This window comes from Amphibalanus amphitrite, unplaced genomic scaffold (assembly GCF_019059575.1).
Source record: "Amphibalanus amphitrite isolate SeventyFive unplaced genomic scaffold, NRLGWU_Aamphi_draft 001197F_arrow, whole genome shotgun sequence".
NCBI lineage: Eukaryota > Metazoa > Arthropoda > Thecostraca > Balanomorpha > Balanidae > Amphibalanus > Amphibalanus amphitrite.
Window position 1 is genome coordinate 1 of NW_024882691.1, and position 144,179 is coordinate 144,179.

General features: G+C 47.6%; 7 protein-coding genes and 1 non-coding gene across 8 annotated transcripts; 5 read left to right on the forward strand and 3 right to left on the reverse strand.

Annotated features, from left to right (window-relative positions):
* Positions 1-436: 436 nt before the first annotated feature.
* On the reverse strand, positions 437-92,114 carry LOC122371031 (WD repeat and FYVE domain-containing protein 3-like; the record flags this gene model as incomplete). The annotated part of the gene is made up of 52 exons (XM_043347077.1): positions 91,977-92,114; positions 91,091-91,288; positions 90,252-90,400; positions 89,830-89,926; positions 88,335-88,481; positions 86,202-86,394; positions 82,257-82,443; positions 81,557-81,723; positions 72,564-72,766; positions 72,136-72,284; positions 71,449-71,570; positions 70,694-70,861; positions 70,279-70,394; positions 69,744-69,983; positions 69,107-69,252; positions 68,594-68,738; positions 67,601-67,762; positions 67,011-67,207; positions 66,527-66,666; positions 66,122-66,238; positions 64,658-64,782; positions 63,876-63,987; positions 63,066-63,238; positions 62,445-62,673; positions 61,615-61,748; positions 61,137-61,240; positions 59,337-59,500; positions 55,074-55,261; positions 54,584-54,708; positions 51,653-51,763; positions 51,011-51,257; positions 50,519-50,678; positions 49,632-49,744; positions 45,397-45,519; positions 43,846-43,985; positions 16,956-17,127; positions 16,349-16,519; positions 16,003-16,111; positions 14,487-14,579; positions 8,877-9,081; positions 8,441-8,533; positions 7,108-7,264; positions 6,525-6,698; positions 5,164-5,343; positions 4,895-4,995; positions 4,326-4,446; positions 3,315-3,501; positions 2,632-2,816; positions 2,185-2,309; positions 1,542-1,673; positions 841-939; positions 437-572 (listed from the first exon to the last, which is right to left on the reverse strand). Coding segments are annotated over exons 2-52 (7,722 nt in total), but the record flags the coding sequence as incomplete, so codon positions are not given.
* Positions 8,173-8,281, forward strand: LOC122371043. The gene has a single exon (XR_006254660.1). It is a non-coding gene; the product is annotated as a U6 spliceosomal RNA (small nuclear RNA).
* LOC122371032 lies at positions 17,930-20,436 on the forward strand. The gene is made up of 2 exons (XM_043347078.1): positions 17,930-18,169; positions 19,233-20,436. The coding sequence occupies exons 1-2, from the start codon at positions 17,987-17,989 to the stop codon at positions 20,085-20,087; spliced, it is 1,038 nt and encodes a 345-aa protein (XP_043203013.1). The 5' UTR covers positions 17,930-17,986; the 3' UTR covers positions 20,088-20,436.
* Positions 92,115-95,108: 2,994 nt separating the features above from the next.
* Positions 95,109-96,031, reverse strand: LOC122371033 (lectin BRA-3-like). The gene is made up of 2 exons (XM_043347079.1): positions 95,964-96,031; positions 95,109-95,583 (listed from the first exon to the last, which is right to left on the reverse strand). Exons 1-2 carry the CDS (start codon positions 96,029-96,031, stop codon positions 95,109-95,111), a joined length of 543 nt encoding a protein of 180 aa, XP_043203014.1.
* Positions 96,032-96,336: 305 nt separating this feature from the next.
* Positions 96,337-99,174, reverse strand: LOC122371041. Its single transcript, XM_043347087.1, has 3 exons — positions 98,548-99,174; positions 98,003-98,132; positions 96,337-96,581 (listed from the first exon to the last, which is right to left on the reverse strand). Exons 1-3 carry the CDS (start codon positions 98,645-98,647, stop codon positions 96,377-96,379), a joined length of 435 nt encoding a protein of 144 aa, XP_043203022.1. The 5' UTR covers positions 98,648-99,174; the 3' UTR covers positions 96,337-96,376.
* Positions 99,175-99,773: 599 nt separating this feature from the next.
* LOC122371038 (lectin BRA-3-like) lies at positions 99,774-101,406 on the forward strand. The gene is made up of 2 exons (XM_043347082.1): positions 99,774-99,819; positions 100,593-101,406. The coding sequence occupies exon 2, from the start codon at positions 100,627-100,629 to the stop codon at positions 101,077-101,079; it is 453 nt and encodes a 150-aa protein (XP_043203017.1). The 5' UTR covers positions 99,774-99,819; positions 100,593-100,626; the 3' UTR covers positions 101,080-101,406.
* Positions 101,407-102,613: 1,207 nt separating this feature from the next.
* On the forward strand, positions 102,614-106,714 carry LOC122371034 (snake venom 5'-nucleotidase-like). The gene is made up of 8 exons (XM_043347080.1): positions 102,614-102,944; positions 103,471-103,671; positions 103,953-104,157; positions 104,521-104,753; positions 105,070-105,216; positions 105,560-105,749; positions 106,003-106,206; positions 106,524-106,714. Exons 1-8 carry the CDS (start codon positions 102,618-102,620, stop codon positions 106,712-106,714), a joined length of 1,698 nt encoding a protein of 565 aa, XP_043203015.1. The 5' UTR covers positions 102,614-102,617.
* A 797-nt stretch (positions 106,715-107,511) lies between these two features.
* On the forward strand, positions 107,512-114,924 carry LOC122371039. Its single transcript, XM_043347083.1, has 2 exons — positions 107,512-107,826; positions 112,976-114,924. Exon 2 carries the CDS (start codon positions 112,976-112,978, stop codon positions 113,702-113,704), a length of 729 nt encoding a protein of 242 aa, XP_043203018.1. The 5' UTR covers positions 107,512-107,826; the 3' UTR covers positions 113,705-114,924.
* The last annotated feature ends 29,255 nt before the right edge of the window (positions 114,925-144,179 follow it).

Sequence of the window (144,179 nt, forward strand, 5' to 3'; positions counted from 1 at the left end):
CCCTGTGCAGGATATTCAACATATTTAATCTTGTTCAATGAGGTGACGCCACCTGCTCGGCACTGCGGTTAGCGTAGTGAATCGGGCAGCAATGATTTCATAATTATATTGTCCACGATGAAAGTTTTTCCCGTACAGTCATAGGCACTTTTTTCAATATCCGATAAAATATTGCTGAAAGTTCCAAAACCCCAGGCTTTTATTTTCGACAAATTGATAGCCCTCACTGCATCAAGCTAAACCCTCACATTAGGTAGACTGAATCCGACACATTAATTCCACGTTACCACCATGAAGTCATCGCTACAGGCAACACGTCAAGTCCCGTTACCCGTCACGTTCACACCAAATCCACCCCACCCCCCTCTTTGCGATTCCCCAATCAGACTACTGAGCACGTCACGTCACAGCCCGTTACACGCCCTGTCCCACTCACCACCCATCGTTGCGTTACGCTGGTCTCCCCCATCAGACTGCTGAGCAGGCCGCCGCTCTGATCCACGTTGGCCGACGTCTTCTGACCGGCTACACTCTCCTGGGTGTCCGCCATTGAGGTGGCCACCGACTGTAGTCTGGGGGGGGGGGGGGGTCACACAGGGGTCAAAGACTCAAAGGTCAGGTCATACACTCTCCTGGGTGTCTGTCATTGATGTGGTTACAGATTGTAGTCTGCGGGGTCACACGGGGGTCAAAGGTCAGGTCATACTCGCTCCTGGGTGCCGGCCATTGATACTGCAGTCTCTGCGTGAGTACCAATTTTTTTGTCTCATACCCAGCCACCACTTTACATGGCTTGGCGTTTTAAGCTGTCTATCTCTAACCAGTTAGCCTTTCTCTCACCTCTGATAGATTTTGTTTCTGGTTTTGATGGGGAAGGCCAGCAGGTAGTTCCGTCCGTCCGCTGAGAAGAACTCCACCGCGATGGGCTGCAGCAGGTACCTGGGACACGAAAACGGGGGCTCTAAAATACCCCACGGTTTGCCAAACGACAGATTAAGCTGCTCTACGATGTCTGGGGTACCTACAATTTGAAGCATACTGGGACTGAAAATGATACATAAATTAACTTCCATAGCTATTTTATGAAGAGTGAATGAAAGCATGAAAATTTACAACAACAATGACCTTTATGTAGCAAAAATCGCACTACAATATCCTTGATGAACCACCGAAATCAAAGGCGACAACCAATTGCTTTAACCTCCCGTATATAATTCGTTAAAGCAAACCAGACACTTGCGCTTGAGGGCCTCTGAGCATCGTTTGAGAGCCACTGAATGGGTTTGATGACCCCGACTGGCCTGCGTTTGAGCACCTCTCACTAGGTTTGAGAACCCTCCGACCGACCTGCGTTTGAGGCCCACCGACTGACCTGCGTTTGAGGCCCACCGACTAACCTACGTTTGAGAACCTTTCACTGGGTTTGAGAACCCCTGACTGACCTGCCTTTGAGAACACCCAACTGACCTAAAATTGAGAACCATTGACTGACCTGCGTTTGAGACCCCCAACTGACCTAAAATTGAGAACCATTGACTGACCTGCGTTTGAGCACCTCCCGGATGTCGTCGTAGGCCACCTTGGAGACGGATCGGACGTCCTTTACCCGGCGGCCGGTCGGCTGGCACGGTACGATCGGATCGTGCATGTTGGCCGGCAGGTTACCGATGTCCCTGTGACGGGGGCGGGAACGGGGGTTAGAATTACTGAGATAATTTGGTGTATGTTTGATATTACTTAGGGATGAAGTTGCGTAAGGGAAGACAACGAAAATGGATGTTAGAAATTCGAAGGCACATACAAGGATGCTACATATAAATCAGTTAGGGGTAAATAGTGAAGGGTGAGGGATATTACGCTTCGGAAAGGAAAAAAATGGAGGGGGCAACCAGGATAAAATATGATCCTCAGATTCTGATCTTCGGCTTCGAAAAAATATTATCAATAAGATAAATTAGAAATAAATATATGCGTAGGAAGACACTTGATGCGTCTCAAGAGCACATAATTTGAACGTCTACGAGGCCCGCGCTGCCGTATAAAGGCAAAACCCATTATGTTCGGGTGACCTCTGACCTGAGGTAATGGCATCTGACCCGACATAATGGTTTTAGCCTTTGCACGGCAGCGCGGCCCAGAAACACCGAGGGCAGCCTCTGCCCTCACATTCCTCGTGTCACCCACCTGATCTCCCTGGTCTTGAGCATGGTGAAGCCGTCCACCACGTACACGTGGTCCCTTCCGAACAGCAGCAGGCCCTCCACCGTGTCCAGGCCCTGGATGCGCGCGCACCGGTACATGTGCGATATCTGCCAGAACGGGGAGCACGTGAGCTAACGTGGAGGTCGTGGGTTCGAGACTCGGCGGAGGAAATATTTTATCGGCATAAGAATGTTCTTTTAAGCTAATTTTAATAGAACCATGCCAAAATAGCTTAAAAAGCAGTTAAGCTTATCAAGAAAAATATCAGAACCCATCAAAATCAAGTGCTATGAATACAGTTACACAGCCTTCTAGTTACAGCCAAGTTACATTTGTGGCAGAAAAATACAATTATTATCTGTCTGCTATGACGACAGATACCTCCCTCTCCCCTCCTCGATCTCCCTTCCTCTCTCCCAACCCCCCTACCTTCTCTCCATGCTCCAGCAGCCGTAGGAGCGTCTGGTTATCGGGACTGGTATCCTCCACATCTGCCGACGGCTGTCTCTCGCCGCCCGCCGGCCCGTCGGTGGCCGAATCTGGCAGGTCTAATGACTCGGGCTCCTCGTCTGGGTCTGAGGTGAGTCGGCGGCGACGCAGACTGCCGCGCAGACCTGGGGCACGAGGGGGCGGGGGTAGGGTGTAGCGAGGATAGCATTAGTAGCACTGATTCGGCTGGCAATAGTGAAACGGTTCACTCCTGCAATCAGCTAAAATCATCATGTTACGACAATGCGTTTTCATCCGCATATTCATATTTTAGGCTTCCTATACATCATTTGCGAAGCAATTCAAGGTGGAGTCCTTTACGAGCGCCAGTATTCCACCACGTCTTTCTTCCAAAGTTCGAATGCACTCTAATTACACATTCAACCGTTACAGTTCCTCTAAGGCGACGTGTGCTGCACGGCGGCCAGCCGCGGCCTTGGGTTCGGCACCAATTGTCCTGTCTCTGGACGAACAAAGTGCACTGAACACTGACACTACAGTATACATTCTCATATTGTCCTCCCTTTCCCTCACTCTTCCAGCCTCCACCTGTCCGTCCACCCCTTCCATCCGTTTCCCTGCCCCAGCCCTCACCGTTCCCCAACCAGTCCGTTTCCACTCACCAGCCTGTCTGAGCTTCTCTCCAATATCGGCACAGTCGGCGCCCTCCTCCTCCGTCATAGACATGGTATCGACAGCGGCCGCCGTCCGTCCGGCCTCCGTCCTCCCCAGCAGGGAGCGGCGGCGTGGCTGCTGCGACCAGGCGCGCGCGTCCCGACACACGGGCACCTTGTATTTGGCCGCGCCGCGCTGGGAACGGGGCGAGCGAGATGGGTGTTATATGTAGTGGAGTTAGGCAGATGTGTTCTTTACAATAAATGTAGTCATACGAGTCAAGTAAGACAGTATCTGTTTTCCCAGGTAGGCTATCACCTGAAATTCGGTACGCGCGATGCACAAAGTTAGTAGGTACTATGTATAGGGCCAGTACTCCGAAATCAATGCTTCTGGTATAGACTTAACCATACCTAACTATAAAACAGTAGCCTATACTGCTGACATTCAGTACGCCAGTACTCACCTAAACCACAGTCAATAGGCTAGGGCATGCAAGGGTTTTGCTGGTAGTTTTTACGGGGCTGGCACCTGTGCCGCAGTCTCCTAATACCATATGTACGGATACCGTTGGTACCTATTATCCACCTGTACCACCGTTTCCAGGTCGGGTCTATACGGGTACCGCTGGTAGAATGTACCGTTGGTACTCGGTACCTACCTGTACCACGGTCTCCAGGTCGGGTCTATACGGATACCGCTGGTAGAATGTATCTACCTGTACCACGGTCTCCAGGTCGGGTCTATACGGATACCGCTGGTAGAATGTACTCACTTGTACCACCGTTTCCAGGTCGGGTCTATACGGGTAGCGCTGGTAGAATGTACCGTTGGTACTCAGTACCTACCTGTACCACGGTCTCCAGGTCGGGTCTATACGGATACCGCTGGTAGAATGTATCTACCTGTACCACGGTCTCCAGGTCGGGACTATACGGATACCGCTGGTAGAATGTACTCACTTGTACCACCGTTTCCAGGTCGGGTCTATACGGGTAGCGCTGGTAGAATGTACCCACCTGTACCACGGTCTCCAGGTCGGGTCTATACGGATAGCGCTGGTAGAACGTGACATCACTGACTGTTCTCTTTCTCATCCGGCACGGACCCTCAGTAGTGTCCAGCTGCCACTTGTCCAGACTGACAACATGTCACAGACAAACGTTAGACACGTCAGATATAACCGGCAGCCAATATATCCAGACAGCCGTGAGACATTGACGATATGCCCGATGCAACAGCAGATCGTGACTGTCAAGATGGGCAGTCGTCACATGTTAACAGAATCATTAACGTCAATGGTCGTCGACAACGGCATAGACTTAACATGGTAACCTGTTGACCTGAGCAATAATTAGGCTCAAAATCAATCTAAAGCACCCAGCGTTCAGTAAACTTGTGTTAGCTGCTGTCAAAATGGTACAGTGGCTATTAATAGTAACTCAAACATATCCATAACGGTCATATCGTAACTTCAATATGATAAAGAAGATCAACAATGCCAGTTCGCGGACCTCCCACCGGACACTGTGTGTCTCGGAGGCCCCAAAAGTCCCAAAGTCCGGATCCTGGGCCCGTGAGTGCTCACCTGCTGGCCACCTCGGGCCCCCACAGGCCCCTCTCTCTGGTCAGCTCTCGCTCCATTCGCAGCCACTCGTCCATTATAAAGTCCTCCATGTACTTCTGGCTCTGCGTGGATAAAAAACAGCAATGGTAAAATAAAGCACGGCGAAGTAATGTGTGCCTTACTCACAAGAAACAAAACACGAAAGCAGGATGTGTCCATTGTCCCAATAGTAAATTTAGAATGAAGCTAGTAAAAAATAAAGTTTATAATTATGACTACGAGCCCCTCACCTGTTTGAACTGTCTGAACTGAGTCACCACCGACTCCCTGACTCCAGCGATGTGCTGCAGAGTCCAGAGCTCCACCTCTGCCGGAGTCAGCGGCGAGGGTCGGGCGCGCACAAAGTCCTCGCGCCGGGAGCGGGTGCGCTGCGCCAGCCGGCTCAGGCCGCCCGTCACACGCTGCAGCTTCTGTTGGTGGGCAGGGCGCGTAGAATGTCATTAGGGTTACAAGTCGACCATGGGGATAAATGATGTTACACTGGGGAGTGGGGGTGACATAACGGTTTTGAGATCTTCACTACTGCTCACCCACGAAATACTGGCAACACTCCTCAAATACTCACATCTCTTTCGCAATTAATTCAACAAATGTCCTATAACTTTCCCATCCCAGACTTTAAAATGACCGAGCTGTCCCGCTCCCAATCTCGTCAAAGGTCGAAGCTCTTCAAACTTTCCCACTCCAAACATAGGACAGCTCAAAATGTTACCATATTACTACCACCCTTCGGCCCAAAACTACCTTAATCACACCTACACCTAGATTTCCAGCCCCTACCAGCCCTCCCGTCGTCCCAAACTCACGCTGCTGACACATTAACCCCCTACCAACCCTCCCGTCGTTCAAAACTCACGCTGCTCACACAACCCCCAACCCTCCCGCAATCCCAAACTCACGCTGCAGCTGACATGACCACCACCAGCCCTCGTTTCACACTCACGCTGCTGACTACTGGTGTCAATTTCAGAAAACGTGTGTCCAATGTCCGTCCAATGTCCAATACTTACGTCGACTGTCCGTCCAAAAATGTCCAAACCAGCCATTTGTCCAAAGATATCCGACACCTACGCAATAGTTTACACTCAACACTGTTATTTAATTTGCTTTTAATGTACGGCCCTCCAGGTATTAAGTGGTTGGTTGCCAACATCACAATAATCGATCTGCATTGATGAATACGTCTAATGGCTGTTGAAAACCACTGCTGAAATGTGTGCACGAACCCTCTTCTCATTTCCATGTGGTCATTTTACAGGAGTGTCTTTGTCATTTTAAGTTATTACACCAAAAGCACATAGGCTAACCAACCACTCTTTTGCTGGAGGGCCGTACCATTACCAGCTCAAAAGTGTTAATCATATCGAAAGCTGAGTTTTCTAATAGCCAATCAATGTTAAACACGATTGCTTTATAAAAATGTTGAGGTGTAGCAAGCGATTGTCCAAAGTTGTCCAAAGCCTGCTGTCATTGTCCAACCGAATTCCGAATTGGACATTGGACAAAATCGGAATTCCGAAAATTCAAGTTCCGATTGACACCACTACTGCTGACACAACCCCCACCAGCCCTCCCATCGTCCCAAACTCACGCTGCTGACAGTCTGGAGCTGCGCCTGGATCTCCCAGGGCGGGCGGTAGGAGCACTTCTTCTCTCCCTCCAGAAATGCCACCCAGAGCCGGGTGGCCGGGTCCTGGAGGCTGGCGCGGACAGTGTCCAGATCTGGCGCCGTGTTGTTTTCCAGTGGAAGACTCACTTTGAACACCTAATGGTAGATGGGGGGGGGGGGGGTGAAAGGGGTGTAGATGAGAAACAACAGCTCATCAGATCAGACAGGATATGATGTGAAAAGCTGAGCTCCTCTCTCGTTCTCTCTGCATATCTCTGTCTATTTTTATTGTCACTCCTCCTTCTTTCTTTTATTTTTCAGTTTGTCTTTCTATCACTGCTGTTTGAACAGCTGTATGTACTAGGTAGGCTTCCGCCTCCCCATCTTTTTTATCTCTCAGTTTGTCACCTGTGTCAGCGCCTCTTTCCCTCTCTCTCCTTTTTCCTCCCCCACCCTCCCTCTCTCCCTCTCCCTCTCCCTCTCCCTCTCTCTCTCTCTCTCTCTCTCTCTCTCTCTCTCTCTCTCTCTCTCTCTCTCTCTCTCTCTCTCTCTCTCTCTCTCTCACCTCCTCCACTGCGGGCCGTTTCCATATGTAGAGCTCGGACCACACCCTGCGGGCCGCGTTGGCCATCAGGTTATGTCCCTGTGCCGTGTTGGGGTTCGTCTCCGGGTCCAGAGTCGAGGGGATGGCGTGCCATACTGTCCGCGATTCAGCCTCGGTGCTGAAAAAAGGCCAAATCGATACAACAATTAGATTCATGGTTGTTGAATAATCTGGGAAAGGAGTGTGTGCCCTGTGTAGGACATTGTTTGTTTGTTTTGTTGGGTTAGGCCCTTTCGGTCTAATTAGACCATTTCAGAGCCGGAAGGATGATAGGAATTAGGGGGAGACATTGGTCTAGGCAGGCACCCTAGTGAGTCGCCGGGGCTGAGCCCGTCCAAAGGACAGGCCACCCAGCCCCAAGGCACTCACTGCACCCGGCTACGGGGTGCGCTCCCTCGGGAGCAGCGGTGCCGCTCCAAGGGAGCAGCCCGCATGAGATAAAGTTGCCTGTCCAGCCCGAAGTGGGGGTTGCGGCGTGGAGGAGAAGGATTTCAGTATCCTGAGGATGGGAACGACGGAACGGAGGTAGGACACTGATCTCCCTTTGATCAACAACGGTCTTCCCTTTGCTCTATTCGTCCCTGTGGTTGATGACCCTCTGCTCCTCTGTTGAAGTCCGGAGAATCTAGCTCAGTTTTCATTTCCAGCGCCGACCGCCAGGTGGCTACCCACGAGGTCGCGACCAAAACGTTTTCTCCTGTGACCGAAATCACAACAAACGGCCTTCAAGCGGCCCGGGCCACGCAGTTTCGGGAGGAGGCCGGCAGGGGGCCGTGACCAGCGGTGTCGCGCTGGTGTTTCAAAACATAAAATTTCGTTCATATAAGTAAACAGCTAAACATATCACAAAAGCCAGACAAGTAGATAGGGAGGCAATAGCATTCCCCACTTTTTGACAAAAGTAATCAGGGCAGTGCCACACGCTCCATCAGATAACAAAGAAAGATCTGACACCATTTCTGAAACGGACAAGGGCATCGAATCAAAGCAAACGGCATAAAATTGGCAACTATTCGCTATCCCTCCGCACCAGCCACGGCTGTGCATATACTAAAATTGGATTACGATACAGAGAAGATTAGCATGGCCCTCGCGCAGAGATGACACGCAAAATCGTGAAGCGGATCCAATTTTTCGATTTCTAAACAAAAATCCAAAAGCAAGACGCATCCAATCTGACAGCGGAATTCGTGAAAGGGAAGAAATTACCGCAGAAAACCAATTTACGAAGATTTCAACCTCCAAGTCAAAAGTAGTTATCACGCGCGTCATGTCTACATCGACTCGTGCTCACATGATTTTCAGCCCTCCTGTCAGTTGCAGCAGGCAGTAGACGAGCGCGCCGAAAAACTCCGAGTCGTGGTTCCCGGAGCCGAACACAAGACTCCTGAAAGGCGGAGCGAGGGAATCAGAAAACTGAGATAATAATCCAAAGTAACGCTGTCATCTTTCTACGAAAAAAAAACGAGCTCACGAAGTAGGCTACATGTTTCGTAGAACATTAATGCCCTCGACGATTTATCAGGAAAAACGAGGGTTGATTTAGAAAAGAAATAATACGCACACAGACACGGAAATGTAACGCTAAAAATAGTTATCGTTTTTATCACCTGCCCTAATAATTGGCCACCTAATTTCCTATTTTAATCGAGTTCAGCACTTAACGACTGGCCACGGACTTTACCATCTCACCTATGATTGGTCAGCGATTTCAAGTTCAACCACCTCACCTATGATTGGTGAGCGTGTGCAGCGCCTCCAGAACCCTCAGCTGCTCGCCCACGGAGTCTGTGGGACGACTGAGGATATACAGCACCGCCCGGTTCAGGCAGTGGTACACGCTGTCCAAAGGGAGAGTCTGGGACCAGCGGCGAGCCTGACCGATCAGCTTGATAATGAAGTCGAGTACCTCGTGGGCGTCACGCTTGAAGATGCCTGCGGTGTAGAGAGAAAAAAAAAACGTGAAGTTTAGGAAGGTGTGATAGGGTTAACTTTAGAGGGGCATAAGTGCATCATTGTGATTAAAATTATATTTAGGTGATACGGACACGTCGACGTGTACATTGAGTAATTGAATACTTATTTACAGTTTATGTCAGCATATCTAACGAGCTCATGATCATGTGTGTACTGAATAAGTCACCCAATAAGCACCCATGTCACATGACTAATTTGCTTATCATTTACTTAGCTTACCCCTTCAAACCCAAGTCCGCGGCTGTGCCTGTTTCATCCCACAGATAGATCTCGATGTGCTAAACTCACCTTGCACGAGTTTGTATTGTGCCTGTTTCATCCCACAGATAGCTCTCGATGTGCTAAACTCACCTTGCCAGAGTTTAACTTGTGCCTGTTTCATAGGCGTCGCCAGATATTTTCGGTTGGGGGGGGGGGGGGGCAAAATCAAGTTTTGTGTTAAATCTTCCCTTTCCCCAGCCGTTACTCACTCGTTTTACATATCATTCGACGCGCAATGGTGCGAGGAATCCGATGGTGACAAAGTTTTCCGTCTAGCTATAGCATGTATTTTTTTTACAAAAAAATGAAATTTCTGGACAAAAACGACTGTTAGAATTACAGTGGCTGCGATTGCCGACGCACTGCAGAGGGCCCCTGTGCAGACTCTCGTCGCTCATGATCATTACCCAGAAGAAAGTGAAAAACGCTCCATTTGAATCGGATCACCTCGCTAAAACCTCCATTCACGCATGCCTGCCGAGGTTTTACGTGAAATGCATAGGGCTTATCCCAGCCGCCGATTGTAGCTAAGAATAGGGTTGGGACCTATCTGCATGCTCTGTATGTTTTGGTAAAATAAAAAAGCTCAGAATTTTTAATGATTTAATTTAAAATCACTTTGTTAAAAAAATGCCTAGTTAGTTCAGAAATTAATTATTTGTGGCTGAAAACAACTTGCTTCTGATTGGTCGGGCTAATCATGACGTCACATGTAGGTATATAACTGTCTGTATATTTGGCGCAGTTGAGACATACATTTTCTATGTATTTTCCTATGGTAAATCGGAGTGATTGGTCGTGTTTTCAGTGTCTCTTTATTTTGCGCTGGTATTGCGTGGCTAAGAAGTTTTATCAAGAATGGCATATACTAAAATGTTCCTTTAATAATGGAGCTTCAATATCTGTGAGTTTTATTGGCAAGCGAAAACTGATTTCGCTGTTATTTTATCTGGAAATTACTCATTTTTTAGGTCAATATTCAAAATATTTTACGGGAACAAGTTGGCACTTTTCTTGATTTTTGCACTCAAATCGCGTGCGATTCAACTGTATTGGAACTTACAAAGAAGCTTGGTGATTAATTAACTGCGTTGTTATGGCACTGTTTGCAAAGCATGGATAATGAAACTCTGCCAAAGACGTAGCTACATAGCAATGCCTCAAGTAATACGCAGGAGGGACAGAATTCAGAGTCCGATCGAGAAGAATCGGTGCAAATGCTACGAAGACCAGGCAGCTCTGATACAATAGCTAGTCGTCTCACTACTCTCACTCCATTAGACCAGCTGATTCCTGACAGCACCGACTCGGATGCAAAGATGGAGCTCATCTTCCAAGCCAGAAACCAGTTCTTTGATGGAAGATGTGATGCTGCCTCTGTCTCTGCTTTGTTGGCCACTTTGGACGGGGCGGAGCTCCGCTCCTGGCGTGAGCGGTTATTCGCCTGTCATCCAGAAATAGTTCCTTCGTTTGCTGGCCGTTCCCTGATTAGGTGCAATACGGGGAGCTGTAATCAGGGAAGTAACTTTCCATATGAAAGGGGTGCAGGTGCACCCCCGTCCCCCATCCACTAGAAGTGCACCCCCATAGGCTAAGCGGCGCCCCACACGCCGCCCCACACGATTAGCTCTAGAGCAGATGGCGAGGGTGATTTCTCGGCTACATTCCATCTCGGCGTCGTGATGCTTGTGGGCTTTGAAAGCGTCCAGTCGTATGTAGGGTAGTGTAGGGGTAGGGTTGAGTTCAATAAGGTCCTTACATTTGAAAGGTTTGAACAACCCGCAATCAGCACAACATACCACAAGTTAAATAAAAAACTACCAAACTCCGCCCAACTAATATTAATAAACATTACCTACAGCCAAACTAATGGCCTAAATAAAAATATATCTCAAATCCTAACAGTTATCGCGGGTGATGGCGCCATGAGTTGCTATTATCCAAAACAGGTGCAAATAAACATGTTTGTACCTATGTCCTATGTATGTTTGTTTTAAAAACGTTGCAGCGGCGCTGGGAACTGCAGTCTTAGATCTGGGTATGTTTGGCATCTGCAACTCTTCATATACACATTAACCCTATTTCGGACGGGGAGACCTTTCAGGATTTTCTTGTACAATTGCCAAACGCCGCGAGACATTCAGCTCATATTTGGTGACTTTTCCTAAATGCTCATTGCGCACATCTCAGCAAAAAAAAAAAAAAAATGCCGGGTCAGGTCAGGTCAGGTAACCAGAGCGGGTTTGTTGACCCCACCTCAGAAAAGTTTGCAAACACGTCAGAGCTTGAGTTTTTCACGAAGTTATTTCCTCTCATCAAGTCTTCAAAACAGTACCTGCAGTATGTGTCGTTTGTATATCTCAGAATTTTTGATCTGTGACCTGAGGTTAGGTCAGAGTCGTGACCTTTACATTGCAAGCCTATGGAAAAGTATTGAAATGCGACCTGCACCTCGAGTAAACGAGTCAAAACCACCCAATTCTTTAAGAATTATGACAAATTATCTTATCTGTAATGATCCAGGTGCCATTTACTGACAGGGACACCGGAGAGGGTTATCTGAGCCGAGATCATGTGAGGTGATATCTACCATACATGAATGCTCACAATACTTACAATATTGACAATGCTTTTGCTTACAACACTTACAATACTTACGATGAGACCAGCAAGCACTCTGCCGTTACAGTTCTAACTTCTGTTTCGAAAAACGACGTTACACACATTCGCTGCCAGCATAACATGTATTGTTTGACAGTAACAAAATACAATTGACATCTGAACCCCAAACGGACCGCCATCCACTCAAATTTTATAACCCTGACCGGTCAGGGGGCGAATGGAGGTCATTTCCTGGGCATTTCACTCAGCCCTTGCACAAAATATCTCACCTCACAGTGATCATTACAACAATAGCACCGACTTGATAGTGGATTTCAAAGTACTTGCATCAGCTCTTCCTGCTATTGCAGACGATCATCTCCTCACAGGGTAATGTTGTTCGGGACATGAACGAAGATCGTTTTCGGAGTTTCATAAGTGCTACTGCAACAGCCTGGCACAAAACAGGACTTGTACGCTCTTCTCTGCACTTTGCTCTTCAGTATATCACAAAAGAATTGTTTAGAATCCATCTTACGCTTCTTTCACAGTCTCCCTTGCCACCGTAGGGCGTAGATAGATTGCTGTTGCTGGTAAGTTAAGGCACGGTAGATAGAAATTACCTCGGTTCTCAACGCCTTAAGTTATTTTCATAAAAAAGAACAAATAAATGATCAATAAGATGACAGGAATGTAAACATTTTAATCGTAAAGTAGTCCAAATATTGGAATGAGCTTTTGCTTTTCAGCATCCTCCGATTCATCATCTTTATCATTTGAAAATTTGAGGTACATAAAATGTTTATCACGCGCTCATGTTAAGTGGGAATATAGTACACGGCAGACACATCAATTTTTGACACTGAACATTTCATCCGTAAATGTTTAAGCATAATTTAAAGTTAAAAACAGCGCGAATGGCAGAGTGAAGCAAACAACATCTTTCACCCATTGATATAACATGTAATCTGTGGTGCGCCAGATGCGCCATTATTTGTCAACCGCAGAAGGTGACATGTGACGTAACAGCATCAAGAGCATCTTTTTTCCAGAACTTTTCAAAACAATTTTCCTATCTTTCTTCCCCCATTTCTCTCAGCTTATTGATTTTATGAGGCAATGGTATGCACCATAAATTCTGTGAAAATAGTTTGATCATTTTCATGCATTCTTAAAAAATCGAGTTCCCAACCCCATTGGGCGTTCGGCGGAGACTGAGAGAGAATGTCGGAAGTGTGAATCGGAAGTACATCATTCATCCTTGCTGCAGTGAGAAGTGTTTTGTTCACTCGAGTGTGAACAAAAAGTTTCTGGTTTTTCGAGTGAAGGGAAGCGCTGCAAACACGACCAAAAATATTTAACGGAACCAAAAGTTACGCACGGCATAGCGGCAAGGGATCCCTTAGAGATGGGATTGCGACTTCCAGGCCATTTCAGGCCACTCAGGGTCAGTGTGGACTCTCAGAAGCCTGCTTAGGATCCCGGAGATCGGCGTGGGTCACCCCAAATATTTACGTGTATGTGGTGCTTTAGGGCTTTCCGAGCCTAAGGTGGGCCCGAAAGCCCTTTAGGGCACACGAGCTTTCAGAAGCCAGTGTGGGCGGCGGGCGCTAAGAGACTAGGCCCAGGGTGAGCCTGGAGCCCTCGAATAACAGTGTGAACCGTCGGGGTCTGTGTCGAATCCTTAAGGACCCTAAGTTGGTAGGGACATAAGAAACATGTGTTGCGGCCCTCAGAGGGACACGTGAGTTGTGACCCCTCAGATGCCGGGTTGGGGTTAGTAAAGTCTGTAGCCTCAAAAGTTCGGCTGAACTATCATAGGCCAGTTGAGGTTTTCCGAAATTTTCGAAGGCATCAAAGATTCGTGTGGCCCTTCAGAGGTCTACGTATGTATAATGTCCGCAAAGATCCCTGTATGGGCCCTCTAGAGAACATGGACACCAGTGGGACTCTCAGAGGCCAGTTTGGGCCCTCCGAAAGCTTCTTAGAGCTCAGTGGAGCTCCTTAGAAGCCTGTGTGAAAAGCAGGCTCATGAGCCCTGCGGCACTTGAACGGTACTTGTGCCTGTCGCAGACATTTGACGAGAGTTGAGAAAGGCCCCGAAGATTTCGTGTCACGCTTTGAACGAAAATTATGTGTCAGCACTCCAAAACTTATGAAAATCAGCTACAAAATGTAATAAAGAACCAACTAGGAACATGGCATGAATCATGGCATTGACATTTCCGAGTCTGGAGTCGGAGTCTTGAAGATTTTGGCGACTGCGACTCTGACTTTGGTTTGAACTGCACGCTCCAACAGAGTCTGACCTCACAGGCATTCTCAGAAAGGTACCCCCCAGTTTTCCCCGACTCCAAAATCTCATCGGATCTGTATCGATCTCAGGGGGTGCCCGATCCGAGGTTGGGGGGGGGGGGCAAGCTGCCCCGCTTGCCCCCCCGTGGCGACGCTAATGGCCTGTTTCATCTCACAGATAGCTCTCCTCTATGTGCTAAACTCACCTTGCCAGAGTTTGTCCACCAGTCTGCCGGCGAAGTAGAACACGTTTCCGGGGACGTTCTGGACGCTGCCTCCCGGCGAAATGGGCAGAGCGGCTGTCGGAGAGAGAGGGAGAGAGAGAGAGAGAGAGAGAGAGAGAGAGAGAGAGAGAGAGAGAGAGAGAGAGAGAGAGAGAGAGAGAGAGAGAGAGAGAGAGAAAGAGAGAGAGAGAGAGAGAGATAGAGAGAGAGAGAGAGAGAGAGAGAGAGAGAGGGGGGGGGGGGAGGGGGAGGGTATAGAGGTCAGGACCAGCGCAGCAAGCCCTGCTTAGCGCAGGCACTGGCTTAATCAACCCAACTATTCCAAACATCCTAGCAGAATGCCTTTATAAAAATGGCCAAGAGAACATCCTCAGTCAGCATAAATCATAAATTATTCAACAACAGTTTATAATTATGCTGCTTTTTGTGAACCAAATAAAAATGCTGGCATTTTCACTTAGACTATGACATGGAAGAGTTGGAATACCTCGACATACGGAAACAAAAGCGCCACAAGCAGCTCCCAGGCACCGGACGCGCGGGCCACTGCAGTCCTCCGCGGTCCAATCACCAATACCGCCACACCTATACACGGCTGAGCATCCCCGACGCCCGAACATCGACACTCGACAGCCAAAAGAATAAGATGTGGTACTCTCAGCAAAGCCGCTGGAACATGGAGTGGCCCATTGGAAAGGCAACGTTGAAATTCAATCATGAGATCAATAATCGGTAAAACTGATGTAGCTTATACCCCCAATTAGCCAAATTCAAAACCAAGCCACACAGAACCATACCGAATTCCTCCACCGCAATCAAAGACAAAGCGTGTGTGACAAAACAGTCACACACCAACTCCAAAAGCCACGGCTGACATCTCGACAGCTGGTTCGTAAACACCCGCTAACACCCACACAAAACCCGCAGACAGCCCACATGCATCCCAAAGACAGCTCATAGCTACCTAGCTCAGATAAAAAACATCCCAAAGTCAACTCGCAGACACCCATCTCAAATCCTCTCCCCCCCCCCCAAAAAAAAACCTAAGACAGTCCGCAAACCTCACAGACACCCCACTCAAATTCCAAACAAAGCCCGCAGACACCGCAGTCATCCCGCAGACACATACAGGACAGCGGCCACGGCAGCAAACAGCGACCGAGAACCACAGCCATTCTGCCCAGACATGGAGCGGGCGACGACACCGGCAGGGTCCCGGGGGTGGCACCTTGAAACCGGGCACGTGGCGTCATAGGTGACTTTTGATAATTAATGGTGAATACGTGTTTGAAGCATCCCAAGGTCATTACGGAAGGATTTCTTTGATAAAGAGATATTGCCGAATGCAATATTGACATATGAAAATACTGCGCTATTGGCACAACTCTTTGAATATATTCCACACACCAGTCGCCAGATGTATTCAGTTTAACGACAACGAAAACAATTGATATCGGAAAAGTTAGTGCCTGCGCTGGGACGCGATCCGGAGCCTTACCTTGTTCTCCGATGAGTACGTCGGCTGCTGTGAGATGATCCATGAGCAGCGAGAGAATCTTGGTCTGGAAGGACATCTGCTGAGCCAGCGTGGTGCTCTCCGGGGTCACCTGACCGCGGGGGAGGGTGAAGGACAATTCTGACGATGTCATTGACACTTTGATCCGACCCGACCGAAGGTGACCCAGCCTGACCAAAGGTGACATGCAAAACAGAATAAATCTGGCCTAGTTGACCTTAAATTATCCAACAGAATAACGGTCACCCAACAGGAAGAGAGTTGGAATTACCTAAGCTGATTGAAATGACCTCACCCTGACCTCACCATGACCCCGTGTTGACCTCACCTCCAGCAGAATATCCACCAGCGGCGGCGCCGTCTTGCTCGGTGCCAGTGATAGAGAGTCGACGGTGACAATTCTCAGCAGATCCAGCACGTATTTACTGGCCGGGTGGGACGTCAGCATGGCGTCAGAGGCCTCGGCGCCGCTCACCAGCACCGCGTCACCCAGACCCATCTGGTGGCGACACCGCAAACTTCAGCTACATGGACACGCCGTCAGGGGAAGTTATCCATAAATGCGTTTATTATCCGATAAATCCTCCGTTTAGCCTCGAAGATATCTTTCTAAACCAAAGGCCTTTGTACAGCAGAAGCTTACATGTATCCATCCCGCAAAAATATTCCGTTATTTTTTTTTTCCTCTAATATATCACTTAATTAGGTATCAACAAAATTTATTTAATCCTCCGTAAATTCCTTAGCTGCTGCTCTGGACAAAAAACTTCTCTTTAGCTTCAAATGTATCCTTTATCCACATAATAACATCCTAACATCCTAGCATTAAACCTTCCCTTCAAGAATATCATATATTTCCACATTAGTGTCCCCCTTCCGATCCTGGATCCCATCCACCCAAATCTATCTTCTCTCCCCCCCCCCCCCCCACTAACCGTGTCATCCAGTGGGGTCGTGGGACTGCTCTCCGTCCCCGCTCTGTACGGGAACAGGGTACCGGCCAGAACTGTCAGAACCTCCACCGACATCAGCACGGGCCGCATCTCCGTGCAGTGGTGGTAGAGGTAGAGCACGAACTGCAGCAGCGTCAGTGGCTGCTCTGAGCCGCTGAGGAACAGAGGGGGCGGGGCGGGGGTCATAAAGGGTCACCAAAGGTCATGTAAGGTGACGAAACCGCCAAGAATGGCACAAAGATCGTCAAAATTGCGGCATAAGGAACCATGCAGGACGTCGTGAAAGGAGTCGCGATAGCATCACGAAAGCTGTCACGAAATGCTTCACATTGTGAAAACGACGTAACGCTGGGACGTTGAGAGATGAGTCAGTTCAGAGAGAAGGAAATATTAAACGGATAATTCAATTAAGCGGTAGGTCATGGGTGACATTTATCACTCAATATTTGCTGCATAGTTAGTTCATGGGTGGTAGCTAAGCTTGGGATTGTATCTGAGCAGATATATGTAATACTTTTGTAGCCTATTTTTGTGATTCGTGTTAATTTTTGTAAGTTATCTGTGTTGCTGCTATTTGATAAAAATGTTTTAATGGGATGGATAGGAACAAAATGAGCGCGTAAGAACCTGACCAGTGTTCTATATTTCTGTCCTTCACTGCCCTCGATTTCGTGAATCATCGATCAGACGGCCAGGCCACCCAACCCGCACGGTTGATATGATGAGCAATCTATCCATTGTTCAGTGCGGACCCTCATATCGATGGACAGGATGAACAGCAATGGATGATCAATAGGCTGTCCTAGACCCTAGTGTCCTGCCTCGATGTCCGTGCTCTGTTTCAAATTTTCATCGTCCTGTCCTGCCATGAGTCCTGCCAACGCCCTGCCCTGTAGAGTGATAGCCAGATAGCTCAACGAGCTGATAAGCAGCCTTTGCAACTTCGCGCCATTCGGCGTCAGACCGCCATCCCAGCCACACATGTACGAGACACCGCTCTTGTCCGTAGCTCAATGCAGCTACGCATTATGGGGATTATCCCCTCAGTGATCACATTTATCATTGTGTTGACCGTCGGCCGGCATGTGGTCTCCGCCACCGGCTGCCGAGAGTCCAACTGCGAGTTTGTTGTACGGCAGGAATGCCAGACCTCCGAGACAGTGTTCTGCGACATGAAAAACCGGCCAATGAAACAGGTGAGTGGAGGCAGATAGATATGGTGATGAGTGATGATGGTGATAATGATGATGATCGATGCTGAAGGTGATGATTGATGCTGATGATTTTTTTCTTTAAGTTTATCCGAATGAATGAATGAATGGGTCATGGGTGACTATGGGCCCGGGTGCCCCGCTAAGCAGTGCTTGTTGCGAATGACACCACGGACCCACCAACCGACCTTGCCCGCGCCCGGTTCACCGGTGATAATTTGGATCGAAAGTTTAACGTGCCGCAGGTAGATGGCGGCACGGTCCTCCCGGGTCTAGCGTGGCCCTCTCTCGCCAGTTGCCAGCTGGCTGAATATAGGAATGCGGGTCAAACGACGTGGAGCTTCCCGGCCGCGAACTCGCTGCCACCGAGTTAGGAGACGGACGCCTTATCCACTGAGCCACGGGGATGATTGATGGCGATGCTGATGATTGATGCTGATGCTGATGATTGATGATTGATGCTGATGATAATAATTGATGCTAATGATTGATACTGATGCTGATGATGATGATTGGTGCTAATGATTAATGTTGATACTGATGCTAATGATTGATGCTGATGCTAATGATTGGTGCTGATGCTAATGATTGATGCTTATGACTGATGCTGATGATGATGGCTGATGCTGATAGTGACGATTCATGCTGATGATGATTGTTGATGATGATGATGATGATGATGATGATGATGATGATGATGATGATTGATGCTGTTGATTGATGGCTGATCTGATGGCTGATGCTGATGATTGATGCTGATGGCGGTGGCTGATACTGATGATGATGATGATGATAATAATAAAAATAATGATGATGATGATGATGATGATGATGATGGTGATGATGCTGATAATAAAAATGATGATGATGATGATGATGCTGATGCTGATGATGATGATGATGATTGATGATGATGATGATGATGATGATGATGGTGGTGGTGGTGATGATGATGATGATGATGATGATGATGATGATGATGATGATGATGATGATGATGATGATGATGATGATGATGATGATGGCAGATGGTTCATGTCTGTTCCAGATAAACATCACGGCAGCATCGTTCCCGAGAGATGCCCGAGAAATCAAGATAACCGATGTTGAGACCATAACGATCGATGAGGACTCCATCTCCTCTCTGACATCGCTGGAGGAAATCGAGATCACCAAAGTCAACACCTTGATTCTTCAGCCCAGGTCTCTGGCGCGCGGCAACAACTCCGAACGGATTACAGTGAGAATACGCGCAGTGACGAGTCTTCAGCTGCGTTCCCAGACATTCCAAGACTTGAGCGGGGACTCGAGGATCATCATAGAAGACGTGGATGACTGCCAGCTGTTCTCGTCTTCCATTGCTAACGCACAGTTTTTCAGCTTGACATTGAGCGGAATACAATCACTGGCTGTTCATGAAAGCGCCTTCAGCGATGATTCTCTGATAGAAAAAGTTCACATGACAGGTATAAAATCACTTTCGATATCAAAACAAGCATTCACGTCAAATGTCACAGTGCACAAGACATGGATTGAAGGCATCGAAAACCTCACCATACACTCAGGTGCACTGTCCCAAAACTCGAGAATGAAGGAGGCCGAGTTGAAAAAAGTGAAGTATCTCAGCGTTGAACCGCATGGCATTCAGGCAAACATTGACAAGTTGAAGGTAAAAGAAGTTGAAATGGAAACGTGTGGTGAAAACACGTTCGGGGGCAAGATTGGAAGTTTATCCCTGAGCTCGTCGCATATCCATCGGGCTACAGAACACTGCATATCAGCTGGCAGCGAAATGAACAAACTGATCATTGAAAACAGCCGCTTTAACCACACTGAAACATCGGCTTTCTACGGGACGGTCAGGGAAGTTCAAATCAAGAACAGCACATTCGGAGCGATATAAAAGGAAGGGCTGCAGCTGAATGTTACGAAGTTTTCCTTTGAGTGCAGCGATATCGTTGAAGCATCAGAAAAAGCATTCGTGGTGCTTGCTGACAGCGATATCACGATCAGGAACTGCACGATCAATGCTGTGCGAAAGGAAGCCTTCAGCTCGCTAAGGGTGGCGAAAGGAAACGCCACAGCTCGCCACCGGATTCAGCTAGGCAATCTCCACATCCAACATCCAGATAACGGTTCGCTGCAGTTTAGCCAGAACCAAAGAGTAACAGTGCATGGCCTGACATTGGACATTCCCTGTACAGTGTGTCTAAAAAGAATGTACCGTCGCCACTACGTGGCGCTGGTGTCGCGAGCCGGTAGTTGGCTGAATCCGCACCAGACCACACATTCCCAGGCGCTAGGTGACAGCTGCGCAGCGGCCGGTAGTAGCGTAAGCCCGAACCTTCGTGACACGACCCCGGGGGGGGGGGGAGGGAGGGGAGCGGGCGGGGCAGCGCGTGTAGGGAGGGGTGCTCCAGCAAGCTGGCAGTTGTCGCGGCCAAAGGTCAAGGGGTCACACACCAAGCGAACGGACGCTGATGTGGGTTCGTGGGGATCATGAACTTGTGTGTGGTAGGTGCGTCTTGCGATGCACGGGTGATACGCCAGGTCTAAGCCAAAGGATTCAGGGGAGAGCTGAAGAAAACACCTGGTCAACTACGGCGAATAATAGTGCTGAAAAATGGAAAGTATGGGTCAATGCAAGCCTTCATGACTATAAACAACTTTCTGAGGACGCAAAGGCCAGCATTGAATAACGATATCCGGATCGAAATTAGCAATTATTTATAATTAAATGCCGAACTAATAGCGCTGCAAAACCCTCCTAGTAAATTGTCAAGTCGATTTATACCCACTTGGATTAAACTATCCTAAATAAAATTGTTAATTAACTTTCTAACACTGACGTTCTTTATCATACGATAAGTATGGGGTTAACCAAGATTCAGCATCTTCCGCGTTCAAACAATCACCTGTAAGGCTAGAACATTAATGGCCAGGTAAAAACATGGTCGGGATTTGATTAACCGGATTATAAGTCGATTTTTTTTAGTCGGGATTTGATAAGTCAGATTTTTTTACGCCAACCGCATTTTTAAGTCAAGTCAGGTCACTGATCTATGACGTCATAAATGAGCAGTCCTAAAATGAACTGTGTGAAACTGTCCTAAACTGTCCTCAACATTTTAGGACTGTGTGCACACTCCTAAAATGTTCAACTTCGCTACACCCTCAGTGCAGAGCTTTCATAGGGAGATGAAACTTACAGGATCTTATAGTATGATCGAGAGTCTCACAACTTGTATAAATGTATATCTCGGATTTTCTGAAGGGTCGCCTGAGATCGTCAGTCTCTCACCATTAAAAGTCAGGGGAATATGGAAATTGCTAGTTTGGTCCGGAAATGATATACAACTATCTCAAATTCTCAAGCACACGGAATCGTGATTTCATGCGCTCCTTGCAAGGTCTGATGCTTTAATTTTGCTTTGTTGATCTTGCGTGACGTCATTTATCACGTAACCAAGGGTATCAGTTTTTCGTCAATAACTCCCGATCAACTAAAGCTAGCGAGTCGATAAAGCCACTAATGGACATGAAAAGACCTGCCGAATCGATTGATATGCAATATGACCTTCTTTGCCCAGCTTCGTGACCTGACGGGCTGTGACCTGACCTTGACCCGAGGTTAACACCTTAACTCTCGCCCATATTGGTGTTTTTCCAGCCGCAAACGTATAAGGGGGGGGGGGGGGTCCGTTGGACCCTCCCTTGCCGTTTCGCCCCTGATCGAGCTAGAGCTTCGCGGAAAAAACGAGCGTGTTGGCCGTGACGAGAGGAAGTCGATGATACCCAATTTTAAGGTCCTAGGTCATCGGTTGACTTTCCAGGTCAGGTCAATGACCCAAAAGTCGGGAAAATCGGGTCTGTTAGAAAGTCGTAAAGCGTGGCTGCTATGGGGTTTTCGGGGTGCTGATCACGAATATCATGTTAGTTTTGATCACAGATGATGTCTTCATGCATTTAGGCCAGGTCGGGTCAGGTCAGGTCAGGTCAACCAGTAAGGGTATTCGTAGTAGGTGGCAACCGCCTCTGACAGCTTCGCAACATGTTACGAGGGCACCAAAACTACTTCTTAAATGTTCATATGGCTGCTAAATTCGAATCCAGCTCCTAAAACTGGCCTAGAAACATATAAAACTCGAAAAAGTGAACCGAGGTCATCAAAGGTCAATGCATGGAAGCAACATCATATCCCATGTTTGAACGCTTAAAACCACGAAAAGACTGCAAACGCGCCGCTAATGCGAGCCGACATACGCCGAATCGCGATTCCGGCCAAACATGGTCTCGAAAAGTAGGTCGCAGGTCAAAGGTCATTAAGGTCAGGGTCATGACAGTTTCAGGGTGGGTGTAAAATTGATGAACGCGAGGGTAACGAAAGTTTAGTCGCGATCGGCCGCTTTTTACGCGAGTTATTCGCGAAAAACCGAGGGAGGGGGTCCGTTCGACCCCCCCCCCCCCTATACGGGCGAGGGTTAAGTTGATCTCACCCGAAGAAAAAGTATACCATTCGACACGCCTGAGCTAGACAAACACGATGCTGCTAAAATCGCGGATCTGCGATCATTTTTAGCGAAGTTATTTACCAAAAACCGAACCTGTGCCTTGGGCCACTTGACCTGACCTCCGAAGTCATCGACTGACCCTGGTCCTTAAATCGGAGACCAATCGCTGCATTTCGTAACGACGCACACGATCGTTTCTTTCGTGAGGCTCTAGCTCAATTAGGGGCGAATCGGCGAAGGGGGTTGTTTCCTCACTTCCAACCCCCAACGTCCCTCGGTATTCAGAAAACCTGAAGGTCCGGTGAGGGTTAAAACGTTTCTCCTGAACGAGGAAGAAATGTAGAAGTCAAAGCTCTATAGACGTCCTGTAAAAGTGGCCATAATAATAAATTCGTTAGAAATAAGATGCTTTTTAAACGACTTCCTCATATAAAATCGGGTGCTGGGACCAATCTTATAAACGCTTTAGAATGGACAGGGCGTCACTGGCTAAAGTTTGGGTGCAGAAAACGGCTATTACCTAAATGCAAAATGGTTTTCATGCATTTCAGTCAATTGTATATTGTCGGTCCCAGTGGCCGAGCTAAAAAAAAATCGATAGTGTTTTGCATCTTTTACGCCCTAAGAAACTACACCATCTATCGAAGTGGGCGGGCTTATTTGAATGGGAGGGCGCATTATGCACGAATCGAGTGCTTTCGTTTATTTTGGACTGTATTTTACCACATCCACTGCTGGTATCACTATTAATATTATCTAATGCCGTGAATACGACAGCATTCCATTTATAAGATTGGGCCAATGGAGTCGCGCCCCGCGAGCTCGGTTTTCCGCTGGGCCGCTACAGGCCAGGAAGTCGGTCTTCGCCTGAGGGCAGGACAAAGGTCAGCGAGGGAGCGCGGGGTCAGCCAGGTATCGCCAAGTGCCGAGCGGATGCCGCTCCCTCCCCTCTCTTCCCCTCTTCTCCCCTCCCCACCTCGGTATAGATGGGGAGGGACCGAACTGCCAATGACATGCGAGCGGTCAAGGCCGCTCGCGCGGCAGCGACCCTGGCGGCCGGATGCCGCAACTGGGATTCAGCCAAGTTACCGATTCGCCTCCTGTGGGAGAGCCAAACCAGGGGACATACTTTTTAGATATACTGTACGTGCGACATAGCGACAGCACTGGGTCTCGATGTATCTTCTGAGAACGACTTCTGGATCAACGAGACTCTTTGCGAGGTCAATAACACACGGTGGAAACTAGACGAATACCTGGAGGAGCTCTGCACGGAGCCCACCACCACTCCGCAGCCTACTAGCCCGACCAACTCGCACAGAGGAGGCAAATCGTCACTGCCGCCTCAGACAGCCGGTGAATCAAATGAACAGGACTCTCAAACAAACCGTGAGACCAGTGACCAGACTCCCGGCGATGGCTCAGACCAGACGTCCGGCGATGGCTCAGACCAGGTTAGCACTGGCTCCACCCACATGGAGATAATGATCGCCACCATCAGTGTCGCGGTCCTGATTGCGCTAGCTGTTGTCTTAACATTCCTCGTTCGTCGCCAGTTTAAAGGACAGTCGTGCCGATCAGTTAGGGGAAGTATAGCATCCCAGTATGCACTGGTTTCCCACGGAAACGATCAGCCGACTCAAGGACCGGACTCACACCCCCAGATCAGCGCACCGACTCCGCTCCACGCACCCGGCTCAGTCGACAACGCCTCATGCCAGAAGTCAGTTCAAAGTGTCTCGACTTGCCAGACCAGTGTCAAGTCTGCCTCGACACACACCAGCCCTGGGACGGAGCTGGGGAGGGGCTCGAAGGGTACCCAACACAACCCTCCGGCGACACAGTCGTTGACGGGAGCACCCGGAGAGCCCGAGCACCACAGAGCCGTGCGTGGCGATGCTGGAAATGAGACTGGTGACACGCCTTACCAAGAAATGGCTGAGAACGTCCCGACCAGCCCGACCAGTGCCGGGTGTGACTCCGCAATCCCTCACCGCGGCACCGTACAGTCGCAGAGGAGCCCGTCCAACATCCCTCCCGTGCCATATCATGGTCGGAGAGGAGCTACCGGAGGCCCGCCACAGAGTCACGGCGACTACGGAGGTACGCGTCACCACAGCACCGGGTCCCGCCACCCATCAAAACCACTAGAGCTCGACCCATTGGACAGTACGTATCCTGGAGGGGGTGACGTAGACAGGCTCATTGGGCCACCAGACGAGCGGTACATTCGATCAACCAGCTGCAGGATGAACCGGCCGCCCTGGGGACCGGGAAATGAGCCTGAGACTTCGGTGTAGCGTAGATGCATTCTGACTTTTGAAGTTAAATCTAAAGAGGATCAGGTCAAAATCAAACAGGCTGGTGGCAAATTGATTATCGGGTCGCATTAACCGCAAATGTGAATGCGAAAACCGATACCACATTTGAATGGTAGAAGTATTAACCAGCTCATATTAAATACATGATCAAAATTTATTTAAAAAAATAAATGCCAACGTGGTTCTAAGCCTACAGGGTGTCCCGAAAGCTCGTTGACACATTACCCATTCCAATAAAGCATATAAGAACCAGCCAAAAATATAAGGCTTCGATACACTAGACAAATATACATGCTTTGGCAACTAATTCGGAATGTTGCAGACCAAAACCTTTACTATAACTCCAAAAAGATGTGCTCATGTCGATTTTCGTCGCTCCGCCAGCTGCCAGAGACCGATAAAAGGTTTCCTGCCTTCAAGCTCTTGCAGGGGAATCCCCTGCAGTTTTTGCGTTGGATTTAGGTTTGACGAGCTCCCCGGCAACATCTGTTTCTCCCGGAAAACCAACAGCTTGTATCGACACCATTCCGAAGTACTTTGTAGGTATTCTCCGGCGCCAACTCCTTCATGAAGACTGGCGCTGACATCCAAAGCACCATTTTCCTTTTCAAAACGACCTCATTCCTGAACAAACGGGAAAGGCCAAGGGTAATTTTTTTCGCATCATATGGTAGAAGAATGTGTCGGTCGTCTGTTTCTGAAATCTGAGACACATTGTGCAAGTTTTGCAAAACCCAAACGCTCGTCATTCCCTATTCCAAAACATTTCCTGGGTTGCGGAGTGTTTTCCTCAGGAAGGCTTCTGCTTTGTAAAGGACCCAAACCTGTCTATGATGTGGTTCTGTCGGAAATTTGTGTCTGGAAAGAAAGCTTTTCGCCCTGGATCTTGCTTTTGAAACTTTCATAGATCAAATTTTACATTCATTGACGTTTTTGGGCCAATTGTCCTTGGGATTGGCGAGTTGCGTGCTATTTTTCTAAAATGTTAGCATTATATATTATGAAAAATGTTAACGATGCTTTGCCTTTATTTTACGATGACCTGGTATTTTTTAAACCTTTGCTTGTGAGCTTCTTGCCAGTTTCCAATAGTTTTTGACCGCATTTTCCGCTGCTTTCCGGCACACGAGTCTGCTGTCCTACGAGGGCCGTTCACAACGCTGTTAGTCTCGCATGGTTTCGTCCTTCAAAAATTTAATCCATCTTTTTTTAGATGATCATCATGTTGTACCCATCCTCGCCGACACTTTGCCATGTGTCAGTTCCGACTTAACCATTCCAATTATCCCTGAAACAGAGAGTAGTTTAACAACCGACCCGATTTTGCGACATCCATTTTCAGCCGTTTTGTGAGCTCATGAAAGGTCGAATGCATTTGAAAACAATGACACTGCTTGAAGACGTTGTTGATTAACAATTATTGACGAAAAAGCATGGCTGGTACCTGTCAACGGACTCCGGGACACCCTGTACTCTTATTGTTAACGACTCTGGCTGTAAGGTCAAGTGTGACGAAATCTGCCACACAAAAATTACAATTTGATTGAAGTGGACAATTTAAATCACATTGAAATGGGGCATTGATGGAGGTTTTTCATGGTGTAGGATGTTCACTGTTCAGTGCTGCTTTGACCATCTGCCCATGTTGTGCCGTGGTAATCATAATCATTAATCATGCTTAGTGTAGTTACGCTTCAGTCGTCTGCTTCTGCAGGGTAAGGCATGGGTAGCGTAGAGTATGGGTATTGGGTAGGTAGGACCAGGGCCTCGTCTATCAAGGGAGGGGGCAATTTCCCCCGTAGTGACCTGCATTTGCTCCAATGGCGAAAAGTTCAGATTCAAGACCTCTGGCAGCTATAAGCCAGGTGTCAACCTGGCGCGGTCGAAACGGTCGGCGAGGACCTTGACCGAACACCACATCTTTAACCCGGCAGGCGGTGGGCCTACCAGCCACCTTCCACGCGGTGTGGGGGGGGGGGGACATTTTTTGCCCCCCCCCCCCCCCGTATCTCCGAAACTACAGGACGGATCCGGAAAATTCAAACGGCGTTCGATAGCCCTGTCAAATTTGTCGAGGGAAACCAAATTTCATTGACCTCGGGGTCACCGATGACGTCAGAGGTCAGGTCAAAGATAAAATGTTTCACCGTTCACAGGGCTTCTAGGGAAAGCGCTATAACACCGAGTAAAACGCATTTTGTCGAAAATCAGCGATAAGGCGTCAGTTGTCTAGTACATATGTTGATATTAGAGGTCACTGGTCATACCAGGTCAGGTCACAGGTCAGGTCACCAAAGGTCACCAAGGGTCACCACATGAGCCCAACTTTACTAAGGTTATGTGATGCATGTTTTATGGCCAGTTTTTCATTTCCAACTCAATGGTGTTGGTTATAAGACCATCAGGTACGGTTTAGGTCACTTTCTGGTGGAGGTCAGGTCAAGGTCAGGTCAAAAAAGGTCAAATTTCAAAGTTGATATTTTTGCATAAAATGGGTATCGATTCGATGCAGCTCGTCACGGGGAGTCTAATGGTGGTCTTTGTTTTGCGATACGAGGTCTAGAATTGCTAAAAATTGAGTTTGAAAATTTGACGTCATCAATTTTGAACAGTTTTTCGCTATAACTTGGCCAAAAAACGAGGTATCGATCTCAAATTTGGTATGTAGATAGAAGGCGATAGGGACTATCACATATATTCCGGTTTTTTCGAAATTCAAAAAACTTTTTGGATTTTTTGGCTATTACATTCAAAAAATCTATTTTTTTATTTTTGCGGGTCAAAATCCAAAAATTTCGAAAAACCGAAATAGCAGTTTTGTAGCCCTTTTGATTTCACACCTTTTATGTCTAAAACATTTTTCTGAATCTCTAACGCTGTAGGCCTGTCAGCTCTTCCCGCGAAACCTTTTTTTGGGTCGAAAATGGCAAAAATGACGTCACTCTTACGTCATTAGCGGCCAACCTATCATAGCCTTTGGAAAATTTTTGGTCACCATGTGCGCTAGCTGCTCCCGGGAAGGTACTGAAAGTTTGGTGACGATCGGCGCAGCGGTTCTCGAGATATATCGAAAAAAGTAAAGGGGGGGGGGCAAAAAAATTCCCCCCCCACCGCCTGGAAGGTTAAAGTGGAGAACTTCCCCCCAGGTACGCAACTATGTAGGTATGCTTGGATTTTGTAAGTGAGAAGTGCGGTTTCTAAGGGCTAAATCTGGCAGCCATAGGCGGATTCAGAAAGGCGGTATGAGTCAACGCGAGGGGTATTCGCTCAAAAAGTCTCAAGTTTCCAAAAGTTCATCTAATTGTTTTTGGGTACTTCAACGGATTTCGGTTTTTTATGCTTTAACGTAGGCATGCTCGAATTAAAGCTTTCTTTTCTTTACGACAAATATCGTCAATTCTGAATACTAGGGGAGAAAAACCTTAAGGTCCCAGTTGGATCCAGCAGTGGCCGTTTGCCAGGATATCCAACATAATTTGACAGTTAAAGGAAGGGTGCCACCTTCCGAAATTTTTGTTCTATGAATCTATTTTACTTATTTGAATTTTTAGACGTGGTTAGCGCGTCCACAATATACAAAAAACCGAAACATTGCATTTAATACATTGGCAAAAAAAAAGATCGTTGTTTATATCACCACTACAACTCAAGGTCGTTTGATGTGGCAGCTAGGACGGCTGGCATATCCTGTTGTCATGGCAACATATCATTCTGCCATTTGCATTGATGGCGCAACTGAGACAAAAAGATGAACAAATAAAAAGGAAGAAGATAACATGATTTGAACTAAGTTGTAGGTAACCAAGTAGGTAACTGTTGGCCATATTTGCCAAAGAACAAGAACGTCAAAAGAACATCAAATAAGTCGAGTAAAGGTTTTTCCTTTACAATGCTTAAGAGATCTATGGAACCCTTCACCCTTCATGCAACTTACTAGAAAAACTTCCCAATTAAAATTTTAAAACTTAAGTGTATACCATAAAGAAAAAATATACCCTTTCAAAATGATAAAACATGCTTCAAAAGTATAACTTTTATACATACCTTTGCTGATTTCATGTTTTATAAAATACCCTTAACACGACGAGGAAATAGTGCTGAAGATTTTTGCCTGCCCGAATGCTGGCAGCAAAACTCGCAAATGATAACTTCACGTGCGGATTCAATGCTGACCGTCTCGAGCATAGGTAAGAGAAGCCGGTTTTTAGGTTCATGTGAGGCTAATCTTGTAAAAACTGCGTTGTGTCCAAAAGGTGGCACCCTTCCTGTTGTAATTCTCGGCCGTATTGGCGTTTTGCGAGACACAAATGTGAAGGGAGCGGGGGTCGATTGGACCCCTAATCCGTTCAGTCATTAATTGAGCTAGAGCTTGGTGAGAAAAAACGAGCGTGTTGGCCGTGAAGAGAGAAAGCCGAAGCTACCGCACACCCATTGCCGGATTCAGAAAGGCAATCTCGAACGCCGCGGGAAGGGGCACCCCAGAAAAAGTCTCTCCAAATTAAAAAAAAAAACTCGGATTTAGATTGCTTATGCACTGCTTTGCAGTTAAAGGCACCTTTCCTGATGAAAGATTAGCTTTCCTTTTGTTAAAAAAAAATCATCGATTGTAGGCGTTGCGAGGGGGCCACTTGCCTGAAACGCCCTCCTTGGATCCGCATGTGAGCATGCATATAAATGTTTTTACTTAAACAAACGCTATATTTTTTTATAAAACCATCCCGATTCCCCTTTACGCGTGCCTATCCGACCGACACGCACTGCATCATTGTTTGCTGAGAGTCGCGCCCACATTGGCACGGTCCAAAACGGGCTGATTTGTCGCGTCACGAGAGAGACAAACTCATTCCTAACTCATTCCAAAGACGACTTTTTCACAACCAGCTGTTTTGCGTACAAAGCTCGTGTCATCAAATACGTTGCGAACTTACCACCACCTCCGGGCTACTAGTCACTGTTGGTAGGTGATTTTCTATTGATTCATCATTATGTCTGGTTTTATGATTTAAGTTTTTTTTTCAACGTTTTTCTATACACTTTTACATTACACTTTCTACATTTACACACATGTTTTTGAAGTACAAATCGTTTATCATTTATGTCTTCATGTTTACGGTTTGCTCATACGTTTCTGGCTTACCTTCATCGTGATTTCTTTCCCACCTGACATGGGATTTTAAAACTGTTATGCTCATAGGGTTTTGCATTTGTTCTTCTTACTTCATATTCTTACTCCATCGTTTATGTCTTTTTATTGTTCATTGCTTTTTTACACATGCGTATCTGCCTTTTTAATGCGTGTTGTCTGCGTCTGCCAAATTTATTGTTTTTAATCTTGTGACTCAGTTTTTTAGTGGGTCAAAAACCTGTTGACGGTCTGTTGAATAGAAACAAACACAAAATACAAATACAAAACGAATCCAACTGACTGTAGTTTGCCACGCCAATTACCGACACAAAAAAGCAGTAGGTAAAATTCGATGAAAAAAGCAGAAATGAGGGTACCTTACCTTTTGCTTCAAGCTTCGGATCACAGGCCTTCCAGTAATCGTCAGCTTGTGTTTGCCCCCTTTGTCAACATTCCTTAGCCGAGGCCCTGGGTACGGTAGAATTTGTGTAGGGTGGGGTATGATTATGGAGTAGGGCGGAGTTTGGGTAAGATAGGGATGTGTCTTAGACCCCTCCGGGCCAACCTGGGACCGTCCCTCCCCGAGGGGGCCGGCCGTCCGACCGTTGCGTCGGGTGGACGATTCGCTCGCCCCGTCGGCAATTAGGGGGCGTCGTCCGGCAAAGTTGCGTTGCGTTGCCGGGCGGAGGGGGGGGGGGCTGGCGGCCCGCCTGGAGCGCCCAGAGTGGCTTGTGTTCTGGTGGCCCGAGAGACTGGAATCATAGTGGCGTGCTCTTCGTTTCCCGTGTTTGTCTCGCGATGCGTTTGTTCCCAGTTGTTTGGCTTCTAAATAAACGTATGGAAAAAGGGCAGGGGTAGGGCCGAATTCCATAAGGGCTTAGCATACGGAAAGCCCGTATAGAGCTTGTAGAGCTGCCATGAATATCAAATTTGTGATGACGCGATTGTGATTCACAGCGCTTACTGAAGTCCTGAGTCGCACGCCTGTTGTCAAAACATCGATGTTGCTTGTCTCGTGAATGTTGGTGCGTGCTTGTGAAACAAAGCTTGCTGTGTGCTCAATAAACCACAAACAAAATGCGTTGTTTTATCTCACGAACACACACACACACACAGCCGGGTTGTATACCTACCACTCGGAGTCCAATCATGGGTCGGTTAAGTGTCATTGGGCGAATCAACTTACAAGTGACGTCTTTATAAATTTTGTAATTTTTGGCGGAAGGCAAGCGTCCTATTTCAGGTGAGGTTAGGTCATGTTATGTTTGTTTGGATTTAGTTACTTAAGGTTAACCCACGAGCCGCTGGAGGGGGGGGGGGAGGACATAATGCCCCCTTTACGTTTTGCATGATATCTCCGAAGCCTGATAAGATATGATCTTGAAACTTAGCATAGCTTCAAATGAATGCCTAGGTCATATTTGAGGAAAGCTTGATGGTTACAACACTAAAGATGACGCCATGGTGACGTCAAAAATATGTCGTTTACGATAAGGGGCGTTTCTATCAATGAGCATGAAATATAACGGTAAAAGAACGAAAGAAAAAATGTCAAACCCTAAATCCTAATAAAAAGCTACAGAAAGGCAGCAGATTTGGCATCACGAAATTTATAAAACTGGTTACGAATTGTTATCCATTCCATGATCTCAGTCATGTGGATAAATGGAAAACAAAGCAAACATCTACCAGTTGAAAAGTAAAGAAGAGAAAAAAAGCTTCATCTGTTATAGCATGATCTAAAAAAAAGCGTCATCTAGGTAAAAATGACCCAGTAGGTAGGTACTATAATTTATGTCTGCCGCAAGAGGCAGCTAGATCACTCAATAGAAGTTAATAGTTAAAAAATATTAACATTTTTAAAGAAATGATAAAATCGGTAAAGCAAAATGGTTTTATCACGCGAGAATTGGACATAACATGAAATTTACTTTAGGAGTTAGATGGTAGCACCTAGCCGATGTGTCTACCTCTCAGCTTTTTTCAACCAAAAAGCTCAATAGCCTCAGCATGGGCACTAGTCTGTAATCTAGTAGGACGAGGTAGGGACAACTAGACAAAGGTTTTTGTCAAGTTTCTGAGGCTAGTCAAGACCCCGGGGGTCGACTGGCGCCCCGCGCTGGCGCGTCGGCAATTGGGTTTGGGTCCGACAGCCGGTGAGTGGGCTTGTGGCTTGACCTCCAATTGGGCCAGAAACTCACGGGGCTGGGCAGACCGGAACGCTGGACCATCCTAGTTCTTTGAACGTACGATGAGACGGCGGCCGGGCCACTCAACACGCACGGTTGATAAGAGCTGTTCAGCTGCGCAGCCAAAATGAAATATGCTGCAGCACGCATGCGCAGTGAGGGCTACGCCACCAGTTAGTCCCGCCCACACCGTTACGTCATCGCCTGTGTGACGTCAGTGTCACCTACTGAAGCATACTTCTCTTTCCTGCAGCCGGAAATTCGGTGCTGCAGGAGGCGAAAGTGGCGCGGATTTAAGTTTACCGTCATTACGGAGCGAGCGAAGCGAGCGGAGTCTTACGTAGAATAACGGAAATTTCTGAGTATGAGCGGCCGGCCGGCCGGCCGGCCGGCCGTGCGGACGCTTTTGCGAGGCTTATATCTCAGCAACCACTTGACCGATTTACACGCGGTAATTTTTATAGGGTAGCTTCATTCCTTCTACCAAGTATTGGACTATTCCCGATGCATGTGGGTGACCCCTTATGCACGTGCCACGTGCAAAACGAAGAGGTGTCAGTTTTGCAATTGTTGCAATATTTCGGTAACTACTTGGCCGATTGCGCTGAAAGTTGGCATGTAGGTAGGCACCCACTAGGCACTGCATATCCATGTGCCAGAGTTGGGGTGCTGCTGCACGTGCGCACGTGCAGGGGTCGTTTCCAGATCTCGAGAACGGCTGGACCGATTGCGCTCAAATTTGGTACACAGTTAGGGACCGGTTAGTAGGGTGCCGTGCAAAAGCCAGTCGGGACCCATTTTGCACGTGCGCACGTGCAGGGTGCCGCTTCCAGATCTCGAGAACGGCTGGGCCGATTGTGCCCAAATTTGGCACATCGCTAGAGACCAGTCAGTAGGGTGCCCTGCACAAGTCAGTTGGAGGTACCCCCTCGAAATTTCGCACGTGCAAGACTCACCCGCTCGCTCGCTCCGTTAGTCGCCCCAAAAGGCGCTATACTGGTATATTTCTTATTGTGAGGAGCTTGTAGGCATGTTGTTTTTTGGGGATCATTATCACTCTTTTCAATAGCACATTGCAATAAACCACACTTGAACGCATTTTAACCATTATTTAAACGACAATCCACGACGACAATCAAAATGAAGAAAACCAATAACAACAGTCCACCCGCGCCACGGTTTGCCTCGTGTGGAGCGGCGCTCGGCCCCTGCGTGCCGGCGGAGAGTGGGCGGAGCCAGGTGGCTGATGTCATCAAAGTATGACGCACGCAGCACATATCTATGCTGCACGGACCCGAACAGCCCCAAACAATCTGCGCGAGGCTGCGCGTTAGTTTCGGAACGCCTAAGCCCAGTCATCCGGCGTCAGGCCGCCGTCCCGGTCACACACGTTTGTCACAGCAAATGTCTCTATAGTTCAGTGCGGAGTCTGAGCCCTCAGTTCGATGGCGATGGTTGAATGAACGATGATGGATGACCACCGGGCGTCCCATGGCGTCCTAACCCATCCTGCTCGAAAGCCCTGCCCACCTCTTGAATGTGTAAAACAACCAATGACAGCTCACCACGGACCGTGATAAGAAATCTGTGTAGCACCGCTTCAATGGCCGGAGTTTCGATTTCTTTTGGCGTCGAACCGCCGTTCCAGTCACACGTGCACGCGATTGTTGTTATAATTCACGTCTCCATTGCTCAGTAGTCAGTACCAGTGGCGCAGCCAGGATTTCGTTTCGGGGGGGGGGGGGGGTCATCGCCTCCAAAGCGGGCCCCCTAGTGTGCGGGCCCCCCACCCATTTTTCAGAATCTCTCCATATTTCATACACATTCTGCTGAGCGGGCCCCCTTTACCTGCACGATAACCCTGAGCGAGTTTGAATCAGAAAAGTTGGATAGAACAATAGCTCGGTAATCACCCGCTGTTCAATTTTTACGCAAATTGACCACGACAGAAATGTGTTACTATGACGTACGAATTCGTATCTTTCGAGGATGGAATGTACCCCTTCCGCAATATGCATACTGCATAGCATATAGGATAGGTAGGTATGCAACCGGAACTGTTGCCTGCTTCTGTCGGACAAGTCCCAATGTGCCTGTCCTAAGTCATCTATTGGCTGCTGTAGTACATTGTACTGATTCTTCTTCATTACGTGAAAATTCATGACCCTGACCCAAATGACCTTTGACCGACCTACTTTCCTACCTATGGTACTTTCCTAGACCATGTTTGGCCAGAATCCCGGTTCGGCGTATATGCCGGCTTGCATTAGCCGCGCGTTTGCAGTCCTTTTGTGGTTTCAAGCGTTCGTGATTTGATGTTGCTTCCATACATAAGGTGGATGTCAATGTCACCTGAAGGTCAGGTCAGGTCATTGACCTATGATGACCACGATACACTTTTCAAATTATGCATGTTTCTAGGCTAGTTTTTTGGAGCTGAATTCGAATTTAGCAACCATTTTAACATTTAAGAAGTAGCTTTGGTGCCTTCGTAACATGTTACGAAGCTGTCAGAGGCGGTTGACACGTATCTAGATAACGAATACCCGGCAGGACCCCTACTGGTTGACCTGACCCGACCTGGCCTAAATGCATAAAAACATCATCTGTGATCAAAACCAACATAATATTCTTGACCAGCACCCCGAAAACCCTATAGCAGCCACATTTTACGACGTTCTAACAGGTCCCGATTTTCCCGACTATTGGGTCATTGACCTGACCTGGAAGGTCGACCAATGACCTAGGACCTTAAAATTGGGTATCATCGGCTTCCTCTGGTCACGGGCAACACGCTCGCCTTTTCCGCGAAGCTCTAGCTTGATCATGGGCCAAACAGGGGGGTCGTACCCTCCCTCCCTTGTGCCGTCGAAGGACGCAAAATGGCCTGTGTCGACCGAAATGGATACATAACCCACAGACACAAGACCAACCAAACGCCCGCCAATCGAAAACACCCCTAATTCGCGTTGCGGAGCAGGAGGGTCACCCTAGCGGGCCCCATTTACCCGGGGGCCCGGGCCCTATCCACACGGGGGCCCGAGCCCTCTCCACACGGTGGCCCGGGGCCGGGCCACGTCCACCTGGGCTCCGGGCCCCGTCCACCCGGGGCTCCGGGGCCCACCCACCAGGAGCCCGGGTCTCGTTCTCCCGGGGGCCCGGACCCATCCACCGAGGGGCCCGGGCCCCATCCACCCAGGGGGCCCGGGCCCGTTCTCCCGGGGGCCCGGGCCCGTTCTCCCGGGGGCCCGGGCCCGTTCTCCCGGGGGCCCGGGCCCGTTCTCCCAGGGCCCGGGCCCCATCCACCCAGGGGGCCCGGGCCCGTTCTCCCGGGGGCCCGGGCCCGTTCTCCCGGGGGCCCGGGCCCGTTCTCCCGGGGGCCCGTGCCCGTTAGGGTGTGTCACTAATCGCAATGCAAGGTGCTCCATCGATTTTATTGTGCTCCACTCATGTGGAAAGGGCGTGGCATTGTTAATTTCCCGCAAATTTTAACCCCCAGGCGGCGCCGAGCGAGAGAAGTTTGCCCTATCTCACAACATAGGCGACCCTAGCGCCCCTGGCGGCTGTTTGCGAAACTAACAGACCGTTGACTGTATGGGCTTATCCCTGCTCTCTGTAAGCGCGTCTAGGGACAAATAATAGTATGGGCAGATTGCAGAGAGTGCAAGCTAATGACGAATACCTATAATGAATACAATATATTGTCACAGGGGCCCAGGAACATTCTTCAAGTTGGGGTGCAAGCCCAAAATACCTGACATGACGCATATGAAATAGTAGCGTAGTCAGGGGGTCTCAGGAGGCACGTGCCATCTAGTCCCCCCCCCCCTATCGCATTCAGAGGACCCCTCGGGTCGGAGGGGCTCTGTGGCACCAGTTTACCGCTCAGGGTCTATGCTGGCCATATTTCGATTCAGAAAGAATAGGGCTCGTAACAGCACCCCGTGAGTCCAAAGAAGCCTCACTAAATTGTCCATGAGGGTTACACGCCGGCTTCTGAAGGCTACTGGCGGCCTCTGAGGGCCCTTTACCGGCCTCTTATGGCCGCTAGCGTGCCTCTGAGAGTCCTTGCCAGCCCAAGAGGGGCCATATCTAGGGCCTTACGCCAACCTGTAATCAGTAATGGCCTCACACCAATGTCTCTGACGGCCCCATTACGACGACTGTGAGACTGAGGGCCCTCACTGGTGCTTCTGAGAGCCCACCCGGCCATAAAGACCCTTGCGGTACCAACTGACCTCTGAGGGTCCACGCTGACTATATTTCAGCTGAGAAAGACCTCACAGGTCCCGTAAGAGCACCTCATGAGCCCCTAAGTAGCCACACTAAGATCTCAGTCAGGGTCTACGCCGGCTTCTGAGGATCCCATAACGGAGACCGTGAGGGCCCTCAGCAGGGCCTCTGAGGGTTCACAACCAGCACCTCTGAGAGACCCACACCAGTGGTTCTAAGGGCCCATAAGGACACCACTGAGGGTCCCCCAAGCCAGTGCCACACCATTTATGCAACCCTATATTGGTGGCTCTGAGGTACCCACACCTGCGCCTGTGAGGGTTCGGCAAAAGCATATCTGACGGCCACCTACCTGCAACTCTGAGGGCCCTACACCAGAGACTGAGGGCCGCACTGGCGTCTCAGAGTACCTTGTCGGTATCTAAGGACCCCACAGGGCTTCTGAAAATGCCGCCGGCCTCTGTGTTCCCCTTGCCGGTCTGAGGTCCCCCTCCCCGGTCGTTGAGGGCCCCCTGCCGACTTTTAAAGGGTTCGCCAGCTCTAAGGGCCACACACCCACATGTAACGGACCCACACCAGTGTCTCTGAGGGTCCACAACGGCGTCTGTATTCTGTGAGGACCCTCACCGGCGCTTATGAGGGATTCACACTAGCACCTCTGAGGGGCCACACGGGCGTCTGTGAGGACCCCACACCAGTGCCTCTAAAGGCCCCTAATTGGAGGCTCTGAAGGCCCTGCATCGGTGATACTGAGGGTCCTACCAAAGGCACAACACAAGCCAGAAGTCTCCTTCTGAGTCCCACACGCCGCCCTCCCACCATAGGCGGCGGAACGGGGAGGGCACCGGGGCACCGTGCCCCCTCTGATTTGGGCATTTTAACATTAGCCCTATGGGCGTTGCATGGAAAGAATGGGACCAAAAGTCGGCAGTGTCCCCCCCCCTCCATTTAATTGAAGGTGTTCCGCCGCTACTGCCTCCCACCGGAGCGAGTAAACCTGTATCAATCAACGACTTTACCACCGTTGTACGTCATAATGTTCTCATCACGCCAAATCAAATACCATCCGGAACCAAAATGGTCCAGTATAAAATCTGACCTACCAAAGTTATGATCAAGTTCAGATAAAATCAAAGTGGGATGACAATAGCAGGTGTTCTTAAATCGATGCCGAATCAGCAGAAACCATTCACATGCAAGAGAAATACCTTGTGCTGATGTTTATATAAAAACAGACATGTAGGTCCATAAAAGGGAGCAGAGATCCTTCATCGTTGCATCAATGTTGAGGGGGCGGCGCCCACTCGGCTCTCAAGTTGGAGGGGGGGGGGGGGGTAAACGCCCCCACTGCCCCCCCCCCCTGTTCCCCGGGGTCTATGCAGTGAACGACGCTACAAAAAAAACATGTGACACCTAATAGCAGGCACTATGTATAAACATGCGCTCGTACTACCTATCCCGTCAGACCAGGACGGGGATCTGGGGTAGTACTATGCAATATACATTATACATTAACACAGAACTATTTCGTGCTTTAAGATGCATAACATCACATTTTCACCAACATTCTGAGTGCCAGACAAGCCAACAGCAAGGCGTCATTTCGGTAAAATGCATTTAATGATGATCGTAAGCTCACAAAGCATAGCGAGCGTGTTAGTTCAAAACATTGCCGCTAGGGGCGCTGAGGTCGCTAATGCTGAGAGATAGGCCAAAGTGTCGGCGGTCGGCGCCGCATGGGTGTTAATATTTGGGGGAAATAAAAAATGTCACACAGTTTCCACGTGTCTGGGGCACGATAAAATCAGTGGAGCACCATGTTTTGCGAAAAAAGTGCCCAAAATGACACACCCTAGTGCCCGTTCTCCCGGGGACCCGGGCCCCATCCACCCGGGGCCCGGGCCCGTTCTCCCGGGGCCCATCCAACCGGGGGTCCGGGCCCCGCCCACCCGAGGCTCGGGGCACGTTCTCCCGGTGGCTCGGACCCATCCACCGGGGGGCCCGGGCCCCATCCACCGGGGGCCCGGGCCCTATTCACCCGGGGGCCCGGACCCAACCACAGGGGGCCAGGGTCCCATCTACCCAGGGGGCCCGGGCCCGTTCTCCCGGGGGCCCGGGCCCGTTCTCCCGGGGGCCCGTGCCCGTTCTCCCGGGGACCCGGGCCCCATCCACCCGGGGCCCGGGCCCGTCCACCTGGGGCCCCAGGCCGACCCCTCATCTGTGGTGTCCCCGCATCTGTGGGCATTTCTCGAAGCGGGCTCGTCCGATTAGATTAGGACCTCTCTCCTCTCTTTCTCTCTCTCTCTTCTCTCTCTCTTTCTCTCTCTCTCTCTCTCTCCCTCTCTCTCTCTCTCTCTCTCTCTCTCTCTCTCTCTCTCTCTCTCTCTCTCTCTCTCTCTCTCTCTCTCTCTCTCTCTCTCTCTCTCTCTCTCTCTCTCTCTCTCTCTCTCTCTCTCTCTCTCTCTCTCTCTCTCTCTCTCTCGAGCGGGCCCCTGACAAAAATTTCGGGGGGGTCAGCTGACCCTCTGACCCCCCCTGGCTGCGCCACTGGTCAGTACAGACCCTAAGTTCGTTGGAGATGGTTGAATAACTGATGATGGGTGACCTCCGGCCGTCCTATCCTGTCCTGAGCTCCGTCCTCTGTTTTAATGCCCTGCCCACCTCAGGATCGCCCCTGAAAGCAAACAAGATACAGCCCGACGGACTGATAAGCAATCTCTGTGCAACAGGCGCTGCAAGTCATTCGTCGCCGTGCCACTGTTACAGTAACATGAACGCGGTACCACCCTTGTCCGTAACTCAATATTGCTACCCATTATGGGAATTATCACCTCAGTGATTTCATTTCTGATTGTATTGACCGTCGGCCGGCATGTGGTCTCTGCCACCGACTGTAAAGAGTCCAACTGCGAGTTTGTTGTACGGGAAGAATGCCAGAACTCCGAGTCAGTAATCTGCAGCATGAAAGACCGGCCATTGAAACAGGTGAGTGGAGCAGATAAATATGACGATGAGCGATGATTATCAATTGATTGATGATGATTGATGCTGATGATTGATACTGATGATTGATGTTGATGATTGATGCTGATGCTGATGATTGATGCTGATGATGGCTGATGCTGATTGATGATGATTATTGATGCTGATGATGATGATTGATGCTGTTGATGCTGATGATTGATGCTGAAGATTGATGCTGATGATGATGATTGATGCTGTTGATGCTGATGATTGATGCTGAAGATTGATGCTGATGATGCTGATGATTGGTGCTGATGCTGATAGTTGATGCTGAGGATGATGATTGATGATGATGATGGATGTGTATGGTGATGATTGATGCTGTTGATGCTGATGCTGATGCTGATGATTGATGCTGATGATTGATGTTGAGGATGATGATTGATGATGATTGGTGATGATTGATGCTGATGCTAATGATTGATGCTGATGATGATGATGAATGTCACAAATCCGAGTCAGTAATTTGCAACATGAAAAACTGGCCAATGAAACAGGTGAGGCAGGTAGAGATGACGATGAGTGATGATTATCGATTGATTGATGATGATTGATACTGATGATTGATTTGGATGCTTAATGCTGATGCTGATGATTGATGCTGTTGCTGATGATTGATGCTGATGATGGCTGATGTTGATGATGATTGATGCTGATGACGATGATTGATGCTGTTGATTGATGATGATGCTGATAATTGGTGCTGATGCTGATGATTGATGTTGATGATGGATGCTCATGATGATGATTGATGCTGATGATTGAAGCTGTTGATGCTGATGCTGATGGCTGATGCTGATGATGATGGTTGATGTTGATGGCTGATGATGATTTATGTTGATGATTGATGACTGATGCCGATGGCTGACCTGATGGCTGATGATGATGATGATGATGATGATGATGATGATGATGATGATGATGATGATGATGATGATGATGATGATGGCTGATGATGATGATGATGGCTGATGATGATGATGATGGCTGATGATGATGATGATGATGATGATGATGATGATGATGATGATGATGATGGCAGTGTTCATGTTTCTGTTCCAGATAGACATCACAGCAGCATCGTTCCCGAGAGGTGTGCGAGAAATCAAAATATCCAATGCCGAGATCATATCGATCGGTGAGGACTCCATCTCCTCTCTGGAATTCCTGGAGGAAATCGAGATCACCAACGTCAACACCTTGATCCTCCTGAACAACTCTCTGGCGCGCGGCGGCATCTCCGAACGGATCACCGTGAGAATACGCGCAGTGAAGGACCTTCGGCTGCATTCCAAGACATTCCAAGACTGGCGAGGAGGCTCCAGAATCACCATAACGGACGTGGATGACTGCCAGCTGTTACCGTTTTCCGCTGCTAGCACACAGTTTCGCGGCTTGACATTGAGCGGAATACGATCACTGGCTTTTCATGAAAGCGCCTTCAGCGATGATTCTCTGATAGATAAAATTGACATGATGGGTATTAAATCACTTTCGATATCAACGCAAGCATTCACGTCAAATGTCACAGTGCACAAGACATGGATCGAAGACATCGAAAACCTCACAATATACTCAGGTGCACTGTCCAGAAACTCGAGAATGACGGAGGCCAGGCTGGAAAAAGTTAGGTATCTCAACATTGAGCCGGATGGCATTGAGGCAGACATTGTTGAGCTGAAAGTAAAAGACGTTGGAATGGAAACGTGTGGTGAAAACACATTCGGGGACATGATTGGATCTTTATCCCTGAGCTCGTCGCATATCAAACGAACCAGAAAACACTGCATTTCAGCTTGCAAATGGATGACTTCGCTTATTCTAGAAAACAGCGAATTTGACGAAATCGAAACATCGGGCATCTGTGGGACCGTTGGGACTGTTAAAATCAAGAACAACACATTCGGAACAATAGCAAAGGGAGGACTGCAGCTGAATGTTACCAAGTTCTCCATTGAGTACAGCGCTATCGCTGAAGCGTCAGAGGAAGCATTAGTGGTGCGTGCAGACAACGATATCACAATCAGAAACTGCACAATCGATGTTCTGAAAAAGGGAGCCTTCAGGTCGGTAAGTGTGATGCAAGAAAACAGCACAGGTCGCAACCGGATTCTGTTGGACAATCTCCACATCAAACATCCACAGAACGATTCGCTGCAGTTCGACCAGACCCAGAAGATAACAATGCATGACCTGACATTGGACATTCCCTGTACGTGCGACATAGCGACAGCTCTGGGACTAGATGTAGCTTCTGAGAACGAGTTCTGGATACACCAGCCTCTCTGCGTGATCAATGGTTTTCGACCGATACTGGGCCACTACCTGCAGAAGTTCTGTCCTAAACCCATCACCATCCCGCCGCCCACTAATCCGACCAACCTGCTCAGCGGAAGCAGGCCGCCACTGCCGTCTACTACCGACGCCAACCTGCACAGAGGAGGTAGGCCGCCACTGCGAGGCAAGCCGCCACTGCCGCCTCAGACAGCCGGTGAATCAAGTGAACAGGACCCACAAACGATCCCCGAGACCAGGGACCAGACGTCCGGCGATGGCTCGGACCAGGTCCGCACCGGCTTCACCCATAATGAGATCCTAGTCGCTATTATCATTCCCGCGGTCCTGATTGCGCTAGCCGTCACCGCATTTTTCGTTCGACGTCATTTCAGACAACGGTCGCGTGCTGAAGGACAAAATGGAGGCCGACGTAGGCGAACAACACGCCACTCAGGTATAGGAGATGTAGCTCTTTGGTCACGAGTCCCCGCCGGGGATCGACAAACGAGCGAGTCCTCCCAGCACGCCCTACTGGATCCCTCTGACGGTCAACACACCGACCCCCACCAAGTCCAATTCCCTACTGTCCCGCTGCACCCCTCTGACGATCAGCGGACTCATGGACCGGACTCACGACCCACGATCAGCGCACCGATCCAGAACTACGTACCCGGGTCAGTCGACACCGCGTCCCACCAGCCGGCCGATCAGGGCGCCCCAGACAGTACGAACAGCGCCGGAACCGCCGAGACACACACCAGTCGTGGAACAAAACCGGAAAAGAAGTCGGAAGGAGTCCGCCAAAAGTCCCAAAAGTTCCAGCCGCCACATTCACCGACGGAGTCATACGGAATGTCTGAGCCCGGCCACGAAATGACTCACGACACCGGAAATACGACTGGCGACACGTCTCACCAAGACATGGAGGATGTTATAGACCGCCCAACCAGTGCCGGGCCTGTCTCGACATACACCAGTCGTGGGCCGGAACAGTTGGAGAAGGGCTCCCGCAGCCCCTGTCTCCTGCCTTATGATCAAGAAGGAGCAGGCGGCGGGTCAGAACATGGTCACGGCGATTACGGAGGCACGCGTCACTACGTCACCGTGCCCCACCCGCCACCAAAACCACCACAACTCGTACCATTTGATAGTGAATATCGTGAAGGGGGCAACGTAGACAGGCTCTTCTGTCCACCAGACGAGCGGTACAAGTTATCCGCCAGCTATCGGATGGATCGGCCGAAGGATCCGCGCATTCAAAAGCTGGCGCGTGATCCGCAATACGCACAGAGGTTTGAGAAGGAATCTGAGTTATAGCGCAGATCCCTTTGCATGTAAAACAACATCAAGTTCGCATTAACTGCAAAATTTACTGGCAACATCAGTATTAACCAGTAGGTATAAATCAGTGGAGTGAAACGTTCAGTGCTGCTTTGTCCATATGTTGTTCATGTCGTTCCATGGTAATCATTAATCATGCTTAGTGTCGTTACGCTTGAGTCACATGCTTCTAGAGGGTATGGGTAGAGTAGAGTACGAGTAGCGTAGGAAACGGTTGGGGCAGAGTAAGGGTAGGGTAGGCCGGTAAGGTACTTAGGTATGGTAAAACTAAGGTGTTTTCTTTTTTTTACTAAATTTGGTCTCAGCCGTTCGAATGGGTTTAAAAGGGTTCAGTAAGGGCTAGGCATGAGGAAAGCTTGTTAGAGCCTATAGAGATGTCATAAATATCGCTTTTGTGATAACATGATTGTCATTCACGCTTATAGTCCCATTCACGCACTGACAGCGCATTGTCTGTTGTCAAAACATCAATGTTGCTTAGTCGCTGAATGTTGGTGCGTAACTGTGAAAAAAAAAAAACGTTTGCTGTGTGCTCAATAAACCACAAAAAGTATGTGTCGTTTATCATCTCATCCACCACTTCAGTAATCAACTCCCAGCACCGTTCACCACATACACACATTCACCACCGATTTCTCACCTTTCGTAGTTGAGGTGAGCACGGACCATCTCCAGAAGACAAGTAAGAGCCTCGGGGATGACACACAGTCGACTGGGCAGCCTGCCCCCGGAGGCCGGGTCGATTCCGCACACGTACAGCCAGATCGTATCCAGGGTCAGCTGCTCGGACATGGGAGGTGTTAGCCAAGGGTCAGGGGTCCATTGGGTCAGTGATGAGGTCACAGAGGTCAGACAGGTCACCAAAGGGTCAGAGAGGTCAGTGGGGTTACTAATGGACTTACAAAAGTCAAAGAGGTTTGACGAAAGGGGCTGGGTCAGGGTCACAATGACAGGGTCAAAAAAGTCCAAGGCAACACTGGTGGGGTCAGAACAGAAGTGTCATCAGTACGGTCACAAGGTCACAAAGGATCAGCGTTTGAGCGTTGTCCAGGTTAAGCCCACCAGCTGCTGAATCAATGTGATAGTGAAAGTCGCGAGAAGCCATGACACGATCAGAAAAATCAGGTGACATGGTTTGGTTTTGATCATACCACGATCAATACCATCGTAATTTATCACAATAATGACGTTAATACAACAATTTCAAAGCAGAATCGGCAAGAACCGAACCACAGTGCCTTTTACCAGTGTGCCACCAGTGTGCCTTTTACAGTAGATGATTTAGAGTGCGATTTAGCGGTCAAACCGTGGCGCAGCGAGCAATCAAAGCCTTCATGAGCTGGTTCGGCTTTGCATGAGCTGTCCTCACAGTGACCTAATGTGTACCGTACAAGCATGACTTCATTAAGCCCACATCCTTAACAACGGGCACCCAATGCTTACAGGTGTTGAAAGGAAAGTGACGAAAGCAAACCCGAGTCAGAGCAAAGGTACGAGGCAAACACACACATCACCCGTTCCATGCCAATGATTAGCGATTGGAGCGCCGAAAACTTCCGTGTCAATAGACCTGCTGGTGTAATGGACTACACTATTACCAACTTCAGTTAGTAATTTCGTTAATCCAAAATAGGAAACGCGAAGAAGCACAGTTGTTTCGAATCGATGAAAAGTGTTTAAACACCACATTAGCTGATGTTTCAGGGAAACTCTTCCCTTGATTAGAAACAAAGATTCCGTAAAAAAGGATTCATATGGATGATGGTCAAAATTCGGAAACTCCTGCGAAAACAGAATCAAATTTAGGTACATTGGCATTTGGCAATTGACCCTCTCAAAGCCACTCACCTACTTTTTCATTGATAAAATACGAAACAATAGCCCAACACCAAAAAGTTATGTTCACTTCTTTTCAAACCAGCATCCACATATGAAGTTCTTACGCGCTGTTTTGTACGTTATACTCCGGCAAAACACACCAAAACCACTCACTAGGGTACCGCCTCATTGCGGCGGAGAGAAGTCCACTCACCAAGGTATAAGGCGGAGGCGCCCACTCACCAAAGTATGAGGCGGAGGCGCCCACTCACCAAAGTATGGGGCGGAGGCGCCCACTCACCAGTGTGTGAGGCGGTGGTGCGCACTTATCAGGGTATGGGGTTGAGACGTCCACACGGAGGCGCCCACTCACCAGTGTATGAGGCGGAGGCGCGCGCACCGGCTGCCCCAGCAGCAGCTGCAGCAGCATGAAGCTGATTTCGGCCAGCTCGGTGTGTTTGGGCAGCAGCCAGCTGAGCTGCTGGAAGCCCGGCACCTGGAACGTGACATTGTCAGCGTCGGTACCGCTGGTCCCCGAGAATGAAATTTGAACGGAAAATCCAGCTGCCGGACATTGGTCACGTGACCACATTTTCCGTTTGACCTTGAGTTGGCACCAGATTTTGTCGACACACGTGGCGCAGCTTATTTTACTGCATTATTTTAGATGCTAAATATTTAGGCGTGTGGTGGTAAATGATGCTGTGCAAATAATATTGAATCATCGGTGACATAGTTACCATTGAAACTTGAATAGCATCCATTAGCGTCGCCACGGGGGGGCAAGCGGGGCAGCTTGCCCCCCCCCCCAACCTCGGACCGGGCACCCCCTGAGATCGATGCAGATCCGATGTAATTTTGGAGTCGGGAAAAATGGGGGTACCTTTCTGAGAATGCCTGTGAGGTCAGACTCGGTTGGAGCGTGCAGTTCAAACCAGAGTCTGAGTCGCAGTCGCCAAAATCTTCAAGTGAAGCGACTCCAGACTCGAAATATCAATGCTGTGATTCATTCCCTGTTCCTAGTTGGTTCGATATCACATTTTAGAGCTGAAGTTTTGGAGTGCTGACACATAATTTTCGCTGACATAATTTTTGCTGACACATAAAATAATAAAGCGTGATACGAGATCTTCGGGGCCTTTCTCAACTCTCGTCAAATGTCTGCGACAGGCTCAAGTACCGTTCAAGTGCCGCGGGGCTCATGAGCGAGCTTGCTTTTCACCTTCACACAGGCTCCTAAGGAGCTCCACTGAGCTCTAAGAAGCTTTCAGAGGGCCCAAACCGACCTCTGAGAGTCCTACTGGTGTCCTTAGGGATTCGAGACACAGACCCCTATGGTTCACACTGTTATCCGAGGGCTCCAGGATTACCCTGGACCTAGTCTCTTAGCGCCCGCAACTCACACTGGCATCTGAGGGCCCCACATTGGGCTCGGAAAGCCCTAAAGCACCACATACACGTAAATATTTGGGGTGACCCACGCCGATCTCCGGGATTCTAATCAGGCCTCTGAGAGTCCACACTGACCCTGAGTGGCCTGAAATGGCCTGTATGTCCCAAGCCTATGCCTGTAAGTGATCCGTTGCCGCTATGCCGCGCGTAACTTTTAGTTCCGTTAAACATTTTTTTTTTGTACGCGTTTGCGGCGTTTCCCTTCACAGGAAAAACGAGAAACTTTTTGTTCTCACTCGAGTGAACAAAACACTTCATCTCACTGGAGCAAAGATGAATTACTTCCGATTCACGCTTCCGACATTCACTCTCCGCCGAATGCCCAACTTAGCTACTATCGGCGGCTGGGTAAGCCCTATGCATTTCACGTAAAACCTCTGTATGCATGCGTGAATGGAGGTTTTAGCAGGGTGATCCAATTAAATGGAGCGTTTTTTTCACCTTTTTTCTGGGTGATGATCATGAGCGACGAACGTCTGCACAGGGGCCCTCTGCAGTGCGTCGGCAATTGCAGCTACTGTTATTCTACCGGCCGTTTTTTCAGAAATTTTAAATTTAGAATTTTTCTGCAAAAATTACATATCATTGCTAGAAGGAAAACTTTGTCACCATCGGATTCCTCGCACCATTGCGCATCAAATAATATGTAAAACGAGTGAGAAACGACTGGGGAAAGGCAAGATTTGACACAAAAGTTGATTTTGCCCCCCCCCCCCCCCAACCGAAAATCTCTGGCGACGCCTATGATAGCATCAATAAAATACAACTAATCTATTATTACTCTTCCATTGATTTTATTGTGTTTGCAGGCATAGGTAGAATCTGAAGAGCTGAGCCTGCAGCTTACAGTTGTTCTAACTTCTATAACTCTTAATGCACAAATCAAGGCTACTGAGGGCTGCAAATTTATTTCACTTATCTTTAATAACTTATGCCCTACCTTCATCTACCATTATCTGTAAGAATCTTGCATCAATCATCACCAGACTTCTAAGTTTTTTTTTTACATACCTACGCCCCGGCCGCGAGAGTGGGCGTGTACGACTCCCTCGCCCTAATTGAGCTAGCCTCACGGGAAAAACAAGCATGTGTGCCGTTACGGGACCGGGGAAGCAGCGATTGATGCACGGTTCAAAAGTCTCAAGTCAACTGGTGCCCTCTGAGGGTCAGGTCAAGTGCCCCGAGGGCCAAAATACGATTTCGGGTTTTGAGAAATAACTTCGCCAAAAAACGGCGCAGCGTCGCGATTTTAGTACCATCATGTTTGTCATGCTCCGGTGCGTCAAATGATGCACTTTTGTTTGGGTGGGGTCAACATAAGGTTTTCACATCGGGTCAAAGCCAGGTCAGAGGCACTCAGGTCACGAAGTTGGTCGGAGGTTATATGGTATATCATTCGATTCGTTAGGTCTTCCCGAGTCTATTGGCGACTTTCCCGACTCATGCCAGTTCAATATTTTATCAGGAGTTATTGACGAACAAACTTGTGACCTTTGTGACATCATGAAAGACGTCACGCTAGGTTAAAGATGCGAAAGTGAAGCATTGGACATTGCAAGAATTGCATAAATTGCGATTCCATGTGCTTGAGCTAGGTTTAGATCATTCTCGGCGTCAAAATTACAGTTTCTATATTTTCCCCATTGACTTGTAATGGTGACGTCACGCGATCGGCCTGCCCTCATGTGACCTCTAGGAGAAATCCGAGATAAACAAGTTTTGAGACTTCTAGAGGATACTAGGTCCTGTACGTATCATCTCGCTGTGACAGCTCCTCTGGCACCGAGGGCATTGCGAAGTTTCGGTATTTTGGGACTATTGCAGAGGACGTTCACGTGTGACATCATAAGTCAGTGATCTGACCAGAGACGGAAATGCAATTGGTTTCCAAAGCTGCGTATGGAAGCAAAGATAAGGTGTGCTAAATAGCAGCCCTCTAGCTGTAAGGTGTTTTGAGCTATCGCCAAAAGTCGTGAGTGGAGCGCTACTGACTCCTCCGGTCGGCCGCCGGGGGTTAGGAGGCGTGCAGGGTATCGGAAAACCACCTGGTACTTTGCGAATTTTGCCGATAAAAATACGTTTTTTTATGCCGACTTACAGCTTAAAGACTACTGAATCTCAAACCAGTCGTATCCTTGCACTAAATGGCTTGGTTCAGACACGACAGGTCTGAAAAGAAAAGGTCCCATGTATTCTCTATGGGCGCCGCGAGGCCGTTGGCACCAGAGTTTCGGGAAGTGCCCTCGCCACAACCGCACGTGCAGATTTGGTCACGTGACCAAGCGCATTTGCCGCCACTGTATTTATATACACTGTGGGAAAATCGGTCAAATTTTAGAAAGGAAAAAAAACATCCATCACACCATGCAATGATTGTTAGGGCTGTTAAAGGAAATAGTTCACATTTTAACATGGGTTTTGAACTGGAATAGCAGTTCCGTAGCTTGGGCTGAGACGAGCATAAATCAGGAGCTTTTACAGCCCAACGATCACCCTAGGCAAAGATATTCTATTTCTCGTCCCGAAAAATGTGTCTTGCGTTGAGGATGTGTGCCTTGCATATATTCGCATCCAGTATGAAACGAGCATGGGTCCCGAAAATTCTTCAGAAACTAGAGAAATTATCTACGAGAACTCTAGAGAAATTCGCTCCAGTGAGGCGCTCCAGTAACAAAAGCACGAGCAGATCGCCCAAATGCCGGTGGCCGCGATAATTTCTTAGTTTCTGAAGAATTTTCGGGACCCATGCTCTTTTCATACTGGATCGCGTGTGCCTTACAGAAACTGAAAAGTTCTTCCTATATCAAAAATATAGAAAATAATTTTTTGTTGTAAAAAGGTTTTATTTTCTTTGCTGATCATTTTGAACATAAAAAATCACAAATCCATTGCAAAAAAAATAATTTCGTGAAAGTGAACTATTTCCTTTAAAACAAGGTCACTGATTATAAGTGCCACTAAAATGTAAAACAAGTATACATATACTAAACTACATTACGATAAAAAGTAGCTTTATTGTATACTTCGGCACTTAAAGTTTTTTATCGAATAACCTAAAAAGAAATTTGAGAATTCCAGAGGCCGCAGCGAAGACTTCGAAAGAACAAAATACCCATTAGGACCAGCAATAAAGGGTCTAATGTCCAGCGCACCGACCTGAAGTGCCGACTCTGCTCCCGTGTCCTGCCGGCCGGGACCGGGTCCGGCGCCGGCGCCCGCTCCGCCGCCGCTGCCGCTGGGGCTGGAGATACTCTCACCCATGTGGTAGCCTGGGAGAGAGGGAGAGAGAGAGGGGAGAGGGTGATAGAGAAGGGGTGAAAGATGGACACATTGTGGGGGGAGAGGACGGCAGAAAAGGCACCGATACAATGAGCAATGAGCAGCTATGCATGATCATGACAAAGTGAATATTGCATCTGTCTGTCGAAGTGTGCATGTACTCGTAGGACTCTTAAAAGATACGAATGATACGCAATCTTATCGAGGATATGGCAGCTTGAAGCTACTTCGACAAAAAAGTGCGAAGGAGATCTGAATTATCTCGAGCATCAGAAACTTCCCTCAACAAGCCTGCCAGTTGCCACCCACGTCGAACTCAACAAGCAACTATCGAACACTGCTGCTGCATTATCAAAGAGCTTGTAAGATTAAGCAGAGGGTTTGGCGGCACATGCTTACAATTCGTATCCAATAGCATAATGTAATCGGACTGTAACATTTAATATAGGCGACGTCATCTAACTGAGTAATACAAAGTCTGAAACAAATCGGTACGATTTTCGCCAAACGTTATGATTATCTCACCGAAAAATGAAATCATAATCTAACCTTACATTTAACCACTTCGTAAGATTCTCACGCAACTTTGCATACTCAAGGAAACATTTCATTCTAGCCTGGATATGAACTAAGAGTACAATATGCTAGTACACAAAATTATATCTCACCAATCTGGTCAGACTCTCGCCTAAGCTCACATTCTCACCAAACATATCAGACTCTCACCTCAGCTCACATCTCACCAATCTGGCCCGATTTCTCACCTAGCACCGCCCCCAGCCGAGACTTGATGACGCTCTCCGTCTGCTGAGCCCAGCCACCCGTACAGCCGCCCTCCCTGAACCGGGCCAGAAGCGGCGGCGAGCACAGCAGCGTGAACAGGAGCTGTGTGGCCAACACGACCGTCGTCTGGTGCAGGTGGCCCTGGGGAGGTCACCGGGTCACGAGGTCAGCGGTCACGAGGTCAAGGGTCACGAGGTCAGGCGTCACAATGGGTCACGCGTGTTCTAATACATATGGGGGCGAAAGTCGAGTAGGCAGGTCAGGAAACCCTTAAGTTCAGAAAAGTGAGAAAGGTGAGAGGAATAGCTATGCAACATGAGTCGTGGAAGTCGTAAGGGTGTCAGGCAGGCAGCATGTGCCACACAGATCATTGATGTCATGGTAGGACCAGAAGCTGGTCAGTACTTAACAACCAGCCACAGAATCAATGCCAATGTTCCTTCAATAAAATAAGTCACGTCACGACGCCTCACCTGCAGGAAGAGCAGCAGCCAGTCGTACCCCAGCAGGGTCATCCACTCGTCCAGCCGCGCCGGGTCGGCCACGGCGTCCTGCTCCGCCACGTTAGCCACGATCTGCAGACACTTGTTCCGCAGGAGGATTGTCTGACAGGCGGCCGCAGTCTCCGGGGAGCCGTCCGACGCCTCCGGGCCGGTCAGCTCCAGTCCGGACTCCGGAGCGCCCGGAGCGGGAAGAGAGCCGGCCAGAAACTGGCCGAAACTGGGAGTGTGGGGGGGGGGGACAGGGGGTTAGAGCGAGGTAATGGAAATGGATGGTGGAATGGGATGAATGAAAGGAATGGAAATGAATGGTCTGTTGCCCACACCTAGTGGAATGAATTTTCTACCAGTCCAGCAGTGATGATTTAAGAGTCGGGCGTGAATCCTTTTCATCGGTTTGATATTCCATTCGTATTAACGTTATACGGTGTGACACCAGCCACGTCAGATTTTCAACAGCTAGCTATATCACATTTAAATGCGGTGGGGTAGCTAACCTATGCCTTGATAATGATAACTAGGAAACTATACAAATGAAAATAATTAATTATTAGCGGCATCATCGGCACACTTTTTCATTGAAGCACTGATTTACACTGCCGTTTCCTCACTCACATGACCACGTCGCTGCGCCGCGGGGAGTTCATGAGCAGCACGGAGAGCAGTTTGAGCACCACTAGCTGAGTGGCACGCGGCAGCGGACAGTCGCGCAGTGTCTGTAACAGTCTGCGGAACAGACAGAGAAACATTGGTGAGCAGGGATACAAACACATACCGGGTGTCATTAAATGAAGGATCATCAAATATTTTAATCTCATTTTTGTCCCCCACGTGCGAATATTTTAATATTCCATGAAGTGATAGAGCACATCTTGGAACGCTTGAAAATGGTCCAACATGTATTCTACGATGTAAACCAATGAAGAGATGTCGTTTTGCGTAGAGGCCTACATTTGGACAAAATCTGGACGAAACTTTTCGCCGACGAAACACAGCAAGTCAGGCTACCAATGACCAGGCAGTGCGGTGGAACTCATCTTGAGCATCTCCTCTAAGGAGCTGCTATGCTTCGTGTGGCATCGAATGATGCAGTGGTGGGTATTTTCAGTTTTGCCATTTCGTTGTGCGTCTGATGGTATTAATAAACTACCTCTAATATGTGAAATATAGGAACAAATGGTGAAAACATTATGATCCTTCATTTAATGACGCAAGGTACAGAACGTGAAAACAAACAGGGGAGGACGGCGAAAACAAACACGGGAGAACGTTAAAACAAATACAAGCACGAGTGAAAGTGAAAGGCAAAAGCTAACACAAACATGGAGGAGTGTAAAACACACAGCTACTCGTAAGTATATACAGAGCACAAACACAAACAAACACGACCAAGAACGTGAGTGAAAACTTACACATCACACGATCGTGAAAACAAACACGGCCAAACACGGACGAACGGGAGAACACAAACACATCTACAGTAGAATCCGCCTAATAAATCCACATTGGTGACACCAAGATTCCTTTACTACTCAGGTTGGTTCACAATGGAAATAAAGGCGCCGTGGTGACGTCATCAGAGGAAATCCTTCACGTTCAAATGAAGGGGTCATTTGAATTGCTGATTTCGGCTCGATATAGTCCTGTTTTTTAGTTTCAGTCCCATTTATCGTAATGAGGCGAACTCATTGTTACATTGGTACAACTTTTGATGACACATATGACATAATCCTTGTTTTTTCTCCAGCTCGCTCGAAAGATGATGAAATTTGCATGCATGCCTTTGGTTGAAGGGAGATTCTACCGCCGCGGTGACGTCACGGTAAAGGGATTCTGGAGCTCGTGAACGGGGGCTGGGTGACACGGCGTTTCGGATTTATTAAGTGGTGGCTTTATTAATCGGGGTCGTCTTTATCACAGCTGCACGTTCCATTTCCCTTGCAATACAAACAGATAGGTAGCATTCCTCGCTGCCTGATTAGGCAGCATTCCTCGCTGCCTGATTGCGCCTGATTTATTCAAATGAAAGTGACCCGAGCGCACAATGCAAAGCTGTCTCAGTCAGCCATAACCGTTTCAACACATCCATCCGATCACTCTCCAATCTTCATTCATAGGCTACAATGCCAACGAAACAGTCCGGCGTTGCCCGCTTTGCCGGCAATATTGCTCCGAGGACCAGGGTGCATAGTTATAACAATAAATGCATGATAAAAGGTCAACTTATTTACTATATAACAATAAATCTTATCAGTCGAAGATTTATTCAGCGGATTCTAGTGTAAATGAATTATACACTACCTACAGATAGGTACCACTGAGCTGAGTATCTGTACACAAGTGATCTCATCGTCACACAGTAAGGCGGGGGGGGGGGGGGGGTCAACGGCGTCTTCCGGCTTTGATAGCGTCGGTTGGTAGACATAAATCTGCTTATCGAAAGCAGATTTGAACCAGCTCCTTCTGCAACATACGCTGGCTGGTAGAATTTGAAAATAGTTCAATGACGCGTGATTATAAATATATTTCTACCGAAGGTTCTGCAATAAATTTGGAGAGTTGTAATATAGCATTAGCATTAGCATATATCTCAGGGAAATTTTGCAAAATTGTTCCGACAATTCCGGCCTGATTTTTCAATAGAAAAATATAACGAATAGTGTTTTTTTTTTCACTATAAGTTTCATCACGAACTCTCGTTCATAACGCAACGCTATAGTTCGTTTTTTTTTTTAGTTCGACCCTCACTGTAATCGTCTCTTTGAACACAGCACGAGAACTACTAGCTGAATTGCTGAGAGAACTGGGTAGCGCACATAGTATTGGAGTAATGAACAGGTAATGAATAATAATTGCCAAATAAGTGTTAAACGCCGATAATATACCGTTATGTTAGACGCCCTGCAATTTACTGATAAGTTCAGTTATCATTCCTGGCAAGTCGTCTATCCCTGTGGTTTTGTAAGCATAGGCAAATACGAGCTGCCAGTCAGGGAAAATACATGTCAGGTAGAAATAATTTTTGATAAATTTGATCGTCCGTGAAATCAATGTGCGCCAGCCAGTTTTCTCGGTAATTCAGCCAGCAATTCTCGTGCTGTGTTCAAACTTCAAAGAGACGTTTACAGTGAGGGTCGAACTTAAAAAAAGAACTATAGTACGGACAAATTTACTTGGCTTCGCAGTTGAAAATGTTTCCTCATTGAGGAAAGTTCAGCCCTTCAGCCCCCAGCCCACACCGCAGATGCTTTCCATCCACGGAAAGTATGGTGGAGCGATAGAGGCCATCTGTTCCACATATCAGCTGCACTATCAGGCGTGCACAGCGTGGCAATATGGCAGCAGCTGGGCCGTGGGCGAGGGGGAATACCTTTCCCGCTTAATCTTCAAAACGCTGAACTAAGCAAACAACAAAATCAAATTCCGTATTAAGATATAAACGAATGTCGTATCCAAACATAACTTAGATCCCTTCCTAATCCCCCACCCCTCCATTGACTGTACTTTCCTCCTTCCTCCTACAAGTTCTCTTCCCCTCCAGCACACCTGGTAGTCATGTTGATGTCCCTAATGATGGCCAGGTTGGCACGTGCCTCAGTCGCCTCCGTCACCAGCTCCAGGAGATGCTCGTACAGTGATCGGCTCAGCTCGCACGGAGCTTCGTTCCAAATCTGTGACCATAAGCGGGTATGCCATGTGACAAACTAACAGGACGGGGAGATTATGCGATGGAAATTCAACACGAGAGCGTAACGCAATGAGGCACCTCCTACGGCTTTGGGAACATGGCGCTTTTTTGTTTACCACACTCTTGAGGCATACTTGCCGGTGAAAAAAAAACGCTTTAGGACACCAAACATCCAAAACAGCCATTCATTGAACATTCTAGGCACACACTACCGAAGTACAAACACATCTTCCCTGTTCTCCTTTTAAATTACCACCCTTTACCCCTTCCGTTCACACCCCGCTCCTTCCAACATCCAAGTCTTCTTCATCTCTCACCTTCCCTCCATCTCTCTTTCTCTTTACTCACGGTGAGATCGCAGAGCAGCTCGGTGAAGGCCGCCACGTTGGGTATGGCTCCCGTCTCTCTCCGGGCGTCCACCGTCCCCACCAGTCCAAACACCAGGTGCAGGATGTGCGAGTTGAGCAGCGACCGCTTCTGCTTGAGCAGCATGGCCAGCAGCTGGTAGCCGTGACAGCGGTCCATCTCCAGGCGCACTGCAGCGGGAGGAGGGGGGAGGGTGAGGCACTGGGGGGGGGGGTTGAAGTTGAGAAAGGCGGGCTCAAGGACGATAAGAGGGTAATGTGATGGGGAGCAGTAATTATTAGATGGCCGTGACTGAAGGAACCGAATCCAGAATAAAAGAGACAGCCGACAATGTTTGTTCCATAGAGTAATCGTAGCGAGGTGACAACAAATAAGGAAAAAAATAAGGAACAAATTAGACCAGGAAAAAATTAAGACCAGGGGGATAAATGAAGCTGGGGAACATATTTCCGACAGGAGCGGGAATGAGCGACAAAAAAAAAATCTACTACAAGAAAGGCGGTTGTTTCGTAAAAAACGAAACAACCGCATTTTGTACTTTATGCGGGGGTAAATTGAATACCAACATAGAAAAATGAACGATCAAAAGATCTCTCCAAAGTCATGTTCACTTCGTTATTAGTTGGAGCTTTCCCGCAGATGATGTAAAAAAAAAAACTAAAAAAGGGATCTCCAGTTTTTAGTATCCAATGCCCTAATACGTTGTTGTTGTTGTTGTTGTTATTGCTCCTAGGCCTTCCTTACGGGGACCATAGCCAAGAGGCTCCCTAAGGCGCAGGTAGCCGGCCACCAAGGCAGCCACCAGGTCGGCGTCCCGCAGCCGCGACGGGTCGACGTGAATGCTGCCCGTTAGCCGCAGGCGGGCGCCAGCGAGGGCCGGCTCCGGGGAACCGCTTGTCGGGGCACTGCATGCATGCCGTGGAGGGGGGACGGCCGATCCGGTGCAGGTATTGGAGCGAGCGGGCCCAGGGGCCCACCCTTATCTGGTGCACCGAAACGGTGGCCTCTCGGTCCTCTCCGGGGATGGGGAGCGGCAGAGTACTCCCGAAGATCGTCTTGAAGAAGGAGTCTGCCCAGTTGTCGCGCCACTGACGAATGGTCGCCCGAGGGACTGCCCGTGTCAGCGAGCGGGCGTCCTGGGGCAGGGCGGCCGCTTGTTTGGCCAGTGCGTCCACGCGTCCACCCTCGATCCCGCAGTGGGCGGGAACCCACTGCAGTGCCACCTCACGGCGCCCGGCGATATCCAGCAGCGTCGCCCATATTTCCGCGCCGAGGGTGGACGTCTGGGCGGCCGCTCCTGCGCTGAGTAGGCACAGGGCGGCCCGCGAGTCGGCCCGAACACGTTTGCCACGTGCACGCGAAGTACCCTCGATAAATCCGATCTGATAAGTTTGAAACCCTAGCGTGCACGGTGAAAGCAGGCAGATGGGGCTGTTTGTCGAATACTTGTTGACTGCGATATTGGAGAGATGACGTCATTTATGACGAAATTGGTCCCGAGACCAGCCCAGAGCGATCGAGTGGAACGATGCGCATCAGACAAGACATTGCAGACTCTCACGGTATTGATCATTCCCGAATTTCATCCAAGCTTGAGACAAAGGGCAAATAAAAGCCAATAATAGGCAATAGCCACGTGCTTGAAAACGACTGATGATAGGAAAGTGGTCCTTAATAAACGTTGTTATAGTCATCACCATCATCGTCTGAACCGTGAGTTATCAGCGATGCCCACAGCGTCGTCAATATTGGTCCAGTGTTTGACTCGAGACAGCACACGAAAGTGACATATGTGTATATATCAACGGGCTATCGCAAGGCACTTGAATATCAAGCAATGGGCTAGTATGCATGATATAAGCAGCTCATCGCTTCTGCACACATGCATTGAGGAAACCACTTCTTGTAGCTGTTATCGAAGACAAACTGGTGCAATCAGGACGCTAGACCTGCTTGATGGTGTCAGCCAAGAGACATGAAAGGTTCGAGACAGAGTTGTGACTGACCGAATGTCATTTTCTCTTTAGATTTCTTTTTAACAGTGGGTATCCGTATGATATAACTGAGGCCATTCCTTCTCACTCATTGTTATTCACTTCGCCATAAGGTCCAAGCATGGGTTGCAGTAAAAGCAATCGCATAAAATATACGACAATAAAAAGGGAAACAGTGTAAAATGTAAGGAAGGACAAAAAACATGTGAAATGAGAAAACTTGTTCAACATATTTGTAGTTGTAGTGTGTCATTCTCTTATGGTCACTACATGAATGCAGTGAAGCCGGTACACCCTCAGAAAATTGCATATTATCGCAATAACAGCACAACGAATCGAAATTCGACTTTAACAAAACACACCAAAACTCGCAGCCCTTGCAGCGAAGAAAATCGAAAGATGACTGAAAATCTATTTTTGAAATGCGATGCTAGTTGGCTCGCATGCTAAAACTGAATGAATGTGAATGTTGCCTGAACGAATGAATAAGTGAATGTGGAATAGTTATTAATATTACCAAATGCCGTGAATGCGCATTTACGGCATTTGGTAAGGTAGGGCCCAGAGTCCAAACTCATAAAATGCCGTACTATTCTATTTACGGCATTTGGTAACATTTACAGTGATACCAGTGCCGACAAACGGTTATACGAGTCAGCGAAATAATTCTGTGGACCGTCAACAAACGATGGACTGAAATGCGTGAAAACCATGCTGCATTTGATGACCGTTTTCTGCAGCTGAACTTCAGCCAGTGCTGCCATATCCATTCCACGGCGTTTATAAGATTAAGCCCATGCAATGATAAATGGTCAGTACGATGACAGCATGTTGTTTAAAACAACTTATGCATCTGTCATGACACTGCTTACCTAATTTGCCTAATTATTACCTAATTCCCCTCTACATAATTTGTTAGTCAAATTAGGTGGGAATTATTCAGCCAAAAATGTAAGGCTGAGGACTCGCCTATGTCAGTTTAAAGCAGCATAAAAAGCTGGAACAACCAGTGCCTACCAACTCACACAACAATGGCACCTGCAAAATACACATGCCTAAACACCAATTATCTGTTAACTACTGTCAACGAAGATTTGGTTTTTTAACTGCAGATTATCTGTAAATGAGATGGATCTGTTTGAAAAGAAAAGCCATGGTACTTGGCGGGCATTGCCTAAGCTCGTTAGTTTAGTTTGCTATGGGTGTTAGCTACACACTGCCTTTTATTTCTTAATGCCGGTTTCAACCAGTTTAAATCAATAAAAGCCACTGGCTGGCCTATATTCTAGTTCAACCGGCTAAACAAACCTGATTACTATTGCGTAACAATTGTGCGAGGTATACCTATCAATCTTTTTATTTTTGAATGATGAAAATGATTAAGTGGTCATGACTGCAAAGGAAGGAGTCGACAAACGACAAAAATGTTTTTTTAGTAGGTTTGGTAGCATTGAACAACCATGACTTTGTAGGTCTCAGGCATAACTATGTAAAAGAAACCTGATATCAGGCATAATTGTGTTGATCATTTGGGTCATCATCATCTTACAACCATTTGTACTTTTATAGGAGTCAGCAGACTAGGGATTTATGTTGCTTTTTAAGTTGTTTTATTATGGCATGAATGTCTCTGTCCAACGAATACCTATCATACTTCTATGCATGGGTTCAGATGGTTTCGACATAGGTATATGTAATGTCACAAAAATGCGTCAAAACACCAATTTAAATTGCTCTTGCATCACGATCAATATACGGCAATGCCACCGTGGCCACCAACCATTAAGGCATCAACCATTGAACGGTCATTTAGTAAAAGTTAATTTCATTCCACGACTGTGCGTCACAGCTCCCTACACCGTCCCAAAAAAGCTTAACTTTCCACACCGTAGCGTCATCTATAATGCACCAGCCACGCCCCACCAGGCACGCTCTCCAGCCGCGAGCGCCTATCGAGCGGACGGCCCGTCACCTGTCGCCAGATACGTGCCCTTCCCTCGGAGACTCGGCAGACTTATCACTCTTCCGAACAGCGAACAACTCCACTTACCAGACACCCTTTGTGAACTTCACGCAGTCCTCTCCTTTGTCACTTCGTATTTCCTTGAGGACCATAAGCCTGGACAATCAGCCTAAAGCCACCCAACCAATCATGCTCAATCTAAGATCATGTACTCCTATTCTCCCATTTCCCTTTCGTCCTCTCTATCTCCTTCCCTCAATCTTCCCTCCCTCTTCCCTCGCTACTCACCAGCTTTGTTGGTCTTGACCACACAGGTGAGCGCCTTGACTCCGGCATACAGCCCCTCCACGTCTGCTGCCATGGCGATCAGTCCGAGCACCAGACTTGTACTGCCCACATTCTCCACCATACGTGCCACTGGTCGGGCGCAGAACACGCGCACACCCAGGTATCTGCGGAAATAGGGGGAGACAGAGTGTCAGAAGGGGGCTCAGGGGGGGGGGGATGAGAAAGGAAGGGGTTGGAGTAATAGAGAATTACAGGATCCAAGAGAGCTGAAAGGAAGGCGATAAAAAATAAGGATGACGATGATGATGATGTGTGGCCTTTTGGGCGTCCTAAGTCCGGGTTGCGGTGATAGATAGCTATGAGATAGTTGATGTAACTCTGTGGCCTGGGGTGCTTCATCGCCTCTATGATGAGTAACGTAAGTGGTTCATCAGGCAAGAACTTTGCTAGCAGATAAGTATCAGATTGATATTGACAGCAGGTCAGGTAAGGTGAAGATACATCAGGTCGGGTCAGGTTATTCAAAGGGACCAAGAACAAGCTAGGGGACATAAAATGGTAGCACTGTTGCCGCAATGTTGCAAGAAAAGGACGAAGATAAACTGTAAGTCACAGCTGAACACCCCTCGAGCTTGAAATGCGCACAAGTACTGTGACTTAGCTACGTCATGCTATCGTACTGTGAGCAAGCCTAGCCCTAAGCGCCAAGTGTGCCACTAGAACTGAGGCTTCAAAGCCGTAATGGGCTATCAGACAATCAAAAGGCACGAATGGCTGAACTTGTAACTTGAGCCCAAGACGTTTATGAATCATCAGACTAGTATGCCACTGCTTGCATTAGCTGGGTATGAGCTGAATCAGATAGAGGCGCTCGTAAAATTGTATCCTGTCGAGACGTTGCGATGCATATTGCATATCAACCTAATGAACAGAAAGCGTCATGAATGCGCCACGACTGTGCGGGGAACTAGTCTAAGCAAAACTTTCACTTGACTTACCTTGAATGACAAGGTAAATAGTACCCTTATCAACAGATCTATCACAGGTCATCGTGAGTTATTTGACCCGTTGAAGCCAAAGCCAGTAATGGAAAGAATAAAACTGTCATACTGTAATTTGATGCAAACTAGTTAGCATCTTCAAGCCATCCATCATGTTACAGCAGACAGACTTATGAATTTTATCGGCTGGTTCACAAGACACAGCTTTTGCACCCGAAAAAGTACTCAGAGATGGAATCTATTTAGAGCACAAAACGAAACGAAAGCTGTCTAGTTCTGTCGGTCCAAATTTTCTCGGCCATCAACGCCGACATACCGTCCCAGTTCGGTGTTCCTAGTGGAGGAGAAGTGCTTGATGCGCCATCTACATAGTCTGGTGAGCCATCATCAGAATATCCGCGACAGCAAACTCAAGTGTATGAACGTGATCTGCGCTTTTGGTGTGATACTTAGCCGGTTACGAAATGATGAGTTACTACCTTGAAGAGCTTCCATTGTGTGCATCGCTAAGAGGGCCATAAGTTCGAAGTGCTCAGGACGTGGCTGATAAGGTCGCTTCTAAAACGTTTGAGCGTAAAGTAATTGTACCGAAGTAGCAGCTCTAACGCGCTCCTTCCATCCAACAAGCCAACGGTAGTCAAAGCATGGCTACGTTTATATCACAAGTTGCTATTGTCACTCACCCACACACTCACTCACTCAAGCACTCACTCACTCACTCACTCACTCACTCACTCACTCACTCACTCACTCACTCACTCACTCACTCACTCACTCACTCACTCACTCACTCACTCACCCGATCACCACTCCGCCCAGAGTTCGGGCCGGCCCGCTCAGGTGCCCCCCGGCGTTGTGTAGAATGCGGATCGGCGTGGCGTTCTCGTGCGATGACATGCCCAGCTGAGGGCAGAATTAGGGAGGGGTCAGTTAGGGTCAGTAAGTCTTAGGGAATACCTTAGTCGTGTTTGGCTTCACAGATCACCCTGGTTTTATTCGTTTTACGATTCAGTTTGAAATCAAATGTTTGGCTAGATCTTTAAACATTCATATTCAGCATAAAGTTACAGAACTGACACTTCGGTGCATTATAGCATTGTCATGAAACCATAACTGTATCGTAGCTCATGACACTACCCTTATCTACAAGTTCATAGAGCGACCGGCAACACAGCATGATTATTGATTACCCCTACTGCCAATCGCGGCACCCTGAAGTGGTTACCCCCACATGAACCCCTGGCTCCTAGCCAGCCTGGCCGAGGCACCAACCGCACCTGCTTGGCGATGCTCCTGTTGTCCGCCTTGCTGTACACCTTGCGGATCTTGGCGAGAGTCAGCTGACTGGTGGCGACTGCGTTCAGACCGAGCATAACACGCTCCTCGGGAATCAGAGCGGAGCAACATTCCCCTGGCGGTGAAGAGGTCAATTTAAACGTCAATTCAAGCTTCACATGATTTACCTGTCAGTAATTTTGATGTCCCAAATTACCAAGCATTAGGAGTTAAATATTCAATTTAAATCGTTAAAACAGCCCCCACCAATCACGCTAGTCTGGCGCGAACCAAACGAGCCAATCGTTTCACAGCAAAATAGTAACACGCCCGAGTTTTCAGTCACAACCCAGGCAGCCAGACTCAACATAGAATAGCGACGAATCAGACGGCGGCTCAAGTGTTGTGAGTGCCGTCTTGATAACTTGATCAGGATAGAAGAATCATGTGTGGCGGGTATAGCGATTAGCGATCAGAGTGTGGTTATCGACATTGATAACATGCATGCTGCAATCCGCACGTAAAAACAATTTTAGGCTATGTGTCACCAAACAAATATTGGTTTCTATCGTACACATGGACCAATAAATACTCACAAACACAAGAAGGCTATTACATGGGCGGATATTAGGCACAAGGACTCGCTAGAACAAAATGCGCAAAAATCGAAGCAAAACAATCAAGAAATATTGACTGTACTCAACACTCCTACACCACTCATCCACGGCGTCCATAGGACAGATTGGTACGTAAAAAAATACACATGCAAAAAAAAAAAAACGCACATGCAGCAAACTCAACCAAAAACACAAACCCACAGCGTCGTCCATACCGTTGATGAAGGGTGCCTGCAGCGTGCCCAGGTAGTTGGGACCGAGCCGGTACACGGTGCCCACCACGGCGGGCGGCAGGGCTTCCTCCACCAGCAGACAGGCGCCCTGTTTCCACACCAGCTTGGAGTGTCGCCGCCACTGCGGAGGGGTGCCGATAAACCCGTACACGGCGGCGCTGGAGGTCAGGTTGGCTGCCCCGCCGCCCGGGTTCTGACTGACGTAGTGGAGCTGTCGAGGAACAGAATATAAATAAAGTTACTGACTATAACTGAGGGCGTCATAGTTACGGCACTCGGCCGCCAACGTTGGTTTGTACAAATGCTGGTTATAGCAAGCAGCCATGAAGCTTATTGGTCCTATATCGGAAAATTTCCTTGACTAAATATTAATTTCCAAAGCCTAGCCGCATCACATACACATTCTCCCGTCATAGACGAGAACCAGGATAGAGCAGCATTTTTTGTTTAGCCACCTTTACGTCAATTCATAACCTAGCCTTATTGTTCATAACTTGCTTCTCTACAACGCTCAGCTGTTACTTCAACTATTCTAAACCAGCCAGTGATTAGATTCTCAAATCCTCTCCGGTCTCCTATTGCCTCTCTTTCCCTCTGTCTCACCTTCTGATTGGCCACCTGTTTTCCGTCTATGTAGACGGCGCAGGCAGAGTGTTTGAGCACGGCTCGGTTGAGAGTCACCAGCAGGTGGTGCCACTGGTTCTCCTCCAGCAGGTCCGGGCACCAGACGCGCAGACTGGTGTCGCCGCGACAGTCGGGCTCCCAGTCGTACGCGCCTGTGGGGGGGGGGGGGTAGACGTAATGTAGAGGTGGTGTGATTCAGAAGTGACGGATGCTAGTCGTCGGACTATGGCTCAGTCTTGAGTTGGAAAGCTAGCGTCACAAAGTTGTCTGCCTCGATAGTGAAGCGCTTAGGACCGGGTGGTCTATCACCGGAAAAACCGGAGTTAGTACCAGCTGACTATAGAAGCTTTCGAAAGGTATGACGCGTACAGCGCAACGCCACCAACATCCAGGTCCTTCTAAGGGCTACAGAACCGGCCTGACGACAGCCGGAGAAGTGACTGGCCGAAACGTTGTGAAGCTAACATCTCAACTCAAGACGGGGACGAAAGTCCGACAACTAACATCAGTGATTCTAACACCTCGTCTCAGGCCGAAAATTATAATGGTAAGTGAAGTAATTAGAATGGTGTAATCATTGACATACGAATCGTAAGCTAAGTGATGTCAAAACTATAGTCTAATGAATGTGGTGGTAAGTCAGACGTCGCGATGTACACAGAGTGAAGTGAAGATCAGGATGAATTGAATAAACACTCGCTCATGATGCACCTACCCATTGCGTCTTCTTTCAGCCCTCTCTTCTCTCTCACTCTCCCTGCATCAACACCCCCCCCCCCAGTCACATACCATGATGCGGCATCTCCGTCTCGCGTGTTGATATGATGAGCGCCTTGTCTCTTGCCGAGAGGACGACGGTCAGACAAATCAGCTGCTGATCTCGGCCGTGCGGGTGGCGCACCTGGCCAATCACAGGAGAGAATGGGGGTTAGACGGCCAATCATAGGGTGAGGGTGGCGCACCTGGCCAATCACAGGAGAGAATGGGGGTTAAACGGCCAATAATAGGGCGAGGGTGGTGGAGCTGACCAATCACAGGAGAGAATGGGGGTTAAAGGGCCAATCATGGTGTGAGGGTGGCAGAGCTGACCAATCACAGGAGAATGGTGTGGATTAACAGCCAATCATAGGGCAGAGTGGCGCCCCTGACCAGAAGACGGTGCAGAGGTAAACGGTCAAAAGACAAACAGTGGCAGGAACGGTCTATAAGAAGGGTGTGGCGGAAACCAACAACGAATCATAGAGCTGAGGTGGCGGAGCTGACCAATCAGAGGAGAGTGATGTTGAGCATCAACAAATCAACGATGTGAGATCGAACGAGAACAACCAATGAGTGTCAGAATGGGTAATAGCGCACGGGTATCTTACACCTAAAAGCCTGTGCCAATGAATCTGCGAAGATATGTTTTCCAGTCTCTTTTTAAAGAAAATATAGTTTGTGCTAAAGCCGATTCGAGAAATGAAATGAAATAAAAATGGCATAAAATGAAACGGTGTTAGCCCTTCATACTCTCACTACCTCTCTCGCCACTCCCTCCCTCTCTTCCTCCCTATCCCTCTGCCCCCTCTCACCAGTGTCAGCAGCCGGACGCAGTGCGGGTCGGCCCGCGAGTTGGAATAACGCTCCACGTTGAACCATGTCGAATAGGTCAGTCCAGTGGCCGGCGGGAACACGCGGTCGCCCGTGCCGATACCGCCTGCAGGATAGAGACGGGAGGACGAGCGAACGGGACGTCAAAAAAGGCGTCAATCGGAGCGGCAGACGCCCTTTTGACTTGCAGATATGGTGGTATTTAAATGCATGACTCACTCACCAAGTATATCAGCGATCAGCTTGTTGAAAAGGGATCACACAGAGCACTCTAAAAGTTTAAAAAGATCATAGAGCCTCGCAACTATCCGCTCAACTCCCGCCGGTGGAAGAATGAGCGACTGGCGACTGCACTGCCCAGTGCCCACACAAGACCCGCCCCGCGCCACGATCGCCACCTCCCGCTGCAACTGTCGCATTGCACCACATTATGTCACATTCACAGCCCGCCAATCGGCGCCCGGCCTCCTATCTTTACCGCCAGAGACACTGTTTTACCGGAGTCATCGGCTTCTGCTGCCGCACATTATACTCGTATGTAGTTAGTAAACTTAAAGGCAGGTAGCCGGATACAGTCATGTCACTTGGTCCCTTTTCTTCAGATATTGGCGTGACTTTGAATGGTCAACCACCGGGGAGGACTTCTTGATTATTGTCTCGGACAATTGCGATTCACCTAATTCACCAGCTAGTAAAGTCTGAAGGCACTCTTCGCAAGTGTCACAGCCAGGGACATCAGACATGACCATGTTGTGCCCTCGACGTGCGAACGGCAACTGTCGAGCTGCGTGGCCGAGAGCCGAAGATAAGTAATCAGTATCAAGAAGCTGTTAGACGTCATTGTCCCGGTTACACCGATACGTCTTCGAATATCTTAGATGAATCACTGGGGGTTATTGATTATGATGAACGCAGTCTCAATGAAACTCAAATTCGTCCAAACCCAGCGAAGTAAGTGGCATCGAAGTAAATCCTGTGCTGGTGAGAATATAATAGTCACAACTCTGGTGCAATGCTGAGAAGACGTTAGCATGACGTTGATAGGGCTCATATTATCCTAAGCCACGATATCGACTGCATACTAAATTCGATAAAAGTTTTGCTTCACTAATGGAACTTAGACAAGCTTGCATTTTCCTCACATGATTAGCATAGCGAATTCAATGTATGACGTCATTATAATCGGCGTCACTGATTGGTTCTCGTTGACCACTGCGATATGAAATCGTCATACCTAGCGTTGTGCAATACCTACACCGAAAACGATCGTTTGTATTCATCGCCTGTTTACATGGATTTCGTCTTTCAAACATGATCCCAACAAACCAGCCCTCAAGTTCTAACTCTAATGCATCCCGTCACACAAACAAACACTACTTCCCTTCCCTTTCCTTCAATCTCACAAACCACTAACAACCCCTCCCCTCAACCTCGGGAGTACTCACCCAGCACTGACGTATCTCCGACACTGAGACACTGCGGCGCCAGCGAGGGCAGAAACAGACAGCCGAACCCCTCTACCGACATGTCAAACTCCACAAACGGCGGCAGAATCGCCGCGCCTGAAACAAGACACACCCGCTGAGGTTATTGAAGGAAGTCGGCGTGAGTTAAAGGCTTAGGGTGGGTGAAAGGTTAAGTGAAGGTTTTGATGTTTCACATTTCGTGGTTGCTGGGGTCAAAACGGCAAGTAGAATGCAGTGCACACAAGACATTCCGCTAAAGAAAATTATCATTCAGGCTCTTCAGGCTATGTCTCTAAAATCGATTTTAAAATAAAAACGGCGAAAGCAAACATCCTAAAATAAAATGTAACATCAACTCAATGCCATGAAACGAGCGTGTCGTACCTCCGTGTCGACAGTCGCGCGGCGTTGTCATGGAGACGAGTGTTTTGACTCGAGTCAGCGACACGGGCCCGCCCGAGTCGGGAGTCGGTGGCTCGTCCACGGGAGCACACATCAGCGGGTTGCCCAGGCGCAGGAACGATCTGAAAAGTGAGCGCGTGCTAGTCAGGAAAAAGGAGTACAAAATTATTCCTAGAGGCCTTCAAATATTCGGAGGAACGTGTCCTTGAAAATATATCAAATGACGTTACTCAACGGCAAACTTTCGCTCAGTGACTTTGTGCTTATCAATTAAACAAAAATCGGCTAATATCGCCGTTGTCTCATATACTTTTGTCGCATTGCACTTCTTCTCTTCCCCCTGCATCTTATTCTTCTTCCTATAATCAAACACCTACCTTCGTCTTCCCCTCCCCCCGCAAGCAAACCGACTCATCTCATATTCTCTCTCGCCAGTCGCCACATCCTCTCCCCCCAACCCCCGTACCTGAGATCCCGGGGCTCCAGGGTCTGCGCGGCCAGTCTCTCCAGCATATACTGTATGGCCGGGTGCAGCAAATGGTTCTCATCCTCCAGTGCCAGACGACACGTCGAGAGGAGCTCGCACGGGAAGCCAGCGTCACACATGACCTGCTGATTCCGCTCACTGCGCATCAGCGACTTGAGGATCTCGGCCAGGTAGACCTGTTGGAAGGGGATTGTCGCGGCGTGTTGTTTTCGGGCAAGTCGCGCTGCTGATAGTCAAAGTTCTAACATGAATATTGTTAGCCCTTGTTAGCATATGAACGTCAGATCCAAGGCGCAACTTTCAGCAATATGTTTTAGCATCAGACAAATACATCCGGGACCATGGCCGGGGAAAGTCTTACCATTACGGGAGCTGAGACAAAAGTGTTCATCAGATTTCAATTACCTCATGTACAGCCGACCTCGACCTATGTAATACTATCATGAATCGACCAACGACCTCTGGAAAAATTTTAATCTGTCACCGAATCCCATCTTAACATTCTACGTTTCAAGCTACCCATCCTCCCTCCCACCAGTACACCTTTCGCCATCTCCGCTCGCTCCTACCTGCAGTGTGACCGCCATCTGCCGCTGCTGGGGGTGGTGGATGGCCGGCAAAAGGTGTAGCAGCTCCACCACCACGCCGGCGTGGACTATCATCGGCTCCGGGGGCGGCGGGGACAGGTTCAGACCGGTAGGCGCTCGACGTTTCCCCGTCCCGGCCGACTCCTGCGGGCGGGGGTTAGGGGAGTTCGAGGGGTCAGACGGTTCATACTTAATAATAATGAATTAATAATGAATTATATTAATGAATGAATTAATAATGAATTAATGAATTATATTAATGAATGAATTAATAATGAATTAATGAATTATATTAATGAATTATATTATAATTCATGGGAGGTCAGACTTCTAAGCGCAGATGGTTCTAGGAGTCGGAGGATTCAGGGGGTTTAGAGTTAAACGGGTTTATGCTTCAAAGACCTCAGAGGGCGTTCAAGCATGGAATTTGGGGGTAGGCGGAAGAGACTGGGTATCATCGGAGTTACCGTTAAAGCCAGCAGACGCGGGAAAGGTACGGACACACGATGGTCAAGAGCGATTAGGATTGCGCCGAAGAAGCGATAGTGGCAAGGGCGCTGATCTGCTGCGACCGGCGCGGCGGTCCGCCCGTATCAGGCACGGGTGCGGAATGTGGACTGTCCTCATCAATGTTCAAACAAGATTGTATCAGTCAATAACACGAAAAGATTCACGTGCCAAGCAAGGCTGAACGAACGAGTGATTCAGCTGCATTATATTCGGTTGTTTCTTATCATGCCCCACCCAAAAACGCTGTCACTGTGTATGAAAAAAAAACGATCACCTCTCTCACGCCGCATTACGTTTTACTGTTTCGTCGATCAGCTTAAAAACATTTACCACTATCTCCCTCCTCGCTCCACCATTACTTGCTAATTTTCCTCTGCCCGTCAACCAGCTCCTCTCCCTTCCTAATCCGTCATCACCTGTAGTTGCTTCTCTTACACCCCTCTCTCCTCCTTCCTCCCCATTTACCTGCTGTTCCTCCTGCCGCCTCGCTCCTCCCGAGGACACGGCTGCCGCCATGGCCGGCTTGTCGAAGCTGTCCAGCGCCATATCGTAGAGAAGTCGCAGTGTCAGGCAGGCGTAGCTCAGACTGATGGGTACGTTTGGCGGCAGGCTGAGGGTAGACAGCGGCGTATTACGGGCTGGACTGTTGCGCCACATGTGTGGTTTATGAAAGCTGCGTTGTAACTCACTTCACATGCACAAAACTACCTATATTAAGTTCTCATTACAAGACATATTCTGTAATATCAAGTGTTACAACAGTCACATTGGCAATCTCACAATTATAGATAAGTAACTAACACATCATCCACCTCAAAAGGTGCTTGAATGTTATCACTTCAGAACTACACTCTGACCATCCGCCACTTAGGATATGGGTAGCTAGTAAAAACATCAGACTCCAAATAAGCTAACTACTTCATACGTCACATCTGTTCTTCGTTATCAACACGTCATCAATGACGTCACATCCCCTACCTGCCGGAAGTGACGTCAGACGCGAAGATACTCTGGAAGGTGTGCTCCTCGGTGTGTTCATAGGAGAAATCGATGGGGGCCAGTTGATAGCCGCCTCCGAAACAGCCCAGGAGGCGCACCGTGTCAAGGAGGCTGGTACTGCAGATCTGAGAGGGCGGGCAAAGGTCAGTGAAAGGGTCATGGCAGAGGCGGTGCCAGGCATGAAAAAGGGAGGATAGCAGTCAGCAAAGGCGGAGTCAGGCGTCAGAAAAGAGGGGGAGGTATAGATGGAGACAACCGCGGATAGAAAGGCAGAATGATTCGTCAGGGGCGGAGTCAGGTACGATAAATCGGGAGGAATACAATGGCAGTGCAGGAGACTGCCTTTCTCTGAGAAAGGAAACCAGACGGTGGATATTAAGATGCGACAATCGAACCTTCAGACACATTGCACCAAGAGTATAAGTGTATACAGTTCGGTGTACAAAACACAACTTCAGCGCGAGGCTTAGTAACACTTTCAAATGTCTCGCTGAAAAGATTCAATAGCACGTTACAATGCACGGTATTGATTCATCGTTCCTCAGCTATCCCGCATTTACCTTCATCCTGACAAAAAAAAAAATCCGTCACAAACACTGCCCCACTCTGCACCTACCTCCAGTTGGAAGAACTTAGCGTTGGCCGGCTCATATCTCATGGCCATTGTCAGTGTGTTGAACGCTCCGTGCACCAGACTCAGCATGGTCTGGCGCGGCACAGAGTCCCAGGGCGGCTCCGGCGTCTCTGCCATACATCCCTCCAGCGATACGAGCACGGCCATGACGTAGACAAAGCCTCCGACGCGGCGAAACATGGTCCGACTGCGGTGCGAGTCGCGCAGACACGCCAGCACGCACTGCGGAGGGGGGATGGGGGGGAGGAGATACAATGTTGGCGATACATAGCAAACAGCCAATGTTCTTTGTTGGGGATAGACGGCGCGTAGAAACCGGGGTTGTCGTGCGCCCATTTTTTCAGCAGCTACTGCAGCAGTAAACGGCGTTGTAAGTTAAAATTTTCTTAAAGACACAGATAAACACGATAATTTCACGTTCGGGTTAACTTGATGCAAGAAACGCATACGACAATATAATGACAGCAGATGGCAGATGAACAAAACTACGATGTCCTCATTGTCTCTCGACACAAACCTTGAGGATATCGATCTTGAGGCCGATCTGAGAGAAGGGCGCGTTCTCCATGAGTGCTAGGAGGCTGCCCATCTCGCTCTCGCCCCCAGCGCATAGCATCAGCTGCTGCAGAATGCCTGAGGATAGAAAAGACATGGTCTATTATTACCTATAGTAAAGCCAATCAGAACCAGGATTAGCGTAAAACGCTCCGCGATGCGGTCGGTAAAAACGATTTGCAAACTGCATATAACGTTACATCGAATGTGTGAGGGTAACAGTAAACGATGCAAAACAACGATACAATACTTGTACGTGCTTGTACGATGCAACATACAAGATGCAAGTTAGCAGCAATGCAACGATTTATGAGCAACGATGTAAGGTACCGGACAGCGAATCGCATCCGCTCCCCCTCCCCCAATCCCGCTCTTACCGAGCGCCTGTTGCGAACAGTCAGGGTACACCAGCATCTCATGAACGCGCTGCGATCCGCCCGACTCTCTGAACACGGCCGCGTTGGCGGCGCTGCCGGCCAGCAGGACGGTGAAGGTCTCCATGGTCCGCCGGCCCAGCGCCGACTGCGGGCCCGGCAGGTCGTACTCTGGCGGAGACAGGGGGAGGGGAAGGGGGACAGTCAGTCATCCAAGGCATACCCGACATCTTATTTCATTTAGCGCAACGGTTAATTTGAAATCTGGGAAGATAATGCGCCAGTTTTCGGGGTTCATAAAATGTATCAATGACAGACATTTCACACAATATTCTCCCGATCTATCTAGGATGGGTTGGAAATCCCCATCCCTTGGCAAAGCTGATATCGACTATATGGACAGTCGACACCAGTCTGTAGATGTGTCACTCAACAGATATATGTATGCTACGATGGCACCGTCGCCAAAATTGTTTGCCTGAATGTCTCGCACGTCGCGATTTCAAACTCTTCCCGTATCATCTAAACAAACCCCATACAACCGCGCTCTTTCCCGGTCTCTCTATCACAGCATCCTCCTCCCCCAGCCTCCCACAATTTCGCCTCTCCATCCCCCCACCCTCCAGTATTGTCTCCGGCAGAGCCTTTTTACCCCATCAATCCTCAGAGTTTGATCTCCCCATCAGTCCCTAAAAGTCTTCTACTTTTACCTCTCCTAGTATCATTTCACCAGTCTACATTCTTTCCGTCTTCCTCACCGTCTCCATCCTCCTCACTTTGTCTTCTCGACTTGAGAATGTCGGCGTACCGCGCCAGACACTGGACGAGCACCTCCAGAATGCCCACCTCGCGGTACACGTCCTTGAATAGGGGGCTGAACCTGCAGCACACAGACGTCACGGGGGTGTCAGAATAGAGTGGTGGCGATGTTGGTTGGAAGCTACAGAGTGTGAGAACAGTAGAGATGACGCCAAACACGGATGTCAGCTCGTCAGTGCTGAGACTTGCCATGGTTCTTCTATCACCTGAGAGTGCTGAGCAGCGACTCAATTACGCCATATCATGAGAACTTCCACAACTATAACGCGAGAATGCTGGGCAGAGACTCCAAGCACAGGTCTCGATGCAGGTCTCAGCGGAGACCTCCTACAACTCTCACCTAAGAATGCCGAGCGCCGACTCCAGAAACCGTTTGAGAACTTCCACGCTTCTCACCTGAGAATGCTGAGCAGCATACTGAGACCTCCCACAATTCTCACCTGAGAATGCCCAGCAGCGACTCCACACAGCGCAGCCTGAGAACTCCTGCAGTCTCAACTGAGAATGCTAAGAAGGGACTCCATGCAGCGCAGGCTGAGAACTCCTACAGTTCTCACCTGAGAATGGTGAGCAGTGACTTCATACACAGTTGTCTCAACAGTGCTGAGAACGCGCCCGGTTCTCACCTGAGAATGCTGAGGAGAGACTCCATGCAGCGCAGGCTGCAGTCTACGGAGCAGTGCTGCTTGAGCAGAATACTGCAGGAGATGAGCTCTTTGACGGGCACGTAGTTCAGCTGGAATACCACCAGCTCCAGCAGCTGGAAAAACTTGTCCTGGAGGCAGAGAGAAGGGACAATCGAATCAGCCAGGTAATTCTGTACAAAAGACGGAGAAAACAATCACCCATACGCCGGCGCGAGGATGGAAGATCAACGATATTTTTCTTTATTTTGGTCCCATATAAATCTCACTGGATCTCAGTCCCATATTGACAAAAAGTGTTTTATCAATGCTCTAGTGGTCCCTCTTCATCTTCAAACTTACCTCCTTAATTCCTCATATCCCCAAAACCATGCCCTCTCTTCCACCCCCATCCTCCCCAAAGAACATACCTGCGCCTCTTTGGGTTTCTGATGTATCTTCTCGGCGAACTGCGATATGGTGTGCTGGCTCTCCAGTATGAAGTAGTTGGCTCGGTCGGCGTGGTAGACACTGGAGATGGTGTCCAGGATGACACAGCACAGGGAGGAGGAGGTCGCGCGCAGGAACACCGTCTGCAGCACCTGGAACGCGTGCACGTTCCGCACGCTGGTGCCTGAGAAAAGGAGAAAGAGAAGAGGGGGAGGATAAGCTAAGAGTTAAAAGAATAATGCAGTAGGGATGTAATAAGTAGCTAAGCAGGGAAGAGGAAGAAATGATAACACTTCCTGAAAGATTATACTGAAATAATTAGTGTATGTTTAAATAAGGACGAAAACGTGGGTAAGAGAGAATTAAGGACTTGTTCACTGTACGGTGAACAATGTTACAGTAGGTCTAACACTGCGTGTAAAACTCACGCAAGAAAAAAAAACTATGACACTGTTTGGCCTTCAAATGATTGCGGATGCGTTGCTTGGTGAAAAGGTAAGACAGAGACAGACACTGATACATGGGGGGAATGAATACAAAAAAAAAAATAGGTACTGAATGAACGACTGAATGAAAGAGTGAAAGAATAAATGAATGAATAAATGAATAACTGAATTTTCGTCAATCGGACTCCAAATAATAATACAGGAACAGAAGGGCAAACAGGTAAGGTCTCACCTGTTTAAAAGGCTGTCCATGATAACACTTCACCGGACATTTAAAAGCATTCAAGATGGAATATTGATAGTCAATGGCGGAGACCACATGCCGGCCGACGGTCAACACAATCAGAAATGAGATCACTAAGGAGATAATCCCCATAATAGGTAGCTGCATTCAGCCACGAACAAGAGCACTTTCGCATTCCCGTGTGACTAAGACGGCGGCTCGGCGACGAATGACTTGCAGCGCCTGTTGCACAGAGATTGCTTATCAGTCGTCGGGCTATCTGGTTTGCTTTTTGGTGCGCTCTAGGGGTGGGCAGGAGATTGAAGCAGAGCACGGAGATGTGGACGGGACAAGACACCTGTTGGTCATCCACCATCGTTCATTCAACCATGTCCAACGAACTAATGGTCCACGCTGAGCTACGAAAACGTGAATTATAACAATTGCGTACACGTGTAACTGAGACGGCGGTTCGACGCCAAAGAAATCGAAACTCCGGCCATTGAAGCGGTGCTACACAGATTGCCTTTCACAGCTCGTTCTGTGCTGTCATTGGTTGGTTTGTTGACACAATCAAGAGGTGGATATGACTTTTGCGGAGGACGGAATAGGACTCATTAGGACGTCCGGTGGTCATCCATCATCGTTCTGTTCATCGATCGGCGGATCCGCACTGAGCCATGGATAAGGGTGCTATCACGTCGTGCGTGTGCCGGGGACAGCGGCCTGACGTCGAAAGATAGGACTCACGCGCTCGGGGACTGACGAATGGCTTCACACAGATTGCTCATCAATGGCGTGCTGAGTGTCTCGGTCACCTGATCGTCTGATCGTAATATTCAAAGAACTTGTTCATAAAATCGAGAGCAATGTAGGGTAAGACAGAACATTGGTCCCGACAATATGCTCTCACTAGGTTCCTCTCCATCCCATTAAAATGTTTTTTATCAAATGGCTGCTACTAAGGTGACTTACTCGCGCCGTGCTGGTGGTCTGAGATTTCCGTATCGTGCTGGAGAAAAAGGAGGGGGGGCGTTTTCACGCCCTCCCCCCCCCCGTCTAATTCGGCTCCTGGGCCACGTAGCGACACGCGGTAAGCGCCATTCGAAAGAGCGTCAAACATGACTGTCACCATCTTGGTGATTCGCATAGCCGCTACTTCATCGTAAGCAAATATTTTATTGCGACAAACACCTTAATACCAGCCAACAGGTTACAATAGACACAACAAATATATACACAGGTATCTACAGCTAACATTGAGCTAAACACGATTCATCTGAGCACTGAGCTACACCGCGAACGAGGTAAGGAACCAGCCCTGGGCCAGCCAGAGGGTCACGGCTCTGAGCGAGACCTTGTGCTACAAAATCTGCCCTCATCTCCTGGTACATTTTTGTATACCTTGCCAGGTGAGTTGAAATGCGGCTGCTGGGTTTTCTGGGTGACGGCGCGATGTCATGGTAGGTGTATGAGATGGTCATAGTGTGTCGTGGATTTCAGGCACTGGTGGTGATGTTGGGTTGGGTTGAGCCGGTGATAGTGGCAGGGTGAGGGTGTGAGAGACCCGGGCCCGATTGCTGCGGGCCCTCCCTGTTCCATCTGTTGATGACATTCGGCTATTTCCTGGTAAGGCGCCTCGACAGTCTCATATACATCATCATCAGCATCATCTTCCTGACCGTGCGCACACTCTTCAAGCGCTTCCGTTGGCGGAGGTGGCGGTAAAGGCATAAAGGAGACGTGCTGAGCTCTACTTTCTGGATGTGTTACTCGTGTGTTGTGTGTTCCGGCGAACCCGGCACCGGCCTGGTTTGTTGGAACACCTTGATCTGGTGTGTGAGAGTTGATGTCGACTGGCTCGACTACCTCGTAAACCGGCGCGCCGATCGGTCGAGGTGAGTCTTCTCCGTGAGTAGGACGAGTTTCAGGGGATTCCAGCGGGGCTCTCGTGACAATCTCTGTCATTTGATGGAGTCCGACGTCTCGCGAGCGACGGCGAAATCTTGTTCGTCTACGTCGGCCTTCATTTTGTCCTTCAGCACGCGACCGTTGTTTAAACTGACGTCGAACGAAAAATGCGATGACGGCTAGCACCATCAAGACCGCGACAGTGATGGTAGCAACTGGGATATCCTTGAAGGTGTAGCCGGTGCGGACCTGGTCTGAGCCATCGCCGGACGTCTGGTCTAAACCATCGTCGGACGTCTGGTCTGAGCCATCGCCGGGAGTCTGGTCCCCGGTCTCAGATATCGTTTGTTGGTCCTGGATATCTAATTCACCGGCTGTCTGTGACGGCAGTAGCGGCCCTCCCAGCAGTGGCGGTCTGCCCTGCAGTGGCGGTCCGCCTCGCGGTGGCGGGCTGCCTCGCAGTGGCGGCGTGCCTCGCAGTGGTGGTCTGCCTCCTCTGAGCAGGTTGGTCGGATTAGTGGGCGGTGGAGTGGTGGTGGGCTCCGCACAGAACTCCTTCAGGTAGTGGCCCAGTGGCGGCCGTCTGCCCTTCATCACACAGAGAGGCTGGTCTATCAAGAACTTGTTCTCAGAAGATACATCGAGTCCCAGCGCTGTCGCTATGTAGCACGTACAGGGAATGTCCAGTGTCAGGTCATGCACTATCACTCCTTGGTTCTGTTTAAACTGCAGCGAACCGTTCTGTGGATATTTGATGTGGAGATTGTCTAACAGAATCCGTCTAGCTGTGCCGCTTCCTTGTTTCACACTTAGCGAGCTGAAGGCTCCCTTTTGCAGAACATCAATTGTGCAATTCCTGATTGTAATAGTGCTGTCAGAAAGCACCACAAATGCTTCCTCTGACGCTTCATCGATAGTGCTTTTCTCAATGGAGAACTTTATAACATTAAGCTGCAGCCCTTCCCTTTTTATCGTTCCGAACATGCTGTTCTTGATGTTGACTTCCGTGACTTTCCCGTAGATGGCCGATGTTTCAGTGTTGTCAAATCGGCTGCTCTCAATGACCAGTTTCTTCATTCCGTTGCCAGCTGATATGCAGTGTTCTGTAGCACGATGGATATGCATCGAGCTCAGGGATAAGTATCCAATCTTGCCCCCGAATGTGTTTTCACCACACGTTTGCATTTCAACGTCTTTTACTCTCAGGTCACCAATGTCTGCCTGAATGCCACCCGGTTCAATGTTGAGGTACTTCACTCGTTTCAACTCGGCCTCCTTCAGTCTCGAGTTTCGGGACAGTGCACCTGAGTATATTGTGAGGTTTTCGATGTCTTCGATCCATGTCTTGCGCACTATGACATTTGACGTGAATGCTTGCTTTGATATCGAAAGTGATTTAATACCCATCATGTCAATTTTATATATCCGGGAATCATTGCTGAAGGCGCTTTCATGAACAGCCAGTGATTGCATTCTGTTCAAAGCTAAGTTGCCAAACTGTGTCTTAGCAGCGGAAAACGGTAGCAGCTGACAGTCATCCACGTCTGTTATGGTGATTCTTGAGCTTCCTCTCCAGTCTTCGAATACCATGGAGTGCAGCTGAAGACTCTTCACTGCGCGTATACTCACGATGATCCGTTTGGAGTTGCCGCCACGCGCCAGAGACCTGGGCAGCAGGATCAAGGTGTTGACGTTGGTGATCTTGATGATCTCCAGGAGTGTCAGAGAGGCGATGGAGTCCGCACTGATCGTAATGGTCTCAGCATATGATATTTTGATTTCTTGCACACTTCTCGGAAACGATGCTGCCGTGATGTTTATCTGGAACAGAGACATGAAGCCTCTAACATCATCATCATCGTTGTCGTCACCACCACCATCACCATCATCATCATCATCATCAATCATCATCATCGGCATCAGCCATCATCATCAGCATCAGGCACCATCAGCATCATCATCAAACATCGGCATCAGCATCAATCGTCATCAGCAGCAGCATCAATCATCATCATCGTCGTCGTCGTCATCATCATTATCATCATCATCAGTATCAGCCACCGCCATCAGCATCAATTATCAGCATCAGCCATCAGCATCAGGTCAGCCATCGACATCAGCACCAATCATCATCATCAACATCAATCAACAGTATCAATCATTAACATCATCATCAATCTCAGCATCAGCACTAATCATCATCATCATCATCATCATCATCATCATCATCATCATCATCATCATCATCATCATCATCATCATCATCATCATCATCATCATCATCATCATCATCATCATCATCATCATCAACAACAACAACAACAACAACAACAACAACAACAACATCAATCATCATCATCATCATCATCATCATCATCATCATCATCATCATCATCATCATCATCATCGGCATCAGCCATCATCATCAGCATCAGCCATCATCATCAAACATCGACATCAGCATCAATCATCATCATCAGCAGCATCAACCATCAGCATCAACATCAATCATCATCATCATTATCGTTAGCATTAACAGCTACATCATCATCGGCCATCGCTCATCGTCATATTTATCTGCTCCACCCACCTGTTTCAATGGCCGTTTTTTCATGTTGCAGATTACTGACCCGGAGTTCTGACATTCTTCCCGCACAACAAACTCGCAGTTGGACTCTCGACAGTCGGTGGCGGAGATCACATGCCGGCCGACGGTCAACACAATCAGAAATATGATCACTGAGGTGATAATCCCCATAATGGGTAGCTATATTGAGTTACGGACAAGGGTGGCACCGCGTTAATGTTACTGTAACTGCGGTACGGCGACGAATGACTTGCAGCGCCTGTTGCACAGAGATTGCTTATCAGTCCGTCGGGGTATCTTGTTTGCTTTCAGGGGCGTTTGAAAGGTGGGCAGGGCATTGAAACAGAGCAGGAAGTTCAGGACGGGATAGGACGGCCGGAGGTCACCCATCATCATTCATTCAACAATCTCCAACGAACTGAGGGTCCGCGCTGAGCTATGAAAACGTGAATAACAACAATCGCTTACGTTGTGACTTGACTGGGACGGCGGTTCGACTCCAAATGACCTGAGGGCGGCCATTGCAGCGGTGCTAGTTGCTACACAGATTGCTTGTCACAGTCCGTGGTGAGCTGTCATCGGTTGGCTTGTTGACACATTCAAGAGGTGGGCAGGGCTTTCGAGCAGGACGGATTAGGACGCCATGGGACGCCCGATGGTCATCCATCATCGTTCATTTAACCATCGCCATCGAAATGAGGGTCCACACTCCACACTGAGCTATGGAGGCATTTGCTGTGACAAACGTGTGTGACCGGAACGGCGGCTTGACGCCGGTTGACGCTGGGCTTAGACGCTCCGAGACTACCGCGCAGCCTCACACAGATTGCTTATCAACCGTGCATGTTGAGGTGGCCTGACCGTCTAATCGCACGTTCAAATATGTATAAACCCACGTGCAGAGTGGCTTTCGCGGTCTTACATTTAAATGAAACAATATGGGTACATTTGTGAAAAGGAGAGCAGCGGAGGGACGAGCAGCTTGTCATTCATCCATCCACCCAATCCCACCGACTCTAGCCATCCCTCGCCATGACCCTACCCACTCCTCATACTCACTTATCTACACTAACTACTCCCAACCAGACTTGTGCCGGGATCAAAAATCAAGATCCAGGATCCTCAAGGTCCCACGACAAATTCAATTTTTAGAATCCAAGGTTTCCAAGGTCCAACGGCAAATTCAATTCCTAGAATCCAAGGTTTCCAAGGTCCCACGGCAAATTCAATTTCTAGAATCAAGGTTTCCAAGGTCCCACGGCAAATTCAATTTCTAGAATCCAAGGTTTCCAAGGTCCCACGGCAAATTCAATTTCTAGAATCCAAGGTTTCCAAGGTCCCATAGCAAGTATACTTTGCAGGGTCCACAGTCCCCAAGGTCCCACGACAAGAATGCATTGCAGGATCCACAGTCCCCAAGGTCCCACGACAAGAATGCATTGCAGGATCCACAGTCCCTAGGGTCCCACGACAAGTGTGAATTTCAGGATCCACAGTCCCCAAGGTCCCATGACAAGTACACACTTCAGAGTTCAGGTCCACAGTCCTCAATGTCCCACGGCAAGAATACATCTCAGGATCCAAAGTATTCATGGTCCCACAACAAGAACTTAAACAAACTAACATTCTGATGAGCAGACTTACTTCTAAATATTCTGCCAACGGATGCCCAGAAACATTGAAAGGGGCAGAACCTATGCAAACCTGTGGACTGTGGTGGTTTTATCGTTAACCAACATAGGTAGGGGGAGCTTCAACAGCAAGTTAAAAATGAATCATAATATCAATATCTCCTTCTTTAACCTGACAAATTAATAAAAAATATAGGTAGGTAATAGGTACCTTGCAATTTGTATTGTCATGTCCCTTTCAATTCAATCTTACCTTATCAGTAGGCATGTAGGACAGCACCTTACACTATTGAAGACAGACATTCAAGTATTCTTTCAGGCAATATAAAAAACCAGAAATAAAACCTACAGGCTTCATAGAAATGGAAAAGTTGAATTGGATAGGTATATGCTTTCGATTTTCTGCACATCTCAGTTACATAATACCTAGGATAAAAAGTAAAATATGTTCTAAGTCTTGTTTGCGCGAGCGCTCACAGAAAAACTGATCGACTAAGCCAATAGAATTCGAGTATCAGCGAGCGTAAACCTTACTTACTGTTCATTCTCATTAGATTGAAGGCTCTGAACAAAATTCCATCTGACAATTTTTTCGTCAGCCGGTTATTCGTCGGCAGATTTTCGTCTGACTTTTTCGTCTTGCATTTTTTCGTCTGTTCGAATTAATTTGGTGCATTTTTCGTCTGAGTATATTTCTGTCCGGCATTTTTTCGTCTGGACAAGGCGGAAAATGTCCTTATGAAAATAATGCGCGGACTTAAAAATGCACAGAGGAACAAATGCATAGACGAAAGTCTGCGGACGAAAATCTGCAGACGAAAAATTGTCCGACGAAAACCTGCTAAACGAAAAAGTTGAACTGTCATGGAATCATTGCTTATATTGCTCATTGCTCAATGGTGATTTGATGAATTGCAAAACAAATAAGTTTGACACTTACTTGGTCAGTGGGTAGCTTCCAAGTAGCTTCAAGCCCGGCATATCACAACCCAGAAAATATGTGAGGTGAGATTAGAAAAGAACTTTCCAAACCACCACTGTCCACTGTTGCTGTTTGACAGTTTCATAATCCATGTTCATTGATAATGTAAAAAGCTACCAGGTCTTTTGTTCCAGTTCTGCCTCACAGCCATGGCAACGATTTTGCTCTATAGGTATATGTCTACACAGTCTGGTTCGTTCTCTTCGTGTAGCTATCTAGCCCCTTGCAGCTGGTCGCTCAACCATAGATATTTATTGAAGTGCTTACAGACAAAACCTAGTGCAGGGTCCTTAGTGGCCCATGTGCAACATAAACCTCATGGTCCAGCTTCCAGGATTCTTGAGGTCCCTCAACAAAATGATGGTGTAGGCCCAGAACGTTCTCCTAAGATCCCATGACAAATAATAAAACTGGTACTGAAGGTCTGCATTCTGCAATCTGCAGGGTCTTGCAGCATACCAAAATTTTGAGGTCCTAACCCCTGGGTTTCCATGGTTTTAGGGCATATGAAATGTTGAGGTCCTGGGTTTCTAAGGTCTCATGTCACATGAAATGTTGATGTCCTGGGATTCCAAGGTCTCACGGCATATGCAAATGTTGAGGTCCTGGGATTCCAAGGTCTCGCGACATATGCAAATGTTGAGGTCCTGGGATTCCAAGGTCTCGCGGCATATGGATGTTTTAAGGTCCTGGGATTCCAAGGTCTCGCGGCATATGGATGTTTTAAGGTCCTGGGTTTCCAAGGTCTCGCGACAAAAATGACAATGCAAGGTCCAGGATCCATCAAGGTCCCAGACCTTGGACTCTGCGAACCCTGGATCTCGGATCTTTTTGGGACCTTGGCACAAGTCTGCTCCCAACTAACTACATCTAACAACCCTCTCCCAGCTAACAGCCCTCTCCCCATCCCCAAGGGAAGAGGGATAGGGAAAGGAACGCTACAGTCTGGCAAACCTAAGAAGGAATGGATAAAGTGCTGCGGTCATTGATGCATGCAAAATGCATGTGCATTTATATTGTGAGAGCGTATTTTCTCTCACAACTTTTGACAAGACTTCTCCAAGCCATACATTTCCAGTCAGCTCAAAACACATGCAAAATGATTCAGGCCTTTAACTCCTTTCCTTCTTAGGTTTGCCAGACACACTCACCCTAGTCTCACACACAGTCATAGTCATAGTCTCCCACACTCACCGAGACCGGATGGCTGCGGCACGGAGAAACCGGACAGTTTGAACGGGGTGCCGGCGGCCGCCTGGGACGGCTGTAGCTCGGTGTGGCCACACATAGCCAGCGAGGCCAGCAGGAGCACCAGGTTACGGGCGGCGTCCGTCGACTCGGGCGCCGAGTCCTGCTCCAGTCTGACGGAGGGGGGGGGGTGTTTCAGGAGACGATAGTTTGTGAAAGAGAAAAGAAGAACGAGCGATCTGACGGAGGGAGGGGGAGAGGGGGAGTTTCGGAAAAAGACAGCAGAGACAAGCGGCAGGAGCGGTATTTCGTGACGGATATTTTAAGACGAAATGATTGCGGAGAGATCGATTTTGTTCCAATTGCTGGAATGGAAAGCCCAAGACGTAATCAAAACAGCAATTTATCTATTTCAATCTAGTGAAAGACATGCCTGAATCGACAGAAATCATGCGAATCTCAGCCGAGTAACGAATTTCAGACCGCCAAAATATTGGAACAAATCTTTAAAACTTAACCATCCCCTTATCAGGCGAGGCTGCTGGGTAGGAGCTTCACCAATCACCAACTAGCACCCACTACATGAATCAGCATTCAATGCACCTAGAAGTGTCAACCCATACAGATGGCTCTGTAGTCGCAACAGTCGTCAGAGCCGCAACAACCAAGTCGCATGTCAACTAGATCCAACGCCGCGAGTTCTTACTTGAGCAGGAACTCTCCGAGGAAGATGTAGCCCTGGCTGGAGCGGAGGTCTGCCAGCAGCACCTGTGACACGTCCGCAGAGTCCTTGAGGAAGCAGAAGAGGCTGACGAACATCTCGACCGTCTCCAGGGGCGGCAGGTCATCCGCCGCACGCATGTTGTCCACGCACAGACTGACGCAGCCGTTATCTGAGAGAGAAAAAAAAAACGGAGTGAGTGAGGGGGAGAAAGGGAGGGGAGGGGAGTGGGGGACGGTGGGAGAGAGGTGAGGAAGGGAAGTGAGTAATGGGAAGAAGTAAGAAAATAGTGAGAAGAAAAGAGATAGGGAAGAATTGGGGGGGACGTGAGTGTGGGAGAGGAAAGGGTGAGAGAGAGAGAGAGAGAGAGAGAGAGAGAGAGAGAGAGAGAGAGAGAGAGAGAGAGAGAGAGCGAGAGCGAGCGAGCGAGAGAGAGAGAGAGAGAGAGAGAGAGAGAGAGAGAGAGAGAGAGAGAGAGAGAGAGAGAGAGAGAGAAAGAGAAGGAGAGAGAGGGAGAGAGAGAGAGAGAGAGAGAGAGAGAGAGAGAGAGAGAGAGAGAGAGAGAGAGAGAGAGAGAGAGAGAGAGAGAGAGAGAGAGAGAGAGAGAGAGAGAGAGAGAGATGGACAGAAGGAATGAGGGAGAGCGAAGAGCAGGGAATAAAGCGCGAGCTTACAACAGTCTGCCGACTGCAGGGCTGGCAGACACACCAAGGTTAAATGGACGATTCCCTCATAGATTTGATCAATCGCGACCAATTGGAGTCGGTTGAAAAACACGGCTGCCACCCATCTGCAATATTCTGTTCTGAATCTGCAGAGACGCCGAGTCTCGCCAAGGGCAAGAAAGTGGAGAACAATGTCGGGGATGCTGGCCACCATCCGCGTGAATGTCGATGTGTATGACAAACACGTATCATACAGTAAAAAGTACTTTGTTCACATTCGTGATTGTCACATGTGCTCCATAATTGCAGACCAGAGCCTCCAGAGAAATGTGGACCTCCCAACTCTCTGGAGGCTACTGGAGGTTTCTGGGGCTTTGGCGAGAGCTTTCTGGAGCTTTCTGGAAGCGCTGGAACAGGCCCTAACTGTCATATTCATTGTTGGATTAACTAGAAATTCACCATACACACTCACAAATGTATGTTCTTTCGTATAGTGAGTGAAAAAGAAAATCAGCCGGTAACTTTAAGTCATCGGCGTGTAAACGCAAAAAAGTCGCTCATATGGCAGATTTGACATTTGAAATCATTTGAACTTGAAGATATTGACCTAGGGTCGTGAAATTCACACACAACATAGTTCCCTAGGGCCCCACCTACCCTCCAAAATTCGTCTTTGTAGCTCCAGTGGGAACTGAGATCTTAGAAGGGCGATATTCGCCCCCTCCCCCCCCCCCATCCACTGGGCGTAGTACTCAGTCGTAACCCTTCCACTGCGCGTGTTAACGCTTTTGAAAATTTCATAAATATGTGTTGTTGGTATGTAGTGTTCACTATCATCCCCACTACTAAGCTGTGTCATATTTGTTAGTTTAATTGTTTACATTCCTGATGTGCTGTATATGTATACGTAAATGTACACGGTCTTGAGCATGCGCATGTGTCTCTGGTTTCCGCATGTGTTTGGCATGTGCATGTGCATCCCGCGCTATGCATCCCGTGCTATGCCTTACTCATACTGTCTTCATTTACCTTTCAGTTTGTGGTGGGGCTTAAATAAATGCACGCTCAAGAGATATTGATCTTTGTAAATTGAACATTGGTAGCAGAGCGTGGTTACAAGATGGCATCTAGAGATTTCAAAGCCCCACCACCTATGCGTCAAGATTTGCCATATTCAGAGTGGAAGCATGAGATCAAAGTGTGGAAAGCTTTCACTAGCTTGGAGAAGTCCAAGTTGGGACCAGCACTGTTCCTGTCCTTAAGTGGATCTGCCAGAGATGCAGCACGTGAGGTGTCAATAGAGATTCTGAACAGTGATACTGGACTTGATGCTCTCATAGAGAAGTTGGACGAGTTGTTCTTGAAAGATGAGAACAATGCAGCCTTTGAGGCATATGATGCGTTCGAGAGATATGAGCGACCATCTGGCATGTCTGTGTTTGAGTACATCAACACATTTGAAAGACTGTATCAGAAGGCAAAGCACTACAAGCTGGAGTTGCCTGATGGTGTTCTAGCGTACAGACTCATTCGCAGTGCTAACCTTTCAGATGCACATCAACAGCTAGCAAGGGCAACTCTGCCGTCGCTCACATATGCAAACATGCAAACCCAGCTGAAGAAGATCTTCACAGACAGTAGTTCTCAGGGTGTGCCGTCAGCGAGAGTGGCAGTAAAAGTCGAGCCCGTGGATACAGTCGCAGAACCAGGGCTCGGCCAGGCGGCCAACACCCTCTTCGCAGGGTCACATGTGTCTAGAAGTGTCTTCGAACTACCTTAGCAGCCCTTTGTAGATCAGCTACCTTAGGATCCCTAATGGAACAAGAGAGATCACAAACATCAAATGAAAGATCTGGTCTTGTCTGCGTGGCCAGCCAATTGATTTGTCCTGTCACGCCACGGAGGCGGGTAAGCTCTGCAGGGCCCAATCTCACCAAGTGCGGTAAACTCAATTTGGGGTAAAATACCAAACTACCCCACTCCGTAACTACAAAAATACTACCCCGAAATTAGTTAAACTAGCTTGGTGAGGTTGGACACTTGGCCCAATCTCACCAAGCTAGTTTAACTAATTTCGGGGTAGTATTTTTGTAGTTACGGAGTGGGGTAGTTTGGTATTTTACCCCAAATTGAGTTTACCGCACTTGGTGAGATTGGGCCCTGCAGAGCTTACCCGCCTCCGTGGCGTGACAGGACAAATCAATTGGCTGGCCACGCAGACAAGACCAGATCTTTCATTTGATGTTTGTGATCTCTCTTGTTCCATTAGGGATCCTAAGGTAGCTGATCTACAAAGGGCTGCTAAGGTAGTTCGAAAGGCTCAGTCGGCGCGAGTTAGTCTGAAATATCCTCATCTGGACTTGTCACAGAGCTCGGTGGTAGTGTACAGCGATGCGAGTTACGGCAATCTTCCAGATGGGTCCTCGCAGGGAGGATACGTTGTGTTCCTTAGAGACAAAAGGGGAAGATGCGCGCCACTTGCCTGGTCTTCAGCAAAGATCAAGCGCATTGTGAGAAGTACGTTGGCTGCAGAGTGCATGGCACTTCAAGATGGTGCTGATGCAGCTGTCCTTTTGGCTGCGCTGATTTCTGAGGCACTGTATGACGGGTCAGGAGACATGAGTGTGATGTGCTATATAGACAGCAGAGGACTGTACAGGGCACTGTACTCGACCAAGGCGGTGCAGGACAAGAGACTTCGGATTGACATAGCCAGGATTAGGCAGATGTTGGAAGTTGGCGAGGTGACCAGGGTCTGCTGGGTCGACAGTTCTCAGCAGCTGGCAGACAGTCTGACCAAGAGGACGGCATCTTCCAATGCTCTGTTAGACGTGCTGAAGACGGGTATTCTGTGAATCGGGTTAGGTGTCACTATGAGGATGACTACGGTATCGTTGTTGAAGGAGGTGTCGTTGAAGACCTGTTTTGTTGTGACTCGCGTATTGAACAAAAATAGATAAGGGGATGATTGTTAGTTTAATTGTTTACATTCCTGATGTGCTGTATATGTATACGTAAATGTGCACGGTCTTGAGCATGCGCATGTGTCTCTGGTTTCCGCATGTGTTTGGCATGTGCATGTGCATCCCGCGCTATGCATCCCGTGCTATGCCTTACTCATACTGTCTTCATTTACCTTTCAGTTTGTGGTGGGGCTTAAATAAATGCACGCTCAAGAGATATTGATCTTTGTAAATTGAACAATATTGTCATCTACCACACTCACTGTGTATATAATTGATGGCGTTGTATCCCTGACACTCACTATGTATATAGTTGATGGTGTTCTGGCTGAGACCGCTCCTGCTCAGACCCATCAGCACCTCGCTGGCAGACTTCCGCCAGCTGACGTTATGGGCCGGACATGATGACGTCATTGCCGAGAAGAGCAGACTGAGGTCGTCCCGTCGGGCCAGCTCGTCGGCCGCGCAGGGACTCGTACAGAGACGGCTCATCAGCTGACGGCGGACGGGCGTGACGTCATGAGGGGTACTGTGTGGTAGTGTGGGGTTTGGGAGGGGGTGGGGAGGGGGAGAGGAAAGGAGGGCCCACACACGGAAAATGTGTGAGAAACCAAGAGGAGATTATGTTCTGAACGACAGCATGTTTGCTAAGAATAATAATCAGGCTCGACTCGGAAGGGGATGAAGTGGGGAAAAGGAAGAACAGGGGAGAAAGGTTACGAAAAAAAAACAAAGTTTTGTTTGTGTTAACAGGCGAGAAAATGCACATTGAATACCAATCCAAACCATGATTTGTCAATAAAGAGCAAAGCGGTACAAAAATAATGTCATCAGAAAAATTGTTGTAGGCGAGCAATGGCATCTTTGAGCATCATCATAAGTAGAAAAGTATGTATAAATAACCTTATGCTCATTCTTTGCACTTTTTTGTTGAAATTGAATAATTAAACAAAATCATTGATATATTTCGGCTTGCGCCATCTTCAGAATGTACAGAAACAATTGTCGACACAAACAAACAAAATTCGATTCCATCAATCAATAAATCGTGCAGCGCTTCAATCAGCTCCTTGATGAGAGAATAATTTCATATATACATGGCTCTCGAAATAACGATGCGCCGTCCATGATACCTACGATACATGTACAATATACAACACACAAGATCAATATACAATACAAAATAACAACATAGAATCTGCATGAATCATCACATTGTTTGGCGCAGCCTAAATCAACGGCACAATTCAAAATCTCCATTGAAAGAGTGTGTAAAGACGTCGCTGATTTAAAAATATCCGAATCAGTGGAAATAAGGAACCAAAAACCATGTTTGAACACCCAAACTTCATCCTGGCCACTTCTGCAGCGTCCATCGTACACCCCCACATAACTATATTGTACATATCCACAAATTGATTGTGACAACTACTGTCTGATTGTGCCGTTGATTTAGGCTGCGCCAAACAATGTGATGATTCATGCAGATTCTATGTTGTTATTTTGTATTGTATATTGATCTTGTGTGTTGTATATTGTACATGTATCGTAGGTATCATGGACGGCGCATCGTTATTTCGAGAGCCATGTATATATGAAATTATTCTCTCATCAAGGAGCTGATTGAAGCGCTGCACGATTTATTGATTGATGGAATCGAATTTTGTTTGTTTGTGTCGACAATTGTTTCTGTACATTCTGAAGATGGCGCAAGCCGAAATATATCAATGATTTTGTTTAATTATTCAATTTCAACAAAAAAGTGCAAAGAATGAGCATAAGGTTATTTATACATACTTTTCTCATCAGAAAAAGCAATCCCTAAAAGTGATCCCTTTCTGGCTAAGAGCAACTGAAACTGCATGAGAGCTGGGGTCAATTTAACAATTTAAAAATGGCGTCGTTTTGTCAATAAGGACGGCAAACAGATTGATACGCACGATGGCACTGCACCAGCACTGATTTAACAAAGCCCTTATCAACAGCCTTGTTATCATGATGCACATCGTATCAGACACTGAATAGGTTGTTGCACTTACTCACCTTGTACATAATCAGCTAACGCAAAGGCACTACCTGGTCTGACAGGTGTTGAGCAGTGATTGACATTTGGCCAATAGTAAACGCTGACAGGGATGTGCATTTTTGTGATCTTGCTTACAAGCTACACCATTCTTAGTTTCCTGGCGTTAGAGACATATTCTCTCACTTTATCACAGATAAGTTGATTGTAAGTCAGAATGCAGGTAAGAGCTGATAATAAAATAAAAGTTCAGAGTTAATCCGGCCTCGACAAACACTGTCTCAACTACAAAACACTTCTTTGACTGGGCAAACAACTCCCACCCTACCAAGCACTTCCTCCCCTAGACAAACACTTACCACACTTGACAAACACCGACTCACCTCGACCACAAACACTGTGATTGTCTCACCTGAACAAACACCTTCTGCAGAAGGTTCCTGCTCTCCTGCGGGGTGATTTCCGTGCCGGCCGCCACGTCGGTACCCAGCTCGGGCAGGTCGAAGAACAGGTACAGACACTTGACCAGCGTGGAGGGCAGAGCTGCGGCTACCATCGACTGGAGAGGGAGAGAGAGAGAGAGAGAGAGAGAGAGAGAGAGAGAGAGAGAGAGAGAGAGAGAGAGAGAGAGAGAGAGAGTGAGAGAGAGAGAGATAGAAAGAGAGAGAGAGAGAGATAGAAAGAGAGAGTGAGAGAGAGAGAGAGAGAGAGGGGAGGGGAGGGGGAGAGTGGGTGTTATGGTGTGGTGCACTGTTTGACAAATCGCTGTCGGATATTGAGATAACCGGTAGTCGTTAGCGTTTGAAACACATTCCTCTTACCTATCCGACTAAATTTCCCAGATCAGGAACTCACGTCCGGTACCACAGTCCAAAATCAGAACACCCTTACCCTTACCACAGACCAGTGCACAACACTTCAACTTCCGGATCGCCATACCCGTACGACGGCCCGGAAAGTTTAGGATCCGGATCTATTTACCAGTAAGACAGCCCCGGGTCCGCGTTCCGGATCTATTTACCAGTATGACAGTCCAAGGGTCCCGGTTCCGGATCTATTTACCAGTACGACAGTCTAGGGTCCCCGTTCCGGATCTATTTACCAGTACGACAGTCTAGGGTCCGCGTTCTAGATCTATTTACCAGTACCGCAGTCTAGGGTCCGCGTTCCGGATCTATTTACCAGTATAACGCCTTTTGGGGCGACTAACGGAGCGAGCGAGAGGGTGACCCTTGCACGTGCGAAATTTCGAGGGGGTACCTCCAGTTGACTTGTGCACGGCACCCTACTAACCGGTCTTTAGCGATGTGCCGAATTTGAGCACAATCGGTCCAGCCGTTCTCGAGATCTGGAAGCGGCACCCTGCACGTGCGCACGTGCAAAATGGGTCCCAACTGACTTTTGCACGGCACCCTACTAACCGGTCCCTAGCCATGTACCAAATTTGAGCGCCATCGGTGCAGCCGTTCTCGAGATCTGGAATCGACCCCTGCACGTGCACACGTGCAGCAGCACCCCAACTCTGGCACATGGATATGCATTGCCTAGTGGGTGCCTACCTACATGCCAACTTTCAGCGCAATCGGCCAAGTAGTTACGGAGATATTGCAACAATTACAAAACTGACACCTCTTCGTTTTGCACGTGGCACGTGCATAAGGGGTCACCCACATGCATCGGGAATAGTCCAATACTTGGTAGAAGGAATGAAGCTACCCTACAAAAATTACCGCGTGTAAATCGGTCAAGTGGTTGCTGAGATATAAGCCTCGCAAAAGCGTGACCACGGCCGGCCGGCCGGCCGCTCATACTCAGAAATTTCCGTTAATCTAAGGAAAGACTACGCTCGCTTCGCTCGCTCCGTAACCAGTACGACAGTCTAGGGTCCGCGTTCCGGATCTATTTACCTGTACAACGGTGGGTCCGGCCGAGCTGAGCAGGTTCAGAGTGTTGAGCAGCATCCAGCCGTTGGAGGACTCCTCTGCACTGCCCATCTCCAAGTAACTGTGCAGTGAGAGCCAGGACGTGGTAAATTTAGCGATAGTGAAAGGCCCTCGCCCTTTCATTCCTGCTTCCCTGTGACCTATATTCTTCTTTCATAGTTCATGCTCAGCTACAGCAGCAGTTCTTTGCCCTCTCTACCAACTCTCCCCCAGACCTTCTCTCCCAGCCATCCCGTACCAACCTCCTCTCCCAATAACTCAATGTTTAACGATCATGAGTGAATGAAACAATCTGACTTGCCAATCACAGCTCGCAATCCACTTCAGAGTGCTAACATCTCACCTCAAGACTGGGACGAAAGTCCGACAACCCCTGCCTTTCTCACCTGATGATCTCACAGCTAGCCAGCGCTGTGTTCTCGTTGAACGCCCGCCGTCTGATCTCCGTAACCATCAGCTTCGTGGCAAACTCGCTGAGCTGGACGCACTGAGGGAACCGGTCCCAGATCTCCTGGCCAGAGGAGCCGGCAAATACCTGGCGTGGGGGAGGGGGTTAAATAACAGGGTGAGAAGGGAGAGAGAAATGGATGAGTGGAGAGGGTGAGAAATGGAGCATAGGAAACAAATGGGGAGAGGGAAAGGAAGGGAGGATTGGATGGGAAGAGAGAGGGATGGGAAAAGGGAAGAGCATGAGAGAGGGAGAGAGAGAGGAAGAATGTGAGAGAGAGCAGGTTGTGTGTGAGAGAGAGAGGGAAAGGAAAAGAGAAAGCAGAGTCAAGAGAAAGGAGAAAGGAGAGAGGGGGAAAGAGGGACGAGAGATGGAAGATGAAAAACAAATCTCTTCAAAATGTGGAGCAGCATTGGTACTTTTGATAGGTATCAGGTATACCTATGTAAGGTGTTTATGGTTTATGTAGCCTGCTGCTGAGGTGTGCAAACATGCCTTCTTAGCATCTGTACTGTCATATTCACTGTTAAATTGTCTTCAAAAAAAAGAAAAACGAGAAATCCCAGGTCATTGCTCTATTCCAGCCATCAAACAATTATGACTTAAATTCATCCCATAAAAATACAAAAAATAATTATAGTTAAGCAGTAAGCACACAAAACCATCAAGCTATAGGTCATTTACCAAACTTATGAAGTTGAACTATCGCCATTGCTAGACTAAGTCAATTCAACATGATCATTCCACCTTTTCCCTCCTCCATCCCACCCAGCCTACCTTGCAGAAGAGAGGCAGCATACTGTAGAGCTTAGCCTCCCTCTCCGGCTCCGTCAGCGGCTGTGGCGGTCTGACGTACTCGGCATACAGCTTCCGCAAGTGGGTGAGGCTGAGCGCGATCTGCTGGCTCATGACGGCATCCTCCGGGGCTGAGCCGCCAGAGCCCCAGAACTTCTTCATGATGTTCATGGTGCTGATCTGTGAGTTAATATAAAAAATATTGAATCATTGACAAATTCAATGCTTCACCACAGCTGGGCCCACAATCCTCCAGGACCCTGTTCAAGTGTTCTGCACTGCCACAGCCCCAATGGCTGGGGGGCTGAGCCTTATTGGAGCTGTGGCAGCTGCAGACACTTATACAGGGTCCAGGCATTTCAATATTCATAACTGTACCATTCACAATACATTCTGAGCCACTTAGCACAAGCCACTCGAAGTACAACCCCTGGAACGATTCTAATTTCTAGCCCGTGTCAAACTGTAAGATACTCCCAGCACTGAGGACAAAACGGCCACTCAGCGCCACAGAGCAGAAACTTATGGGTAGCACATGTGTGGCCTATCCGGAGCCTACACACTGAAACCTCAAAACGTGACAATATTTACGTCTTCATATTGCTTGACTGCCACGCTCCAGTCCGCAACTTGATCACAAGTGGATCGCATTGATTTAAGGGTAATTTTTAGATAAATGATGGTATACCTATGCATCATTATTCAATTTCATGATAAACACAAATGTCCATAGAAACAAGAATAACAGGGCCGGGGTCGAAAGTCGCCCTGCTTTTTTGCGTTGGCTTCGGCCTGGTGGCTGACGGCCTGGTTTATATTGATATAGCCTTGGCTTCGGCCAATTAGAAACGACGGGATCGGTACATACCCTTGATTTCTCGTTCACAGAAATTTATCTTGACTTATCTGAATGATCTGAATCATATTTGCAACGAATTATAGTGAAATTACCACAAATTCACGACCAAACATGCGAAAAACAACGCCCAAGGCCATTAAATCCCCCGAGGCGGCATTGGGAGCGCAACATTTGTAAACAAACCAAGGATAGCGGAAATAGCTACGTAGATCTCTAAAACGCAGACCAGTAGCGAGGGCACATACGCAGCGCATTGAGTGCTATGGAAAAAACGTATGATCTTGGAAAAAGCATGCCATTACATTTCGTCTCGTGTGTTCACAACCAAAGAATTACTTTCTGGATGAGATGGTCTTTAAGATGAAATGGCGTGCATGTTAGAGTAGGTATTGAATTTCACAAGTTTGAAAAACAGTGGGGCATTTTCTAACCCTCAGGCCGTTTATTTAGGCTTTTGGAGGTCAACACCTGTGAGTCTGAGACCTGGACAACCTAACTTAGCCTTCTACCTATGACTGACCGACATATGATTCAAATGATGCCCCAAAGCTTCTACATTGCTCTTTTTCCATTCTCGGTCTCTCTCTCTCTCTCTCTCTCTCTCTCTCTCTCTCTCTCTCTCTCTCTCTCTCTCTCTCTCTCTCTCTCTCTCTCTCTCTCTCTCTCTCTCTCTCTCTCTTTCTCTCTCTCTCTCCCTCTCTCATCCTTTCATTTTCAACGCTTACCTAATCAACACACCGCACATGTGTCGAAACAATTTAGACCCACTGATGCGTTTATTTTGAAGTACAGGAAGCTTGATACGCAGGGGCGTCGCCGACGGGGGGGTCGGGGGGGTCGCGACCCCCCCCACTCGTCAGAACCGGGGGGGTCGACCCCCCCACTTTTGGCGATGCTGAGTATGCTTTTTTTAGCTATCATGTCAGGGAAGTTGGCGTCAGCAACATCAACAAATACAACGTCAGATTCAGAATCGCTTCAAGAGCTCCCTAGTCCCTATTGCTTATAGGTCAATAAGCTGTGGGCTAGAACATCAGCATGACAATATGATTTTAGTCCCTTTTTATGCCTCAAATGAGCGAGCGCTTCAAAACTGACCCAAGCGTTCGTCTGATTGTCAAAATAATGGTTGCAGTCGATTCATCGGATGACGTATCAGTAACTACGAGGTACCTGGCTAGCCTCAGCCCTGCTACCCTCGGACCTGCCTGCATAGGGGAAATGGGGTCAGATGGTGGATCCCTCTGGGGCTTTCCTAATAAGACGCGCAAAAAGGAGTATATTGCAACGAAACTTCCAGTGACCTCGAGTTAATGAATTTTACACCTATTCTAAAAAAAATTGGCCCTGATTCGAATATGGATGACCTTGGTAAACTTTTTTGAGTTTTATTTGCTTCCACTTACAAGTGTGGTTTTTTGGGGCTGATTTCGAGTTTAACGCCCGTTTGAACCGTTTGAAGTAGTTTTGATAAATTATGGTTATGTAACATGTTACGAAGCTATCGTTGGTGGTTGTCAGTCACCCACTCTAGATGGCCGGCAGGAAGCCTGCTGGTCGACCTGACCTGACCCGACCCGATCTACCCAAAATGCATGGAGTCATCATCTTTGTTCAAGACTAACATCGAACTCGTACTCGGGACCCCGATAACAGCTACGGCTCACTAAGTTCTAGCAGGCGGTCAGATTTTTCCTACTTTTGGGCGTTGACCTAAGATGACGCGGCCAAGACCTTGAAATTGGGCATCATCGGCTTTCTCTCATCACGGGCAGCATTTTCGCTCTTCCGCGAAACTCTACCTCGATCAGGGGCCGAAAGCATGCCTTATGCGTTACGTTGGTAAACGTTTTACCTTAGCGACCCGCAAAATACGAATAAGAGCTACAGCAACACATAAAGCGTATTCGATAGCTTTTTAAAGCTCTTTCGCCAACTTCGCCTCATATATGACTTCGGGTCTATGGCTTGTGTACCATAGAGTCCAAACAGCTAAACGGACGGATTTTGCCGAAACATTTGTTCTGTAACAACCTATGATTCAGTAAATGTGTATGATATTCATGTTATCACCATCGTTTTTGTTTCGTCGAAACACGTCGCATGGCTTACAATTTGAACTTAAAAACTTGAATAGAAAACTTGACATCAGGTAAAGGTCATGACCTGACCGGAAAAGAACCTGCTGCATATGGATCGATCTGTGTTACTGAGCTGAACACACTCCAGGTGCTGTCATCGCTCTACAACGTCTCCATCAAAAGTTGTTGTCGAAAATGTGTTAGAGACCTTTGATGACCTAATGACTGACCTTTTCAGTCACCACTGGTCATTAGCTGCACCTTATCTCTAAAATGAACGAGGTGCCATGGCTACAAAAGTATCTAGCGTTTTTAGCATATTCTTTCAAAGCAGAGGGCATCGTGCTTTTTCCCATATCTTATCATGATTGGTGAGGTCACACACCTATTTGACCTGATACCTGATACCTGATAAGATAGGATTAGGAAGGCTCTGTGGCCTGGTCGATCCTCTCTTGACGAGCTCCCAGCTTTTTGAATTGGATGACCTTTTTGATCACTGGCTGGCTTGCATCAATCTGGAGCCTCGTATGCCAGGTTAATCCAGTGCTTGTCCAGTTGACCTGACTTCGCTTCTCAGATGTAAAATCCCAGATTCATGAACTGTTGGCACTAATAATCCCATTCATTACACCAAATTTCAGACTTATAGGAGTCAGGAGATAATCTGTAGGAATGACAAGATTGCAGTTTTAAGAGGCATTAAAACTGAACTTGACATGACATTGTGACCTGACCTCAGGTGACCGCTGCTTGATTTTTATGCACGATGCAAAATTGATGTACAATAAGATATACCGCTGCTTTCGCGGCGCTGCGCGCCGAGGTTTTTCTCCGGGCACACGAAAAAAACCGGGAGTGTGGCTAAAAACACCCCTATCCATCAAGACGAAGACCGGAAACCCGACCCCCCCACTCAAAAATCCGTGGCGACGCCCCTGTTGATACGTTTATTTCCCCTTCAATTGCTCCGTCCAGCCTCAGACCTGTAGGTATGTATGTACAGCAGCGCCACACTAGAGACAGAGGACAATGCTTTTCAAGCATCTCTACTCCCTACCTATTGCTCAGCGATCTGGCACACAAAACTAGCATGATCCGACTGGCAATCCCCTGAGATCCACTGACCAGAAGTGTACCCGTTGATAATGGCACACTGCTCGCCCTCACTGGCCGGCTGGTTATACCCCCACTGGGTGAAATTCGTCGGCGATCCATCGACCCAATCCCACCCCATGTAAGACCCGGGCCGCCTCAGGCCCAGCCAAGCCTCTCCATAGCCACACACGGTCTCCGCCACAAACGCGTTCTGCTCTAGGTCGTGGACCGAGGCGAGCGTGGAGTTCTCCTGGATGAGACCGCAGGCGTCCAGGGCGTCCGACCATGTCCAGTAGTGGTAGACAAAGCGGTAGCAGGTGCCCTTGCTGGCGTGCCATTCTTCGGAGGGGCAGCCAGCGAGTGATGGGGAGGTGAAGACGGTCACGAGGAGGAGAAGCGGCAGGACGGCCATGGTGGAGACGATGGGGAACTCTAGCCTGAAACGGGGGTGATAGCAGTGTGAAATGACTCGTTGATATAAAATGACAGCAATCGTCAAACATTAACTGTCCGCACCATGTTTATTACAACAGCATGAACTCGGATGGACTCATAAAACTCGTTTGCATGGCACATTCTCGAACATTCATGACATAACAACTAGATAAGTTCGTTAAGCCCTAATAACTCTCAATATCGGTCGACAAGATGGTTTAGGCATTTGCTGCCACAGCGAAATAAGGAATCGAAAATTGTGCATACAACGCACTCGTAACTTTCGCCATGTACCGCTTCCACCAATGTAATTCACTGCCGTTTTCAGCGATAATGCGTAACGACGTCTCATAGTTCCGTCTTACCTGTTAAATCAACAAACCTCCCGAGACCTGCTCGCTCAATGAACAGCGGCGGTCCGTCAAACAACTCTGCACGCCGCGAACTCATCTTGCCTGTCGCCCGATGTCTCGACTCGTTATCTGGCCACACCAAATGACGAAAGTCGTCTGCGATTTATGCCACCTGACGGCTTAGCTGCAGTGCGGAAGTGAGGACTGGGAGTGCAGGGGTCAGGGAAGACAGGGAGAGGTCAAGGTCACGGGCACCGGGACAGGAGGGCAGAGAACGGCACAGGGGGACAGCGGTACATCAGGGAGCAAAATTCGATAAAAAATGACATTTTCAAATTCAGATACCTGAGTCAATCGAACCTCATTGAGATTTAGCCTGCGATGAGCAGAAAACGCCTGGAAAAGCTGAGGCTCAGATTTATTTCTCAAATACAGAACACCGTCACAGTTTCTGTGCCACTCTCGGTTTGTGCTTCTTCCCGTTTCCTTTCTTCCCCTTCCCTGTACCCACGTGCGTTACGTGCGCGGATACCTCCACATCGAACACCCGCGGACAATCGAAGCTGGGACAGCAGTGCGGGTAGCGAGCAGCGCGGTCCGTGTATATCTCCACACAGTGCTCCGGTCGGAGCAGCGGCGGGTTGCACCTGCAGGACGGTGTGACAGACTGATCAGCTACCGGCATCATGCGAATGAGGCTCAAGGCCCGATAATGAGATTCAAACCGTCAATATAGGCTCCACTAATTATTGGTCTAGACTAGGTCAATATTTCCCTGGTAATTTAGTTATTTTTTTGTCCCAGGTGGACGAACAGTAGCGGCGGAACACTTTCAATTAAGGGGGGGGGAGGGCACTGCCGACTTTTGGTCCCATTCTTTCCATGCAACGCCTATAGGGTTAATGTTAAAATGCCAAAATCAAAGGGGGGGGCACGGTGCCCCGGTGCCCTCCCCGTTCCGCCGCCTATGTGGACGAACAATGATGAGATGAGGCTAGGAAAATAAGGCGCCCCGCACAAGCTTCACAACTATAATTGCATATGAGACATGACCACGATAGTCGAAGCAATTGACATGAATACAAAGTAGTAGAAAATACCCTCAGTTTAATGAAAATATTCTGGGCCTGGAGCCTTCATTATCGAATGACCGGTGACCATAAAGACGTATAGCGGAGTTCTATAGCCTTGGACGTACAGTCCACAGCAGAAGTAATGAGGGGTTTCAGTCATGGGTATGTTCTGCTTCTGAAGCTTAGGAACGATTAACCAGACTACAATGAAACTTTGAATGTAGCTTATATGTATCGTCACCCTTGCAGCTGCAACTTTAGCTATTGACATCTTCTGTTCGATCAATCCGCATTAAAGGGACCCTCCCGCCTTCAAAAAAGTTAATGAATTGGCATGAAAGTGATGTCGCTCGGTTCAGAAAGAGCAAAAACGAATATCTACCAAATTTCATCAAAAAATATTCACCGGTTTTCAAGATATTAGACTCTTACTTTTGTTTACTTTTGGGATCTCCGCTGTTCCTATAGCGACTTTATTTGAAAGTGCGGCATTTGTTGCGCGCAAAGCAGCATATACCACCGCGTGTTACAAAACGTTTTAGTCAAACATTTAAAAATCGTTAGATATCTGCGCTGACGTCACACATTCAGAGGGGTATTCCTTTGCATTAGCCCCTCTGAATCAAAATGCTGCAATTTTGAAGTTCAATATTTTCGAGTTAAGGCATTTCTCGATGTTGTGAGTGCCGAAACCGGTAATTGTGAGCCAGGGACCCCATTTTGGCTATCTCAACTCAAATCTAATGTTCAGGTGGGAGGGTCCCTTTAAACAATCGCCAGTCAAAGCCAACCGCTGAGATTGGCAAAACCCTACATTACTTTAGCGGTGGGCTGTACCTATTGAATGGCATAATGAGCGAGAGACATTTGAGCTATGTGTAGACCTACCACTGCACAATGTCCGGGTTTCTTTCTAAATTCCAGTATCGTATTTAACGACCTTTCTTAAGACTATGCATCCTCCTTTGCATCCTTAGGTACTCTTGCTCACTTACTCTGCGATTTTCATGAGGTGTTGTTTTCCGATGCGCGTGCACGTCATGGCGCGACATCCGGAGAGAAACCGCACCTCTCTCAGCGGCAGAAAGGTCTTTAGCCGCGGGATGTAGCATTCGTGACTGTGACCTGAAAACGAGCGAAGGTCACCTCGTGATATATGTACACATAGGTACCCATGTATGTATTGTATACCTATAGGCGTTGTTTCATATCGTGTGAGTTGACAATGACTTAGGTATGTACTATGTTTAGCTATAAAATATAAATGCTAGCGTGAGTTGAACGCGTAAATCTGTTTAACATTTATATTTGCCTGACGCCTGTAATCTACTTTGCGCGGTCGCTATTGACAGAGTTGGTATGTGTAATGGAATAATAAACAAATAAATTAACACATTGCTCAATAAAAATACACACACAAAGATCATGGATCGCGACACTGGCAGTTGCTCTATTGATATAACCTGGTCTGTTTAATGGAATAGCGAACAATAAACACATTGATCAATGAAGAGACACACAGCGACCACAGAGCACTTACCTGGACGTACGTGGAGAGGAACATGATGAACAACCGCACCTGCTCGATAAATTATCGTAAACAGCGGGAGTGCAGCCACCAACATGCGCCAACGCAACATAGTCACCTCTTCAACTTCTCAAAGACATGAACTGTAAACAAATGTCTTCAGAACGAGACCTTGAACTTGGCAGTAAGGTTTGTTCTACCGCTAGGGCTAACCAAAACCTCACTTCGTCAGTTGTTCTGCCTTGCACAACTCTTCGAATAAAACTGGTCGAGAGCCAAGACGACAACGTCGAGCCATGGGTCGCCTCATGTGGACCCCATGTGTTGTAATATCAATAAAAACCGGCGGCGTGAGCACTGAGCAGTTTCATACGGACAGCGCTGCACTTTGACCTTGAAGGGATAGAATGACACTCGATGCCACACAGCATTCAAAACGAATGAACGCGCTTTTTCTTGTAGCTAGTGTTGCTCGCCAATATCGCTTGTAGATCAGCATTGATGTTCTGCTTAAAAATGATCGAGATTTGGCAGAAAAGAGTTAATTTGGGTGCCGAAAGTCACGATCAGAGTTACGTGTGTAATGTTCAAAACGTTATCGGTTATAACGTTTTGAAAGCTAACGTTAAAGTTATTGTTAACGTTAACGTTACGTTAAACGTTACGTAAACGTTAAACGTAAAACATTAAGACACATAGCTTTAGCGGCACAAGATACATACAGCAATTGCAATTGCAATTGCAAGCTATCCAGGCAGTGTCAGAATTCCTGACGAATTCCAATAAACCCTAGCAATGAAGGCATACATTAGAAAGTCATAATTTCGCCATTTCTATACTGTTTTACAGAGTGTTAGGAGCTGTTGAAATTGATACTACATTGCTCGCAGTTGGTTACCCGTGGTTAAATATAAATCAAACAAGAAACATTAAACTGGTATGTGCTTATCGAAACGATAGCGCACCTCGTAGAGACTTTCTTCAACATGGTGTTGTGTGAAAACGTGCCAATAAATATATCCCTTTAATTACTATTGAACTCATAACATGAAGCTTGCCTGGGACTTTTTCGCTAAAAACAAGTTCGAAATAACAGCAGTCTATCAAAATCCAATCACGTCTCCCATGACTTACAGAGTTCCGTCTCAGCGCAGTGCAGTCGGTACATTTCAGATGTGTGTTTTCTCAAGAGAGAGTCACCTGTGTTGGAAAGATAAGACGCTGTCGGCGGACGTCACCTTTTTGTGGCTGCACAGGGCCTGGTGACTCTCGAACGGTTCGCAGGTACGGTCGTCAAGTGTGGCTCGTTTGGCAGAGGGGTGATCGGTAGAGGTAAGGACACGTGGTGGAAACAGGGTGGGAGGAGAGAGAGAGAGAGAGAGAGAGAGAGAGAGAGAGAGAGAGAGAGAGAGAGAGAGAGAGGGAGAGAGAGAGAGAGAGAGAGAGAGAGGGAGAGAGAGGAACAAGGGAGGAGAAATAGAGGATGATAAATGAAAATAAGCGGTTTTCCTCACCAGATACCTACTTCTAGAGCTTTCAATTTCAGCACAAAAAAGGTCAACAAGTTTGATGTTCCACAATCCACCTGAATAATAATTGTTTAAAGTACATAAAAACTTATTGAAATTTAGCAAATTCTGTCAGGTCGTGATTTGAAATTTGTTGTCTTTACAGGACATTTTTTGCGACCTCGCCTGTAGGTATGGTTTATATTTAAGAATATAATTACCTATTTATGTACTAGATTATTGAAAGCAGACTAAAGAAGCGCCATAGAACCGTTACAAGGCCGTATACCTATTAGGCACTGTTATATAAGTCTTGCCGACTTGTGGTGACATTATATTTAAAAATATATTCTAGCCTCTAAGTCGAACAGCATGCAACGAAACAAACACGTTTTTTCTTTAGAACACATTTTGTTTTTGTTTTTTTGTTTTTTTACTTCTCCGTTACATTTAGGGGACCATCCTTCCTGACAAAGCTTCACAAATGTTTTCTCTTCATCTATTCTCATGACCACCAATGACAACAACAAACATTCTTCCGTGTTTCAGTTTTCTCCGATTTTCCACGCGTCATCGCTCCGCCATGAACCTTCTCTTCACGCTACTTCTTCTAGCCGTGGCAGCCACCGCACCCAGCCACTGCAGCTGTCCCTCTGAACAGTGGATCGCCTACCGCAGCTTCTGCTACCTTCTCATCGACTACGAGTGGACCTGGGACGACGCCCAAGATGCGTGCCAAACCCTGCACCCGGGCGCCACGCACGCATCCACGCACGACGAGGAGCAAAACACCTTTCTTGCGGAAAACGTGGCCGGCTCGCATAGGGTATGGTTGGGCCTTCGTCAGCCCATTCCACACTACGATTGGTTCTGGGATGACAGCTCCGATGTGGACTTCACCTCGTGGGATACGTATGAGCCGCGCGCGGGGCCCATGTCGAGCTGTGCGGTCCTAAACTCGGTTCATACCGGTAAATGGGCCTCGGAGGACTGTACTGCCTATCACAGTCGTTCCATCTGTCAGATCAAACTCTGATGGGGGCGTGAGAGCCGATAGAAAAAGTCAAATAAAGAAACGACTAACGAGCACAATACAACGTAAGTCACTTGAGCAACGACAAAATGTGAGGATATATGTATTCCATGGTAATAGATTTCAATGTTCCAGTGGATTTATGTCCGTGGCATTGGCAGCTGGCGTTTTTCTGTTCCAGTTTGTGAGCTTTACGCATTGTTTGCCTCTAGTTGAACTGCATATTCTCCTGTATTTGTGCCTCAAAATTATTTATGAAATATCGTTCGAAAAATAAAAGCGGGGATGGAATTTAAAGGAAATGCAGATAAATAACGAATGGAACGATCACCTGTGTTCATTTGTAATCGACATTAATCGACATCAGATGAATGAAGCTACAGAGCTGTGAAGCCTGCAGTCTCCCGCCCGGGGGGAGGGAGGGGGGCAGGTCACGTCTGTGACTGATCAGCGGTGACCCGCGGCTACGGTACTGCCGACCTCTCACCGCTCCCGACCGATCCGCCACACAGGCACGTAGCCAGGATTTTGCTCAGGGAGCGGCCACAGGTCGCGGCCTAGTGTCGTAACCCCTCCAAAAAAGGAAAACTCCTCGGATTTGGCCCACCATTTTTGGGGGGTGCAGCTGTTGTTATTTATTTTAATTTTTATCTAATTGTATTGTATTTTTCGCCTTCAGGGGGGTGGGCATGGCCCCCGTGGCCCCCTCCCTTGGCTACGACCCTGTCGCCACAACAGAATAATACACCGACGTCACCACACAACAGGAGAGGCATGGGATCAAGTGGATTTCGACCTCAGACACACAGTAGCTTAGAACTGAAGATAGCGACAAGGCGCATCTTCGAGCTCATCACTGAACATGACACACGATTTCAAGGGCACATTTTCACGACCTCCAGCTGTCAGCTGTCTCCAGCTGGCACCGCACGCAATGTCATGCGTGCGGTGATTGGCTGATTGTCCACTAATCACAGTGCGCCTTAGGGGGCGTCCAAAAGAAGCGACAGGAGTTTCTGGACACCCTGTAGGTTGTGGACCGTCTAACAACCCTCGAAACCGGTTCCGTGGTTTGATAGGTCGTCGCCTCTTCTACGCCCGAGGCAGAACAGGACAGCAGCAGGTTTTGGGCTTGCTGACTTGGATTAGTATTTAGTGGCATCAGTGGTACACGAATAGCAACAGTGCTCTCACATAAGTCAAGGCAGGAATACGACGAGAAAAGCGTGTGAAGGGAGAGGGACTAGTCACAACGTCACGGTCAGGTCACTAAGGCACGACAACGAGGAACGACAAGGTGATATCGGGCAGGTACGTTTTCGTCGTTAAAAATTTGTCAGCGCATGGCGATGACAACATTTATAACATGTTACATGATAACGTCATTTATATTCCTCTTTGTGTTATAGTGATCAATTGAGCAGGCTGGAAACACAAAATCCTGAGCAACATGCCCGCTAAAATTGTGTCATCCCCCTCCCCCCTCCGTTTTATTTTCAGACCTTTTCTCGTCTTCACCCAGAAGTACCCCTCGAGTCGCGATGTCACTCCGCTCACTACTGCTCCTGACCGCAGTCAGCATAGTTTCTGCCCAGCTCCAGCTCACCATTCTACACAACAACGACGTCCATTCGTATTTCGACCCCGTGGATGCCAACACGGCCGCCTGTCGTTACCCCGACGACCCCGAAAACCCCTGCTACGGCGGCATTGGACGGCTCGTCAGCGCCGTCAAGGCGATAAAGGAACAGACGCCGAATACCTTGGTGCTGTACGGTGGTGATATTTTCCAGGGTTACCTGTACTACACACTTTTCAAATGGAGAGTGGTGGTGGACATGATGAATTTAGTGCCCTACGATGCCATGGTAAGGACGCGAAAATGTGGGGCTGCAAAAATATTGGGATGCAATTACAAGTTCAAGAAACGTTTCTTTGTCGAATTAAATGCTATAAACTTCACTTGTGCATCAATGTCCAAGCTAAGCGAAATAATATTTTAAATTTGAAGGAAATTCCGATGCTGTACGTACAGTCTGACTTAAAAGTACTGCGCAAAGTGACGGTGGATCCATCAAGCCTGAGTCCTGACCGAAGAAGAGCCTGCTATACCTAATTTGAAAGTCACGGAACCAATTGACCTTGGGAATGGACGAGAAGGTCAATTGCTTCGGTGACTCAAATTTAGCAGGCTCTTCCTCGGTCAGGCTTGATGGATCCACCGTTACTTTGCGCGGTACCTTTAAGACATACTGTACAGTGTAGGCGTATAATGTTCCGAGATATATTGCGAATCACCTTTCGACTTAAAAAGAAGCTTGCCAGACGTGTTGCTTGCCTCGTAAAAAACAATAATTTTAAGGTCGCTCTTTACTCCCACCTTTAAACCCTCAGGCGCTGGGAAACCACGAATTCGATGACGGTCTGGACGGCCTTTTACCGTATCTGGATGGAGTGAACCACCAGCAGCTCTGCACAAACATCGATTTCGGTCCACTGGCCTCGCCCACCACCGACAAGTGTCTCTCCAGTGTCGTGCGGGAGATCGGAGGCCACAAAATCGGCATCGTGGGCTTCACGACGCCCGAGACGAAGGTGAGGAATGTGATGAACGGTGGCTGATGGTGGAGTTGGAGATGTTGGGCACATGGCTGGGGTTATAGATGGGCTGTTCCTCAAATTGAGCTGTTCCTTAAAATAAGTAGCGACGACAGGATTCAGAGAGCATGATGTATGTCATGATAAGAGAAGCCATAACTTAAAAAGGGCTTCTCCTTCGCGCTAGGTCAAATGATGACACTCAGAGTAAAACACAAACATTAAGAGACACCGAACCATCGCCGTTCACCACTGGATGACCCCTTCTCCCGTCTCAGGTCATTTCCAAGCCACCTCCCGCCATCGAGTTCCTGGACGAGGTCAGTGCGCTGCGTTCGGAGACAGCCAGGCTGAAGGCGCAGGGCGTCAACATCATCATCGCCGTGGGTCACTCCGGCTACCACAGGGAGTTGGAGATGGCGCAGCAGCTCGAGGACGTGGATGTCATCGTCGGAGGGCACTCCCACTCGCTGCTCTACACAGGTTCGGGGCTAGTATATCAACATAGAGGTAAATGGTATCTGAAGATAGATACCAAACTATCTAAAGAATACAGTATGTAGTGTATACATATGAACATAGATAACATGAATCAATAACTTGGATTCATGTTATCTGTGATATGAAGTATGTATGTACAGTATATGTAGTGTATACAGTATGAATACATATGTGGTGATTGTCAATTTACAAACAGCGTGCGATTACAGACATTAACATAGAAAGTGAAGTGTGGCAATGAGCCACAGAGGGATGTTCACCATTCACCTCTGGTATCTAACCCCTGACCTCTGACCCCTAACCCCTGACCCCTGATCTCTGACCCCTGACCTCTGACCTCCACAGGAGCGGCGCCGGACGATGACCCTGTGACCGGACCGTATCCCACTGTGGTCCACCAGACCTCGGGTCGGGCTGTGCTCGTCGTGCAGGCCTATCAGCACGGCAAGTACCTGGGGGTGCTGAACGTCACCTTCGATAGTGCCGGAGAGGTGGCTGACTGGAGCGGCAACCCCATACGGCTGGAGGGGGAGCAGGATCAGGAAGCCGAAGAGATACTGCAGCAGTATAAGGATCAGGTGAGGCTGAGACGGGAGGGAACGTCAAGGGGAGAAGGACACAGGAAGGAGATATAACGGAAAGAGGGAGAGAGAGGGGAGAAGGGAGAAAGTGAGGGAGGACGGGAGAGAGAGCGAGAGAGAGGAGAGAGAGAGAGAGAGAGAGAGAGAGAGAGAGAGAGAGAGAGAGAGAGAGAGAGAGAGAGAGAGAAGGAGAGAAACAATATCCTAGGCTTGTTCTCCTCTCTCCTTCTCTTTCTTATCTTCATTTCAATTTTCTTCTTCTTCCACCTCCTTCCTATCTTTCCCTTCCCCTAACTAAACCTATCCCCGCCAGATTTCTGAATACGAGCGTGAAGTCATCGGCACAACACTGGTGCAGCTCGCTTGTACGGATAGCCGCAGTGAGTGTGGCCTGGGGAATCTAATCGCTGATTCGCTGGTTCGCGCGCTGCTGGTGCCATCTGACGGACAGTGGAGCCAGGTGAGGTCAAGGTCGCGCCGGGCGCAGAGGCAGACTCAGGGAGGGGAGTAAGGGAGGAATACGTTGGCGCATTGATGACAATTGATGACATTATTTCTAAGCGCAATTAAAACACATTAGAATTACTTATCGGTAACCGCGTTTTTACCCCCAGCTCCATTTTTATGTTTCCTTCGCAATTCGCATGCACTTGCGACGTCCGACGTCCGGTCACCTAATTACATCCGTCTGTATTTACGCCATCACCTACGCCACCAATTGCAATTTTCGTTTCAATTTTCGCCATCAATAATCCCATCATCTGACCGCCGTGCCTTTCATAACCACGTGCCTTCTCACACAGGTATCTGCAGCAATCATCAATACGGGCGGCATTCGCTCTCGGTTGGAGCCGGGGAACATCACGCTCTCCGACGTGCTCAACATCCAGCCCTTCGGCAACACCATCAGCCTGGTGACTCTCTCCGGAGAGACCTTGCGTCAGACGTTCGAGCACTCGGCACTTGGCGGAGGACGCTTTCTGCAGGTGGCAGGTGAGAAAAAAAAGAACATGGGGCCAAAACCTGAGAATCTGAAGGATAGTAACAGATTTGAAGCAGAAACTATGTCGGGGCAAGTTTTACACATTTCACAGCTACCAAAAACTTCGAATATGATGTCTCTTTTCGAAATTTATAACATGTACTGCTAAGACAGGAAAGTGCGATTTAAATTCAAACATCAGGTGGATGTTGAATATCGTTCAGGTTGCCTAATTATATTGCAAAAATCCTTTATTTCCTGCAGGTTTTCGGGTCACCTACAACATGGACTGCCCCGAGGGGATGCGGTTGCTACACCTGGAGATCGTCTGCACTGACTGTCTGGTACCCCGCCTAGAGCCAGTGCGTGCTGAAAGCACCTACCGAGTCGTCATGTCGACTTTCCTCTCCGGGGGTGGGGATGGCTATAACGTCATCAGTGACGATAAGATTGATGAGTTGGATACAGGTGAGAGCTCTGACGACGGAGATGATCGAAGAAGGAAAACTTTTTTGGAAAATAACTAAGTCAATTTTACAAGCGTTGTAAATATCTAATACAGCCATATGTTTTAGGTACTATTCTATTATGGACGGGAAGAAACATCGTTACATAAGTCTTGAATAAAATTATCATGCCTATAAAAAAAATACAGAGCTTATATGTACATATGTCTCGCGCGGCTTTTTTTCGCGCGGACAATTGACAGCAGCCTGTCACGAAGCCTGTCATTTTTACGCCTGATACTCGAGTCAAATCGAGCGACAGTCGAATCTCTCTTCCAGGTCTGCTGGACGTAGATCTGATGCGCGACCACATCGAGCAGTTCTCCCCCGTCATCTCCGGTATCGAGAACCGGCTGGTGTTCGAGACGAACCTCACCTCCCGCTGTGGGGTCAGCCCGTTCCACTGTCACGGCTCTCTGTGCCACTACCACGGGCCTCTCAGCCAGTCCGACAAGGACGGGGGGCATTGATGGAGATATTGATGGGCATTGATAAACGGAGCATTGTGTAGGTACTTAGAGATGTCAATCGGATACCAACTTTTTGGTATACCGATACCAAATCGATACCAATTTGGTATTTGGTATTTCAAGGCGAATGCCTTTGGTATTTTGTTGGCATTATGAATCCTCATTAATCTTTAAAAGGTTGAGAATTTGGTGAAAAGTTGGTATTTCCCTCATATTCCCTAGTTGGTTCGGTGTCGGTATTTTTCCATGGGTATTGTTGGTATTTGGTTTGGTATCGGTATCACAATTTTTCACAATTGACATCACTAGTACAAATCGTTATAAGCGTGCAGTGGTGGGTGTTTTGTTACGACGCTTACGACAAGATACAGATGTTCTATAGAAAACACCATACATGATAATCGAATCCATCCATCCGCTTTCCTGTAGATGTCTCTGCCATTTGTATGCTATGCTGTCCTGTCTTTTATAAGCTTTTGCTGTAAACTGTAGGGTATATTGAATAATACATGCCTTTTCTATTCTACAATGATTATTCACCATCAATGTATGAAGTTACATATGCACACAATCTTGTATACAAAGTTATGCAAATGATTTCTTAAATTTCACATCACTGAAAGAGATATCTACCTACAAGAAATGATGCAATACGGCCTCACGATCCGTATCATCAAGAATTGAGCCAAATAACTAGGTATCAATCAATCGGCATCTGCATATATACTTACTTATGTAGGTACTACAATGTGTGTACAAATAACTTATTTTACTCTGTAACAATGCCCTTGTTTCTTGTACTCACCTGCTGGTGGTAGGTAATGAAGGCAATTTGATGATGCACTTATATAATCTGCCCATGGCCGCATTGGTAGCTCCGAAACGTCGCTAGTGGCCATTCTGCAGTTGAAGCTTGTCCTGTGAAAAGTGCAAAGTGCATATCGCTTGCACATCACGTGGCAGCACGACCCACCTTGTGCGGCCAATCGGCCGTCCGTATCCAAGACAACCAAACACACATTCGACGATGGACACTCGCGGGCTTTGAGCGCCGCTCACTCGCCCCTGGTTCACGCGGTGGTGAGGAGCGTGTCGCTGGCAAAGACAACCAGGTAGGTACTATATGGTTAGATAGCCAGGTTCGAGCAGAATACCGACAATATCTACGTCGCGTCGCTCGAATAAACACAACTTTTAAAAGCAGTTTTAGTATCATATGACCTTTCCTCGTAAAATATAAATTAGCAAAAAGGATATATTGATATTGATATTTCGATCACAGATCTTCGTCGGAATTGTTACCAAAAGACAGAATGAGAATACATTTCTTGTCTGCTCCTTTCTTTATCTCCTATTTCACTATTCGTTATTACGAGCAATTAAATCTAAAGTACATCCATTTTTCAAATCATGATAACTTTTAGTCGACATACGAATACACGTAACTGAAATTTGTTAAGCCTAATTAAGCCTAACTAATTCTTACATTAGAAAATACAAATCAAAGTCCCAAATTGGCGCACTGCATTCTTACACTCATCTAGAGTACGAGACAGGTATCTTTTTACGGAGCGAGCGAAGCGAGCGTATAGTCTTTCCTTAGCCTAACGAAAATTTCTGAGTATGAGCGGCCGGCCGTGGTCACGATTCTGCGACGCTTATATCTCAGCAACCACTTGACCGATTTACACGCGGTAATTTTTGTAGGGTAGCTTCATTCCTTCTACCAAGTATTGGACTATTGCCGATGCATGAGGGCGACCCCTTATGCACGTGCCACGTGCAAAACGAAGAGGTGCCACTTTTGTAATTGTTGCAATATCTCGGTAACTACTTGGCCGATTGCGCTGAAAGTTGGCATGTAGGTAGACACCCACTAGGCAATGCATATCCATGTGCCAGAATTGGGGTGTTGCTGCACGTGCGCACGTGCAGGGGTCGATTCCAGATCTCGAGAACGGCTGGACCGATGGCGCTCAAATTTGGCACATGGTTAGGGACCGGTTAGTAGGGTGCCGTGCAAAACTCAGTTGGGACCCATTTTGCACGTGCGCACGTGCAGGGTGCCGCTTCCAGATCTCGAGAAGGGCTGGGCCGATTGTGCTCAAATTTGGCACATCGCTAGAGACCGGTTAGTAGGGTGCCGTGCACAAGTCAGATGGAGATACCTCGTCGAAATTTCGCACGTGCAAGGCTCACCCTCTCGCTCGCTCCGTTAGTCGCCCCAAAAGGCGTTATACTGGTTCCAGATCTCGAGAACGGCTGGACCGATGGCGCTCAAATTTGGCACATGGTTAGGGACCGGTTAGTAGGGTGCCGTGCAAAACTCAGTTGGGACCCATTTTGCACGTGCGCACGTGCAGGGTGCCGCTTCCAGATCTCGAGAAGGGCTGGGCCGATTGTGCTCAAATTTGGCACATCGCTAGAGACCGGTTAGTAGGGTGCCGTGCACAAGTCAGATGGAGATACCTCGTCGAAATTTCGCACGTGCAAGGCTCACCCTCTCGCTCGCTCCGTTAGTCGCCCCAAAAGGCGTTATACTGGTGTGTACACTGGCCTGTGAACCCACTCTTGCACAAATTACACCTATCTCCCCCTGGACAACGAGGTTTGCTAAATGCTGAGCGAACGAAACGTTTTTTTTTTAACTTCATATCATTTCGCCAAGCCAGCTTTACATTGAGTCCGGATTTCTTAATAATGCTTTTCACTTTGCACAGTAAATGCTCATCGATGTATGGCAAAGTCAAATAACCGTCATCCCCCGCCTTCTGTGTGTCCCCACGTTTTTGTTTTGTTCGTTTGTCGTTTGTCGTTTTTACAAAACGACAAACAGAGAGGTACAAAGAGCCCAGAGAGAGCCCGGCTCAGCGCGGCCTCTGCTGCAGCACGGCACACGGAAAGCGGCAGGCGGCGCACCGCCGACCTCACTGCATCCTTCAGGTCGTTGGGACTTCTTGGGTTGTTCCGGTACACCTGGGACTTGAGGCGGTCCTACAGGAAAAAGTCCGGTGGGGCAAGTCCGGGGAGCTCGCCGGCTACGGGTGTCTCGAGCCTTAACCCGCGCCCTGCTGGGGGTCCTGGATTTCCACGCCCTGCTGGGGGGGGTGTTTGAACACCCCCCCTTCTAACTCGGCTCCTGGGCCACGTAGCGATACGCGGAAGGCGGCGTTCGAAAGAGCGTCAAAAATAATGAGGAAATCACTTCAGTCAATTTTTTGGTCAGGTCAAAGGTCAGGTCACCAGAGGTCATTAAAGGCATAATTTCGCCGATTTCCAGGTCGAATGTCGACAATTTCCAAGAAGCCAACGCATAACTCGGGAACCAATAGAGCTACAGCGCCGCGGAAAAGCGCATTCGATAGCCCTATTAACGCCCTTTCTGAGTAATGTTCTCAGATTTGACCTAACGTCAACGGTTTTGCCTGCAGGGGGCAAAAACTGCAAAAATAGCCGATTTTTTCGGAAACAGTTTTTCTGCAATAACTTTTGACCCAAGCCTTGTACGAGCTTACTTTTACCGGCATCGTGTTCCTCTCGTCAAGACGCATCGAATGAACTACAACTTGACCTTGAAAGGTCAACTTGAAAATTTGACCTCAGGTCAAGGTCATGACCTGACCGGAAAGGGTCATGTTGCATATCAGTCGATCCGTATCGTCGAGCTGAACACCTCTAAGGCGTTTTCATCGCTCTAGCATGCCTCTATCAAAAGTTATTTGCGAAAAACTGTTAGATACCATTCGTGACCTAAGATGACCTCAGGGCATAAACAGGGGTCACGGACACCATTTTCATGTTCAGTATGTCTAAACCACTTGTAATTCAGTGTTTAGGAGTGTTTATAATGTCTTTCGTCCAAAAGAGGCGCATTTCAATTTTCTCCCATTGACTTATAATGGGAAGGTCGCAAAATTGACCTGACCTTAGGTCATCGATATCAAAATTCTGAGATATACATTTTGTACATGCTATTGCTCTTAGCAATCGCTGAAAGTTTCAAAGCGATCGGTCACTCGGTGTAGCTATGACAGACATTGAAACTTTTTATGAGGTGAGGTCGCTTCAAGTGACCTGGTGACCTGACCTTGAATGACCTTGGTCTGAAATTTTTACAACATGTGTAGAATTGATGTATGATAAGGTGTACCAAAAACGGCGGCGCTCCGCGCCGCCGTTTTTGAGATATTCGCGAAAAACCACAAGGGGGGGTGTTCAAACACCCCCCCCAGCAGGGCGCGGGTTAAGATCACGCGCTGCCCGGAGCGCTCCCGCAAGCCACTCCCGGCTTTCTTTAGCGGTATTGGCCATGGCAGCGTCTTGCTGGAACCACTGAATCTTGAGTGCTTCCAGATATCTGCACTCATTGTGGTCTGCAGGACACTCAAAAACTTTGCCAGGGCCACCCGGTATCGCTGACCGTTGACAGCCTGGGTAGCGCATCTCTCACACGAGCGACGTTCGCCGGGTTTCTTTGATTGGGTTTGCAGCCGGCGCATAGGCGGCGGAGCGGGGAGGGCACCGGGGCACCGTGCCCCCTTTGATTTTGACATTTTAACATTAGCCCTGTGGGCGTTGCATGTAAAGAATGGGACCAAAAGTCGACAGTGCCCCCCCCCCTTAACAGGGGCGCGGGACCTACTTTCAGACTGGGGGGGCACACCATAATAGAGGTCAACCTAGGATACCCCCAAATCTAGTTTTCTCACCGGTTTTAGGCCACTTATTTTTCACCCCTTGGCTTTTTCAACAAAAAAGAAAACATTTGCAAAAAAGTGTGGTATTCCGTCTCAAAGCTGTGGGGGCACCGCCCCCACGGCCCCAGAGTTGGGGGGGGGGGGGGCAAGCTGCCCCCACTGCCCCCCCCCCCGGCTCCCGCGCCTATGCCCCTTAATTGAGTGTGCTCCGCCGCTACTGAGCCGCCGCCGAGTTCCCTGAACCTGTTGAATTTGCGGTTATTTTTGAAAGGTAGTTGCATCCCTTCTACCAAACATCGTAATTCGTATACTCTCGATATCTGTGGGCCACCTCCAATGCACGTTCAAAATGCAAAAAGAACGGATGCCAAATTTGCTCCCTCACAATAACTCGGCAATTACCGGGGTGATTTCGCTAAAACTTGGCATGCCGGTAGGAACCCACACCTGACAATACATTCCCATGTGTAACTGTCATTGTGCTACTGCACGTGCGCACGTGCAGACAACGTTTCCAGATCTCGAGAACGGCTGGGCCGACTGCGCTCAAATTTGATACGCGTTTAGTGACAGGCTGGTAGGGTGCCGTGCAAAAGCCACTTTGGACTGCTTTGGACCCAGTTTGCACGTGCACACGTGCATGGTGCCGCTTCCAGATCTCGAGAACTGCTGGGTTGATTACCTCTAAATTTGGTACACCGTTAAAGGAAAAGGGTCACCTTTAACATGGGGTTTGAAACTGAGATGGCCATCTTGTAGCCCGTGTCCGAAAACCCCGAGAGTGTCCCACCTTACGGCCGATTTCGGCCTCCATTTGTAGGTATCGGCAATTTTAAAAGAAAATATGCCAGGAATGCGTCCTCATCCCAGGAATGCGTTCTTATCCTGTAATACAGCCACCCGCGGCGAGGCTTTGGTTTTTAACCAATCAGCTCCAACCAGCTCAGCTTTAACCAATCAGCTAATCTGACACAAGCCGACGAGACTGTCTTCTGAAGGCTGATTGGCTTGAGTGTGATGTCATCGCTATGACATCATACAGAAGGTGCGGTAGAGAGTACAAACATAGTACCAATATGTTAAATAGTTTGACATACTTTTTTGCGAATTATGCACTTCTGGCACCAGATTTAAAAAGAACATGAAAAATAATAATGTCAAAATGAAAAGCAACGATATCTTCATATTTCACGAAGGTGACACTTTTCCTTTAATGACCGGTAGTAGGTGCCGTGCACAAGCCATTTGGAAGTACTCTCTCGCCCTTCCGCACGTGCAGGGCCACTCTCTCGCTCGCTCGTTTATCGCCTCCTAAAGGCGTCTTACTGGTTGTAAATGTGATCGAAGCTTTCGCGCTCATTCTCGCGAGTTCATGATTGTTTATTGCGCAAGTACGGCGCCCTTGGCAAAATGACCATCGTAGTAGAAAAATGTGGACTTTTTCATTGCTTGCTCCATAACTATTTCATAGAACTTTTAAATGGTCTCAGACGGGCGGTTTTTCATTTTAACGATATTTTCATCGACAGCATAACCGAAGGACGAAATTGCTATCTTTTCTCAGATGACGTCATTCAACTCTCGGCATTCTCCGATCGGCGGTTCTATGCCACTGACGCTGCTGGTCGCCATGACAACCACCCTGCTGATACCAGCGGACGTCACGGAGGCGGTGAAATTCAGTCTGCTGGCTCGGGACCAGCACTTCGTCAAGACGCCTCTGGCCACCCACCCTGGCGGATCGTCACTGCTCTGCGCCATACGTTGTCTCCAATTGGAGGGGTGTAGTCTCTATGAGACCTCCCCTGAAGGATGCCTCCTGTGGGGCACCAAACCTGCCGACGATGAGCTCGTCCTCAGCGCCGGCCGACAGATCCTGGCCAAGAACATCCCGCCGACATGTTCTGGAACGTTCCAGCTGGTTGGAGCCGTCTGCTACCACGTCGAGCGGTTCACAAGCTCAACGTCCGTCGGATGGTCGCAGGATACTTCTTTCTGCCATGGCCTTGACCCGTCCGCCACTTATGCGACCTTCATCAACCAGGTGGAGTACGAGTTTCTTCAGGACTTGAACGCAGCCTTCATGCTCAATTTGCGACGCAACTCCTCGGGCGTTTTCACGATGGTGGGCCGGAACGACCCCTCCTTCTGGACGACTAAGTGGCTCGCAGGAGAACCCTCCTCTGGCGATAGAGTCTACGGATATATGTCCTCGGATGGACTTCTTCGCACCTTGGGAGAGACAACCACGCTCGGAAGAAATATGATTGTGTGTCAAACGCTCCCTAACTAAGACAGTTCTGATCAGGGCTGCGGAGTCGATTGGATTTCTAGGTAGCTCCGACTCCGTCTCCGGCTTCAAAAATCGACTCCGACTCCGACTCCGACTCCGACTCCAACTCCAGCTCCAACTCTGGACATTGGTCATGGAGTCCATATACTGAAATCAAATTTCATGTTGGATATCTTTTATTATGCCTGAAGTGACCAATTACGCATTTTAAGGCCTCGCATTGCAATGATTTTTTTTTTTAAATAGTGTTAAAAAGCAGGTTTAGATACAGCAGCCGTCATAAGCTTTTTTAATGAAAACGCTCATTCAAAACAGGGGTATGTCCTTAACTTCAACAAAATCTGATTTTGAAAGGTCAACGAGCGAAACATTGTCAAGCAACCAGGTGTAGGGCATGAGTTTGAGTCATGCAGTGTTATCTACGACTCCGGGCAAAACTGCCGACTCCGACCGACTCCGACTCCGACTCGGATTCCGACTCCGCAGCCCTAGTTCTGATGATGTGTTTTGTTCCAAGAGCACTCAATGACATTGCCCCGATATGAGATGAGTAGCCGTCGTTCTACATAGACTTGACTCCAGCTGAAGAGTTAGGGTTTCAAACTCAACTCGACTAACTCATTGTTATTTTCGCATGGCTGACCAAACGTTATTGCTAAGCTGATTGTCTAGACTCTAGGGAGGGTGGGTGATGGCTACATCGCTCTATCACATCGGGAGCCCAACACTTTTCCAACTAAGCTACGGAGTTACGGACGATCTCCTCAGCTAGCTTTAATGTAACTACCGGGTGTTTTAGTTGAGCTCTGATGACATCGCGCCTCTCGCAGGCGCGCGTTTTGTGTGTGTTTATTGCCCGGCTCCTCTTTTATGCCGTGCCACAGGTTTAGGTGGTTTGTTGGAAAAACGGTGGTAGCTTAGAGCAGAATGTAGCTAAAGACATCTGGTTTTCACCATTGGAAAAAAGAACGTTGGTGCCTGTGATGACACTAAAAAGTGCATGCACGTGCAAAATCCTATCATTGCTAAAGGCACTTCCATCATTTGATAGTCAGCCCTAGTATATGTTTCTACATCCTGCAGCCCTGTTCAAAGCATTCTCGTCCCTTTGCCATACTGAAGCTTGACTGTTTCCACATTTTTTTCTAAATTCCACACATACATATGCATGCGTATTGTGTAGATACTAATACAGGTTGAAAATAAATTATGTCCTATTCTTCCATGTGTTACAAGGTCGGAGCATTGTTCATCGTATTGTTAACCCACGAGCCACTGGGGGCATAAAGTTGCCCCTCCCCCTTTACGTTTTGTAGAATATCTCGAGCTACGAACGACGTGAAACTTGGCATAGCTTCAAATGAATACCTAGGCAATATTTGAGGAAAGTTTGGTGGTTGTAGCACTCAAAGATGATGCCAAAGTGACGTTATAAAGTTTTGTTTTTGTTTTTTTTTTGTTTTGTTGGGTCAGGCCCTTTCGGTCTGACGAGACCATTTCAGAGCCGCAAGGATGATAGGAATTAGGGGGAGACATTGGTCTGGGCAGGCACCCTAGTGAGTCACCGGGGCTGAGCCCGTCCCGAAAGACAGGCCGACCAGCCCCAAGGTACTCACTGCACCCGGCTACGGGGTGCGCTCCCTCAGGAGCAGCGGTGCCGCTCCAGGGGAGCAGCCCGCATAAGATAAGATAATGTTGCCTGTCCAGTCCGGAGGGGGGTTCGGCGTGGAGGAGAAGGATTTCAGTATCCTGACTGGATAGAAGCACGGAACGGTTGTATAAAGTTTTGTCGTTTTCCGATATGGACCGTTTCTGATGTCGCTGACAATGAAACTCAACTGTAAATGAACTAAACAGCACCTGCTGTCATCCTAAAACATTTATGTAGAGGAGGATGGGGTAATTTGGCCGGCAGTATAATTTGGCCGCCCCCACCCCACCTTTACGATATCTGACAAAAGTGAATGGAAAAATTATAGCCTCTATTCATGTGTCATTGGTGAATCTATTGCGTGAATTTTTTTCAAAAATGTCCCCTTCGTAATTTTCTTCAAAATCAATAAAACATGAAATTGATTAGAAAATGGTAACTTTTACTTCCGTTAAAAAAAAATGTATAGTATAGCATGTAGAATTCAGGCTAAAGACAAATTTCAACATTGTGGTCCCACGGCTTAGGATGCTCAGCGTTTTCAAGAGTTATTTCATGTATTTCCGTATAACCGTAACGGCTCTATAGACAAAACTTTTCAGAGTGGCAATGCGGGGTAATTTGACCGGTGCTAGTGGAGCACATTTGACGGTGCTCCCAGGATGTCGCTATGCTGGGACGGCCGACTTGATAAGGTATAGTCGTGCCGAGCTGGTTGGGTTTATGGCCGTTGGCGGTGGCATTACGGCACAGTCTGTCTCCTGGGGCTCATCAAAACACTGTGCAATGCAACACGACGAAGATGCTAGGGATCTGCTCAAACCAAACTGATAGCAACATATCCAGCTCGTAAAGACCATCGACAACTTCTTTGCAGACATCGAAAGGTTACGAGATGTGAGTATTTGAGACTGAGTTGATGTATTTCATTTAGTGATGTCAATTACAGAACATCTGAATACCGATACCAAACCAAATCCCAACATAAATCGTAAGGAAATACCGATACCGAACCAACTTCATAACATGAGGGAAATACCGACTTTTTACCAATTTCTCAGCCGTCTTATACATTAGTGAGGGCTCATAATACCAACAAAATACCAAGTGCATTAAGATTGAAATACCAAATACCAAGTTGGTATCGATTTGGTATCGGTATGCCAAAAAGTATCCGATTGACATCTCTAATTTCATTGATCGAAATTAGTCGATTACCCTTTTCCTTTCTACAGGGTGTTTCACTAAAAGTGTCAAAAAATAAATGCTTATTAAAGATATATAAAATATGCAAAGCACGTGGTTGCGCACGTGGCTTTGTTGCAAATTTTTGGACATTTATGCTTAAGCCATTTAACCCGCGCCCCACTGGGGTCTGCGTATAACACGCCCTACTGGGGGGGGGGGGGGGGCTATTCATAGCCCCCCCTCCTAACTTCGAAACTACTGGGCCGATCGTCAAAATTCAAACGGCGTCTGATAGCCCCGAAAAAACTGTCGAGCGATACCTAATTTCATTGACCTCGAGGTCACCGATGACGTCACAGGTCAGGTCAAAGTGAAAATTATTATCATTTTGGATTCTTCACGTTTTGGGCTCTGGCCGCCGTCTTACAAGTGAGATCAGGCTCATTTTTGGTTCACACACTCGTGAACAGATGCTCTAGATACTCTGAGGGTACCAAACTTGTACTTTGATTTTCAGGTCAAGGTCAGGTCATCACAGGTCACGAAAATATTATATCATCCGTCGGTCACGTGACACATGTTTTATGGTTCATTTAGGCCAAACATTTCGAATTTGATGTCGTCTGTGTCTTTCGAGGTCATTTTGAGTTAAATTTAGCTTAGGTCAGGTCACTTTCAGGTCAAAAAAGGGCAAATTTTGAAGTTAAAAGTTTTCAACAAAAAAGGTGTCTATTGGATGCAGTTTGAGCTCAGGAACACGATGCTGCTATTTATATTGGCGTACGATATCAAATTCGTGCTGAAAAATTGATTTGAAAAATTAATAATTGCTATTTTTTGCAATAATGCGTATAACTTGGCCATTTTTGAAGATATTTAGCCAAAACTTGCTAGAGTTAGTGATAATAATGTGTTCTATCACATATATTCCTTTTTTCGAAAAGTCAAAAAAATGAAAAAAATGCAAAAATATAAATTTTGAATTTCATTATATAGAATTTTCGAAATTTTCAAAATTTCGAAAATCCGAGATAGCAGTTTGATAGCGAAGTCTATTCTGAGTCCTCTCATGCAAAGAAATTGGATCTAGCTTAAAACTGAGCTCTTGGGAGCGATTGCCGTGGTTCAATGTTTTGCGTCGAAATCGGCCGAACATGACGTCACTCTGACGTCATTTTCGGCCGATCTTTGGTAGGTACGAAGTTCAAATTTTGACGCAAGGTGTCAAATTGATGCAGCCTAAGGTAGTGAAAGTTTGGCGTCGATACGTCAAGCGGTTTGGAAGTTATTGCAGAAAAACGGGAGGGGGGCTATAAATAGCCCCCCCCCCCCAGTGGGGCGCGGGTTAAGATATATTTTACACTCATACGGAGCGAGGGCAGGAGGCCAAAGTTACTAGTCGTTTTTTTTCCTTATACAGAACAAGAAAAGGTTCTGTAAACACCGCAACAGGGCCCAATCTTATAAAGGTTGTGCTACCAAATGGCGTACTATCATTCCACCCCACTCTATTTACGGCACCCTATTCACGCAATCTTATAAAGAGAATAGTATGGTAATTCTATTCACGCCATTTTGCCCACAGTACAAATCAACGCCAGCAGGAAACACGCAACGTGATTGGTCAATGTCTTGTCGCCGTCGCTATTGGAAATTATGCGTACTGTTTGCGAACAGCAAAAGTTATGTGTTTTAATTTTTATGGGGCATTTATTTCTTTTAGAGACACACATATGTGTAATGAATAAGTTATTTATGGAAAACGTGATAGCAAACTATGGAAAACACAAACATGCTTGAAGAATTCTCCTGAAAAGTGGATTGCCGACCAAATAAATTTCAGCGAGGGCATTCTCGCGCTCAGAAAATCGAGTGAATTATGTGTTTCTTCTACTTATCCAGGGCTGTCTCATCCCTATCTCCGTAACGTGTCGTGTGCGACCAATGACGTCACGGCATTGCGGCGTTCTGATTGGGCGGCAGCTCCGAATCGCCCGACTGGTGGTCCCCGCTCGACAAGCGCACGTGCGCCGACTAGGCATTTGTAGTGGCATTGACAGCAGAAAAAGTGAGCTAATGCAGAGCTCTGAATATACTTGAATAGAGTCTAAGCCGTCAGTAATGCCGGGTTCACACCGGATTCCGTACCGGCAAAATTCCGTCTGCCGGGCCGGAAAAATGGCCAATTCCGTGCCGGAAAATTGAAAACTGGTGTGAACCGGCAAATCTGGCAACTTCTTTTGACCGGTCCGGCAGGCCGGAGAGCCAGATTTTCCGGTCCGGCAAAAAGTTGAAATCATCTCAACTTTTGCCTTGCCGGATAGCCACCGTTTGTGATATGAAATTAAGGCACGAGGGAAATAATGTTATGTTTCAGCGCTACAGGACCAATTTAACCAACGGTGCCCTAATAGTCTCGCGATTTTTCACGAGAATATGAAATTCAAGCGTAAATTTGACGGCGTTTCATTTTTATTTCAAAACATTTGCATCTCAAACGGAGTGGTTTTTGTATTTCACATGACTCATGGCCTTTTCAAATGAGAAATTCATTTCATTGGTTGGAAAATATCCATGACTTTATAATAAAAAAGATAAATATTATAAGGAAGCGGTGAAAAGGGCGAATTTGTGGAACAACATTGCGGACGCGCTGGTTGTAGAAGGAGCGGAGCCAGTATCTACAGAAGAGATTAATATCAAGCGCAGTGGAGCCGGCCGCAGGACAGGTAGCACAATGTACGTATTGCTAACTTCCGTCGTCTACGAAGTGGAGCCAGCCGAGCAGATTCTGAAATCTACATTCTACAAGACGCGCTGACAACACTTCTCTGCCCTCGATGCCCTCCTACACAAGCACATAGCAGTTCGGGAGGGTGGAGGCAGTTTTGCCATTCAATCGCAAGTAGAAGAATCAGGAAATACGATGGTACTGAATGCCAAGGATATTATCCCGCGCCCTGCTGGGGGTGGGGGTGGGGGTGGGGATATTTGAACCCTCCCTGTGGTTTTTCGCGAACATCTCAAAAACGGCGGCTGTTTTTGGCACACCTTATCATGCATCTTTTCTGGACCGACCTCTTTGAAACTCTCAGCGATTGATAAGGGCAACGCCGCAACAATATGTACACAATTTAAATAAATAACTATCTCGGAATTTTGATATCGGTGACCTAAGGTCAGGTCAATTTTGTGACCCCCCCCCCCATTATAAGTCAATAGGAGAAAATTGATGCCAAGTTATGCGTTGGCTTGTTGTAAATCGTCGACATTCGACCTGAAAATCGGTGAAATTCGGCTTTCCATTACCTCTGGTGACCTGACCTTTGATTTGACCAAAAAAAAGTGACCGAATTAATTTCGTCATTAATTTTGACACTCTTTCGAACGCCGCCTTCCCCGTATCGCTACGTGGCCCAGGAGCCGAGTTAAAAGGGGGGATGTTAAACACCCCCACCAGCGAGGCGTGGAAATTTAGGACCCCCAGCGGGGCGCGGGTTATGGCAGTAGAGTTCAGTGACAGTCGGATGACCGATTTTGAGACCCAGCCATCTACATCAGCAAGCGTAATATCAAGCTCGCCGTCTCTAATGCGCCCTGCCCAGCCCTCAATTCCTCTTTGTTCGCAAGTGTTTTTAAACCAACAACAGCCAAAGCGCGATTGAAATTTATTAGTGTCTTTTTGTCGATACCCAGCCCGCATGCTGTAAATGTTAAATTGTATTAATCTTGCTAATATACCTACCAGTGAAGTATGGATGATTTTCGGTTGGGTGGAACTGCATCAGGGACTTGTAAAGCCGTCACACAAGTATGTTCGATTTCAAAATAATTCGCGAGATTGCTTGGTACCTAGGTATTTATCGTACTTGATGGTTGATGGTTATGACATTTCCGGCTCGACTTTCCGGTTTTCCGGTTCTAGCGACTTTTTTGACATCTAGCGACAATTTCAACATTTTGGTGCCGGCCCGGCAGACGGAATTTTTCCGGACCGGAAAACCGGTGTGAACCCGGCTTAATACGTAAAAACGTCAGATAGGTTTCTTGTTCGTCTTGATTCGAGCTTTTATGTAATATAATTTTTACAATAGTGTCGAGTCTGGCAGCTATGTGGGAGAGCACTAAAGTTGGGTCATTTTCCATAGGATTGCATTACAGCCGTCCGACCCTTCGTACCTGTGACGTCACGGAAATCGCTGCTTCGGCCTAATGAGCATACCTTCTATATAGGGCCTTGCTACTTATCATTTGCATTTATTTGCTGTTAAGGCATTGCAATAAATTTGTTAAAGAATTATTTAAATAATGATTTAATCATAGCTCGGCTACTGTTTCAGTAATTGAAGTAATGCCATTGACAATGAAGCTCCTACAATTTGAGCATTAAGATATACGTACATTAACTGGATCAATTCAAGATATAGCTTATTTTCCTTCTTGTCATAAGCTCTTGACATTTTCCTCCATGAAGATAAACTACTAAAATTCGAAGATTACGTACATGAACTGAATTAGGTGAAGTTACGCATATTTTCCTTCTTATTCAAGCATAGGTACCTATTACCTAACCTAAAGCTAAAAAGCAATTCCTCAAAAGATTGAAGAACCGTCTACATAGCAAAGCTATACATCAAGAAAAATACTCGGTTCAGAAGTCAGATCGAGTTGCAGGAGGAGAAACAACAGATTGATCCGTAACTGTGCCAGACAGAAAGTAAGGAAATACGAATAGTGAGTAGGCATTTACAATTTTTTGACAAACTTTTATATATATATATTTTTATTATATATCATATTTTTTTATTTATCATTATCATTTATTTAAATATCTAATCAGAAGCCATGAAGTGTCCGTTATTTGTGTCATACGTGAGACGTGAGAATAGGCTAAAGACCCATACCGATTCTACAATGTGCAGTGGCTGCCGAAAATCTAAGACGGTTACTGGTGCTAAAATCCTCTTAAAAATCCCCTTTTAATTTGAAAAATAAAGCCATATAACGATGAACACTCGTTTTTAGGTGTTTTAGTGTGCATTTAGTTTCTGGAAATACATATTTTGCAATTGATCGTGGTCTGCACAATAAGCATCATTATAATAAATCATGAGTTAATATGTGGAGGAGGTTTTAATCTTAAAAATATCGTAATGTAAAATATTGCATACCTATATCATAAAAACGTAGAATTTATCTTAAATCAATGAAATTGTCTGAGAAGCTCGTCGAAGTACGCCACAAATTCTGGCGTGAAATGGACGCCGCTGAAACCGCAAACAGCTGATGATTGTCGGTGTTTTGAGATGTGCACAGCTGCTCACGGCTGAAATCATTCTACGGCACATCCAAAACTGGCGGTTACCAAAACCGTAAAGAGCGTGCCGTGTTTTCGATTTCACAGAGCTTTATAAGATTGCGTACTATATATCCAGCCTTAGAGTGCTGCCATATCCATTTCACGACGTTTATAAGATTGGGCCCAGGAGCGGTGGGTTACACTCACATTTGGTGCTATCAGAAACATTGAAACCGTACGCCGACTTTTCAGGAAACGTTTCACTCTCTCACCTCGCTACGATCCACATTATAAAAGTTTCAAATGGCTCCCTGGCCCAATCTTATAAAGGTTGTGCTACCAAATGGCGTACTATCATTCCACCCCACTCTATTTACGGCACCCTATTCACGCAATCTTATAAAGAGAATAGTATGGTAATTCTATTCACGCCATTTTGCCCACAGTACAAATCAACGCCAGCAGGAAACACGCAACGTGATTGGTCAATGTCTTGTCGCCGTCGCTATTGGAAATTATGCGTACTGTTTGCGAACAGCAAAAGTTATGTGTTTTAATTTTATGGGGCATTTATTTCTTTTAGAGACACACATATGTGTAATAAATAAATCATTTCTGGAAAACTTGATAGCAAAGTATGGAAAACACCAACATGCTTGAAGAATTCTCCTGAAAAGTGGATTGCCGACCAAATAAATTTCAGCGAGGGCATTCTCGCGCTCAGAAAATCGAGTAAATAAAGTGTTTCTTCAACTTATCATTTGCATTTAATTGCTGTTAAGGCATTGCAATAAATTTGTTTAAGAATTATTTAAATAATCATTTAATTATAGCTCGGCTACTCTTTCAGTAATTGAAGTAATGCCGTTGACAATGAAGCTCCTACAATTTGAGCATCAGGATACGTACATTAACTGGATCAATTCAAGATATAGCTTATTTTCCTTCTTGTCATAAGCTCATGAAATTTTCCTTCTTGAAGATAAAGCTACTAAAATTCGAAGATTACGTACATGAACTGAATTAGGTCAAGTTACAACTTATTTTCCTTCTTATTCAAGCATAGGTACCTATTACCTAGCCTAAAGCTAAAAAGCAATTCCTCAAAAGATTGAAGTACCCAGTCTACATATCAAAGTTATATCAAGAAAAATACTTGGTTCAGAAGTCAGATCGAGATGCAGGAGGAGAAACAACAGATTGATCACTGATCAGTAACTGTGCCAAACAGAAAGTGAGGAAATACGAATAGTGAGTAGGCATTTATAAATTTTTGACAAACTAAGGTATATCATCATTAATTTAAATATCTAATCAGAAGCCATGAAGTGCCCGTTATTTGTGTCATACGTGAGACGTGAGAATAGGCTAAAGACCCATACCGATTCTATAATGCAGTGGCTGCCGAAAATCTAAGACGGTTACTGGTGCTAAAATCCTCTTAAAAATCCCTTTTAATTTGAAAAATAAAGCCATATAACGATGAACACTCGTTTTTATGTGTTTTAGTGTGCATTTAGTTCCTGGAAATACATATTTTGAAATTGATCGTTGTCTGTATAATAAGCATCATTATAATAAATCATGAGTTAATATGTGGAGCATGTTTTGATCTTAGAAATATCATAATGTAAAATATTGCATACTTATATCATAAAAACATGGAATTTATCTTAAATCAATTAAACTGTCTGAGAAGCTCGTCAAAGTACGCCACAAATTCTGGCGTGAAATGGACGCCGCTGAAACCGCAAACAGCTGATGATTGTCGGTGTTTTGAGATGTGCACAGCTGCTCACGGTTAAAATCATTTTACGGTATCCTGAAAACCGGCGGCTACCAATACCGCAAAGAGCGTGCCGTGTTTTCGATTTCACAGAGTTTTATAAGATTGCGTACTATATATCCAGCCTTAGAGTGCTGCCATATCCATTTCACGGCGTTTATAAGATTGGGCCGAGAGGTTTAAAAGGGTTCCTTTGATGCCGGTTCCAGTCCAAAAAAAGGCGGGTCGCCCCCACCTCTCGGCGGAAATCGTTGAAAAGGTCAGGGTCTTTTTTAGGGCCTTTTAAGATAACAAGAAGCTTATTTCAGCATCAGAAATAGCCAAGCCCTTACAAGTTATCAAAAACAACCACTGTAACGGCTGTAGCCACCAAGGACTGGCTGGAACAGAAGTTCTCGGGCCGAATAATCAGCTGCCTCACCGCCCGCCCCTGGCCAGCGCGAAGCCCCGATCTGTCACCGCTTTACTTCTGGTTTTGGTCAGTAGCTCTCGCAGAGCTGAGGAAGACTCAAGTCGCATCACTTCGGGTCTCGGGAGCTGAAGAGCACAATGCAAGGCTTTGCCGACAGTCTGGACGCTGAAGATGAAAACGGGCTGTGAGGCACCTCCGGACACGTGCCGAAACGGTGCATCAAAAGAAGGGGCGGATATGTGGAATAGGTTTGAGTGACGGTGATATCATTTGTATATATCCCAATGTCCAACAATCGCGGATGAAATGATGTGCAAATGTCCTTAGAAAACATTGTTATTATGTGCATTAGGACCTTTTACTTTTCGACACTTTTAGTGAAACACCCTGTAGAATAGAAAGTTAACGTTTTTACCCAAGCAATGCCCTCTCACTATTCACTAATTATAAGTCTCATTGTGAAAATATTTTTAACACAAATAATATGCAAATGTTTGATTGAGCAGTGTATGCAAAAGAAACGCATTTTCCGTTGTGCAGGAAAATGCTGAAATAAGACCTGAGTCAAAATCATTCGGATATAAGTCCGACACCGAGTCAGCCTAAAAATGTGTGAAGGACACATGTCATTGCTGACGCTGAAGCTGACTCAACCGTAACGTAAAATCCAGGCCTCAAATTAACACCGGTCAAATTTAAAAGAGTGCAGAAATATGTCGCATTTTTTTTTTAGCTACAGCGCTTCCTAAAAAAGCGGCCAAAAAACCCATTCTCCTCCCCTACACTTCCAACTAGTTCCTGACCAATAATCAGTCCTTTATATTCGGTCACATATATCGGATATATCGTGAGGAAACTGAGACGCAAATCTATAATTTGACTTCTGACGTCACTGTGACGTCATTTCATATGGGATCAACACCAAATTTGGACATAACTTTGGCTAGTTAATCAGAAAGATGTGTACAAAGTTTCGCTTCTCTATCTCTTCACGTTGCGACGATATCGTCGCAGAAGTAAACGGGGGGCAACTATATGCCTCCCTCCCCACAGCGGCCAGCGGGTGGCGCGGAGGCCCAGCGGCCGCCGGGTTTCGGCATTTGGCAGCTGTAGGTCTTCAATACGGCCTTCCCGCAATCGACAGCCATGTCAGTTGTTGGATACAGAAGATATCCAAGGACGTTTTTATTATTTATGAATCTGGAAAGCTGCGACTGAAGTCTAACTGTTCAATAACTGCATACCTACGTGTATGTTAGCGGGTGCTTATCGCACCCATCGCAGCGGCAACTGGCGAAAATAGCCCCCGAGTCTGGTACATTTGTAGCTGTTATCATGGTTCCAGGATCGGAATTAATATTGCATGGCTAAAAGTCATGCCCTGCAGTCCTGCACCAGTTGGCTTGAAATTATCACGCGGCTTCGATAAAGCCATACAAAGCTTCACCTGACGTAGGATCCGAATACGTGTTACGTGAATACGTGAGTTTCAGGAAAAAAAAGAATAGCAATCACAGCATTTTCCGCCCACAACATATTACTAGTGCCTTCATAAGGTTCCGTAAACCGGGGTGAGTTGATATGGATTTTGAGGTTTTTCTAGATTTCTTTAAAAGCCACCTTCATTTACGGAATTCTTTTTGTGCCAGTTTCATGGCGCATGCCTTGGGGTGGCAATCAGCAAAAATGAATAAAAAATGTATTTATTAAGCCCCTTTTTTAAAACGCCAAAGTTCATATCAACTCACCCCCTGGGGGGTGGTGAGTTGATATGGTTTTGGATTTATCAAAATTTATCGGCTGAAGAGGCTCAGAGGTGGGTTGATAAAATGCCAGTGTTTAAAAAAAGGATGAGAGAACACATCCTGAAAGAAACCATCAGAAAAATGGCAGTAGTTTGGACAACTATAGACCGATATCTCTCACCACTACAATGTCGAAATTGTTAGAATGCCTGCTACTGGCTGAGTTAACCGAATCATTCTCGCCCAGTGATTTGCAATTTGGCTTTATAGAGAACCGTGGCACTACTGAAGCGTCAATGCTTGTTACTGAAACCGTGCAGTGGCATCGTCAGAGAGACTCTCCAGTGTTTGCAGCAAATTTAGACGCTAGGAAATGTTTTGATAAGATATGGCACGATGGTCTACTCTTTCGCCTAAAGGATTTTCTGAGCCCCCGGTCCTGGCATCTGATTGCGATGTGGTATAGACGTCTAAAAAGTTTTGTAACTTATGCTGGGCGTAGATCGATGTGCTTCCTTATCAAACGAGGGACAAGACAGGGAGCCATTTTATCACCGGTGTTTGCAAATGTGTATTTTAAGCCACTTATTAGCACACTTGATGTCAGCTTATGTGGAGCATTTATGTTTGGCTACCATGTTCCCGCCGTTTGCTACGCAGATGACCTTATGTTGCTCTCCACCAATGCGGGAGACCTATAACTCTTGAAACTAGTCAGCGAATTTGCAGGTTTTTGGAGGTTGGAATTTGTTCATGTGGATCCTGCGAAGACGAAAAGTCACTGTATCGTGTTTGGTGCCGAACTTTTGTCTGTGCTACCTGTATGGCACTTATCTGGACAACAGCTTGCTGTACGTACAGTGACAGAACATCTCGGTGTTGTGTTGTCGGCGGACCTTGACGGCTCACATCATGTACGGCACCGCGCCAGTCGAGCTCGTGGAGCTTTCTATGGACTGACTCCTACCGGTATGCTCAGTGAATGTCTCTCACCTGCTGACAAAGTTTTCCTGTGGAAAACTGTGGTTGTCCCTGCCCTTATGTTTGGATGTCATACGGTTCCTCTCCGCTCAACTGATGTTGATACCCTGGACAGCGTCCAGTCTCGCTGCATCAAAGCTGCCCTTGGTCTGTCAAAATACGCACATCATTCTGCTCTGCTTATTGCTCTAAAAATTCCCAGGATACAAGAAATCCTCAGACGCGCGGTGGTTTTCGCGTTGTTGGGAATATTCCGAGATGATCATAGACTTAAGCACATAGCACTAAGTGAGCTAGCTGTGTTAGCAACTGAGCCTGAACGTTTACACGGAACATCCTTGCACCTCGCGTACACCCTGGTGAACTGTTCTTTCCAGAGCGTGCTAGATACTGTAAGGGGCCATGTTGACCCTAGCTTTATAAGTAGCCCGACTGAAGGTGACGGTTTGGTCGACTCGATTCGCTTCGTGCTAAATTCTAGTCAGACAGTTATGTCCCGTCGCCTGCTGAGGCTTTTGTGCGCCTAACCTGCTTTGTGCATTCTGCTACGATGTTGTATCTTTGCGTCGTGATGAGTGTTTATCTTTTGTTATATTGTGTCGTATGTTTTACTGTAGGTATGCTTTATCTTGTCTCGAAAAGACGCATAATAAATTGATTGATTGATTGATTTGGCAGCAGACCTCACATTCATGAAAACGCAATAATGTCCAACACAGCGCTATCAAAATGGCTTGATTTTATTAGCATCATTTTTTTTTTTTGCTTTATGATACTTAGTTTTACTTAGAACATTCTGAACTTGGCTAGTCACGTATCCTCAAGCCAACGGTATTAAAACTGGCAATATATTTTGGAATTACAAGTGTATTTTCTTGTAATTAAAACACATTGTCAGTTGCGGGTCAAGGTTGATATGCCTCTGACAGAGATAATGGATTGAAATGAAAGAATACATATACTTCTGAGCTTTTGTTGACTGGTAGTCAACAAAATATTAATGAAGTGAAGTGAAGCGAATCTAATTCGGACTGTATTCTATCAGGTGAAATAAGCGACATAAAACAAAATTCGGCATCAAAAGCCAAAATTAACCCTCGCACTTATAGGCGGTCGAACGGACCACCTCGGCTTTTCGCACATAACTCGCGCAAAAAGCGGCCGATCGCGACGAAACTTTCAGTACCTCTCGAGTTTATCAATTTTACGCATGTTCTAAAAATTTCATGACCCTGACCCAAATGGCTATTGACTTGTGACCTGATTCTCGAGACCATGCTTGGCCGGAATCGCGATTTGGCGTAAGTCGGCTCACATTATCCGCGCATTTCCAGTCTTTTTGTTATTGTAACGTCCAAACATGTGAAATGATGGTGGTCCCATGCAGTATTGTTGGTGTCAACTGTCAATGTCACCTGAAGGTTAGGTCAGGTCATTGACCTTTGGTGACCTCGGTTCACTTTTTGGAGTTTTACCGGGCCGATTTCGAATTTAGCATGCATTTGATCATTTTCGAAGTAGTTTTAGCGCCTTCGTAACATGTTACGACACCGTCAGTGGTAGTTGACACTTGATACTCCCTATGGATAGCCGGTAGGACACCTACTGGTTGACCTGACCTGACCTGACCTGACCTGGCCTAAATGTACGAAGACATCTGTAATCAAAACTAACATGACATTCGTGATCAGCAACCCCCCAAAATAATATCAGCCTCGCTTTACGAACTTCAAATAACCCCCTATTTTCCCGACATCTGGATAATTGACCTGACCTGGAAGGTTAACCAATGACCTAGGACCTTAAAGTTGGTTATCATCGGCCTCCTCGCGTCTCGGGCAACACGCTCATTTTTCCCGCAAAGCTCTAGCTCCATCAGGGGCCAAACGACGATGGGATTCCAACGGAACCCCCTTCCCCCTATACGTTAGACGCTGGCAAAACACGAATACGGGCGAGGTTTAAAACACCAGTCAATTTCTTTATATTGTTTGTTCCATTTCATTTTGTCACTCATTCTCGGTTGGCAACTGCCAAACAGGAAAACTTATCAGTTTCACGAGATCAGAATTCCCGTGCTGTTAGCCATACAGAAACGACAGTTCTGTCATTTTCGAAACTACTGGTAATTATAACAATTTTTTTTAATCTGTGTGTATATATGTGTTCTATAGTGTTCCTTTGTAGCTTGTAGGGAGCCATCATGAGACTTGACAGGGAGTTGTGCTGTGCCTTTTGCATGTTAGGTATGTCCACAGAAAAAAAACTGGGGTCACTGATCTTATTTGTCGGACCTTCGTCCCCGTCTTGAGTTGAGATGTTAGTTTCACAACGCTTCGGCCAGTCACTCTCCGGCCGTCGACAGGTGTTCTTTGACCCTCAGAAGGACCTGGATGTTGGTGGCGTTGCGCCGTACGCGTCATACCGTTCGAAAGCTCCTGTAGTTAGCGGGAATCGAACTCGGGTTTCCCCGGTGACGGTGATGGTCCACAGTTCTAACCACTTCACTATCGAGGCATATCCGACTACGGCCGGAGAAGTTACTGGCTGAAACGTTGTGAAACTAACATCTCAACTCAAGACGGGGACGAAAGTCCAACTAACATCAGTGATACTAACAGGCCTCGTCTCAAGCATTCATAAAAACTAAAGCTTTTGGGGGTTGATGGGGTGATGTGGGGAGAGAAAAGGAGAAGAGTTGGTCTAATTGACTTTGTCTTACCTGCAGACCCATATTTCATGCTAATTTGCATGCATACCAGCCTGGTATCAGCCCTTATCATGCATATCAACTCACCACTTGATGGCATATCAACTCACCACCTGTCACTTTTCTTAAAATTATAAAAAAGCGTTGTTATAGGTGAAACCCAAAACTACCTGGGATCAACTGTAACCGCAGGTTGTTTGAAAAGACAAACACTATTCGTTAGAATTGTGTTTTTCTACATCAGTGATACTAACAGGCCTCGTCTCAAGCATTCATAAAAACTAAAGCTTTTGGGGGTTGATGGGGTGATGTGGGGAGAGAAAAGGAGAAGAGTTGGTCTAATTGACTTTGTCTTACCTGCAGACCCATATTTCATGCTAATTTGCATGCATACCAGCCTGGTATCAGCCCTTATCATGCATATCAACTCACCACTTGATGGCATATCAACTCACCACCTGTCACTTTTCTTAAAATTATAAAAAAGCGTTGTTATAGGTGAAACCCAAAACTACCTGGGATCAACTGTAACCGCAGGTTGTTTGAAAAGACAAACACTATTCGTTAGAATTGTGTTTTTCTATTGAAAAACAACCGGAGCGGTCGTTCTCCGGGCTATGTTTTGCAAGTCTGGCAGCGAATCGAGACATTTTGGGTGGGGCCTAGACGAAATGTACAATCTTCGTAAAAAGTTCAGTGTATGGGCTCCCGGAGGCGATCTACCTTATGGCACCGGTCGCTACTCGCTTAAAACCTCGTGGCACGTGGCACGTGCGATTCCATTTTCCCCATGTTAAGTCAACGGGGTTTTGGACACTTTTTGCGCGATCGCGAATGGCGGGAAAACGAGCCAAGGAAGAGGTGGTTTTCTTCCCAGAATTTTATGGCAAACACGTTTGGGTACACGCCAGTGTGCGCTGTATACCCCTCAGAATCTCGGAACGTGTCTTTGCACGAGGTCAAAGTTGGAATTTTGCTGTGTCCCATGTTAAGTCAATGGACGGCGATGTCGAGACTTTGCAGAGACATTTTCATTCGATCTTTGTACAAAATTTTAGAGATAGATTTCGCCCAAACTCTTATATCTTGTAGAGAAAGGAGCATAGTACATGTTGGTGTGCTTCGTTAAGCTGGCAGAAATCGTTTTTTCTAATAAAGTTCGTTTGAAAATGAAAATTTTTAACATGGAAAGTCAATGGGTGCGTCTTTATTCCTCTATAACTTTTATCGTTAGTAATATATATAGGTGAAAAGTTGATTACGGAGCGAGCGAAGCGAGCGTAGTCTTTCCTTAGATTAACAGAAATTTCTGAGTATGAGCGGCCGGCCGGCCGGCCGGCCGGCCGTGCGGACGCTTTTGCGAGGCTTATATCTCAGCAACCACTTGACCGATTTACACGCGGTAAATTTTGTAGGGTAGCTTCATTCCTTCTACCAAGTATTGGACTATTCCCGATGCATGTGGGTGACCCCTTATGCACGTGCCACGTGCAAAACGAAGAGGTGTCAGTTTTGTAATTGTTGCAATATCTCGGTAACTACTTGGCCGATTGCGCTGAAAGTTGGCATGTAGGTAGGCACCCACTAGGCACTGCATATCCATGTGCCAGAGTTGGGGTGCTGCTGCACGTGCGCACGTGCAGGGGTCGTTTCCAGATCTCGAGAACGGCTGGACCGATGGCGCTCAAATTTGGTACACGGTTAGGGACCAGTTAGTAGGGTGCCGTGCACAAGTCAGTTGGGACCCATTTTGCACGTGCGCACGTGCAGGGTGCCGCTCCCAGATCTCGAGAACGGCTGGGCCGATTGTGCTCAAATTTGGCACATCGCTAGAAACCGGTCAGTAGGGTGCCGTGCACAAGTCAGTTGGAGGTACCCCCTCGAAATTTCGCACGTGCAAGACTCACCCCCTCGCTCGCTCCGTTAGTCGCCCCAAAAGGCGCTATACTGGTATAATATACGACTTTCGATGCTCTTTCTAACGATGTATAGCACGTCACTGCACGATGTGCCGTTTTTAAGAAAAGTTGTAAAAAAGCAGGGCTCGACTGTGACTTGAACCCAACCACATTAGAATATACGAACAGGTGAAGGGGACACCTCCCATGTGCGGACGCGACACTGATTATTGCTAAATATTAGCAGTAGGCCGCCTGTGGGGTGCCTTTACAAACCTTATATCTCTGCAACCACTGGACCGATTCACTCGCGGTCTTTTGAGTGAGATAGCTTCTTCCTTTCTCACACGTAGTGTGCTACTCTCGATGCGTATGTGTGACCCCTAATGCACGTGCCACGTGCAAAGCGAAGAGGTGTCAGTTCGGTAGCAAGTCTAATAACTCTGTAGTTATTTTGCCGATTGCGCTGATACATGGCATGGGGGTAGGCACCCGCCGGGTAATACATTTCTGTGTGTCACGGTTGGGGTGCCGCTGCACGTGCGCACGGGCAGGGTGACGCTTCCAGATCTCGAGAACGGCTGGGCCGATTGTGATCAAACTTGGCACACCGTTAGGGATCGGCGAGTAGGGTGCCGTGCACAAGTCAGATGGGACCCAGTTTGCACGTGCGCACGTGCAGGCTGACGCTTCCATATCTCAAGAACGGCTGGACCGACTGTGCTCAAATTTGGCATACCACTAGAGACTGGTTAGTAGGGTGCCGTGCACAAGTCAGTAAGTATAGTATTTTCATGTGCCGCGGTTGGGGTGCAGCTGCACGTGCGCACGTGTAGGGGTCGCTTCCAGATCTTGGAAACGGCTGGGCCGATTGAGTTCAAATTTGGTACATCGCTAGAAACCGGCGAATAGAGTGCCGTGCACAAGTCAATTGGGGCCCAGGCTGCACGTGCGCACGTGCAGGGTGACGCTTCCAGATCTCAAAAATGGCCGGGCCGATTGCACTCAAATTTGGCACACCGCTAGAGACCGGTTAGTAGAGTGCAGTGCACGTCAGTTTAACCGCAGGTTGTTTGAAAAGACAAACACTATTCGTTAGAATTGTGTTTTTCTATTGAAAAACAACCGGAGCGGTCGTTCTCCGGGCTATGTTTTGCAAGTCTGGCAGCGAATCGAGACATCTTGATTGGGGCCTAGACGAAATGTACAATCTTCGTAAAAAGTTCAGTGTATGGGCTCCCGGAGGCGATCTACCTTATGGCACCGGTCGCTACTCGCTTAAAACCTCGTGGCACGTGGCACGTGCGATTCCATTTTCCCCATGTTAAGTCAACGGGGTTTTGGACACTTTTTGCGCGATCGCGAATAGCGGGAAAACGAGTCAAGGAAGAGGCGGTTTTCTTCCCAGCATTTTATGGCAAACACGTTTGGGTACACGCCAGTGTGCGCTGTATACCCCTCAGAATCTCGGAACGGTGCTTTGCACGATGTCAAAGTTGGAATTTTGCTGTGTCCCATGTTAAGTCAATGGACGGCGATGTCGAGACTTTGCAGAGACATTTTCATTCGATCTTTGTACAAAATTTTAGAGATAGATTTCGCCCAAACTCTTATATCTTGTAGAGAAAGGAGCATAGTACATGTTGGTATGCTTCGTTAAGCTGGCAGAAATCGTTTTTTCTAATAAAGTTCGTTTGAAAATGAAAATTTTTAACATGGAAAGTCAATGGGAGCGTCTTTGTTGCTTAATAACTTTTTACGTTGCAGATATACCAAAGTGAAAAGTTAATAAAATATACAACTTTCGATGCTCTTTCCAACAATGTATCGAACGTCACTGCACGATGTGCCGTTTTTAAGAAAAGCTGTAAAAAAGCAGGGCTCGACTGTGACTTGAACCCAACCACATTAGACTATACGAACAGGTGACGGGGATACCTCCCGTGTGCGGATGCGACACTGATTATTGCTAAATATTAGCAGTCGGCCGCCTGTGGGGTGCCTTTACAAACCTTATATCTCTGCAACCACTGGACCGATTCACTCGCGGTCTTTTGTGTGGGATAGTTTCTTCCTTGCCCAAACGTAGTGTGCTACTCTCGATGCGTATGGGTGACCCCTAATGCACGTGCCACGTGCAAAACGAAGAGGTGTCAGTTCGGTAGCAAGTGTAATAACTCTGTAGTTATTTTGCTGATTGCGCTGGTCCTTGGCATGGATGTAGGCACCCGCCCCGCAATGCATTTCCATGTGTCACGGTTGGGGTGCCGCTGCACGTGCGCACGGGCAGGGTGACGCTTCCAGATCTCGAGAACGGCTGGGCCGATTGTGATCAAAGTTGGCACACCGTTAGGGATCGGCGAGTAGGGTGCCGTGCACAAATCAGATGGGACTCATTTTGCACGTGCGCACGTGCAGGACGACGCGTCCAGATCTCGAGAACGGCCGGGCCGACTGCACTCAAATTTGGCATACCGCTAGAGACCGGTTAGTAGGGTGCCTTGCACAAGTCAGTAAGTATGTATTTTCATGTGCCGCGGTTGGGGTGCAGCTGCACGTGCGCACGTGTAGGGGTCGTTTCCCGATCTTGGAAACGGCTGGGCCGATTCAGATTAAATTTGGTACATCGCTAGAAACCGGCGAATAGGTTGCCGTGCACAAGTCAATTGGGGCCCAGGCTGCACGTGCGCACGTGCAGGGTGCCGCTTCGAGATCTCGAAAACGGCCGGGCCGATTGCACTCAAATTTGGCAAACCGCTAGAGACCGGCGAATAGGGTGCCGTGCACGTCAGTCCGTAGCACACCCACTCCGGTCTGCACGTGCAAGGCTCATCCTCTCGTTTGGCGGCGGGCGTTTTTTGCTGCGTTTACAAAGGTGCTTGCTCAAACAACCTGCGGTCCCGCGATGCGGAGCCCAGCATCGCAGATGCTGGTAACCGCAGGTTGTTTGAAAAGACAAACACTATTCGTTAGAATTGTGTTTTTCTATTGAAAAACAACCGGAGCGGTCGTTGTCCGGGCTATGTTTTGCAAGTCTGGCCGCGAATTGGGGCAACTTGAGCGGGGCCTAGACGAATCGCTCAATCTTCGTAAAAACTTCAGGGTATGGGCTCCCGGAGGCGATCTACCTGATGGCACCGGTCGCTACTCGCTAAGAAGTCTTTTGCGCGTGGCACGTGCGATTCCATTTTCCCCATGTTAAGTGAACGGGGTTTTGGACACTTTTTGCGCGATCGCTAATAGCGGGGAAACGAGCCAAGAAGGAGGTGGTTTTCTTCCCAGCATTTTATGGCAAACACGTTTGGGTACACGCCCGTGTGCGCTGTATACCCGCCAGAATCTCGTGGCACGTGGCACGTGCGATTCCATTTTCCCCATGTTAAGTGAACGGGGTTTTGGACACTTTTTGCGCGATCGCCAATGGCGGGAAAACGAGCCAAGGAAGAGGTGGTTTTCTTCCCAGCATTTTATGGCAAACACGTTTGGGTACACGCCAGTGTGCGCTGTATACCCCTCAGAATCTCGGAACGTGTCTTTGCACGAGATCAAAGTTGGAATTTTGCTATGTCCCATGTTAAGTCAATGGACGGCGATGCCGAGACTTTGCAGAGACATTTTCATTCGTTCATTGTACAAAATTTTAGAGATAGAATTTGCCCAAACTCTTATAGCTTGTAAAGGAAAGAGCGTAGTACATGCTGGTATGCTTCGTTAAGCTGGCAGAAATCGTTTTTTTCTAATAAAGTTCGTTGGAAAATGAAAATTTTTAACATGGAAAGTCAATGGGAGCGTCTTTATTCCTCTATAACTTTTATCTTTAGTAAGACATATAGGTGAAAAGTTAATATAATATACAACTTCTGATGCTCTTTCCACTGGTGCATAGAACGTCACTGCACGATGTGCCGTTTTTAAGAGAAGCTGTAAAAAATCAGGGCTCGACTGTGACTTGAACCCAACCACATTAGAGTATACGAACAGGTGAAGGGGACACCTCCCATGTGCGGACGCGACGCTGATTATTGCTAATTATTGGCAGTCGGCCGCCCTGGGGGCGCCTTTGCAAAGCTTATATCTCCACAACCGCTTGACCGATTCACTTGCGGTCTTTTGTGTGGGATAGCTTCTTCCTTTCTCACACGTAGTGTGCTACCCTCGATACGTATGGGTGACCCCTAATGCACGTGCCACGTGCAAAACGAAGAGGTGTCAGTTCGGTAACAAGTCTAATAACTCTGCAGTTAGTTTGCCGATTGCACTGATACTTGGCATGGATGTAGGCACCCGCCGTGCAATGCATTTCCATGTGTCACGGTTGGGGTGCCGCTGCACGTGCGCACGGGCAGGGTGACGCTTCCAGATCTCGAGAACGGCTGGGCCGATTGTGATCAAACTTGGCACACCGTTAGGGCTCGGCGAGTAGGGTGCCGTGCACAAGTCAGATGGGGCCCAGTTTGCACGTGCGCACGTGCAGGCTGACGCTTCCATATCTCAAGAACGGCTGGACCGACTGTGCTCAAATTTGGCATACCACTAGAGATTGGTTAGTAGGGTGCCGTGCACAAGTCAGTAAGTATGTATTTTCATGTGCCACGGTTGGGGTACAACTGCACGTGCGCACGTGTAGGGGTCGTTTCCAGATCTTGGAAACGGCTGGGCCGAATGCGATTAAATTTGGTACACCGCTAGAGACCGGCGAATAGAGTGCCGTGCACAAGTCAGTTGGGACCCAGGCTGCACGTGCGCACGTGTAGGGATCGCTTCAAGATCTTGGAAACGGCCGGGCCGATTGCACTCAAATTTGGCACACCGCTAGAGACCGGTTAGTAGAGTGCCGTGCACGTCAGTTCGTAGCACACCCACTCCGGTCTGCACGTGCAAGGCTCATCCTCTCGTTTGGCGGCGGGCGTTTTTGCGGCGTTGCACAGGTGCTTGCTCAAACAATAACCGCAGGTTGTTTGAAAAGACAAACACTATTCGTTAGAATTGTGTTTTTCTATTGAAAAACAACCGGAGCGGTCGTTCTCCGGGCTATGTCTTGCAAGTCTGGCAGCGAATCGAGACATCTTGATTGGGGCCTAGACGAAATGTACAATCTTCGTAAAAAGTTCAGTGTATAGGCTCCCGGAGGCGATCTACCTTATGGCATCGGTCGCTACTCGCTTAAAACCTCGTGGCACGTGGCACGTGCGATTCCATTTTCCCCGTGTTAAGTGAACGGGGTTTTGGACACTTTTTGCGCGATCGCCAATAGCGGGAAAACGAGCCAAGGAAGAGGTGGTTTTCTTCCCAGCATTTTATGGCAAACACGTTTGGGTACACGCTAGTGTGCGCTGTATACCCCTCAGAATCTCGGAACGTGTCTTTGCACGAGGTCAAAGTTGGAATTTTGCTGTGTCCCATGTTAAGTCAATGGACGGCGATGTCGAGACTTTGCAGAGACATTTTCATTCGATCTTTGTACAAAATTTTAGAGATAGATTTCGCCCAAACTCTTATATCTTGTAAAGGAAAGAGCATAGTACATGCCGTTATGCTTCGTTAAGCTGGCAGAAATCGTTTTTTCTAATAAAGTTCGTTTGAAAATGAAAATTTTTAACATGGAAAGTCAATGGGAGCGTCTTTGTTGCTTAATAACTTTTTACGTTACAGATATATCAAAGTGAAAAGTTAATAAAACATACAACTTTCGATGCTCTTTCCAATAATGTATAGAACGTCACTGCACGATGTGCCGTTTTTAAGAAAAGTTGTAAAAAAGCAGGGCTCGACTGTGACTTGAACCCAACCACATTAGAGTATACGAATAGGTGACGGCGATACCTCCCGTGTGCGGATGCGACACTGATTATTGCTAAATATTAGCAGTAGGCCGCCTGTGGGGTGCCTGTACAAACCTTATATCTCTGCAACCACTGGACCGATTCACTCGCGGTCTTTTGTGTGGGATAGCTCCTTCCTTTCTTACACGTAGTGTGCTACTCTCGATGCGTATGGGTGACCCCTAATGCACGTGCCACGTGCAAAACGAAAAGAAGTCAGTTCAGTAACAAGTCTAATAACTCTGTAGTTAGTTTGCCGATTGCGCTGATACTTGGCATGGTTGTAGGCACCCGCCGCGCAATGCATTTCCATGTGTCACGGTTGGGGTGCCGCTGCACGTGCGCACGGGCAGGGTGACGCTTCCAGATCTCGAGAACGACTGGGCCGATTGTGATCAAAGTTGGCACACCGTTAGGGCTCGGCGAGTAGGGTGCCGTGCACAAGTCAGATGGGACCCAGTTTGCACGTGCGCACGTGCAGGCTGACGCTTCCATATCTCAAGAACGGTTGGACCGACTGTGCTCAAATTTGGCATACCACTAGAGACTAGTTAGTAGGGTGCCGTGCACAAGTCAGTAAGTATGTATTTTCATGTGCCGCGGTTGGGGTGCAGCTGCACGTGCGCACGTGTAGGGGTCGTTTCCCGATCTTGGAAACGGCTGGGCCGATTCAGATTAAATTTGGTACATCGCTAGAAACCGGCGAATAGAGTGCCGTGCACAAGTCAATTAGGGCCCAGGCTGCACGTGCGCACGTGCAGGGTCACGCTTCCAGATCTCGAAAACGGCCGGGTCGATTGCACTCAAATTTGGCACACCGCTATAGACCGGCGAATAGGGTGCCGTGCACGTCAGTCCGTAGCACACCGACTCCGGTCTGCACGTGCAAGGCTCATCCTCTCGTTTGGCGGCGGGCGTTTTTGCTGCGTTTCCAAAGGTGCTTGCTCAAACAACCTGCGGTCCAGCGATGCGGAGCCCAGCATCGCAGATGCTGGTAACCGCAGGTTGTTTGAAAAGACAAACACTATTCTTAGAATTGTGTTTTTCTATTGAAAAACAACCGGAGCGGTCGTTGTCCGGGGTATGTTTTGCAAGTCTGGCCGCGAATCAGTACAACTTGACGGGGGCCTAGACGAAATGTACAATCTTCGTAAAAAGTTCAGGGTATGGGCTCCCGCAGGCGATCTACCTGATGGCACCGGTCGCTACTCGCTAAGAAGTCTTTTGCGCGTGGCACGTGCGATTCCATTTTCCCCATGTTAAGTCAACGGGGTTTTGGACACTTTTTGCGCGATCGCGAATGGCGGGAAAACGAGCCAAGAAGGAGGTGGTTTTCTTCCCAGCATTTTATGGCAAACACGTTTGGGTACACGCCAGTGTGCGCTGTATACCCCTCAGAATCTTGGAACGGTGCTTTGCACGAGGTCAAAGTTGGAATTTTGCTGTGTTCCATGTTAAGTCAATGGACGGCGATGCCGAGACTTTGCAGAGACATTTTCATTCGATCTTTGTACAAAATTTTAGAGATAGATTTTGCCCAAACTCTTATATCTTGTAGAGGAAAGAGCATAGTACATGCCGTTATGCTTCGTTAAGCTGGCAAAACTCATTTTTTCTTATAAAGTTCATTTGAAAATTAAAATTTTTAACATGGAAAGTCAATGGGAGCGTCTTTGTTGCTTAATAACTTTTTACGTTGCAGATATACCAAAGTGAAAAGTTAATATAATATACAACTTTTGATGCTCTTTCCACTGATGCATAGGACGTCACTGCACGATGTGCCGTTTTTAAGAAAAGCTGTAAAAAATCAGGGCTCGACTGTGACTTGAACCCAACCACATTAGAGTATACGAACAGGTGACGGGGATACCTCCCGTGTGCGGATGCGACACTGATTATTGCTAAATATTAGCATTCGGCCGCCTGTGGGGTGCCTTTAGAAACCTTATATCTCTGCAACCACTGGACCGATTCACTCGCGGTCTTTTGTGTGGGATAGCTTCTTCCTTTCTTACACGTAGTGTGCTATTCTCGATGCGTATGGGTGACCCCTAATGCACGTGCCACGTGCAAAACGAAGAGGCGTCAGTTCGGTGGCAAGTCTTATAACTCTGTTGTTATTTTGCCGATTGCGCTGATACTTGGCATGGTTGTAGGCACCTGCCGCGCAATGCATTTCCATGTGTCACGGTTGGGGTGCCGCTGCACGTGCACACGGGCAGGGTGACGCTTCCAGATCTCGAGAACGGCTGGGCCGATTGTGATCAAAGTTGGCACACCGCTAGAGGCTGGTAAGTAGGGTGCCGTGCACAAGTCGGATGGGACCCGTTATGCACGTGCGCACGTGCAGGCTGACGCTTCCAGATCTCAAGAACGGCCGGGCCGACTGTGCTCAAATTTGGTATACCGCTAGAGACTGGTTAGTAGGGTGCCGTGCACAAGTCAGTTAGTATGTATTTTCATGTGCCACGGTTGGGGTGCAGCTCCACGAGCGCACGTGTAGGGGTCGCTTCCAGATCTTGAAATTGACGGGGCCGATTGAGCTCCAATTTGGTACACCGCTAGAAACCGGCGAATAGAGTGCCGTGCACAAGTCAATTGGGGTAACCGCAGGTTGTTTGAAAAGACAAACACTATTCGTTAGAATTGTGTTTTTCTATTGAAAAACAACCGGAGCGGTCGTTGTCCGGGCTATGTTTTGCAAGTCTGGCAGCGAATCGAGACATCTTGATTGGGGCCTAGACGAAATGTACAATCTTCGTAAAAAGTTCAGTGTATGGGCTCCCGCAGGCGATCTACCTTATGGCACCGGTCGCTACTCGCTTAAAACCTCGTGGCACGTGGCACGTGCGATTCCATTTTCCCCATGTTAATTCAACGGGGTTTTGGACACTTTTTGCGCGATCGCCAATAGCGGAAAAACGAGCCAAGGAAGAGGTGGTTTTCTTCCCAGCATTTTATGGCAAACACGTTTGGGTACACGCTAGTGTGCGCTGTATACCCCTCAGAATCTCGGAACGTGTCTTTGCACGAGGTCAAAGTTGGAATTTTGCTTTGTCCCATGTTAAGTCAATGGACGGCGATGTCGAGACTTTGCAGAGACTTTTTCATTCGATCTTTGTACAAAATTTTAGAGATAGATTTCGCCCAAACTCTTATATCTTGTAGAGAAAGGAGCATAGTACATGCTGGTATGCTTCGTTAAGCTGGCAGAAATCGTTTTTTCTAATAAAGTTCGTTTGAAAATGAAAATTTTTAACATGGAAAGTCAATGGGTGCGTCTTTATTCCTGTGTAACTTTTATCGTTAGTAATATATATAGGTGAAAAGTTGATATAATATACGACTTTCGATGCTCTTTCCAACGATGTATAGCACGTCACTGCACGATGTGCCGTTTTCAAGAAAAGTTGTAAAAAAGCAGGGCTCGACTGTGACTTGAACCCAACCACATTAGAGTATACGAACAGGTGAAGGGGACACCTCCCATGTGCGGAGGCGGCACTGATTATTGCTTATTATTGGCAGTCGGCCGTTGTGGGTGCGCCTTTGCTAAGCTTATATCTCCACAACTGCTTGACCGATTCACTCGCCGTCTTTTGTGTGGGATAGCCTTTTCCATTCTTACACGTAGTGTGCTATTCTCGCTGCGTATGGGTGACCCCTAATGCACGTGCCACGTGCAAAACGAAGAGGTCTCAGTTCGGTAACAAGTCTAATAACTCTGTAGTTACTTTGCCGATTGCACTGATACTTGGCATGGATGTAGGCGACCGCCGGGCAATACATTTCCGTGTGTCACGGTTGGGGTGCAGCTGCACGTGCGCACGGGCAGGGTGACGCTTCCAGATCTCGAGAACGGCTGGGCCGATTGTGATCAAAGTTGGCACACCGTTAGGGATCGGCGAGTAGGGTGCCGTGCACAACTCAGCTGGGACCCCTTTGGCACGTGCGCACGTGCAGGCTGACGCTTCCAGATCTCAAGAACGGCTGGGCCGACTGTGCTCAAATTTGGCATACCTCTAGAGACTAGTTAGTAGGGTGCCGTGCACAAGTCAGTAAGTATGGATTTTCATGTGCCGCGGTTGGGGTGCAGCTGCACGTGCGCACGTGTAGGGGTCGTTTCCCGATCTTGGAAACGGCTGGGCCGATTCATATTAAATTTGGTACATCGCTAGAAACCAGCGAATAGAGTGCCGTGCACAAGTCAATTGGGGCCCAGGCTGCACGTGCGCACGTGCAGGGTGTCGCTTCCAGATCTCGAAAATGGCCGGGTCGATTGCACTCAAATTTGGCACACCGCTATAGACCGGAGAATAGGGTGCCGTGCACGTCAGTCCGTAGCACACCGACTCCGGTCTGCACGTGCAAGGCTCATCCTCTCGTTTGGCGGCGGGCGTTTTTGCTGCGTAACCGCAGGTTGTTTGAAAAGACAAACACTACACTATTCGTTAGAATTGTGTTTTTCTGTTGAAAAACAACCGGAGCGGTCCTTCTCCGGGCTATGTTTTGCATGTCTGGCAGCGAATTGGGGCAACTTGACCGGGGCCTAAACGTGCATTGCGATTTCCGTAAAAAGTTCAGGGTATGGGCTCCCGCAGGCGATCTACCTGATGGCACCGGTCGCTACTCGCTTAAAACCTCGTGGCACGTGGCACGTGCGATTCCATTTCCCCATGTTAAGTCAACGGGGTTTTGGACACTTTTTGCGCGATCGGGAATAGCGGAAAAAATCGCCGATCAAGGTATGGTTTGCTGCACACCATTTTATGACTGACACATTCAGGTACACGCCCATATGCGCCGTCTACTCGTAAGAAGTCGATATTTTTTGTAGTACGACTTTGAAGTTGAACTTTTTTCGCTCCCCATGTTAAGTCAATGGGCGTTTTTGCAGAGACATTTTCATTCGCACATTGCACAAAATTATATGATACGATTTTGTTTAAACTTTCAGGACCTGTTGAGAAACGACCATAGAACATGTTGTTATGCTTCGTTAAGCTGTCAGAATTCGTTTGTTCTTTTTAAGCTCGTTTAAAAGTGAAAATTTCTAACATTGAAAGTCAATGGGAGCGTCTTTGGTGCTTAAAGGGACCCTCCCACCTTCAAAAAAGTTAATGAATTGGCATGAAAGTGATGTCGCTCGGTTCAGAAAGAGCAAAAACGAATATCTACCAAATTTCATCGAAAAATATTCACCGGTTTTCAAGATATTAGACTTTTACTTTTGTTTACTTTTTGGGATCTCCGCTGTTCCTAGCGACTTTATTTGAAAGTGCGGCATTTGTTGCGCGCAAAGCAGCATATACCACCGCGTGCTACAAAACGTTTTAGTCAAACATTTAACGGACGTTCGAAAGCCTGATGACGTCATCAGACTCCCGTAATGGTTAAGAGATAGGGACCACGCTGGTCCCACCCTGCAAGTAAAGGGAAGAAATTTCTTGAACACCATAAAGCTGCGGGGGATGCGACCAGGATAAATGGTTGTTTCTGAGCCTGGCCGCAAACTTGGCTATCTCAACTCAAAACTAATGTTAAGGTGGGAGGGTCCCTTTAATAACTTTGTACGTTGAAGATATATTTAAGTGAAAAGTTGATAGGATATACAACTTTTGATGCTCTTTCCAATGATATATAGAGCGTTATTGCACGTTGTGCCGTTTTTGAGAAATTTAGTAAAAAAAACACGACATAACCGAGATTTGAGCTCACAGCTATATATGGTCTTTGCTCAGACAGTATACGAACAGGTGACGGGGATACCTCCCATAGAAGGATGCGATTTAATGCTAAATATTAGCGGCCGGCCGCCGTGGGCACGTTTTTGTACGACTTATATCTCCGCAACCACTGGACCGATACACTTGCGGTTTTTTGTGTGGGGTAGCTTATACCCTTCTTACAAGTATTTTACTACGCACGATGCGTGCAGGTGACCCCTACTGCACGTGACACGTGTAAAACGGACAGGTGTCACTTTTGTTGTTATGACAATAACACGGTAAGTGCTGGGCTGATTGCGCTGAAACTTAACAAGGTTGTAGGCACACACCGAACCATGCGTTTCCATGTGCTACGGTTGGGGTGCAACTGCACGTGCGCACGTGCAGGGTGACACTTCCAGATCTCGAGAACGGCCGGGCCGATTGAGTTCAAATTTGGTACACCGCTAGAGACCGGTTAGTAGGGTGCCGTGCGCAAGTCAGATAGGACCCATCTTGCACGTGCGCACGTGCAGGGTGACGCTTCCAGATCTCAACAACGGCTGAACCGATTGCACTCAAATTGGGCACACCTCTAGAGACCGATTAGTATGGTGCCGTGCACAAGTCAGTTCGTATGTATTTCCATGTGCTACGGTTGGGGTGCAACTGCACGTGCGCACGTGCAGGGTGACGCTTCCAGATCTCGAGAACGGCTGGGCCGATTGAGCTCAAATTTGGTACACCGCTAGAGACCGGCGAATAGGGTCCCATGCACAAGTCAATTGGACACAGCTTGCACGTGCGCACGTGCAGTGTGACGCTTCCGGATCCCGAAAATGGCCGTGCCGATTGCACTCAAATTTGGCACACCGCTAAAGGCTGTTTACAAAGGTGCTTGCTCAAACAACCTGCGGTCCCGCGATGCGGAGCCCAGCATCGCAGATGCTGGTTTACAAAGGTGCTTGCTCAAACAACCTGCGGTCCCGCGATGTAACCGCAGGTTGTTTGAAAAGACAAACACTATTCGTTAGAATTGTGTTTTTCTATTGAAAAACAACCGGAGCGGTCCTTCTCCGGGCTATGTTTTGCAAGTTGGCCTGAGATTGGGGCAACTTGACTCCAGCCTAAACGTGCATTGCGATTTTCGTAAAAATTTCAGAGTATGGGCTCTCGCAGGCGATCTACCTGATGGCATCGGTCGCTACTCGCTTAAAACCTCGTGGCACGTGGCACGTGCGATTCCATTTTTCCCATAGTAAGTCAATGGGG

Excerpts from the sequence above, each read along its gene's own strand:
- LOC122371033 (XM_043347079.1), bottom strand. The coding sequence starts at position 96,031 with ATGAGTTCGCGGCGTGCAGAGTTGTTTGACGGACCGCCGCTGTTCATT. Across the intron at positions 95,584-95,963 it reads GAGCGAGCAGGTCTCGGGAG|GCTAGAGTTCCCCATCGTCT; the intron begins GTTTGTTGATTT and ends CCCCCGTTTCAG.
- LOC122371034 (XM_043347080.1), top strand. The coding sequence starts at position 102,618 with ATGTCACTCCGCTCACTACTGCTCCTGACCGCAGTCAGCATAGTTTCT. Across the intron at positions 103,672-103,952 it reads TCACGACGCCCGAGACGAAG|GTCATTTCCAAGCCACCTCC; the intron begins GTGAGGAATGTG and ends CTCCCGTCTCAG. Across the intron at positions 106,207-106,523 it reads GATTGATGAGTTGGATACAG|GTCTGCTGGACGTAGATCTG; the intron begins GTGAGAGCTCTG and ends TCTCTCTTCCAG.
- LOC122371039 (XM_043347083.1), top strand. The coding sequence starts at position 112,976 with ATGACGTCATTCAACTCTCGGCATTCTCCGATCGGCGGTTCTATGCCA.
- LOC122371041 (XM_043347087.1), bottom strand. The coding sequence starts at position 98,647 with ATGTTGCGTTGGCGCATGTTGGTGGCTGCACTCCCGCTGTTTACGATA. Across the intron at positions 98,133-98,547 it reads TCCTCTCCACGTACGTCCAG|GTCACAGTCACGAATGCTAC; the intron begins GTAAGTGCTCTG and ends GCTCGTTTTCAG. Across the intron at positions 96,582-98,002 it reads CACCTCATGAAAATCGCAGA|GTGCAACCCGCCGCTGCTCC; the intron begins GTAAGTGAGCAA and ends ACCGTCCTGCAG.
- LOC122371032 (XM_043347078.1), top strand. The coding sequence starts at position 17,987 with ATGCAGCTACGCATTATGGGGATTATCCCCTCAGTGATCACATTTATC. Across the intron at positions 18,170-19,232 it reads AAAACCGGCCAATGAAACAG|ATAAACATCACGGCAGCATC; the intron begins GTGAGTGGAGGC and ends TGTCTGTTCCAG.
- LOC122371038 (XM_043347082.1), top strand. The coding sequence starts at position 100,627 with ATGAACCTTCTCTTCACGCTACTTCTTCTAGCCGTGGCAGCCACCGCA.